This window comes from Typopeltis vanoorti, chromosome 10 (genome assembly GCF_054136105.1).
Source record: "Typopeltis vanoorti isolate ZY-2024b chromosome 10, IOZ_Tvanoo_1.0, whole genome shotgun sequence".
In the NCBI taxonomy this organism is placed as follows: Eukaryota; Metazoa; Arthropoda; class Arachnida; order Uropygi; family Thelyphonidae; genus Typopeltis; species Typopeltis vanoorti.
The window spans coordinates 74,288,833-74,423,252 of NC_143558.1; the positions used below are offsets into that span (position 1 = coordinate 74,288,833).

Below are 134,420 nucleotides of genomic sequence, written 5' to 3' on the forward strand. Positions count from 1 at the left end.
ATTGGTGTTGGAAGTTTCTTGTCAGTTAGGATCGATGTTGTCGGCCCTATTTTCTTGCTTGCTGCAATAATGGAGTCTCTCATACTTCTACTAGTAAAACGAGCGATGATTGGTGGCAGTCTCTCTTTGTTTTTTTGTGGGCCTCGGTTAATAGAGGCGATGTCTCTGATTGCGACTTGAATGCCAATTTTGCTGCCGATCAGTTGCATTATGTTTCTTAAATCTTCTGTCTTTCCTTTTGTTATTCCCTCAATTTAAAGTTCTTTTTTTCTTTCCTTTTGTAGCATATACTGCATTTGACACTTGAGTGGGTTTACCTCTTTACACAATTCTTCATTTTCGCGCTTGAGTGTTTCTTGCGTTTCTATCGCTACCGTTAATTTTGTCTTTATTTCTCGCACGGTTCCTAACATTTCTTCAGCGGTCACGTTATTAAACTGTATGTAATGTTCATACTCCTCAAATTTTTTATTAATTTGTTCCATGTGTATATTTAGCAAGTCTTTAACCATGAGTCTGAATGAATCAAAGTTGTGTGTAATTTTAGGATCATGGAGCAGTTTACCTTGATATGCGTTGTTGCTTTTCTTTAGTGTCTATTCTTTGTTCAATATTTTCTCAAGGCATTATAGACACTGCCATTCGGTCCGTTTTGTGACTCCTTTTGCTTTCTGAGATCCCAGAGCATTGGTAGTGTTGTCTTTTGCCACATCCAGATCAATGCGGCCCTCCCCCTTCGTTGCTTATTATGCTTATTGTGCTCATTTTGCTTGACCTTCGCTGTCTCGGTGATCTTTAGACTTTCTTCCCGTTAGCGACTGTAGGGCGACTTTTTAATAATAATAATAATAATAATAATAATAATAATAATAATAATAACAGCGATTAGCGATATAGCTTCTGGAGTACTCTTGTAGAAAGATATTAGTAAAGATCCAGTATGCTACTCCTTTGTGTCCAATGTCCAAGGATACTGATGCTTAGAAGGATGGAATCAAGGTGTGATGCATAAACTAGAAGATCTGTGATGCTGTTTATGAAGAGAAATGTATAGTATCTATCGAGTCGTACCTAATAAAGGGCGCTGGTAGGACCACCTTTGGAGCTAAAGAGTACACTTTTTATGTGGGGGTGTAGTAGTTTAAAGATATCAGTCAGCTTGTAGTTATGGATTACATCCGAGAGATGCTGAGCTAACGAGAGTCGATGCTCCTGATATTGATGTCTGGCCATTGCAGGATCAAGAGTGCCGTTGAAATCCCCTTCCGTTATGAAGTAGTCCTCACTGACTTTTCTAAGATGATTTTGAGAGAACTGTATTACCTGAGTTCTAAACGGTGCATATACTGTACTACACATCCGAGAAAGGTATGATGATCCATATATTAGGGTGCCTTTTTTTTCGTCGATTGCAATAGTGACTCCTGATCCATGAAGTTGCATGGTTAGACAGTCTTGCACGGTATATGGCCAATTCTACAAACTTTGCATTAGGTGTGGAAGTTAACCTCCTGCAGCATAGTTATTTCTGGGCCGATGGAAAGGATATGCTGCAGGACGAGCCTGTTTCGCAGTGGTATGACACATACTCTAGAATTTGATGACAGAAAGTTTACTGGGGTGCTCATTATATCCTGATTTATTTTGTTTGGGTATTCCTCCTTTGCTTTAAGGTTAATTACCATGCCGCTGTGATTGAAGCCCATTGATCAGGTAATATATTCTTTTTCTGATTTGACAGATTTTTACTTTTTTCCATGTCAGATGGTTTTTTAGTTCCTCCAGCTGGGTAATTAGAATACTGACGTCGACAGTGTAGTGGTATGCTGTGAACAGTTTTTGTGATGAGCCTTGAACTTTCTTAAAGAAACTCTGAAGCTGCTTATTTTTTAGTGGGCCTTCGGATTTTACTTCGTCATGTGAGGACTCAAGAAGCTCTATCACCACATCTCCCCCTCTACAGGCTGGTGGGAGGGCCTCAGAATCTTCGAGAAAGGTTCTTTAGCGTAGCTGCGTTGATTAATCTAGGGGTGTTTGGGTAACTATTTTTCAACGTTTGCTGTATTATTATTTTCTTGCCCCTCTTCGTTATTTTTTTTCCCCTATTTTTTTTCCTCTAGGATTGCATGTAGACGATGTATGCAGAGATTCTTCTGAAGACTGTTTCTTTAGCGGTACTTGATTTTGTGTTCTCAGTATTTGACTTAAAAGTTTGTACTTGAGATGTAACTGGAGATGCTCTGTTTTTATTTAGTTATTTTTATTTTTGAGTTTGATGTTTCCGGTTTCTGGTTTTGTAATTCGTTAGGACTGGTAGTAGTATTGTTAGTTGGTTTATCATTGTGGAGTATATGTGGACAACATGTGCTTCTTATTGGTAGTAAAAGCACTGAGAAACAACAATTGTGTAAGAGGTATAAGGTACTTCGTCTATTCCGCATTTATTATTTTAGGTATGGAGCCGATTGTGTTGTCACCAAAGTGCATTAAGGCCTGTTTTCTAAAACGTTTTATGTGGACGAACTAAGCTTACTGGTAGAGGTTCGCAGCGTTCGGGTTTTGGCTGTCACTGTGCCGTATTGTTAACGGGAATCCGTGAAGCATTTGGTGACTAATTTCCAATGTAACGTTGCCACTGGAAACCACTGTTACTTTGCTGAGCTCAAGCGCGATTAACGAGACATTCACATAGCATGTACCACTGTTTACTCCTTTTTCAAACAAAAACCTCAGACCACGATGCATTATTAAAATACATTTGCACGGTTCCAGCAACTCTTCAAATGTGTGTATATTTTTCGGTTGGACATGTTATGCTATTGCCTGTAGTATTTCTCTAATGGGGATATTTTGGACTGCGAAGATGACTATTTTGTCCTTTGGAAACACGGTGGATTAGTTCTGCATTTAGACGCGCGGTAGTGATCCCAGTGGTAGGAATTCCAGCGGTGGAATTAGCCACAATAATGGCATAAGCGAGAGAGTAATGATTTTTGTCCGTTATTTTGGCAGGGCAGAGATTGATATCTTTTCCGAGGTTCCTAGTTTCATGAAACCTTTGACTGACTCCTGCTGTGCCAGGTCTATCCGCTGTTGCCAGCTATAATTCATCGCTGCTGCTTGCGGGCATTGCTATGAGCAATTACAGGCAAGTAGAACTTGAAGGCTATCTTAGAACGAAATATATTTCTTTGAAGAGACAAAGAAATTATTTTTTAAAGATATCTTAGAGAAAAAATATTTTAAATTTAAATGAAATAGCCAAAGATTATGGAATGATAATATGAACAGAAAAATCAAAAACAATGACCTTTAAAGGACAAGATCCAGTAAGAGCGAAAATAGTAATAGATAAGATTTTAGAACAGGTGAATTCATTTAACTGCCTAGGATATGATTACATATGAAAATGAAAAAGATATAAAAATTGAGAAACATTTAAAATTAGCTGGTGTAATTAACTTTATATATAAACCTAACCTAGTTCAAAAACAAACCAGACTAAAAGTATACAATACATTACCCTACCAGTCTTATTGTACGGAAGCGAAACTGGACAATAAAACAAAAAGACAAACGAAGATTATTAACAGCTGAAATGAAGATTTTGAGAAAAACTGCAAAATATACTGTATTCGATAGCAAAAGAAATGAAGAAATTATGAAAGAATAAAACCAGAAATCAGTAATAGAAAAAATTAATATAAATAAGCATAAATGGATGGAACACGTTGAAAGAATAAAAACAGAAAGATTACCAAAATAAGCCTTAAATTACAAACCATTAGGAAAAAAAGAAAACCCGGACGTCATCTAAAGAGATTCAATCATTACATCTAATGCCGGAACAGGCAATTCTAGATCTAAATCCTTGAAAAGCATGATGCTGATGATGAGGGAATTTTTGAAAAATGGCTAATAACTTTTTTGGATGATAAGTTAGGAAAGAAATAATTTAACTGCGTGCTAGGTCTCATAATAAACGATTATTTTGATATAATATTGAAATATAGTTGACCTTAAAAAACCCACTGAAATAATGTTTAGGGAGAAGCGACCAGGAGCAAGTCCGTCTAGTTCGGCGACTGCACGATGTATATTATTCGTCGTCGTCGTCGTCTGAACAAATTTAGGTATAGGCTTTTTATGCCCTGTTCCTGCTCTGTAGATGAGGTTGATCTATCTATTATTATTATTATTATTATTATTATCATCATCATCATCATCATGAACAGACCTCCATGTATATATATATATATACTGTATATATCTTCGTATGTTGTTTTATGCTGGATCGTTCAGAAATCATGGTGTTGTATATTTTTCTTAGGATGAGGTCCGATGGCAAGTGTGGACAGTTGTCCAGAAAGCGAGCATCCTTGTTTCATCCCGCGGCAGTGTGTGGATGTTCCGGTTGTTTATCTTTAGGCAAAAACATATCTGCATAATAGTTGGACTGTTCGAATGAGAGGCCCAAATCCAATCTCACAGTACTTCCAATTCATGCTAGAAGTAATTCACTTCGTTCTGGCTGTTTGCAATGTCGATGAAATCCCTCATTAAATGTAACTTATCGCATATTCATCTTCCTGGCACTGCATAGGTTTGATAGTGGCCACTAACTTCAGGTACAGTGGGCTTCGAATAGTTAACGATTACTTTGGAGATCATTTTGCAGTCTGTGTTAATAAGTGATATACGGCACCAGTTTTTAATGTCTTTATAGTCTCCCTTCTTTGGAATGAGACTTGCAACTGAGGTTGTAATGGATTGTGTAATTCTAGTTAGGTATGTTTCTTGCAGTAATTTAAGTATGAATGGTCCTAGGTGATCCCAGAATGCTGAAAGAACTAAGAAGTAAGTCCGTCCAAGCCAGGGGATTTTCAGATATTTATATACTGTTTTCAGTTCTTCCAGGGTAATGCATTTCTCCAGGTTGTTTGGTGGTACAGAAGAGACTTTTGTCTTTCTTCTCAGCATTTCATAGATAGCACCAGTAGCGGTTCTTATGGAAGTCTATGTTGTATGTAGCATTTCCCTATTTCAGAAGTAATTTTATCTTGGTATTCTTTAATGTTACCGTCCTGTAGTCTTGAAAGCTGCTGCCTGATATATATATATATATATATATATATATATATATATATATATATATATATATATATATATATATATATATATATATATATATATATATATATATATATATATATATATATATATATATATTCTTGCAGTAATTTAAGTATAGACTTCACTATATATATATAGTGAAGAAGTGTATTATGTATGTGTGTCTGGGGCGGGGAATCTGACGGGTTTATGTTAGTGTACCATGATCTAAGGAAAGCACCTTTGGCAGACTGCTCTATGTGTGCTTTTATCTCTTGGAGAACAAGATGTCTTTGATGACTGTAGATTTGTGCGTACACATTCAGTTGATAATTTAGGTTAGTAGCCCTAAATGTTTTCTTGGGTTGTGTTGTATCTTTGATTTAGTAAGGTTGGGTAGCAAGGACTGGAGATTCTGTGCATATTCTGAGTCTTGCAGGAGAGATTAAAGAAATAGGAGCATCCTGGTTTGAATGCCTTTTAGGGTAACAAGATTTCCAGTTTAATGATGCAGTGGTATGATTATGTAGAATGGTATATGATTCATATCAGAGAGGAATAGTGTGTTTAGAGAGATATAATCTGCGCAGTCGAGCCTGGTAGAGGGGCTAATTCGTTGATGTTGTAGATGATCAACAGGCCTAGGAACTCTTTTGGATATTGATGCCGGAAGGTATCGACAAGTTCATTATTATTTACCAACAGTAAAATGTTCCTGCAGTGTGTTCACCTGCAGTGTGTTGCGGAATGGAATAGAATGCCTTCCTGCGATGAGTCCTTGTACTTCTTGGGGGTGCTACATAACAATCATAATAATAATAATAATAATAATAAACTAATTGTGATATATTCTTGATCAATTTTTTAAAGATGACCATTTATGAAGTTGAAGACCTGCTGCTATGAATCCTGCTGTTGTAAGTATATATTGAAAATATGGAGGATGTTATAGTTTGGTGTTTAAAAGTGGCCATAAAGGGCATGGTCAGGTACTTCAGCGATTAGCTTGACCTTGCAAGTGGTCTTGTAGTCCTAAGCTGACTCCTGTCCCATGGTTTTGCTGAGTAAGTGGATGATACATTTCGTATTGCAAGGATGTCTACTTTGCTGGCAGATTAGATGCTGATTACATATTATTTCCTGTAAAAGAATTAGATCAGCATGACGGAGCTTTACTTGCTGAAGGACTATCTTGGTGTGTAGGGTAGAGGCACATCCGTTTGCGTTTGTGGATAAGAAGGTGACTACTGGAAAGATAAAAAATAAAAGTATATGGAGGGCCAGAATCAAGGCAAAAATAGGTGACTAATGGTCAGTCGCAAGGTTCAGTGCCGGGACTATTGCTGTTTAATTTGTACATAAAAGATATAGGAAATAAAGTGAAATGAAATAATGAAATATTCAGTTGTTTGCTGCGAAAGTAGATAAAATAATAGTTAATTAAGGCGATGTGGACGATTTGAATAGGCTGTATGGGGAAAAGATAATGGGTCTCAGTTTAATGTGGTTTATCTGGAGAAATATCAAGTTATGAATTTTGGGATAAATACAGTATAAGTGTGTACCATATTGATGGAACTGCACTCCAGGAAATAGATGAAGCTAAAGATTTAGGGGTGGCGATGGTAGACAGAGAGGTAGAGTTTAGTGGACATAATCACTAAGGTTGCTAAAATAGCTCATAAGATGACTTAGCTTTTGAAGAACAAACTAATAAGTAGAGGTAAATAAGTTGTTATTCCACTTTACTTGATACTTCCACGTGGGTCTTACAATGCTAGGTCTGTTTGCCTCTGTTTCTTGGATATGAGGAAACGATGGAGAAAATTTCGAGGCAAGCGACCAAGATCAGTGGTCTGTGAAATGTTCCTTACGAGGATAGATCGATGGTGTGTGGGCTGCAGAAGTTGATTGATAGAAGAAAAAGATGGATATGGTAGAAATATTAAGTTGCTTAAAGAGTTTTATAGGATTGATGCAGGGGATATGTGCATCCCTTGTCTAGAGGGGCGAGAACAAAGGTTCATCCATGGAAGTTGAATAAAGGTGTGGTGAGTATAGGTGTCAGGACTAGATTTTATGTTTGGAGTGTTGTGGTTGTGAATGAATGGAATGGTTTGCCAGAGTCAGTTCTGAGTGCTTTGTATGCCACTCCACTATAAAGTATTAAGGAATTTCCTTAATGCCACTGGAGTTAAAATAAAATTGTTTAAAAAATCAGCTAACGCCTTTTTATTCCGTGATTGCAATGAATTGCCTTTGAAGGTGCAGGGGAAAGGAATGAATTCGAGAAAGATATGATAGCTGACGCGGTTGACACTTGGCACCGTCGATGAGGACACAGACTCCCCGAAAGTTTCTGTTATGAATAATAGTAATAATAATAACTTCTTCAAGGCGAAGAATAAAATTTAGCATATCTCTGCAGAGCAACTGTGTCGCTCAGTAGAAGTGGTATTTGCAGTCCTCAGTGCTAAACCGCCCGAAAAAGGAGCTTCGTGCATTCGATTCTAGTCGCCGACTAGAAGAAGGTTTAGTAAGCCTTTTTCCGATCGGTTCACGACTTAGTCGTTCTCTGGCAGAGGCACGGCAAGCGGATTTTTCTCCCCATAAACTCATTAAAATCGACCGTAGAACTCACACTATTTCAGACATTAAAAGTATTGTGTTATGGTAAGAGACCACGAGATGGCGGCAATTGTTAGCTATCTCTTCACTCGTGTCGCATAAATTAATGATAGCCTTGAGACAGTTATATCTAATTGGCTACTAATGAAGATTGAAATTGCCACTCGGTCTTCGAAAGTTAGACAGGACTAAATCGGCCTTGTCCACTCCCTATGAAGGAATAAAAGGCTTTAGCTGATTTTTTTGTAGAGCACACCTGTATACCTCTGTGGAAATGACCTTCGCATTTATAGTGCTAGACTACTAGAGGAAAGAGCACACTAAGTTTGATTCTACTCTTTAACTAGACAAACGTTGTTATGCCTTTCTTAATAAGCTTACTAAAGACTAAAGTTTCATCTTTATTCAACATTCCAAAAGGCACTTGGAATTAATTTTAAAATATTCAGAATCTGTTTGAAGATGAATTTCATAAGCCCTTTTGTTGGATACCTGAACCGAATTGAAAAAGTTTCCGTTTGATCTTTATAGTAGGATTTCCGAATTGTGTAATTGCTTGTCTATTTGTTTACTTGGGAAATGGAGTAAAACCAAGTTTAAAATAGCCTGGTATCTTTAACATTTATTATACCCAAGGTAAAACACTTTCTACACACACACACACACACACACACACACACACACACACACACATATATATATATATATATATATATATATATATATATATATATATATATATATATATATATATATATATATATATATATATATATATATATATATATATATATATATATATATATATATATATAGAAGAAATACCAAGATTTTAGCAATACAGAGCTTATAAATATTTTACCAGAACAAGTTACCATAAGGTGTTTTAACCTTATTAAATAAAAATCTCAGGAGGAGATATAAATGTAGAAAGTATTTTACCTTGGGAATAATAAATGTTAAAGATACCGAGCTATTTTAAACCTGGTTTTACTCCATTTCCCAAGAAAGCAAACAGACAAACAAGTCAAGTTTGCGCCTGCAAGTGTTGCAAGTCTAGCTGACCCTGCACGTAGTGCAAGACCATTTATATATTATTATATCCAAGGTAAAATACTTTCTACATTTATATCTCCTCCTGAGATTTTTATTTAATAAGGTTAAAACACCTTATGGTAACTTGTTCTGGTAAAATACTTATAAGCTCTGTATTACTAAAATCTTGGTATTTCTAGTGGCTCCCACTGATGAGACCTCAATAAAGGTCGAAACTGGTCTGGGTAGTGGCCCCTTGCCTTTAATACAACGCATCATACATCTCCTCCAGGTGATGTGCTTTGCATTAAGGGTAAATATTAAGATTACTGATCAGAGCTTATTCTACTTTTACCATGAGTTGCCTTGGTCTTGTACTACGTGCAGGGTCAGCTAGACTTGCAACACATGCAGGCGAAAACTTGACTTGTTTGTCTGTTTGCTTACTTGGGAAATGGAGTAAAACCAGGTTTAAAATAGCTTGGTATCTTTAACACACACACACACACACACACACACACACACACACACACACACACACACACACACACACACACACACACACACACACACACACACACACACACACACACATATATATATACATTATACACACACACACACACACATATATATATATATATAAAGATATATACTGTTTGATATATTACAAAGAATAAATAATAAATATACCTAATATTTTACTACATGCAATATTGAGAATATATAAAGGTAATTAAATAAAAATAAAAATAAATGAAAATTTGTCTGAAAAACAATCTATAAACCAAGTAGAATAAGACAGGGATGCCCTCTGTCTCCAACACTTTTCAATATTTACATTAATGAAATATTAATACAGTGGAACACAGTGGCGGCCCGTACATTTTTCCTTGGGGGTGCTACTGCGACAGAGTAGCACCCCCAAGGAAAAAAATGATTTTTTAAAAAATTTATTTATTAATAAATTGGTTACTGATTAGGAAAAGATAATTTATTTTATTTTATTTTATTTTGTATATGCAGCACCCCACTTAAAATTTACACTGGCCGCCACTGGTGGAACACCATAAACAATAAAGGTATAGAAATTTCCCGGAATAACAAAGTAAATACGCTATTATTTGCAGTTGATCAGGTAATAATATCCATTAAGGAAGACAATTTATAAAGAGCAATATATAATTCAAACATTATAGTAGAACAGCTTGGAAATAAAATTTCCATAGATAAAATTAAAACAATGGCATTTTGTGGACAAACTCCAGTTAGAAGCAAAATAGTTATTGATAACAAAATAATAGAACAGATGAATACTTTCAGTTATATTGGATGTGAAATATCATATGAAGCAGAAAAAAACATAAAATTAAAAACTTCAAAATTTTTACAGATCATAGGTCTGATAAATAGAACACTTAAACCAAATATAGTACAAAAAGAAACACGCTTGAAAATATACAATACTTTAGCAGTGCCCACATTATTATATGGCAGTGAAATTTGGGCAGTGAACAAAGAAGATAAACAAAGAATAAAAATAAGTGAAATGAAATATATGAGAAGAACTGCAAAATACACATATTAGATCAAAAAATGAAAGAAAACATTTTAAAAGAACTAAAATCGATATCACTAGAAGAAAAACTAAACAATTATAAACAGAAATGGAATGGATAGAACATGTAAACCGAATGGCCAACACCCGACATCCTAAACAAATACTAAAATATAAGCAATTGGAAAGAGAAGGCAGGGCAGACCTAATATTAATATCTATCTATATATATATATATATATATATATGTATATATATATATATGATTATATGCTTCAACTCGGTTGTTGTGATACATTTTTAAAAATAGATTTAATGACTTAAAAACCGAGATTACTTATAAAGATTAAATAAGAATAATACAACTAGTTTCGACTTATAATAGCCTTCATCAGGTATTCTTTAAGGAAGAGAATAGTAATAAACATTGAAGTATCTACAAACTGGAAAAAAACAGGTAAAAAATCGCCATACATAATTGATACATAAAAAACGTATTTTTTCAAGTTGTTTTAACAGGCGTGCCATTGTTTATTGCAAGTATGCGTGCAGACTCACGTGAACGCCAATATTGAATAACTGCAGCATGGCTATCTGGGATGTTATAACTCAAATTGTTGTTTAAGTGGACAGGATTCAGAAGGATTTCCCTTGATTCTATAATTTTTCTCTCAAACTCATCATCACAGCGAAAAATATTTTCTGATCTATCCCAGCAAACGGAGTGGCTTCGTTGATCATCATTAGGATTATTTGAAAAAAGAACATGACTGGATAACGCAGTTGCATGTGATCTTTTGTAAGAGATGTCTCTTTTATGCTCTTCTATACGTTGCTCAACATATTTGTTAATTTGTCCAAAATATGAGATATTGCAATCGCACCATAATTTATATACACCTGGATATTTTAGGTTGTGATGAGGAGGCTTTGGATGGCTGATTAGAGAACGGATTTTAGGAAGTGTGGTGAAGAACGTCTTGATGTTATATTTTTTAAAGACTTTTGCTAATTTGTTAGAGACTGTGCTAATTTGTTAGAGACTGTGCTAATGTATGGGATGGAGATGCTGCCTTTAAAATTAATAGTTTCTGTGGTGCACTGTCTAGGAGGATCCAGAAGAAATTTCTTAATCGTTTTTTCAGAGTAACCATGATTTATTTCTTTTTGTAGTTCATCTTGTTTATTCAAGAGAGAGCGTGCTCTGTGTCCTAAGGTAGATATAGTTCCAAGTTTTTGTGGTGGAAAATGATGAGAAAGATTATGCAGATATCTATTGGTATGAGTAGGTTTTCTGTATGTAGAGATTTTTAATCTTTCAGAGCAACGTGTAAGCATGACATCCAGGAAAGGGAAGGAGTTATTATTTTCTAGATCAGCAGTAAATTTTATATTAGGATGTTGATGTTAAGATGATTAAGAAAATCTATGAGAGATGTGTGCCCGTGATTCCAAACAATGAAAATATCATCAATATATCTTTTCCAAACTTTCGGTTTAAATGAGAAGGAAGATATGGCTTTCGTTTCAAAATCTTCAAAGAAGATGTTAGCTAGAACTGGGAACAAAGGATTGCCCATTGCCAGGCCTTGTTTTTGTTGGTAAATGGAGTCCTGATATTTGAAGTAACCAGAATGAATGCAATGTTTTAATAAAGCAAACATTTTTTTGGATAATTTGTCCTTTAGTAATGTAAGTACCTCGTCTGTAGGAACGTTAGTAAACAAAGATATAATGTCAAAACTTGCTAGAATATCATTTTCATCGATGGGAATATCTTTAATATGAGAAACAAAATCTGTGCTGTTTTTGATGAAAGATGAAGATTTATTGGAGAAACACTTGAGGTACTTTGCTAAATATTTTGAAATAAATCAACTCTCTCTTATCTTTAAACAAAATGGTTACTCTGAAAACACGATTAAGAAATTTCTTCTGGATCCTCCTAGACAGTGCACCACAGAAACTATTAATTTTAAAGGCAGCATCTCCATCCCATACATTAGCACAGTCTCTAACAAATTAGCAAAAGTCTTTAAAAAATATAACATCAAGACGTTCTTCACCACACTTCCTAAAATCCGTTCTCTAATCAGCCATCCAAAGCCTCCTCATCACAAACTAAAATATCCAGGTGTATATAAATTATGGTGCGATTGCAATATCTCATATTTTGGACAAATTAACAAATATGTTGAGCAACGTATAGAAGAGCATAAAAGAGACATCTCTTACAAAAGATCACATGCAACTGCGTTATCCAGTCATGTTCTTTTTTCAAATAATCCTAATGATGATCAACAAAGCCACTCAGTTTGCTGGGATAGATCAGAAAATATTTTTCGCTGTGATGATGAGTTTGAGAGAAAAATTATAGAATCAAGGGAAATCCTTCTGAATCCTGTCCACTTAAACAACAATTTGAGTTATAACATCCCACATAGCCATGCTGCAGTTATTTAATATTGGCGTTCACGTGAGTCTGCACGCATACTTGCAATAAACAATGGCACGCCTGTTAGAACAACTTGAAAAAATACAACGTTTTTTATGTATCAATTATGTGTGGCGATTTTTTACCTGTATTTTCCGGTTTTTAGATACTTCAATGTTTATTACTATTCTCTTCCTTTAAGAATACCCGATGAAGGCTATTATAAGCCGAAACTAGTTGTATTATTCTTATTAAATCTTTATAAGTAATCTCGGTTTTTAAGTCATTAAATCTATTAAATATATATATATATATATTGAAGAAGCTATTACCTATAAAGTGAAGTGGCATACAAAGCACTCAGTTTACTGCCGAGCTTGAAATGGATAATTCCTTGCCTTTTCTTGATGTCAAACTGACTCGCTCTTCTGGTAAACTCAAAATATCGATATATAGAAAGCCCACACATACCAACAGATATCTGCATAGTCAGTCCCATCACTTCCCTCCTCATAAGCTTGGAATAATTTCCACCTTGGAACATAGAGCCCGTTCTCTTCTAGATGACTCAAATGAACTTCTTACAGAAATAAACCATCTCAAAACTTCTTTCGAAGTCAATGGATATTCCAAGAGAATCGTTGATAGATTCCTTCTTAATCCTCCTAGACATCACTCAGAAGTAACAAATAGATTCCAAGGCAATATATCTATTCCTTACACAAATGCAGCTTCACATAAATTAGCAAAAGTTCTAAGAAAATACAATATCAGAACCTTGTTCACTCCACTTCCAAAGATCCGTTTCTTAATAATCCACCCAAAACCTTGTCATCATCAACTGAAATACCCTGGTGTATATAAAATATTGTGTAATTGTGATATTCCTTATTTTGTGCAGACAGACAAATCTGTCGAATTGCGTATGGAAGAGCACATGAGGGACATTACTTACAAGAGACAGCGAGCCAGTGCATTATCAAGTCATATCCTTTTCTCGGCTAATCCTAATGATGAAAACCAAAGTCACAAAGTTTGATGGGAAAAATCTACTAACATCTTCCATTGCAATGATGAACTAGAGAGAAAAATCGTGAAATCTAGAGAAATCATCTTCAATCCTGTTCATCTAAATATCTTGAGCTACAACCTCCCAGATTGTCATTCAGCTGTAATCATGTTCTGGTGTTCAAGAGATGCTATTAGCATGCACTTTCCCAACAATACAACTAACGAAAGAACAGCTTTAAATACAACCACAACGATTTAATGTCAGTTATGTATAGAGACTCTCTATGATCTTCATAGTTTACTTAAGCTTCAGTGTTTTAGTGTTTTTACTTTTTTCTTCCTTTTATAATGTCACCTGATGAAAGCTGGTACAAGCCGAAACTAGTCGTGTTTTTATATTAAAACCTTTTTACTAAATCTCGGTTCTAGTCATTCAATTATTCTTTATATATATATATATATATATATATATATATATATATATATATATATATATATATATATATATATATATATATATATATATATATATATATGTGTGTGTGTGTGTGTGTGTGTGTGTGTGTGTGTGTAATTATGAGCTTCGACTCGGTTGTTATGATACATTTTAAAAATAGAGATTTAATGACTTTAAACCGAGATAAAATATTCAGTTTTAATGAGAAAGATACCACTAGTTTCAGCTTTTTACAGCCTCCATCAGGTATCCACTAAAGGTAGAAAATAATAATAAAAATTGAAGTTTCTAAAAAAAATTGATAATCACAGGCAAAAAAGCAATACATAATTGACATATAAAAAACGTTGTATTTTTTAAGTTGTTCTATCGTCAGTCACTCAAACTCAAACCACTGTCTTCCACGCTTCCAAGATCCCAGAAGAGATAATGGACCTGATTAGAGCCAAAAACAAGGCCAGAAAGCGATATCACAACACCAGAGCCCCGCAGGACAAAGCAACCTTAAACACTTTGAACAGACAGGTTCGAGAAGCCCTCCAGGTCCACAGAAACTCCAAATGGGAAACCAAACTGAAAGAAATCAACCCAGAAGATAACTCCATGTGGAAGTTTGTAAAATCTCTTCGTACCAAAAGACAACCACTTCCCCCTTTAAAGACCAATCTTGGAGTTGCACATACAGATGAAGAAAAAGCAGAAGCCCTAATTGACAATCTGGAAAATCAATGCAGCCCATCTTATGCAAACTTAAATATCAATCTTATTTACAAAGTCCATCGTAAAGTTAGAAATGCACTAAGTCAGCTTAAGGATGATTCAGAAACCATCATCCCCACATCTCCAACAGAAATAATAAATATCATTTCCCATCTGAAGAATAAAAAGGCCCCCGGCCCTGACGGCATTACCAATAGAATAATAAAGCTACTCCCACGGAAAGCCATAATTCATCTAGTTAATATTACCAATTCCATCTTAAGATTCCAATACTTTCCCTCTGATTGGAAAGTCGCGGACATTATACCTCTGAAAAAACCTGGTAATAACCCACAACTTCCCCAAAGCTACAGGCCCATCAGTCTTCTTTCCTGTCTTGGCAAAGTGACAGAAAAGATCATCCTATCAAGACTGCAAACAGCAGTGGACCAACAGAAAATAATCCCAAATGAACAATTTGGGTTTCGCAAAGCTCACAACACGGTGCAACAAATTCACCGACTAACAGAACATATCACTCATGGTTTTAACTGGCACCTTCATACTGCTGCTGTATTTTTGGATGTTGCCAAGGCTTTTGATAAGGTCTGGCATCAAGGCCTTATCTTCAAACTAATTGAAAACAATATCCCAATTAAACTAGTGAAACTCATATATTCATATATCAATGAAAGATACATGCAAGTAAAACTCAACGGAATTGTTTCTTCAAGGCGCAGAATCCAGGCGGGAGTACCTCAAGGTTCTCTTCTGGCCCCAATACTTTTCACAACTTACATGGCAGATGTTCCTCTCAACCCAAAAACTACTACGGCTCTTTATGCCGACGATACCGCTATTCTGGCCAGATCGCTCAGCCCTCACCTAGCAATCACTAGACTCCAAGGAAGTATCAATGAGCTAGCAAACTGGTTCACCAACTGGAGAATTCAAGTAAACCCCCTCAAAAGCTCAGCCATGATGTTTTCAAGAAGAAAGATCTGCAACAAAGAAGACATCCTGCTCTCTGGTCAAAAGATCCCATGGCATTCAGAGACCAAATATCTTGGAGTATTGATGGATAAGAAACTCCTTTTCAACAAACACATCAATCTCGTTTGTTCCAAATCTTCCAAAGTCATAGCTCAGCTCTACCCATTGATCAACCGCAAGAGCAAATTGAACCTACATAATAAATTGCTTCTTTACCGGATGGTAATACGTCCAGTCATCACCTACGCCTCACCAGCATGGAGTCACACTTCAAGATCAAACATTTCAAAATTGCAGAGAATCCAAAATAAATGCCTTAGGATGATCCTGGATGCACCGTGGTTCGTCAGAAATCCACAGATTCACCGAGAAACCGGCATTCCATACATCTCCTCCCTTCTTCGTGATCTTGCAGAAAAATTCTTCGTGAAGTCAAGTTCACATTCAAACCCACTAATCGTGCAAGCTGTCAATTACAATGAGACTGATTACTACAAACACAAAAGACCGAAGGCTATTCTTCTCTCAACTGATCATAGCTAACACTACTGCCCTCAGAGGGCGAGCTTAATTGCTCACAAATCTCCCATTCCCAAATAACTCTCATTACAGATAAAGGGGAATATGAAAAGCACTTGTGCTTCACCCATCCTGTCAGTAACGTCAATGGTCAATGGTCAAGTTGTTCTATCCAACGTGCCATTGTTTATTGTGTGCGTGCTCTCTTGTAGGCTCTCGTGAACGCCAGTATTGAACAACTGCAGTATGGCTATCAAGGATGTTGTAAGTCAAATTGTTGTTTAAATGTTCAGGATTAAGGAGGATTTCCCTGGATTCACTGATACACACACACACACACACACACACACACACACACACATATATATATATATATTTTTTTTTTTTCAAAATTCATTTTTCTCGGTTGGAATATTATAAAAAAGGTTTAATGACTATTACCGAGAGAAAAGATGACAAGATATATTTAAAAAAGATACTGCTAGTTTACTAGTTTAATTACATGAACATCCTCAGGTATCACATTCAAAGAAGTATATAAAAAAAAAAATTACAGAGACTTATTTTATTTTATTTTATTTTTTTTTAAACACGCTACTGTTTTTTATACTTGTTCTGTTAGTGCAATTTTAAGTCTGTAATTTTTTTTTTTTTATATACTTCTTTGAATGTGATACCTGAGGATGTTGTTGTAACGAAACTAGTAAACTAGTAGTATCTTTTTTAAATATATCTTGTCATCTTTTCTCTCGGTAATAGTCATTAAACCTTATATATATATATATATATAATCCAGGAATTTGTAGCGCATGGAAACCTGCGCTACAAATTTCACGTCAATTTGACCGTATGCATGGGCGTGCGTCTGCAGAAAATTTTCCAAGGGGGGAGGGGTCAAAGCTTGGAGACAAATAATTACATCAATGAATTTTTATAACTATTGTTGTTAGCACAATTTCATATATAAAAAAATTGACCGTCATATTTTATTAAAAATCAACTAATTAATTAATTCTAAATTAAATTATTTCAAAGCCTGTGTAGCTCAGTAGAAGTGGCATTTTCACCCTACAGCGCTTGACCGCATGACGAAAGGCGTTCGAATCTAGTCGCCGACTAGAGGAACTTTTCTAAGCCTTTTCTCGACTGGTTCCAGAGTTAGTCGATCTCTGGCACGGGCTAGCGGATTTTTCCTCCCGGAAACTCGGGTTTTTCGTCCCCTAAACTCAAGATAATCGGCCGTCGAACCCACACTATTTTCAGATATTAAAATATTGTGTTAGGGTTAGGGACCACCAGATGACGGCACTTACTAGTCGCCTTCTTCACTGCGTGCCGATTAACAAGTGATAGACTTGAGCCAGCTATCTCTGATTGGCTACCAGTGTAGATTGAACTGCCCACTCAGTTTCCAAAAGTTAGATAGGGCTAAAAAAACGGCCTCGCCTATTCCCTATACAGGAATAAAAAGGCGTTAGCTGATTTTTTTTAATTATTTCAATTTAAAAGCAAAAAATAATAAATCTAACAAGTAAAATAATATTAAATTACATACACTTACCTTTTAAAAATGTATTTTTCTGTTTAAATTTGTTTCACTATAAATATACAATTCACACTTTACTCAGTGCCTCACTAGACACAGAGGGGACACTAACCGGTCACTGTTCACAAATCAGAAAAAGATGAACCAAAAACAGGAACGCGTGTTTTATTGCTGGATTAAAAGATGTGTTCTATGATTACCTTGCCATGGGCCAAAACAGGCCAAGCCATAATAAAATTTTAAGACAGACGAAGCGTTCTCAGGGTAGAGGGGGTAAGATTACATATCTCAATCAATTTTACGATTTTAATGTGTAGAATTTTTTAATCGATCCTATGGGATGTTCTTGTTCCCCCCTCCCATGCGAATTCCCATGACCGTGTCATTGCATTTTATCGATGTATGAAAGTTTTGAGAGGGCATAGGGCATCACCGCTCATCTTAATTGGTCCAATGCAATTACTTGCAGGATAACTTTGAATACTTCTGCATGGAGTGGGGGAACAGTCTGTTTTAGGATTTATTAGAAAGCGACAGCGAAGGAGAATGCTATATTTGGTTGGTATATTTGAAATACTCAAAGATAAAAATATGTGAACCATTATTTATAAGACATGAAAATAGGAAAGAATAAGTGTGAGTAGAAACACTTTTATTAATGGTAAAAAATAATTGATAATAATCATTTGTGATATGTGTCCTATAAGTTGATGGGTAGAGCGAATAGCATGATCCTATAAATTCTTAACATTCTAATAAGTGAAGTTTTGATGGCATAATTTAAAAAAAAACTTATGAAGAAAGAGAGAGTATTGCAGGAATAAATATGGTTTGATGGAGCAGCAAATCATTTTGTAAAATTTGTTACACATATTATGTGTATTTCTCTGGTTTGTGTATATTTCGCTCCGTTTTCCAACAATTTTATTTTGTTTACTGACACTCAGTATACACAACATCCGATCATTATGGGAATTATCCACACTTTCAAGAATCTTAAATTCATTAGTTTGTTTTTTTTTTCATTTTAGTGTCAGTGGTTCTTCTGTCTTATCAATCTCACATATGCTGGTATTTTGTTGTAGATGAACAACATCTTATAATACACAGATTATTCATTTTTATCCAGGAATAGATATTTTTTACTGTCTGTTGTTTCTGAAGACTTGAATAAAAATGTATCTATATACCGTTAAAACACTTTACAACCTCAACAGGTGCTATATACTGCACAAGCAAAAGAAAAAACAATTAGCATTTTTCTCCTAACATCCACTTTCAAATTTTCAGAAAAACATGCGTAACAACTGTTTGTAATATACATCGGATGCGAAAAGTGCTCAACTCATTACAAGTCACAATGTTCAATTGGATTGTTTGACACAATAACCAAACACAGACGGTAGGTGTTGAGTGAGCTCAAAATTTTAGCTCACCTGGCCCCGCCTTCTCAGTGGTTTAAAAATATTAGAAAGCTAATAATTTGACCCATTGCGTCCTGTTTACATCTTTTCGAATAGCTCAAAGGTGTATGCATTTCGAAAGCACACCCAGTAAACATTGCGTAAACATTGCGAATATGACACAATGTTTACGCGGCAAAAAGTGCCTTCTTCATGAAGCACTAATGCTTTATTACTCTCTCGAAGTGGACAATGAAGCATTAGTACAGTATGTTGTGTTCGCTTTTAGAAATCACGCGAAGTCTGCAAACAATTGGGGGTGTCGTTAACGGGAATAAATGCAAAAATATAATATGGGTGATACTGATATTTCGTAGATGAACACTGCACACCTAGTACACCCGGAATATTCGCCACTGATATATTAGAAAGTTTTTACCTTGGGTATACTATATGTTAAACATACCAAGCAATTTTATAAACGTGGTTTTAATCCTTTTTCCCAAGTAAGCAAACAAGCAGGTAACTCAAGTTTGCACCGGAAGTATTTTCAGGTCTGAGGCAACTCGTGGTAAATATGAAGTAAGCTCTCATCACTTTCCTTAGTATCTCCCCTAATGCAGAGCACATCTCCTTGCCGACATGTATGATGCTATGCATTAAGGGAAGGACCACTACCCAGACTGGTTTCGACCTTTATTGAGGTTTTGTCAGTGGGAGCCAGACCCTGAGATGCCATGGTTGAAGTAATGCCGAACTTATAAATTTTACCTATACAAGTTGCCACAAGATCCTTTGACCATATTAAATAAAAATCTCAGGACGAGAAAAAGATGTAGAAAATTTTTTTACCTTGGGTATACTATACCCAAGGTAGAAAGTTAAAGGGTAAAGATACCAAGCAATTTTATAAACTTGGTTTTAATCCTTTTTCCCAAGTAAGCAAACAAGCAGGTAAGTCAAGGTTGCACCTGAAGTATTTTCAGCATGATGATGATGATTATTAGTTTCCTTTCATCCATACGGATGGTAGGAGCAGCTATGCTACCATACCAGGAAAGTAACTATAAGCAAGCTGGTTTCCTGTTGCTTTCCTTGCCTTACTATATTATATTTCTGTATCCTGTGTGTTCACGGGTCGGGATAGCCTGCTTGTGGATGAAAAACCTCAGGATAAACTGGAGAAAAAACCCTGCCATCCACGCCCAAGACCAGCTAACTTGGCTATGGCTGAGGAAGATCCTTCAGCTCCTCACGTATCCGATGGGAATAGAACCTAGGACACTCCCTCCCCAGGCATATGGTTGCAAAGCACACAGCCACTAGGTTAACCGTGCGGACGTTTTCAGCATAGCATCATTAATGCACAGCATTATACATGTCTGCAAGGAGATGTGCTTTGCATTAGGGGAGATACTAAGGAAAGTGATCAGAGCTAACTCCACCTTTACCACAAGTGACGTCAGACCTGAAAATGCTTCAGGTGCATACTTGACTTACATGCTTGTTTGCTTACTTGGGAAAAAGGATTAAAACCAAGTTTATAAAATTGCTTGTATCTTTAACGTATAGTATATCCAAGGTAAAAAACCTTCTACATCTTTCCCTCGTCATGATATTTTTATTTAATAAGGTCAAAGCACCTTGTGACAACTTGTATAGGTAAAATTTATATAAGTTCTGCATTATTTCAATCTTGGCATCTCAGGGTCTTGTTCCCACTGACGTCTGCTTGAAGGAAGGTCCCGACATTTCATCATGAGACATCATGTAGTGCAGCAGGATTTCTTTTCCTCTACTCATGTTACAGCAGGGTTTTCTTTTGTGCATTTAATTACTAAACTTATTATATTAACTTGGTTGTTGTTATTGTTTATTTTTCTAGTAACATTACTAAGTGCTGGTAGTGCGTTTTTACGCACTACGGGATATTCGAGTCTGAAGACTCATTAATTCTTTTCCCCTATTTTTTAGGTTCAGAAACAAGTCAGATGAACAGAATGATCCCTGTTCCCCCAAGGACCAGGATATTAGGAGTGGAGATTCCAGGGTTGGAGGACCCCAGAGTACTCACCAAGACCCTCAAGGAGCTAATAGGAGTTAATAATATCTACTCCTTCACCTCCCTATGGTGGAGGACGATTTCTAAATGTAGTAAAAAAAGTGGTATCGAGAGACAAACATTTAGAGGGTTTCCCTGTACAGGGGTAGCAGGTGACAGCCTCTATGGTAGGGTCACAAGTACGTCAATTGAAGATCGACCGCTTACCCATGGAGTACTTAGAAGCCAGAGACGATGTGCTCTTCCAAACCTTTAGAAAGTGGGGGAAGTGAGCAACATAAAGAAGAGCGTCTCGAAGGAGAACCCTGCTTGGTACTCCGGTGAAGTGACCTTCACGATGGACATGAAAAAACCAGTGCCCAACCTCGTCACCATGGGCACGTTGCATGTCGTGGTGAATTATCCCGCAGTGCAGAGACAATGTCTGCAATGTGGCTCCATCGATCATCTGGGAAGTGACTGCCCCTCTGCCCCTGAGCCAAGAGTTTCAACTGCGTCGGTGTTGGGCACATCTCCAGCCAGCCCTCACATCCCTGCCGAAAGTGCTCCAGCATGGGGCACAAAATAACATCATGTCCTCTGCACACATTCGCAGAGCGGGCAAGGACGCCTCTTGAGCCGTTGAAGCCACAACCTGCAAGAGACGCCGGTGAATTTCCGGAACTACCCAACACCAGCGGGAAGAAAATATTTGCCTGGACAGTCTTGGGTAAAATTAAAAAGCGTCCTGCAGCAACAACAGCAGAAGAAACCATTTCCTCCACAGCAACAACATTCGCTGAGAAAACTGTGCCCCCCCTCAAATTTCCCCCGAGGGTAGAGATGAAGTTAGCATTCCATCAGCTACAATCCTCCCCTCATCAACATCAGAGGAAGCGTCATCTGGCGAAGCTCCCAAGATCTCCCCTGCAGTAACCAGCTTCCCCCCCCCCGCATGAGAAATGAAGATGGAGGAGGAGGTTAAAGAACTGCCACCTCCAAAAGACACACCGAAGAAAAGGAAGGAGGAGGCGTCACCAAAAAAAAAAAAAAAAACATTGAAGCCACTCCCGATGAACCGCAGATACAACATCAGAATCGGAAATGGAGGTGGAAACTGCTCCCCAAAGAAAGGAAAGTGTCAACGCCAGAATAAGTAAATACACTGGCTCCCAGTTCAACAGTTATGAATACAAATTACCGAGAACAAGATCACTAGTTTCACGATAAAAAAAGTAGCCGAGACGAGATCGAGGTCCTCTCGAACTCGTGCTCAAAACTGGAAGCCAGCTTGCAGTGGGATGGATATTCTGTCTCCCCCAACGGTTCGAATCCTTAATAAAGTATGGGAAACAGCTGCAAATAAGGACTTAGGCCGGATATAACATCGTATAGCCTCATAATGACGCCCCCCCCTCCTTCTATGTTGCCTTACTCAACATCAGAGGGCTCCTTTCATCTTCTTGTTTAGGTGGTTGGGTTAGGATAGGAAGGTTGGAAGTTAATGCTAGCCTTTAGTTAATGCTTCAGAACACAAGCAATTTACAGACAAAAAATACTAGGTGTGGTGGTGGTGGAGGTGGGCGGTAGATGGCATTGATGGAGATGATTCGTAGTATAGATTCGGTGTAGTGGTTGAGACAGTTATAGGTGTCCTCCCGTGATGAGTCTTCGGACTCCTTGGAGGTATCAGGAATAATAATAATAATAATAATAATAATAATAATAATAATAATAATAATAATAATAATAATAATACGTTTAACATCTGGCTCTTGTTCCTGCAAGAAGCACACTTTTCCCCACTACAGGGATATGCAGGAACTGGGCCAAACGCATCCCTCCACATCGTTCTGGAGCTTCGGCGATAGCACAGCGCCGGGGTAGGTGTACTTATGCTATTCTCCCCTCCTCTGAGCCTTACATAACATCCAGAGGGATGAAGAAGGCAGAACTCTTTGGCAAGAACATCCAGGGCTGTACCACTTGGTTCATCAACATCTACGCCCCAGTAGATCCACCATCAAGATCAACATTCTTCTAGTCGCTTCATACCTATTTGTATGGCGCCCATCATGTCATCCTGATGTTGGACTTAAACTGCGTGGAGCGCCCGGCCTATGACAAAATAGGGGGAAATCAGTGAGGATCAGGAAATCAAGTTCTAAAAGAAACCCCTCACGTTTTTCTGGGTCAATCTACACCAAGAAGTTGACATTAAGATCCTTCAACTTCCAGAGAAGCTGGGGGGGGAATTCGGCCTTCCCATCCTTAACATCAGATACCTAAGTAATACCGCCTTCCAACTCAGCACGATACTACAAACCAAGGCACTGCTGGCGACAGGCAACTGGATATTCACCTCAAGAATCTCCAGCTCACAGACATCTGGAGGGCTCACAACCCCTACTCGGGATTACACGTGGACAAGCCGAGGAATCGGCACAAGGCTCGACCGCTTCTGTCTGTCACCATCCGTTGTTTTCAGAGTCAAGGCAATAAGGCATGTTAACATCCATTCTATTTCGGACCATAAATTAGTTGTGCTCACGTACCAACATCTAGAAACAATAGAAATTGGTCTGGGCCTGGAAGTTATCACCAGACTTGCCATCCCTGTTTTCGGGCAAGCTTCATCAACTGTACTCCACCTGGAGCACTACTGGCTGGACTGGAACACGTAGGCACAATTCAAAATCTCCATTAAAGGACATATGATCAAATGGGGCAAAGAACGTGCCTTCCATCAAAGATCTCGGCTCTGTGATCTCTACAAGGAACGAAGCTAGACAGAAACAGGTCGAAGAAAAACATGATGATCAGACTCCACCTGAGCTCGGAAGACAGGCAATCGGCTGTTTTCTACAACAGGCGCTACATCAATTTTCGATAGGAGAGAACCATCACCACCATCAGTGAAGACTGGTGTACATACACAACAACACTTGACATCCATTCTGGGGTACTACGGTCAACTCTATCAAGAAAACAGTGCCCCCAGGATCACTCCTGCTCGAACATTAACCCTTTCCCTGCGCACAACCAAGCAGAGTAGGATGCACAAATTACAGCGGCCGAAGTAACATCAGCCTTCAAACAATGCCGAACGAAGAAAGCGCTGGGCCAGGACTAGGCATGGAACTGTATCGTGAAGCCTGGGATTTCATCCTTCCCAATCTCGTGGCACTCTACAACAACTTCCTTAACACCGGAAACTTGCCGCGAATATTCTTGGAATGCCATACCGTCTTCATCCCAAAAACCGAACATCAAAAAATGGAGACCAATCAGTCTGTCGAACACGGATTACAAGATCCTCGCCCGTGTTTAAACGACAGACTGAAGGTCGGGATGAAGTATGTCATCAAGAGCACATAGGTGTATGGTGTTCCTGGCCGATCGATAGAGTTCAATCTCATCATCATCCGAGAACTGCTCTGCCTGGTTAACATCAAAGGCATTCCATCGCATTGTTATCCATCGATCTCAACCGAGCATTCAAAAGCTTCCAGCACTCCTTTCTGTACGACATCCTCCAGAATATCGGGGTCAGCTATAGACTACTTTCCATCATTAGAGGAGGCTACAACAACAACAGCTCTACCCACCTCCTCATTTATCCGACCTCATCAACATGCAGATAGTGTCAACAAGGTTGTCCTCTTAGTCAACTGCTTTTCGCACTAGCCCTTGAGCCGTTCCTACAGGCAGTTAACAACTCGCGTGCCATCAGAGGGATTCCATTACTGCTCACCATGGATGACTCCAAAGTAATAGCCTATGCGGACGACGTAGTGGCCACCCTCTGGGACAACGACTCCATACTGAACTTCTTCAACACCTTAGAGAAGTTCAAAGTGTCGGGACTAACATCAAACCCCGACAAGACGTATGGAGCCTGGGACCCAAATAGCATCCCTATGGGTCTCGTCCCTACAGAAGACTCCTTCACCATCCTGTGGGTCCCATTTGCTGCACAGCCTGCACTCGACATTTAACATCTTATAAACATTAAGTTGAGAGCCTCAAGGACTGGTCAAATGGATAGCTGTCACTCTCCTCCAGGGCAACTGTGATCAAGACCATCGTATGTCCTGCCTACCAGCACGTCGTCAATATTACCAACATAAGCGAGGATCAGGAAATCAGGCTCTACAAAAAACCTCTGAAGTTTTTCTGGGGCAATCTATGCCAAGAAGTTGACATTAAGATCCTTCAACTTCCAGAGAAGCTGGGGATGGGGGCTTCGTCCTTCCCATCCTTAACATCAGATACCTAAGTAATACCGCCTTCCATCTCAGCAGAATACTGCAAACTAACCATCCTTTTAACTATCCTGTGCGGTATTTCTTAGGTTTCAAGTTTCCCCTTGTTTGGGATCACAGTCCACCACGGTCCCAAGGTGGATATTATCCCGGAAGACTACAACAGACTTTGCCAGCTAGTACAACAACTCCTCCAGGATCTGGAACAGCAAGACCTGGTACGAACACTTCTTCAACATCCTCAGAACCGACGTTCCGGATCTAGGAATTGACAACAACAACAACATTAGGGATCCCAGACGTCCCGTAAAATATAGGTCGTCCCGTTTTTGGCTAATGCGGCCCGTTGTCCCGAGAAAACTCTTCGGGACAGCTTTTTGTCCTGTATTTCGGAGTCCAAGATTGAATAACAAAATCGATGAGTTACAATTTATATTCTATTAAAAACATCGATATCCGTCATTACAGTGAACTGTAGACACGTTGTTATTTTCTCAAGGCGAGTGATGGCAACACTGAAACAACGATAAGTTCGTTAGAACAGTGTGCATGTGCATTGACATTTTGGCGTGTGCAGTGATATTGGCTGAACTTTAAATAGCACAAAACGGTCCGCTTGGCTCACGCCATTTTAGATGCTTGTTCCGAGAGAATCAGGTTGGTGCTTGCAGAGTATTAATTACTGTACGGATGCTGTTAAAATATATGGTTTTTCAATTCTCCTGTGGCCCTGTTGAACGATGAAAATGCCAAAAAGGAAGTGATTAGGAAGTGAAAAAGGAAGATTATACAGACGCTTTAGAAATTCAATTTCCGTTTTTATAAAAAAAATCTACTAAATTGGGCAAGACAGATAAAGTGGAGTGTACGATTTGTGGTTGCTGGTTTAGCGTCGAGCCTGGTGAAAAGTCCGAGATTACCCAGCACATTGCTACGAAATGACATAAATCTGCATCTCGAGCTAGTACAAGTGCAAAAGTCAGTGATTTCTTTACCAAGAAAGAGATGGGGGAAGTGGAAAAGAATCTTGCTGCAGAAGAAGCAACTTTTGCATATCACACGTGCTTTCACAACCAGAGTTTTCGATCAATGGAGTGTACATCTAAAATAATACGTAAGTTATATGATAGAAAATTTACGTGTCGGCCAACAAAAACACAAGCGTTAATTGTAAATGTTTTGGCTCCCTCTGCAATCAAGAAATTCAAACTGGAAATGGTGAAAGCAAATTTTATATCTATCCTGATTGACGCTTCAAACCATGGTGCTTCAAAATTAGTGCCATTGATAGTTCGATATTTCGTTCCAAAAAAAGGTGTTAAAACCATAATTCTATAATTTACAGACCTTCTTAGTGAAAGCACAGAACGACTTACGGATTACATATGGGACTTGTTAAAATCTTGGAAGATTAATGATAAAGTCATAGCCTTGTCAGCGGACAATAGTAATACTAACTTCAGTGGCTGTTCGAGAAAGGGAAGAAATAACGTGTACCATAAATTGAGAACTAGGTTTCGCCGCGGATTGATTGGAGTTGGTTGCTCAGCTCATATTTTAAACAATGCTGTGTAAACTGCAGCTGATACATTGCCTGTAGACATTGAGGCTGTTATAGCTAAAATATTTCAACACTTTTATATATATTCTGTAAGAGTCCAGTCCCTAAAAGAATTTTGTGAATTTGTGGACAATGACTATAAAACAGTTCTAGGACATTCGAAGACAAGGTGGCTGTCGTTGCATCCAGCTATCAAAAGGTTCAATCAAATGTATGAAGGACTTAAATCCTATTTTCTTTCAATAGATAAATGTCCGACAATGTTGAAAGACTGTTTCTAGAACCTAATGTCGAAGCTGTTTTCTACTTTTTCTGCAATTGCAATGTGAAATGTTCCATACTACTATCAGGAGCACAGAAGACGAAACGATATCTTTCGTTGAAGCACAGTCACTGGTTGGAAAAATTGAAATGATAAGATATGAAAATTTGACAACTACCACAGAAAAGAATCTACTTCTTGAGTTGCAAGAGAAACAATTGATTAGTGAAAAGGCATTCCAATCTCATAAAATTGATTTCTACAACATATGTGTGTCATATATAAAAGAATGTGCACTGTATATGCTGAAATTAGACAGTATGTCTTGGGTGGAACTGAGAACAGCATTATGTTGGGAAAATGTTCTTCAAGCAGTCCAAATTATTAATAAGACGGCTGCCATATCAAACATTGTTGAATCTGATATTTGATGAAGCAATGATAGTGAAAACAGCGATGAAGTCCAACGAAGATAGTGAAGTGAAGGACATGTTGAAATCCAAACATTTAGATGAAATCTAGGTAGATCTCTTAAAAAATGTTGAAGGAGAACTATTAAATTTAAAGAAAATAGTGCAGTTCGTTATGTGTATCCCTGGAACATATGCGTGTGTAGAAAGATTATTTTCTCGCATGGCCGAACTGTGGACTGATGAGAAAAACAAATTGTCTGTAAAAACTGTAAAATCAATGCTCGTTGTAAAATGATTCTTCAGTGAGGATTGTCAATCTTTTAATGACATAATTCTTAAAAACAAACAATTGTTAAGTGAAATTCATTCTTCAGAAAAGTATTGCAAGTGTGAGCAGATTGATTGATTAATAAGAATATTATCAGGTGAGAAAAGCATTACTATATTAACAATCTATTTTGTATATATAATAGTAAGTAAAAAACCATTTGAAGGCAACTTAAAGTGGCTTAATGAAAATATGCAGCCTAACAATTTGATTTACTATTTGTTTATTTATACTTACTAAAGTGTGTATATTTACTAAAGTAAACCTTACCACGCATACTCTTGGAAAGTTAGAATCATTTTGTAGGACTGGTATATGTGATGGATGCGCATACTAAACTTTCACCCTCAGTTATAAGTGTCCGCTATTTTTTTTTTTTTCAATGTATCTGTGATACCTAAACAACATCCTCTTCGGCCATCTCTCCAAACATCGAAGCTACCCGTCGAGAAAGGACCTGGCTTGGATGATAGCCTATGGCCACCTTCTAGTTAACCTTAACATCTGGAAGTTCCACAACACCAGGAACCCCTTCTGTGACTTCTGCCAGGGCTTAAACACCGACGAGCACGACTTCTACGAGTGTCCACTATCCAACAACATCTGGAGGAGGTTAAGCGACTTGCTCCGCATCCCCCTCCTACTGCAGGAACAAATCATCCACCTGCAGTTTGCCCCACCAGCCACCAACAAGCAGAAGTTACTGGTATTCATCATTAATGAGATTAAATACCACATCTGGAAGGTAAGGAAGAAATCTTCTAAACGTGCTAACCCTCCCAGTCTGTTGCAACTCTCTCGAGTCGTCCGCTACAAGTTTTATAGCTCTTTGAGAAAGTTTCTACATCGAGAGAGAGAGAGAGAGAGAGAGAGAGGCTTTGAGTGACAGCAGATTTAACATCCAGTGGTGTATACACCCCTTATCCTGTGCACTAACAGAAATAACACCATCAAGTTCTGTTTGCTGCTGCTTTAACATCTCCATCTGTAGCAGCATCTTTACTTCTAGCCATGCTTCTGGTCTTTGCGTTCCCTATGAGATCTGCTTTGTTCCTTGGTCTCCCGACGGGGGGGGGAGGAGAAACGCGGAGGAAGAACCCAGGCAGCACAGGCCTACTCGAGGTGTTCTGCCTTGAAGGGGCGGATCACCTAGGGACCGGTTACCTTCGTGGTCCCTTTGATCTTATGAGACAGACATCTCGTTCGGGTGAACAGTTATCATCTGATAGCACTGAGCTAGCAAGATGAGCATTATGAACTGAGGGTTATTTTTTTTCCTCTTCCCCCACCTCCCCACCTGCACTTCCCTTCCCATCCCATCCCATTCCCTTTCTTCTCCTTTTCCCCTCTCCCCCCCAGCACCCCACCTTAAACTCTGTGTCACATCCTTACCCTTCTTTTTTTCTTCTCTTCGGGAGCACTCTTACCCCTTTTATTTTTCAATAGGCCGATGATGGCATCTTTACTTTCTCACCCGAAACCGTTCTGGGTAGTGGCCCCTCCCTTAATGCATAGTATCACACATGTCCGCAATTTATTACATCCATATTTCACAGAGTCTCTTTCCATCTTATCTTTAGTCTCTCTGGTACTCGTGTTAATTATTTTCAATCTCTCTCTCTCTCTTGGTGTTTTCATTAATATATCACTATTTATTCTGAATATATATTAATGCCATTTAATTTTTTATATTATATTCCATCATTCGATTTTTATTTCGGTACTTTAAATTTTCTCTATTCAGTCTATTGTTATTTTACCGAAAAAGTTAAGGAAAAAATATACCCTTAAAGTTGTAGAATGCTTATTATTCACCTTAAAGTCGTGTGGTGTGGCAAGCGTTGAAGTAAGTGTGTGTGTGTGAGTGGAGCGTGGCAGAAATTGCGTCATGGAGCGAAGAGCTGTGATAAAATTTTACTCTAAAATAGCAAAAACAGTTACAGAAATGGACCAATACCTAAAAATGTTTATAGCGATGACTGAGCTGTGCCGTAGTATTCCGCTGTTTTTTTTTAATCTTTGAAGAGGGGAGGGAGTCCTTGGAGGATGAACGATGATGTGATAGGCTTTTTAGCGATGCTGGAATTATCCACAATGGATTTGTTCCTGAAGGCACCACAATGAACCGTCAGTACTATTTAGGAGTAATGCAACGTGTATACCTTTACGTGGGATGTGTAAGAAAGAACAGTTGCACAACAACAACTGGTTTCTGTTGCACGACAACGAGCTCACTGCACTGCAATTTGCCAGATTTGGCTCCTGCAGAATTTTTCCCACTTTCCAAAGATGAAATGTGCCATGAAAGGGGATCTCTTCAGCGACAATTAGAGCATCCAACACCATGTTCCCGAGAGACTGAAGATGGTTCCCTTTCAGAACTTCCACCATGCCTTCGAACATCTGTACGACAGATGTAAATGTTGTGTGCAGCTGAAAGGAGGTAATTTTGAATCTGTGTAATTGACATTTCCAAATATAATTCTTTGTTTTGATAAAGTAATTGTTGTCTGATTACTTAATTGGCACACGGTGTATTACATTGCGCCTTTGCAGACTATTCAAAATTTTGCAAACACTACTTGAAAATATCTCAACGGATACCATATTTAAGAAACAGACATCCATGGCCCATCTTAATAAGATGTAGAACCTCCTCCTCCTTTCGTTGAATAACTGCAGCAAACCTACAGTGCATAATTTTCACAAGCGTACAATAGCAATCAATGGGAATTAGGGACCATTCTTCCAGTAGAAATGTAGAGGTGCTGTTGAGGAATGTAATGAGGTGAACGTTCTTGATCTCACCCGAGGCGCTACATCTTCCCACAAATGTTCAATAGGGTTGAGATCAGGACTCTGTTAAGAACAGTCATGTGTGGTCACGTTCATGTGCACAAACCAAACCATGCATTTACAGCAGTAGCCTTATGATGTGGTATATTGTCTTGCTGAAAGAAGCAATAGCAAGTAACGGCTTACAAGTAGTAAGCTTTGCATTGTCCAGAATGTTTAGTTGCCTCTCGGAGTTCAATGTACGTGGAACCACAAACAGAGGTATAAGGCAAAATCAGGAAAAAGACGACGACCACACCATGATATATTCATCTTACAGTTTAGTAGGTGGCGATGTGATGGTACTGGACATCTGCCACACCGTCCATCTCCTCAGTAGAGGGTATAGCGCGATTTGTGGCCTTATAACACAGCTTTGCACCACCGAATACGGCGCTGAATGTTGGTTCGGGAAATGTGGGGGCTTTCATATTGCAGTCCAACCATAGACATCAATCTTCTAAACTTCAGTTCTTAATATTTTAGTTCAGCTTCGTGTTTTAATCGATGCCCGAACTCTGCATTCAACATGTTGGCCGATGAATGTCGGTTTTAACATATTATCATCGTAGCGCCCTACAGTTACATTCAGTGAGTGCGATTAGGCGTCCACTGACGATAGCATTTGCAGTTAACTCCTTGCGATTCCATTTCAGCATGACATCGCTGTTCATTGACCTGGTATGGCCCAAGTTGTAAACAGTTTGCCAAATATATAGGCCTGCAAAATAGCATCTTATCACAATGTCACTTTCATTCTGTGACGTTCCTTTTTGACGTTCCGTTAAATGGCACGCCTTGCGCGTGGGGGATATTCATTGACTACTTCCCAAGCAGTGCTTTGAAATTGTAATGCATGTCTAATTATAAAAAGGCAACTTTACCGTATTATAGTATAGCAGCTTCTCACTCTGTCTTTTCTCTTGCCTATCATTTTTCCCTATAGAACAAAATAGTCGATCATACTCTCGGCCACAATCTGCAGCGCCTGAGTGGGCTCCAGTCTGGATCTTATATAAGGCAAAATAAGGCAATCATTCGAAAAATAGCATATCTGCAATTCCATTTTTGTATTAAGTCCAGCATTATTTCAAAGCCGAATGCAGAATCTATGAGTTTCGTGCGAAATTTGACCAGAGAGCTTAACACTACACTACTGTTCAGTGGTGCAAGGCTGTGTTATGGAGCGACCAATCGCACTACACCCTCTACTGAGCAGAAACTTTCATAGTTTCTGCATTCAGTTTGGAAATAATGCTGGATTTAATATCCACTTGATTTATATAATTTTGCATCGCCGAAATGACGCCTTTGGCTCTTTATTTTAGTAAATCCATGTTTATATTTCCGTAGCATTCGCTGTTACTCATGTCGTAATATTCGGCACAGAAAACAGAAAAATGAAACTGAATGTTCTTGTTATCGAGGTCGTTTTCGTTTTTCTTTCCATACTGATTATGTAGTCTTAAATTGCCTTTGACAATGCTAGCTTAAGCTAGTGTTACGTCCGCTTTTAATCATTAGTTTATTATTTACTTACACCCTATCGTCTACGTAGTTTCTGTTCCAGAAACTTCTCATCTCATCTTCCTTTTTCCCTCTTTTACCTTGATGTGTCGAGGGTTAATTAATCATCGGACCTCAAGCCGTTGACAGGAAAAGGTGGTCAGCCCTACGCCCCAATGTATCCTATGTCCGTAATGTTGAGTTTATCAAGCCCAGTTTGTCTGCTTTGCAGGATGAAAAACTCCAGGATAAAGTGGGGAAAAAATCCTACTGTCCACTCCCAAGGCCGGCTAACTTTGCTTTGGAAGATCTTTCAGCTTCTCGCGTCACCAACTGGAATCGAACCTAGGACACTCCTTCCCTAAGTATATGGTTGCAGAACGCACAGCCACTAGGCTAACCGCGCAGACTATTTATTTATCACCATTTTATTTATATAGGTTGTAAATTATTTAGTTATACCCTATCGTCTACTTAGTTTCTGTTCCAGAAATTTTGATATGAGTAATATCATCTCTTCATTCTCTTCATTCATCTCTACAAATCGCTAGCCACAATAGCCCAGTCGGTATTGACGCTATACAAAAAGACCGCAAGACCGTGATCCTTCTGAAAAGGCACAATCTCAACTTTTGAGAAATTAGGCTCAGCTGTTTCATAATCGTGGCACCAAGCAGACGGGCATCCCACAATAAGCCCCTTGTGGAACTCCGAAAGATCCTTTGTCGTTCCAATTGTGATCAGCATTATAGACGATTACGGAACAACAGCATTCTTAAATGGTTGTCTAAAACGTGTTGATGCATGTGACCAAGGTTTCTGAATATACGCTGCATAAATAATGTTTACTTTTCTGCAGATGGAAAGCAATATAAAGAAAGAAAAATAAGAACAGAGGCCTGTGTAGCTCAAGGAAGTGGCGCTTGCGTCCTCTGTGCTTGGTCGCTCGACGTTTGACTTATGTTCAAGTGTAGTCGCCGAATGAAGTAACTTTTTCTAAATCTTTCTTCGAGTTCCCAAGTTAGTCGATCTCTGGCACAGGCAAGCAAGTTTTTTCCCCCAAGAAAGTAGAGTTTTTCCTCCCATAAACTCAAGAAAATCGACCGTAGTACCCACATTATTTCAGACAGTGACATATCATGTTAGGGTTAGGTACCAAGAGATGGCAGCACTTGTTTGCCAGCCTCTTCATCGGTGGCTGCTATAATTAGTGATAGACTTGGGCCAACTATCTCTGATTGGCTACCGGTAGAGATTGAACTGCCCACTCAGTCTCCAAAAGCTAGATAAGGTATAAAGGCCTCGCCTACTCTCTATAAGGGAATAAAAGGCTTTAGCTGATTTTTTTTAAATAAATAAAAACAGCCATAGCTAAAGATGCATTCTGGAAAAATAAAGATCTGCTCAGAAGTTCTGTGAGTATCGAAACAAAGAAAAGAATGATAACAACATTAGTGTGGCCAATTTTCGGATATGGAAGTGAGATCTGGATGGATATTAAAGAAGAAAGTAAGGCAATAGATAATGGCCTTTGAAATGCGGTGCTATAGAAGTGTTCTGAAAATCCCATGGACAGAACATGTGACAAATACAGATGTTCTACAGAGAATGATAGCACAGAGATCTTTATTACAGTAAATGATCCAGAGAAAGATGACATTGGCAGGACATGTACTGAGAGGTACAGCAGGACAGATGATACTAACAGTTTTAGAAGGAAAAATTATGGGAAAAGGATCAACAGGCACAAAAACGAAGGACATGGTTTGAAGATATAAGATCATGGACAGGATCACATGACTATGCAGAAACAAAAAGGAAAGCCACCAACAGAGAGAGAGAGAATTAGAAGGCCATGGTGCTGCACCTGCTCACTAAAGAAGCTACATAAAGGAGAAGAAGAAATAATGTTTATATCATATACATAAAGGTATGAGTTTAGCTACAAGTGCTGGAAAAAAGATTATGACTGGTGAACAATATTGCAACATTCTTCAACGTCATGTTCGATTGTTCTGTAGTGCTGTATGCGAAGAATTCATTTGTATGGATGACAGTGTCACACCACATTGTATACGACCTGTGGAGATACTTCTGGAGACCTAGGATATTAATCCAATCAAGTGGCTAGCAGGCTCTCCAGATGTCAACCACATAGAACATGTTTGCAATGCAATAAGGGACACATTGCTGCTCAAAACTCCCCTCAGAAAACGAGCAAACTGGTGCACTATTACTCTGAAGTAGGAGTGGGCAAGGTTGCTCAAGAACTCCTGAATTACTTGGTGCTAAGCATGGGACGAAGTTGTAAGAGCTGCATCGCAGTTTTGGGTGGACATATCCCATATTGAAATATCTCTCTGCACAGATTTCTGTAACCAATCGACATCATTAATTTTTAACTATGTCCTTATGAAATTTGTAACTTTTGCCAAAATAGTTTTGCAATTTATTAGGATGCTGCAATAAATTTATTCACATTTGACTGTAATCACGAAACATTTTTATATACAGGTAAAAATATAGTTTGCCCTTAGTTTCTGGATACCAGTGTACTTTGGTTCTATTCTTTCATGTAAGCAAATGTGGAAGTGGTACTTACATCCTCTGCTCTAGGCCGCCTGGAGATAGATTCAAGTTAAAGTCTAGTCGCCGAGTGGAGGAACTCTTTTAAGCCTTTCTTCGACCGTTAGTTAGTTGATCTCTGCCATGAGCAAGCTGGTTTTTCGTCCAGTAAACCTCATGTAAATCGACTGTAGAACCCGCTCTATTTCAGACATTAAAAATATTGTGTTAGGATTAGGGGCCATGAGATGGCGGAACTTGTTGAGCCGTTCTTTCACTACGGGCTGCTTAAATTAGTGATAACCTTGGGCTAGATATCTTTGATTGGCTACTGGTGTAGGTTGAACTTAATAGTGCTAAAAAACGGCCGCGCCTACTCCTTTTTAATAATAAATGTCAAACTTCCTAAGTGTGAAACATTTTGTTTAATTGTTAGATTATCATGATTGCACCTTAGGCATCACACCAATTCAATTTCAATTAGCAACACAGTGATTTTGAAATATTTGCAGTAGAGAAAAACCCGCTTGACGCGAATTCGATATGTGCGATAATCAGTTAGCGCGATTGAGTAAAATGATACCATTTCCTGCTGTAAGCGAGTCATTAATCATTTAACGTGATTTTCATGCGAAATTTTTGTCGCCAATCTGCAGCGAGCGAAAAAGCTGGAATTCATTAAGAAATATGAAAGTGGCGCTAGTAATAAGACTGTGCGAGATCTGGGATACAGCGAGTCCACAGCTTGAACTCTATTATATAATAGAGCAAAAAATACATAGAACAAGGAAAGTTGCTACTGCTTCTTTAAGTATGCAGACCACTCGAAATAGAAGCCATTTAATGATCAAGGTGGAGCATCTGCTATCACTCTGGATTCAGGATTATGACCGAAAAAGAACATCTCATAGTACAGGGAATATTCAGGCAAAAGATCTCAATATTTTTACCTCATTGAAAGAGACCAAATTTCAAGAGGAATATGAATGAATGCTTTACTTCCAGTTTAGGATGGTTAGACCGTTTTCAAAATCGAACTGAACTGCATAAAGTAAGAATAACTGAGGAATCTGCTAGTGCTGATAAAGATTCTGTGGCTAAATTTCCTGAAGAATTGCAAAGGATAATTCGGAGGGTGATTATGACGATCGGCAAATATTCAACGTCGACGAAATTGGTGTCATAAGCATTTCCACCAGGAGATACAAATCATCTAAACATCCTCTTTATTATTATTATTATTATTGTTATTATTATTTTAACGGTGTCTCCATGGAGTCAAAAGACTCATCGCGGGAGACCCGACATTGACACACTAACCATTATTTACACAATACCTGTCATACCTCTCCTTAAATTCATTCACAGTTGAAGCATTCACAACCAGTTCTGGCCAAGTATTCCACCCATTCACAACCCTCCAAGTAAAAAATCTATTCCTAACATCCTTGTTAACCACACTCTTACACAATTTCCAGGGATGGCCCCTCGTTCTCTCACATCCTGCATTGGTCTTAAGAATATCATCAGTATCAATCCTGTAAAATCCCTTTAACAATTTAAATACCTCTATCATATCTCCTCTCCTACGTCTATCAGCTAGTTTTTGGACCCCACCCCCTATTACGCTTTTATTAGGAAGCAATGCAGAATGCGACTTTAAACTCAAGCCTATTTTAGTTTATCGTGCGCATAATCCAAGATCTAACATTATTGAAGAAATCAGCACAATTGGAAAAGAACTTGGATTTAATGAACTGGATAAGAAGTAAGAACCTTGCTCGATTCACATTCATAACAGTTAAGCGAGAATGATCTGCTTCAGCTAGAAGAACAGCGTGCATATGAAGAAGAAGATAAGGAGTGCCAACAAGAAGAGAATGTTACGACTAAGAAGCTAACTGAAAAAGAACTTGAGCTAGTTTTCAATCACATTGAAATTGAGGATGCTAAGGAAATTTCTTTTTGATGCTGTTCCTGATATGGAACGAAGCTTCGAAGTCCGCTATAATCTTAATAAACCGATCGCTAGCTATCGCAAATTGCATGACAAGCAGTGGCGGCTCGTGGCTTGAAATCGTGGGGATGCTGCAACTTTCGAAATATACATACACACTGTAAGTACAGTGGATATGTGTTTGGATAAAATATCACAATTATGGTAAAAATGTAAAAAAAATTAAACATGAAAAAATATTGTTTATTATCAACAAAAGTATGCAGTTTGATATAATTCAATATTACTTAAAAATAAAATATATTCGTCTTGTTTTGTTTTTTGAAAAAATATTGTTTATTGTCGATAATACAGTTTAATATAATTCAAAATTATTATTATTATTATTATTTTAACGGTCTCCATGTAGTCAAAAGACTCATCGCGAGAGACCGGACATTGACACACTAACCATTATTTACACAATACCTGTCATACCTCTCCTTAAATTCATTCACAGTTGAAGCATTCACAACAACCTCTGGCAAAGCATTCCACCCTTTCACAACCCTCCAAGTAAAAAATCTAGTCCTAATACCCTTGTTAAGCACACTCTTACACAATCTCCAGGGATGGCCCCCCTCATTCTCTCACTTCCTGCACTGGTCTTAAAAATATCATCAGTATCAATCCTGAAAAATCCCTTTAAATACCTCTATCATATCTCCTCTTCTACGTCTATCAGCTAGTTTTTGGAGCCCACAGATCATCAATCTATCCTCATAGGGAAATCCCACATACCTGTATCAATCTTTGTAACCCGCCTCTGAATGCTCTCCACCACCAATTCCGCATCACCAAGAAATTCTGGCGAACAGATCTGTGCGCAATAGTCCAAATGCGGCCTTATAGAGTGCAACAATAACCTCTCTATCCATGCTTGTTAGTGTGTTCCTCAACAACCATGTAATTTGATGTGATGTTTTGGCAATCTTTGCAATATGCCCTTTAAACTTAAGTTCTCTGTCCACAATAACTTCCAAGTCTCTTGTCTCATCAACTTCCTGCAGTTCAGTTCCGTTAATATAGTAAACAGCATGCGATGTCATCCTCCCGAAGTGCATCACCTTACACTTAGCCACGTTGACCTGACAGCCATTTACCTCAGTCCATACCTGAGACAGCATGTGATGGAAGGGACAAGAGATTCTAGAGTGTTAGATCTGGTCATAACATCGGAGAACATATCAATAAGTAATTTAGTTACAATGTCTCCACTTGGGGAAAGCGATCATGTGGTCTTGACCTGGGAGATTGAAAGACGAACTGAATATTCTATTAAGAATGGGTATATGTGGAATTACAAGGCTGGTGATTATGGCAAGTTGAGAAGTCAGCTTTCAGCTGTATTATGGCATGAGAAATTGAAGGGGAGAGATGTTGATGATGCGTGGGAGATTCTCAAGGAGTATTTGAGGAAAGCTGTATCAGACTGTATTCCCAGAGTCAGAAGGAGAAATCAAGTAGGAGTAAAATGGATGACTAATACTATTAAACAAGAGTTGCAGATAAAGAAAAGGTTGTGGAAGACATATAAAGAAAAAGGTGATGAGCGTTCCAATGAGCAATATAAGGTACAGGCAAAGAGAGTAACCTGTATGGTAAGGAAAGCCAAAGCTAATTATGAGAGGAAGCTAGCTGATGAATCCAAAAGAAACCCTAAAGAGTTCTTTCGCTATGTGGCTAGTAAAAGGAAGAATATCCATGGAAAGATTACTTTAAAAAGTGTTGATGGTAAGGAAATTACTGAAGCTAATCAAATAGTTGAGTTGCTTAGTGATCATTTCGCAAAAGTGTACCATCTTAGTAGTGATAGTGCAGTGTCAGATGTGACATTGACTGATGAGAGTATAGAGATAGATGAAATCGAGGTACTTAATATATTAAAGAACCTTAATGCTAACACTGCCATTGGGTTAGATGGCATATCGGCCCATGTGTTACGAGAATGTGCAAGAGAATTAGCAACTCCTCTAACCAGGATATTTAATTTAAGCCTCAGTTCTGGTAAAGTGCCAATAGAGTGGAAAGAGGGGAAAATAGTTCCATTGCACAAGGGAGGCTCTAAGACTGATGTTGCAAATTATAGACCAATCAATATATCTGGAGTGGTGGTTAAGATTTTGGAGAAATTAGTTAACATTAGAATTCAGGACTGGGTGGACAGCAATATGATACTTTATAAGGGGCAACATGGTTTTGTGAAAGGTAGGTCTTGCCTAAGTAATTTGCTTACGTTCTATAATAAAGTAACAGTGGAGTTGGATAAAGGAAATCCTTACTCAGTGATACTGCTTGACTTTGCAAAGGCTTTTGACAGGATTCCACATGGAACTCTGTTACATAAATTAGAGCAAATGGGTTTGGATCCGAAGATGGTGATTTGGATTAAAGGATGGCTGGCGGACAGATATCAAAGAGTGGTTTACGGAGGAGCTGAGTCCAGGAAAAGGCAAGTGACTAGTGGTGTACCTCAGGGCTCAGTTCTTGGTCCTCTATTGTTTAATTTGTACATCAATGATATTGGAAATACCTTGAATGGAAATATCCACTTGTTTGCTGATGATGCAAAATTGGGAAGAGCGATAATCAATTCAAATGATGTGGATATTTTACAGGATGACTTAAATAGGCTGACGCTATGGACTGAGGTAAATGGCTGTCAGTTCAACGTGGCTAAGTGTAAGGTGATGCACTTCGGGAGGATGACATCGCATGCTGTTTACTATATTAACGGAACTGAACTGCAGGAAGTTGATGAGACAAGAGACTTGGGAGTTATTGTGGACAGAGAACTTAAGTTTAAAGGGCATATTGCTTAGATTGCCAAAACATCACATCAAATTACATGGTTGTTGAGGAACACACTAACTAGCAGGGATAGGGAAGTTATTATTCCACTCTATAAGGCATTAATAAGGCCGCATTTGGACTATTGTGCACAGATCTGGTCGCCAGGATTTCTTGGTGATGCGGAAGTGGTAGAGAGGATTCAGAGGCGGGTTACAAAGATTGTTGCAGGTCTGTGGGATGTTCCCTATGAGGATAGATTGATGATCTGTGGGCTCCAAAAACTAGCTGATAGACGTAGGAGAGGAGATATGATAGAGGTATTTAAATTGTTAAAGGGATTTTACAGGATTGATACTGATGATATTCTTAAGACCAATGCAGGATGTGAGAGAACGAGGGGCCATCCCTGGAGATTGTGTAAGAGTGTGGTTAACAAGGGTGTTAGGACTAGATTTTTTACTTGGAGGGTTGTGAATGTGTGGAATGCTTTGCCAGAACTGGTTGTGAATGCTTTAACTGTGAATGAATTTAAGGAGAGGTATGACAGGTATTGTGTAAATAATGGTTAGTGTGTCAATGTCGGGTCTCCCGCGATGAGTCTTTTGACTCCATGGAGACACCGTTAAATAATAATAATAATAATAATAATAATACTGGCCTATTTAAGTCATCCTGTAAGATATTTTCACCATTTCAATTGATTATCGCTCTTCACAATTTTGCATCATCAGCAAACAAGTGGATATTTCCATTCAAGGTATTTCCAATATCATTGATGTAAAAATTAAACAATAGAGGACCAAGCACTGAATCCTGAGGTACACCACTAGTCACTTGCCTTTTCCTGGATTCAGCTCCTCCGTAAACCACTCTTTGATATCTGTCCACCAGCCATCCTTTAATCCAAATCATCAACTTCGGATCCATACCCATGTGCTCTAATTTATGTAACAGAGTTCCATGTGGAATCCTGTCAAAAGTCTTTGCAAAGTCAAGCAGTATCACTGAGTAAGGATTTCCTTTATCCAACTCCACTGTTACTTTATTATAGAAAGTAAGCAAATTACTTAGGCAAGACCTACCCTTCACAAAACCATGTTGCCTCTTATAAAGTATCATATTGCTGTCCACCCAGTCCTGAATTCTAATTTTTACCAATTTCTCCAAAATCTTAACCACCACTCCAGATATATTCATTGGTCTATAATTTGCAACCTCAGTCTTAGAGCCTCGCTTGTGCAAATGGAACTATTTCTCCCTCCTTTCACTCTATTACTTAAAAATAAAATCCATTCCTTTAACTGTAATTAAAGGAGTGGATTTACAATTTTTGGACATTACAATTAAATCCTTTAATTGTAATTTCCAAATATTTAAAGATACGGAGCAAACACGATAAGCATTACGAACATTATACTACTGGCACAAACTGCATATAAACAACAGTGGAAACTGCGCGACGGACAGTGCCGCATTACGCTAATAACTCTCATCTCACTATGAGGTGAATATGTTTGCGCGCGTAGCAATATGACACTGTGGTAAACACAGTGCTGGTAGCGTCCTTCGCCCAATATATAAATAAATATATTTATATATTGAGAAAAATTGTGGTGCTGCAGTTCCGCAGTGCCTATGCAAGAGTCGCCCCTGATGACAAGATGAAAAAGTCGAGCACGATTCAAACATTTTTACTTATTATTTTTTTTTTTTTGTAAAAAAGTAGCTCAATCAAATGTTAAGACATTAAATAAAAATTTAAGCAATTGATTTTTATCCTCTAATATAGCTTATATTGTAATTTTTTTCCAAAATTAATTGATGGATTAATTAATCGCGTTAAGCGAGGTGTTCGTTGCGTGTATAAAATAATGATAATTTGGCGGTAGAGTGCGCTTTTAAAACTGCGGGATGGTAAGAGTTGTGAAGTTGTAGGATATGCGGTTTAATTTTTTTGACTGAATATTTCTGCCAAAACTCGCAGTTTTTTCATAATACAGGCTGCGTTGGATTTTAATTAAATGAATGAAAATTTTAACTCTACCCTTAAGTAGGCTTTGCGTGTGTGCGAATGTATTCTTCGATTAGTTTGTGTTTTGGAGGCAGAAAACATAATTTCCATGGACAATTCATATCAATCAATTCATTAAAGTTTTGGCGTTCGTCTCTTTTTTTGTAAAGAAATGATTTTGAAAGTTGCATTCTTGTAGGTTTCGATTGCAATAATAATCTATTCTACGAAACGCTGCTTACAATGATAATATATTTTTTGGACTTGGGATGAAAAAAGTCGTGAGATGTATATTTAGAATCGGTTGACCATCTAGGATTGAATTTGGACACGGATTTGTGCGTGATGAGTGTTGTAAGCAACTGATTATTTTTGAATTTTTCCGGTCGTTATTCTGTTGTGCAGTGACACATCTCTTTGTAAAGCACTGCATTGTAACTTCGCTTCATTTTAATTGATGCAGCTTTATATCTGAGCAGTAGATAGTTTTTTTTTTCTTCTTGCAAATGCTAGAGATTTTCTGTACCCCCAAATAGTGAGGTCGCCTTTCCTTAGCCTACACAACTATTAGGACTAAATACTAAGAGCAACACTCCAGCTGATCCTCGTATGTTGCATATTACAGCAACTGCAAATAAGTAAAAATGAAGAATTAATAAATTCAAATGTGATTTTGAAAGTGTGAAATGCAGAAAATTTGCTCTTGTTTAAATGACATTGGAGCCTTCTAGGCCCTTGCTAGGCCAATAGGTGCAATGTTTACTGTTCCACACCCCTGCCTCCCTCTCTCTCTCTCTCTCTCTCATGCATCAGTATGATATCATCATAACATCATCCTAGGATATGACTGATCTTATATCATGGTACATAAATGACCATGGCAAATTATCATCCCAAAATGATGAGAGCAGCTCACCTTGCCTTTTCTAATCTTTCATCAGAAAAAAATCAGAAGAATGCCGAATAGCTTGAATACTAACAAGTCTTCCAGACATAATCATGTACCTTCCAATTCCGTACAAAATTACAAAATTGTGCTTCAGATTTAACCTCCATCTTATTTCATCTTTACAACCTTTGTTATGATGATCATTTCAAAAGTTCTCTGCACCGTGCATGTTTGGCCTTGTGGGTGATGTAATACTTTCCACATTCATGTCTAAATAAAAACTGCTCACTTTCTCTTTCTGTGTGCATATTCTGCAAAATGAGACTTTAATTTTGATAAGTGCAGAATTATCAAACACATTATTATTATTAACATCTGACCATTGAATCAGAGATTCATTATGGGAGGCACACACTATCAACACAAAACTCATCTAACTATGCCTTAAATTGATTCATTGTATCTGCATTCACAACACACTCAGGCAATGCATTCCACTCACCAGCCATTCTCCATGCAAAGAACCTACTCCTCTCTTCTCTGCTCACACCCTCGTTATACAGTTTCCAGGGGTGACCTCTCATTCTATCATCTATCCCATTCTCTGAAAAGTCTCTTACGTGTCAACCTGATAAAAACCCTAACTAGCTTATATGCCTCAGTGATACCCAATCCTTCTCCTCCTAACATTCTCTCAATCCATTCTTGGGCTCCACTGACCACCGTTGTGAATCTCTGGACCCTTTCCAACATACCCTCATCACCATGAAAACCTGGTGACCTAATATGTGCACAGTAATTCATGTGTGGCTCGTAACCTTTTTATTTCTGCATGTCAGGGTCCTCTTCATCATCACCATTATACGATGCGATGTCTTCAGAACTTATGCAATGTGACCACTGAATTTCAGGTCCATGTCCACCACCATTCCCAGATCTCTCATTTCCTCTACCTCCTTTAAAGTTTCCCCCACAAAGTGTATACTTTGCATCTGATTGTTGCTTACCAAATTTCAAAATCTTATACTTTGCAATATTGAACTGATAGTTCCAATTACCTGTCCATTCATGCAATCTATTCTGCATCAATCTGCATGCTCTCTCCAGTTTTACATCATATGCAAACAGCAGATGGTTTGGTGTGGAGGAATGTATCATGGGAAATATCCAACAGATGATGCAAATCACCAGTTAAACTTATCTTAATATCATAATATACAAATTGAATGACAGTGGTTGCAAAACTGCCCTCTGTGGCACATCTTGACCTTCCTGTTTCGGGATACTGCATCCCCATATACAACTTTCTGATACCAACACCTTTGATATACACATCACCAGAATGGTTTGCTAACATTGGAATACAAGACATGTAAACATTGGACAGTAGTGATAAATAGAATGGATATTTATATTGAATCCTGTAAATGTATTTTGTTATATAAATGCCTGATTTAACAATAGGAGTAAAACATGAAATTCTTTTAAAATAACTCTTGCCACACATATAGTTATGTGTGGATGATTTGGATAGATTGGAGTTCTGGGCTAAGGAGAATGGATTAATGTGACAAAATGTAAGGTTATGCATTTTGGAGTGAAAAGATTAGCAGCAGTATACCACATTAGTGGAACTCCAGGAGATTGATGAGGCCAGGGAGTTGGGAGTGTTGGTGGATAGGGAGATGAAGTTTAGGGGACACATTGCAAAAGTGGCTAAATCAGCTCATCAAATCACTTGGTTGTTGAAAAATACTTTGACGAGCAGAGACAAGCAAGTTATTGTTCCTCTGTACCGAGCCTTGATAAGACCTCATCTCGACTACTGTGCCCAGATTTGGACACCTAGGTTTCTTCTTGATGGGGAGGAGGTGGAGAGGATTCAGAGATGAGTGACCAAGATGATAGCAGGTCTATGGAATGAACCTTATGAGAACAGGTTGAAGATTTGTGGGGTTGCAGAAATTGGTTGATTGAAATTGGAAGAGGGGAGATATGATTGAGACATTCAAATTGCTGAAGGGTTTCTTTAGGATTAATTCAGAGGATATATTTGAGATCAGGACTGGTGGTGGGAGAACTAGGGGACATCTATGGAAGCTGGGCAAGAGTGTGGTTAGCAAGGGTGTTAGAGCTGGGTTCTTTACTTTTAGAGTGGTAAATGAGTGGAATAAGCTGCCAGAGTCTGTTGTGGGTGCTATGACAGTGAGCGAGTTCAAGGCAAGGTATGATAGATACTGTGAGAATGCCGAATAGTTGTGTGGACATGATGTTTAGGGCTTTCCTCGATGAGTTCAAGGACTCCCTGGAGTCGCCCGTAATGATAATAGTTGTTACAACTTTCTCTCTCCCCCCCATGCTGTCCACAGAATTGCACAAGCCTGATTCTGTTGATGGTGCTGTGAACAGCCAACATTCGTGTTTATCAGTAGAGAGAGAGAGAGAGAGAGATATCTAGCTGTGTGGGTTAACATGCAGTGGGAAGATTATCAGAACTGAGTAGCCCTAAACATCATGTCCACACAACTATTCGGCATTCTCACAGTATCTATCATACCTTGCGTTGAACTCATTCACTGTCATAGCACCCACAACAGACTCTGGCAGCTTATTCCACTCATTTACCACTCTAAAAGTAAAGAACCCAGCTCTAACACCCTTGCTAACCACACTCTTGCCCAGCTTCCATAGATGTCCCCTAGTTCTCCCACCACCAGTCCTGATCTCAAATATATCCTCTGAATTAATCCTATAGAAACCCTTCAGCAATTTGAATGTCTCAATCATATCTCCCCTCTTCCAATTTCAATCAACCAATTTCTGCAACCCCACAAATCTTCAACCTGTTCTCATAAGGTTCATTCACATGGTTGGAATGTCGCTACCTGTTATTTTCAGCATGCTAAAAACACTTGGGATCTGTAGAATGTTTATATATTGGACCTCTTAACTGATATGATGATACAGAAGACGTATCTGACCACCAAAGAACAGGTCATCCACTCTGCATTAGGATGCAGCAGCTTGTGAGATCTGTGAAGGCATGCCCTCTCTGTAATTCCATGAGAACACTGCAAGTGATTTTGCGAGAGATGAAGGTTTCACAGAGAATGATATAATATATAATAACTGATGGCCTGGGGGTAAGAGCCTATCATCATCATCATTCTACTGGACTGCAGAGGATTGCATCATATGCCATAGCACCTAGGATTCAGAGAGGTCATTACCCTGTGTCAGTGATGGTGTGGTGTGGGATGACATAGCATGGGAGATATCCAAGTTTCATTTCCATGAGAAAGGGGTCAAAATCTCCACCAAATTGTATGGTGACTGAATACTTTGTTTCACAGTAGGCAGTGGACCTTCCAACAGGACCTGGTCCCTGCACAAGGCGAGGACCAAAAAACAGTGGTTAGAGGTATGTGCAAGAAACGACACCTCCAGCATCACCAACCTGAAGGTGGATTTGGAGCGAACAGTGGCAGTGTTTCCATTGAATGTTGTGCATTGATATGTGGCCTCACAGACTTCATGTATGCGTGAAGGCAAAAGGGGGACATTTCAAACATTGAGTGCTGCCATATGCATGTTATACGTGTGGTTTGTATGTGCTGAAAGACATTAATGATTTACTGATAGATTGAAGGTTTATGCACTGTTCAAATTGTAACTGTTTATTTATGTCATATTCTACATTAAACTCATTTGTGCTTTACACACTTAGTATTCTGGCAAAACATTCCACTTAACAGAAAAGAAGTGAAATTGGTAGAATAATTATTGAAATACTATGATGCCTTAATTGTTGTTATGGAGACAAAGAACACTACACTAAAACAAGTCAGATATTCCTCTACTTCTCCCTTAGCAGAACCTTATATAGGCACAAATGAGCCTCATTGTCCAATTATATGTTCTAATATCTGTTTGTATCAATCTATGTGAAACTGCCATTCAGTAAGTTTATCTTTTTGTTTAGTGTTGAATGCTATAGCCATTTCTTCCTTTCCTTTATCACTGTTGCTAAGTAATAATAACTATAAGATGTTATGTTTTGGCAACAGTAATAAGGGAAGCAAAGGAATATCTATAGCATTCAACACTAAACATGAAAATTAAACCTTGAATGGCAGTTTTACATAGTGCAATGCAGGCAGATTTCAGATTGGGTAATTTGACACTGACTTATTTGTACCAGTGATCCTATAGAAGGTTGTGGTAAGGAAGAAGTGTAGGAATTTCTGAAGTCATTAAAAAAGGCAAATGACATAAAGAAAAAGCAGATTCTCATCGGAAAACTAAAAGCAGCCCAGGAAATAAATATTGGACATGTAGAAAAAGATTTTGGGAAAATTTGAAGAAAAGGACAAAACTATTATAGAAACTTCTAATATGCTTTCTTTTTTGCAGGACTAGCTCTGTAACTTCTTGAGCTCAACATAACCTTAAGATTTTTTTTTTTAATCCAGCATATTCCATTATTTCCAAGAGTTGTGTCAGGTTTTCAAACTTTTCATTTTTGATACAATTTTTTTTTCTCCATTGAAGAACAAAATGTGTGCATAATTTTCTTCCTACTGTGATATTCATTTTTAACCTACTCAAAATTAAATGGTGATCACTTCCTGTTTTAAATTCCTGCATACTTCTGTATCCAGAACTAATATGAAGATACACCTATATCATTCACTACCCACAATAGCATAATCAGTAAGACTTTTCTTGTATATTCTATACAAGGTGAATTTATGCACCTCATGATGTTGACACTATATTTCAGCATCAGCTGGCAGATAAAACTACTTCAGGGATTAAATTAATTTGCTGCTCATTAGAGATTTATTTTTGTTTAGTACAGATTGTTATAGCATCTGAGATTTACTATTTTAGTTTTGTTAACAAATTCAGATCCACCTGTTCATGCATGGATTCCAAGAGATGACTCCATCTTTTTAGAATTCATGCAGAACTTATGAATGAAATGAATTTTGCTGGAGATCTGCTATATATGGAAAACATTTGAGATGTTGAGAAATTTTAAGTAAATAAAATAATAAATCCTTTCAACAAAAAGTAAATATTTTATTTATATTTGAGCTTTATTTCTAATAATAAATTAACTGAATCTTAGTGTCAAATTCCTTTAAACTTTTTCTTTTCCTTTTTTTTTTTAAATAGATTATGCATAATGTATCAAAACACTTCAGGAATGTATGTTCTAGTAGAAGATTGCTATGGGGATGGCTGAATTCTGTGTTTAATAGGTAATTTATAAAATTAATTTCCATAATAGGTTTTTGAATTATAAAACTTTTTTAAGTTTTACATATTTTTTGTATTTTTGTTTATTTTTTACATAATCCAAAACTCTGCTCTAAAGACAAAGCAGATTTTTCAAGTAACTTCTGGTCTTAAATAATAAATAAATAAAATAAAATAAATCAGGGCAGTGGTCTCACACTGTGTGATGAAATTTATCTGCCACCTATAGATAATCAGAAACATCCATGCTCATCATGGGATTCAGATCCACAACTTGTTGGTTGAAGAGGGCATATGCTGATCACTCAGCCAACCAGGCCAGCAATGCACAATCTCATGATTATCCAGTGTTTAGAGATCATTCGGCTAGTGGATTTTGAGTGTATTGGTTAGTTGAGAATAAATCAATTTCATAATCTTCATTACCATACTTGATGGTGGTCTGAAGTGACTTGACTAGCATCATCCTCCTCCCATAGTCGATAACACTATGTTATCGACTATGGGAGGAGGATTTTTCTTATCTTTTCTTATTTTTCTTTGCCACACATTGTAAGAACTCACCAAGATATTTCTTAGCTTGATTGTTTAGTTGTATTTTGCTGTCTTTACCAGTTGAGTCACCTTCCTGGCCTGCATGTTGCACTCTTCATGCAGCTAATTATTACAAACATTCCGCTCGTGTTTCCTTCCACTTTTTCTCCATTTTTAAAATAAATTTTATATATATTTGTATTTTTATTTATTTTTTACATAGTGCAGAAACCCTGCTCTTGAGACCAAACATTGAACTTTTTTCAAGCTTCTTCAGTCCTCCAGTAAGCGGGGTGATGGCCTCACAACATGTAATGAATTTCATCTCCAACAAAGAATGGTATAGTTTTATGGAAATAATCTTTTTCTGCAGTACTGGTATTATTTTTAGGCCTCAGTGTTAAAAGATAAGGTGGTGTTATCTACTTTGTCGATTACCTTTCTTTCAGTTCATTTAACATCACAGCATGCATTAAACTTGATGATTGTCAGTGCATTTTGCTTGGTTACTAATCTCTGTTGTAGATATTCTTTTCATATTCTTCATATCTGGTATTAGCTGGCCAAACAGTATCATACAGATTAAGAAATGAAATTAACGTAAACATAAATGGGTGAACTTCAATTTTGGATGTTAGTAATGTGTTGTAGGATGGGCTGTGTGGCAGAGGAAGATGGTTTGTTTGATGGCAATGATTCAGTGTATGAATGTCAGTTGAAAAAAGGATGTGTGGAGATAGAAATACAACTGCTGAGAAAGGAGCTGGAAGGAATAGAGACTGAATTGAGAAGGGTGAATGAAGATATTAGAAGGCTGGAGAGGTTAGCTAGTTTGAGAATAATGAGAGTAGGTTTGAGAGAAGGACATCAAAGATTAAGGGAGAGAAGAAGGCGAGAGAATGGGAGAGACAATAGGAAGAGAGGAAATTGTAGATAGTTGAGAAAGTGTGTGGAAACAAGGTACAGAGAAAGATGAAAGGGAGAGAGAAAAGTGGGAGAGAAAGGAGAGAGAGAGAGATTGGAAGCAATAAGAGGGAATTTCAGTCAGAGAAAGGTGAATGAATCTGTTCAGAGTGTCATGTATGGAGATTCAATGATTTGGGAGGGGCACAGAGTAGAGTGACAGAGGAATGCTTACCTTGTGGAATGATAATGTGGAAATGGCAGTGAAGGGAGGGGATGAAAATGTAGAAGAGAAAGAGATGATAGTAATGGTTGGTGTGAATAACCTGAGAGATAACATGAATCGTGTAACAAAAGATTTTAGGTTGATGTTAGGGATAGTACTGCAGAAATGTCTTCAAATGAGATGATGGTGAGAATGTGTAGAAAGAGAGGTGTGGAATAAGTGGATGGGTGAAGTGTAATTGAGGATAGAAGAGGGTTGTATGCAAGAGATGGATTATTACATTTAAGTGCAGAAGAGTGTATGCATTTGGAGAGACTATTGTTTTCTGGGCAAGTGACTGTGTCAGGACAGGGGAAACTACAGTTATACTGGTGAAACATTTGATGGCTTCATGTGGGGATAGTGGCTACAGAAATGAAGGTGTGCTCTATATTACAGAGCTAGGTGATGTATGAGGGAAGTAATAATGGCTATAAGAATACTGGCGATGCACTGGGTTTTCTGTATACAAATGCTAGGAGCATTAGGAATGAGTTTGTGGCATTGATTGACTGAGTCTTTCCAAAGATTGTTGGTGTGAGTGAAACTTAGTTAACTGAGGAGGATGTTCTAACAGCAATAGAAGTTGAAAGGTATAGCATAGTTCAGCATGATGAGGAAGGTTAATGTGGTGGTGGAGTGTTTCTCATGATAGCATATGAATTGTGCCTTCACAGGGTGGAGAATCACAGTAGAAATAACACTAATGACTTTCATAGTACAGCAATCCCTCAATTAATGTGCCTCTGATTAGTTCATTTTCGATTAGTGCATTATTTTGTTTCTATACCCAAATTTGATTAGTGCACCTATATACGTCTTAAAAATAAATGTTATAGATTTAAAAATTTTTCTCTATATACAATTTTTATGGCTAACTATTTAAAAAAATCACTCACTAGGATGAAATAATTTAGTTACTGATTTAAAACATTTACAAAGTTAATTTTTAATGGCATACTACACTATGTTCCAAATTTACCACCAAAATTTACATCGTCTGCTAATCACATAGCATTTTGATGATTGTATGTTGTGCCTCCTTTGCACTTGTTTTCCTTACTTGTTCTTATTTTAAAGTATTTTTCCAACCTTTCATCATGAGTAAAAGAATTAGTGAGCAAAAAAGTGGAAATGTGAAAAAGATTCAAAAAGTAATCTCATTGGAAGAAAAATTTGAAATAATAAAGAAAAATGGACAAGGCAAGTCCAGAGCAAAGATAGGACAAGAACACAAAATTGGGTGAATCAACTATAAGAGTAATTTTTAAGCAAATCTTCTGAATACAAAGAGAAAGGTAAGGCTGCTTCAAGTTCATCATGCATGCACTCGAAATCAAAGTATTATAAGAGTGAATTAGAGAGACTTTTTTCTACATGGATAGAAGATTGTAACCAAAAATGGATCCTGCTAACCACTGACCTTATTAAATCAAAAGCATAAGTCTCTTTGCAACCTTGAAAGGGCTATCAATAATGGAAAAGAAGAAGAATTCTTCTTTTCCATTATTGATAGAGTGCCGGGTGGTTTGAATGTTTCAAAAAAAGAGAAATAGCCTACGTATTAAATTTAGTTTAATCCTTTATCCAAGTGTAAGCAAACAAAGTTTGCACCTGAAGTATCTTCAGGACTGAGGCAACTTATGGTAAAGGTGGACCAAGCTCTCATCACTTATCATAGTATCTCCCATAATGCAAAGCACATCTCCTTGTGAACATGTATAATGCTATGCATTAAGGGAAGGGCCACTACCTAGACCGGTTTTGACCTTTATCAAGGTCTCGTCAGTGGGTGCCAGACACAGAGGTGGTGATACAAAGGCAGAAGTAATGGAGAAGTCATATTTACCTATACAAGTTGCCAAAAGATTTCTCACCTTATTAAATTACTCTGGATTTAGAGAAAGGATTTAGTCTTTCATAAGTTTAGATATTAGTTTAAGTGGATTGGATGGAAAATTAGCTATTTGATAGATATCAGAGAGAAGACAGGTCACAACATGATTCATTTCTGGGTCCTTTAATGTTCAATCTTAATGATATTATCATTGGATTGTAGGGAAATATTTGTGATGCAGATGACATGAAGCTAGGAAGAATTATTAGTAATAGTATTAATGTTGTGGTCCTTCGGGAGGATTTGAATAAACTAGGGTAGATTAATGGATTGGAATATTAGCATAAAGCAGCTAAATGTAGAGTCTTGAAATTTGTGATACACACACGGCTGCATGTACTCTATCAGAGGCATCTTAAATCAAGCAATCCTGAGAAGCTCATTGACCAGCAGAAGTAATAGGATGGTAGTTTCATATAGTTGGACAAAAGCCATCCCTGGAAGTTGGGAAATGAAGTGGTCAGTAAAAGGATCATAAGTAGGATTTTTTTTTTTTTTTTTTTTTTTTTTTTGTGGATAGACCATAGATTGCATTGTCTGAGAGTGGTGTGACTGAAGACAGTGAAGGAATTTCTAGAATGGTATCGTACAATTTGATACTGTAGGGGAAAAAATTGGGGTACTTAAGGGTCATAGCTGTATAACTGAGAGAAGACCTCCACATAGCCTTTAAAGGAATGTGGAGAATCAACCAGGGCTTCTGACCTAATGTCCAATTCTCACCTTCTCGTGGTGCACCCTGTTGGGTATCTACATGGATACTGAACGATGGCAATTTGGGATTTAACCGACCAAATTGTATTCTTATTGACTTAAACCAATATACAAAATGATGGTACAACATGACAAAATTTCATGCCAGCTGGGGTGTCACCCGGTTAAACAAGGCCCCTGTTGTTTTCGCCAGGGAACCAGAGTGAACAGCGAAAAGTCAGCTACTGGAACAAATCTGAAAGCACACCCCAACTCAACATCACCAGAGTTAAAGATCGGTACTATCAACATAAGAAGCCTGAATGGCAAAGAAATGGAGCTAGCTGAGGAATTAGATAAGTACCAGATCAACGTAATAGGAGTGACTGAAACAAAAAAGACAAAAACTGGAGCGATCTTTCTGAGCAATAAATACAAAATGTTATATTCAGGCAATGACAATCAAGGAAAAGAAGGGGTATCCATAGTATTTAACACTAAATACGAAGCTAATCTTCTTGAATGGCAGGCAGTCTCAAGTAGAGTGATATGGGCAGATATCAGAATGGGGAACTGGACAATGAGACTTATTTGTGCCTATAGTCCCACAGAAGGCTCTACTAAGATAGAAGTAGAGGAATTTTTTGAGGCTCTAGAGAAAGCTACTGACACAATGAAAAAGTAAAAGTTGGTCCTTGTTGGGGATCTAAATAGCAGAGTAGGAAGTGATTGTCAGACATACAAAAATGTTTTGGGGAAATTTGGAGCAAAGAGCAAAGCTAATAATAATGGCAAATATTGGAATTCTGCTCAGGACATGGACTGGTTATAACACCATGTTCCAACATAAAAATGTGCACAAATTCACATGGAGAGAAGAGGCAAGGAATAAGAAAAGTCTCATTGACTATGTTATTGTTGATAGTGATGTTTTCTCCCTGGTGCAGGACACCAGAGTGTACAGAGGATTTGAAATTGGAAGCGATCACTATTTAGTCTTGAGCAGGATAAAACTGAATTTCATATTGAAAAGAATGACATATACAGCTCTCGGATGTGAACTGTAGACTAAAATACACAAAGATTATTAAAAAAAAATGAAAGAGTTTGAGAACCATGTTTGAGAACATGGTGGATACAGGAAGTTAAAGAGGCAGTGAAGGAAAAGAAGAAAGCATATCAAAAGTTCCTGGCAAATAAGTCAGCTTGTGCTCTTAGAGAATACAGAGACAAATGTCAGAAAGCTAAACACTGTGTAAAACTAGCTAAACAAAAGTCATGGAATTACTTTGGCAAGAACATGGAAAATAAATATCAAGAAGGTGGTACAATATTCTGGAGGTTGTTGAAGAATCTTAGAAATGGAGGAAAGAGTGCTGTAAAAGGAGTTAGAGATGATAAAAATGGGAGAAAAAGATATCCTTGAAGTATGGAGTAATTACTTCAAAAAATTGGTAAATGAAACAAGCAGTGATACCACAGTGGTATAAAACACTCAACAGGCATACAGTCAGGAATACATATCCATACTTGAAGTAGAAAAAAGCCATCAAAGGCTTAAAATGTGGAAAGGCAGCAGGAGATGATATTCGACCAGAAATGCTGAAGTATGGTGGTATAAAAGTCTTACAATGGCCGCACTGCATAGTTTAGAAGGCCTGGACAGAGGGACGAATTCCTGATGATTAAAAGAGAAATAAAACTGAATGTGTGAATTATAGAGGTATTTCTCTACTGAGTGTTCCGGGCAAGATTTATGCCAGTATACTTGAGAAACGGTTGAGAAGAATTGTGGAAGAAAAGCTTGGTGAAGAACAAGCTGGATTCAGGCCAAATAGAGGCTGTCAGGATCAGATCTTCACTTTGTGACAGATAGTTAAAAATCATGGGAATATAACAACGATCTGTATTTAAGTTTTGTCGATCTGGGAAAGACATACGACAAGATGCCAAGAGAGAAGCTATTCAATACACTACAGTTATATGGTGTGTCAATTGGGCATTATATCAAGCATTACTTAGTCTTTATTTGAGTTGCAAGTCAGCAGTTAGAATTGAAGGAAGTACAGGAAGATGGTTTAATGTTAAATCTGGTGTGAGACAAAGATGTACATTATCCCCTCTGTTATTTATTATCTATATGGATCACATTATGAAGGAAAGTGGTATTAAACATGATATCAAAATTGGAGATGTTAATATCAGCTCTTTGCTTTGTGCAGAAGATGTTATACTTCTAAATAAATCCGTTACAAGTTTGCAAGATTCCCTGACTAAATTGAATAACATTGTAATAGATATGGTATGAAGGTCAGCAATAAAAAGACAAAGTCAATGAAAATAGGTAGAATCATTGAAAATGTCAACTGTATTTTGAGTGGGGAACCTGTGTAACAAGTAAAACATTTCAGCTACTTAGGCACGATTTTTAGTGAAGATGGTAAATTAAATATAGAAATAGACAACAAAATCAACAAAGCTGGTATGGTAGGAAGTCATTTGAATAAATTCATATGGAATAAGAGAGAAATTAGTTGGAATACTAAATTAGCCGTAAACATGACAGTGGTCAAACCAGTTTTAGCTTATGGATCTGAGAGCTGGGTCAGAAGTAAAACACTTGACCAAAGACGAGAGACTGCAGATATGAGAGTCCTGAGAAAAATTAGATTTGTGAACAGATGGCATCAATGGTAGTATCATATTAAAAACGAGGATATTAGGAAAGAACTTGACATTGTCAGCATCCAGGAATGCGTTAGGAGAGCTAATCTCAGGTGGTATGGTCACTTAAACAGAATGGGCGAGGAAAGATTAGCAAAACAAGTGTTCTCTGCCAGGTTGGCAGAAAAACGACCCAGAGAAAGACCAAGATATGATACGGTAAAAAGCTTTAGCTGATAGAAATATATGATCTGATAATATTGGAGTCTTGACAAGTAACAGACTGATTTGGAGGAAAATTGTAGATAGGAAGTTAGTAATGATGTAAATTTTTCATGTAGTACTATCATATCCTGTACCCCCCCCTTTGAGGGTACATGTCAGGAATTGGATGATGATGGGAAAAAATCACCTGTCCATTCTGCTCTAAGGAACACAAGTTCAGCCACTGCCCACAAAATGAGTTTGACATGAACGGTATAAATTGCCAAAATCATATCAAGCATCCCAAAACCAAAAATGGGATGCTTGATATGATTACATGTAACTACTTAGACAGCTCAAAATTGAAAACATTGATTATGGAAAGCAATAATAACGTTACCAGAAACAGCACTACTTTCCTGGCATGCCTTCAAATAAATCTTCAATGCTCTATCAAGGCTGTAAATAACTTAACAGAATTCATAAACAGAAGAAATATTGGACCTGCATTAATACAAAAACCTTACAACTTCAGCAAAAATAATGTGAACTTTCTATCTAATTATAAAATATTTTCCAAAGGATCAGAAAAAAAAGAGAGCTACAATACTTGTGGTCAACCCTGAAGTCAAGGCAATATTAATTTCTCAGTACAGTAATGAGGAATCAGCACTTATTGAAATTATGTACTGCAGAATTGATACTTTTGCTGTGAGTATGTATCTAGACTATTATAATAATGACATAAAATATGACTTAGAAAAAAATGGGTAACAATTGGGAATTTTACCATCAATCACGGCCTTATTCTTAATAGATAGCAACGACTATTCGGGTTTATGGTTTAATGAGAGCACAAACAATAGATGTACAAATTTGGAAGAATTTTTAGCATCCAATTCCCTACACATACTAAACAATGGTAATACCGCGTCATTTGAAAATACCAGAGGAAGCAGCTTTGATCTGACAATAGCAAATTGCACTATTTTACCCGAGATTTCTGAATGGAGATGCAAGGTAGAGTAAAGCTGTTCCGATCATCACATATTAAGTTTCATCATCAGTAACAAAAATTTAAACGGAAAACACAAAACCAACCATTGCATTAACATCAAGGACCTCGCCAACAAAACCAATCTGGACACATTTGTATAAGCATTAAAACGAGAATTTGCTCACCTAATGTCAGAGCACTGCTTTACTGAGATCAGCGAACAATAGCTTAGCTTAGACAAGAACTTAGCCATCTGGACATCAGCACAAGCCGATATAGACTTCCTTGCTTCTGCGCTTTTATCAGGCCTGAAAAAATCCTGCGACCAAACACTCAGAACAACTAAGAAGCTAAACATCGATGGCAGAAAATAAGTATCCTTGGTTGAACGACAAACTAACAGTCCTAAGAAAACATGTAAATGCATTCAGACGACTATATCAAAGATACAATAATCAAGATTTAAGACAGAGTAGAAGACAGAACTACTATAAAGCCAAATACAGATATTAGTTAAAAATTACAAATGTGAAAACAATCATGGAAAAAATTCTGTACTGTTTCGACCGTATTGAATCCTTGGAACTGTATATATAAATTAGCACCAAGCAAGAATATGGAAACACCTCTATTATCAACTATTAAGAAAACTAATGACTCTTACACTAAAACTTAATAGAAACTGCGGCTACTATGATAACAAGTTTATTTCTGATGATGACGAATCAACAGTTGATGAAATCCATAAAACTTATAGACAAAGAATCGAAACAGACATAGACACTTCTAATGGTGATTTATTGGCATCTAATGAATTGAGTCGATATTGAGATCAATGGATCCAAGAAAAAATCTGGGGGGGGGCAGAATAACTACATTATACTCCTAAAAGCATTTGTTGAATTCCCCGAATTCATAACAACAATTTACAATAAATGCCAACAAGGGCGATTTCCTTTATTATTGAAATGCTCTCAAGTTATACCCATAATCAAACCAGGAAAAGAAACATCCGATGAACATCGGCCTGGTTAGTGTATCTGCTCTCCAGCCAAAAGGCTGTGGGTTTGAATCCCACCGTGGGCATGGATGTTTGTGATTGTCTGTGAAAATACTAGTGGTGGTCAGTAGATGGTGTTGGTATAAATAATGCAGTTCGCTGTAGTGGGTGGATTGAGACAGAAAGTGATGGAGACAGGAAGTTGTAGAGTAGGTGCCCTCCCTTGATGAGTCTTTGGACTCCTTGGAGGTGTCAAGTGATAATGATAATGAAATTAGCAAACACAGGCCAATTAGCCTCATAAATGTTGCTGGTAAGGTACTAAAAAAACTTCTGATAAACTGAATAATGGACTTTATCTAGTTAAGAAACCTGTTAAGCAGCAATCAGTTTGCATTTAGACCTCAGTCAAGCACAGTAGATGCAATTATGGAAGTTAAAGAGTTCACAGAAGACAATCTGCAGCAAAAAAAAAAAAATTTACTACTGATCTCAGTGAGTATACAAGGAGTCTTCAATGCTGCGTGATGGCCAGCCATAATTAATCAATTAAGATATCAATTGTTGGAAAGTATGACAAGCTTAGGAGTTTGATTGGTTCAGTGCCATGGCATGTACAACTGCAAGGACTAGAAGTTGATAGTGCATGGGAGGTAGTTAAGAAGAGCTTGCATGAAGCAATGGCTGACTGTATACCTAGAGTCCGAATAATAAATCAAGTAGGGGTTAAATGGATGAATAACACCATTAAGCTTGAGTTGCAAAAAAAGAAACAACTATGGAGGGAATTTAAGGAGAAGGGTGACCGGCAGGCACATGAACGGTATAAAGCACAGGCCAGAAGGGTGACGAGTGTGGTAAGAAAAGCAAAAAAGGATTACGAAAGAACATTGGCCATGCAGGCTAAAGAGAATCCTAAACAGTTTTTTAGATATGTAGCAAGTAAAAGGAAAAATGTACATGGCAGATTGATTTTAAAGAATGCCGATGGTAGGGAGGTAACTGAATCAGTTGAGATAGTTGAGTTACTGAGTGAGCACTTTGCAAAAGTATATCATCCAGGTGGTGACATTGCAGAAACGAATAAACCAGTAGATTATACGGGAATTGTGGTTAATGAAGTGGAGGTGAGTAGTCTATTGCATAACCTCAATGTCAATACATCTGTGGGATTGGATGGTATACCAGCTCGTGTTGTACGAGAAGCAGCTAAAGAATTGTCAGTACCCTTGACCATTTTGTTTAATTTGAGTCTCGGGTCTGGGTTAGTCCCGAGCGGGTGGAAAGAGGGGAAAATAGTTCCACTGCATGAAGGTGGTTCCAAGACTGCTGTAGTAAATTACCGACCGATTAGCATATCAGGAATCATTGTCAAGGTCTTAGAGAAAATAGTCAAGAGGAAAATACAAGATTGGATAAAAGAAAATGGGATACTGTATCGGGGACAGCATGGTTTTGTGAAGGGTAGGTCATGCCTCAGTAACTTGCTCACGTATTATAACACAGTGACGGCTGAACTGGATAAGGGTAATGGGTTTACGGTGATTCTACTGGACCTTGCCAAGGCCTTTGACAGGATTCCACATGGAATTCTAATCAGTAAATTGCAGCATATGAGAATGGACATAGGGTTGGTGAGATGGATAGGAGGGTGGTTGACGGAGAGATATCAGAGAGTGGTTTACTCGGGAGTAGAGTCCACAAGACGGCCTGTGACTAGTGGTGTGCCACAAGGATCTGTTCTTGGACCACTGCTGTTTAATTTGTTCATAAATGATATAGGAAATGATCTGAGAGGAACAGTTCATTTGTTTGCGGATGATGCGAAGTTGGGTAGGGCAATAGTGAATGCAGATGACGTCAAAATTTTGCAGGATGATTTGGATAGATTGGAGGTCTGGGCTAAGGAGAATGGATGTCAGTTTAATGTGGCAAAATGTAAGGTTATGCATTTTGGGGTGAAAAGATTGGCGGCAGTTTACTGCATTGGTGGAACCGTGCTCCAGGAAATTGATGAGGCACGAGATTTAGGAGTGTTGGTAGATAAGGAATTGAAATTTAGGGGACACATTGCAAAAGTGACCAAAACAGCTCATCAAATCACTTGGTTGCTGAAGAATACGATGACAAGCAGGTTATTGTTCCTCTGTATCGAGCCTTGATAAGACCCCATCTAGACTACTGTGCTCAGATTTGGTCACCTAGGTTTCTTCTTGATGGGGAGGAGGTGGAGAGGATCCAGAGGCGAGTGACCAAGATGATAGCAGGTCTGTGGAATGAACCGTATGAGAACAGGTTGAGGATTGTGGGTTGCAAAAATTGGTTGATAGGCGGAGGAGGGGAGATATGATTGAGACATTCAAATTACTGAAGGGTTTCTATAAAATTAATTCAGAAGATATTTTTGAGAACAGGGCTGGTTTTGGGAGGACTAGGGGACATCCATGGAAACTGGGCAAAAGTGTGGTTAGTAAAGGTGTTAGAGCTGGGTTCTTTACTTTTAGAGTAGTGAATGAGTGGAATGCGCTCCCTGAGTCTGTGGTGGATGCTGTGACAGTGAATGAGTTTAAGGCGAGGTATGATAGATACTGTATGAATGTCAAATAGTTGTGATGAATATGATTTGGGGCCTCCCTCGATGAGTCCAATGACTCCCTGGAGTTGCCCGTAATAATAGTAATAATAATAATAATAAATATTTCTAATGTCCAAAAAACCTACTCTACCTTCTAACAACCAAGCAGAATGACTTTCTGTAGTTCATTCACTTATATATCTACAGGAATTAAAACTCAACCCCCCCCCCACCTCATCAAAAGACAGCAAATAGAACGGACAAGAAATCTGCTTTGGAATTTCACTCTAGAGAGAGATGGGAAATCAAGTTCTGCTTGGTGAAGACACATACTGAGGTAGCAGGAAATGAGAGAGCAGATCAGCTGGATAAAGAAGCAGCTATAAATGAACGGTTAGAAACAAGTTACCAAAAGTACTCAAATATGCTATAAAAACACTTGCAGAATAAGCCAAAATTTTTCAGGAAGAAGAATAGAAAACATCTAAAAATGGATCAGCAACCAAAGAATTCTTTGCCAAGTATCAGAAACAGACTCCGGCTAAAAAAAAAAAAAAACCTTTGCAACAGGTTTATCCACGCTGCTAATGGGATGTAGAAAATTAAGACACTACCTACATACATTCCATATCCTGGAATTGCCATCATGCATTTGTTGTCCACACCTTCAATAGAGACTGTCGATCACATGTTTTACAACTCTCAGCTACTGGACTCCATCTGGATGCCCCTAATACAATATGTCATCACTTCTGGAGATGAGTTGCATGTTAAAACAGAGACTTATCTGAAAGTATTACTCAGAATTAATTAATTTTGCCAGTAAGATCAACTTCCGGTCATTGTAAGTAATTATGAGTAACATAAATTACTCATAAATTAAAGATGCCAAGAAATTATATTCTTGTTTAATCCTTTATCCAAGTGTAAGCAAACAAAATTTGCACATGAAGCAACTTCATGACTTGTCCTATAATGTACTGCATTATACATGTCTATAAGGATATGTGCTTTGCATTATGGGATACTAAGGCAAGTGATGTAAAGTCATTAGCCTCTATATATGAGTTGCCCAGTCGTGAAGTTACTTCACGTCCATAGTTTGTTTGCTTCCATTTGGATAAAGATTAAACCATGAATATAATTTCTTGGCATCTTTAATTTATAGGATAACCAAATGGGAAAAACTTTCAATAATAAATTACTGATATTGTGTGAAGAATATGTTGGAAGTGACATGTAATATATGTATTGAGTGCAATGGAACATTTAGGAAATAAATTACTTCCTAAGAGGGTTACTATTAGGAGGAAAATGCAAAAACATACACAGACTCTATTTGCTTGTTTTACATAAATCATTTACTTTGTGTGCCTCCAGTGACTTCATTTTAAACAGGTGTTACCACATATTTTTTGCAAGTGAAAAATTTGAAAGGTGATGCTAGACAGTGTATTTATTTATATATTGTTTGATGTCAGAATAAAAACGTTGTTTTGCTTGTGTATATGTAGTATCGTGTATGTGGGAGTTGTTTTTTTTTATGTAGGGTCATTTTCATTCCAGTTGTTTCTGATTGCACAATTTTCACCAAATATAACACATTGACTATTAAAGGTCTCCATGCTATGTTTAATAATCTAATAAAAGAACTTTTTTGCTTGCATCTGCAGTATAGTGTCTGTTGGCAACAGGATGGTTTTCACTGCATAGGGACATTTTTATTCCACTCTTTGGAAAGAATAAACATAAATGTTTATTCTTTGAGTAAAAATTCATCAATTCCTGAATAAAAATGAATCTTTATGTATAAAAAGAGAACTGTATGTGTTGATTTCTCAACACATGCAGTTCTAGCATATGACCAGTACCAGCATATGCAAGATGTCTTCTATTGATGAGATAGAAGAGCTGCTGACAAAAAAGGGAAAAAAAATTGTAATGAGGGTAGAATTTTTGAGCAGGTGGAGAATTCTAGTAATGATCAGAATTTATTTATGTACATGTTACTATGTAAAAAATGTACACTGATCATCATTGAATAAAAGAAAATTCTTAGAAATAAAGCAAAATATAAATAATGTGTATAAATAAATAAATTGTCCTAGAAGAATGGCTTCTTCAACCAACACATATTCTTGACTTCCCTAGATGGATCACCTGATCAGCATTATTGGTTCATCGGATCATCTGTCCCCCCCCCCCGACTCATAGTTATTTTCTGATCTACCAACAATGTATACAGCCACTGTTTATTATTGGTTAGTTATTTATATATCACAAACCAATATCTTTCCCCTTCCTCGTGTTTAGTTAATTATGCCTATCATAAATGCAAACATGGATATTTGCCTTTATGATTAACTGGAGTTTATAGAATCACATGTAATTTGCTCCACCCATCAACTTATTGACACACACATATAATACCACAAATGTAAATTATTAGCAATTTATATGCATTTAGTGAAAGTATTTCTATTCACAGTTATTCTTTCTCTTCATTATATTTACCAATTATTCTGTCAGTTCACATATTTACGCCTTTTAGTAATTTAAATATACCAATGAAATATACAATTCTCCTTAATTATTTTTTCTAATATATTCTGAACCAAACAGATTCCTTTCTCCTACTCGCTACACCTATCAAAAAACTTCTCATGATATGTGGTATGTCTGTCAGTACTCAAATTGGACAACCAAGAGGAAACATCTCTTCTTGTTACATCAGTCTGTCTGAGAGGATTCCTCTTGATCCAAAGTGAACATAATTATAATAATCCTCCATAGATTCCATAAATTTTTCATGGAAGGTTATAGTTTAACATTAACTTACTTATATTGAAACTTGAACTCTTTCACACTCAATGCATCCTCTTACCCACCATGCCTCTCTTCACTCCCCTTCTAGACCACACCCTTATACAACTTCTATGGATATGTCTTTCTGTTGTCCTCTTTTTCCTTCACTTTGTGTATGATCACTGCTGTATTAATTCTGTAAAACTCTCATTCCCCCCCCCCTTGAACCTTAAATGTCTTTAACATATCATATCTTTTAGAACCTATTCTTGAGTTAACCTCATCAAACAGAAATCATATCACTAAATTTTTACACACAATATTCCTTATACACTCACTTATTTACTTGTCATTGTGCTGCAGTGTGGACTGACTTTGCAACTCGTTCAGTGTATCCTTTGAACTGCATTTTTCTGTCAGCCATTAGCTGCCAGATCCCCAATTTCTCATCTCTACTAGAATTCTAATAGAGAACGTAGCCTGAATGTGCCCCATGGTGCAACTCCATGTGATTATTAATAGCAAAATGGCAAACTTCACTCATCCATCGGAGCTAAACATGTTAATGTTATGGTACAACCCTGCAGTACCGTCGACAGGGTAATATTTAATTGTTTGCTTCAGGGTGCGATCTAATATGGTGATGGCCCTGCAACCTTGACATGAGCATCATACTCCTTCCAGCTTTTTATCATCAGACAACTGAATATCCCTATCAATCCATATTAAATATCATTAACCAATAATTTGAGGAACAATGGCTTAAGAACAGAACCTTGTAGCATGCTACTGATTGCATACTTTTCTGTACACAGCTTCCTAGTATTGTTCACTCTCCTATCCATATGACTATCTGTTATCAGTATATATCATTCTCTCTATCAGCTTGTGCACCAACTCCCCATGTAATAATCTGTTAAATGTCTTCAGAAAGTTTCTTATGATATATGAGTCCTCCCCCCTTCCTTATCCAGCATATCATTATTTTAGTTTATAAAATGCAAGTTTTAATAATAATTTTTAAATTTAATGCAAAATTAAGATATTGTGACCATACTTTAAAGATATTCTACAAAAGATTTACTGCTTAAAGAATTGTGTTACTTTCTTGTCAAATGCAAATCTTCATTAACAGAACTTTCCATAGCTGTAGAATTCCTTCTGCTGAAGAAAAAATCACTGTTTACCTTTTCTTGACACATTATTCACCTGCCTTTCAGATGGGTCACTATCCTTTTCCATTTACAAAAAGCCAACACACACACACACACACACACACACACACACACACACACACACACACACACACACACACACACACACACAGGAAGATATCTACATAAACAATCACATCATCATTCAGCCCAACAGTATGGTATTTTAAAAACACTTACACACAGATCCAGAGCCATTTGTTCTAATGATATGTCCACAGAACTCAGATATTTGCACCATACCTTCCTGGCCAATGGCTAAATTCCTACAAAATAGATAAAATACTACTTGGTCCCATTACTTCTTCCTCCTCTAATACATAGGAACAAAACATTACCATTCCCTATGTCAGAGGTACATCTGAAAAGATAGCCGAAATACTAATAAAACATGGCATTTGCGTCACATTCAAACTTCATGTTAAATTAACAACTTTGATCTACTCTCCTAATCTTTAGCACATCCTGGAATATATGAAGTTCTTTATGACTGTGACTTGGCCTACTATGAACAGATAGGAAGATCTGTTAACAATCTCCTTGAAGAACATAAAATGTACATCTGCTGCCATTATTATGGCAAGTCAGGAGTGGCAGACCACTCTTTGGACACTCCTTCATACAGGATTAGATGGAATAAAAAGATGTGCTATTTAAAATTATTACACATTGGAAAGATTATTTTTTGAGTCAGCCATGGATATGAAGAATTCTCATAACCTTAACAAATATAGTTTCATTAATTTGCTGGAAATTTGGGAGACTGTTATCTTAAGAACGACTCCACATAGCTATAATACTTTTTTTTACAACATTACGGGGCATCAAATTAGGACTTTAGATGTTTTGTCTGAACATGCTAATTTGAAATTCAGCAAAATATAAAGTTAATAAACATCTTTTTATAAAATAGTTCATTTGGTATTGTTAATATCATTAAAAATAAGTTCCTTCAATACTTAAGCTTGTCTCTTAGTCCAAAAATTATTCTTATTCCACTGCCTTATGTCAAGGGAATATCAGAATGTATTGTAGAAATTCCTAATCTATAAAATTTTGGTACAGATCTAGGATTTCTCAGTGTTTGTTATTGAAGTGAAAATCTGATCCTCACAACCTCTATTTGTCCTGAAATGAGCTTGTTTTTCTCCAAGTTTTTTTTTACACAATTTTTTTAGCCTCTTCTCAGATATGCTTGCATAAATCTTATCTGGAACATTCTGTAACAAAATTTCTCTAATTCTCACATTCAATTGATGAAGTGGAGAGCAAGGATTATGAATGATATGTTGGCTGACATGTGTGAGGAGAGGGGATTACAATTTGTTAATGCGTGGAATGAGTTTGAAGGACGAAGTGAACTGTATGGGAGCAATGGACTGCATTTGAGTGGTTATGGTGTGAGTGGCTTGGAGAAACTGTTGCTGGAAGGTAGAGAAGTGAGTACAGAGAATGAATCAGATCAAGTGGGAAGTGATGTGGAAGAGCAAGAATACGACAGGAGAGATTGAAGAAGTGGTTATGAATGAGGAAGTAAGTGGCATCAGTATGGAAAATAAGAGAATGGGTGTGCAAGATGAACAAGGAAACAGGGAGACTCAGGTGGACAGGGGTACCCACCATGAGAAAGTTGGATGCTCCAAGAGGATGTGAGAGCATGTGTAGACAGGGAAGGAATGGGATGACCTGGAATCAAGAGGAAACAGTTGGAATTGAAGAGGGTTCTAAAACGAATAAGCAGAAAGGAAAATGACCCCAGTCGAGCATGGAGAGATCCCATCGAATGAGTGGTATCAGTGGAACTAGCTGTAGATCCAGGAACGAGCTGTTGTGTTTATATACAAATGCTAGAAGTGTAAGAAACAAGGTAGATGAAATGGTTGCACTAATTGAGTCTGTTCACCCAAAAATTGTTGGAATAAGTGAGACATAGTTAGATGAGTACGACATCCTGACAGGAACAGAGATGGAAGGGTATGATGTGTTTCATGAGGATAGAAGGGGTAAAAAGGGAGGGGGGAGAGTGTTATTGATGATAGAGAAAGAGTTATGTCCATATAAAGAGGGAAATAGTGCCAGTCATTTTGAGGCAGTATGGTGTGAAATAGAGGTGAATGGAATGAAATACTTGGTTGGATGTTGTTATAGACCAGGATATGTGGATGGTAGTGACTATGAAATGTATAATCAAATTAGCCAAGCAAATAAGAAAAGGGTGATCATCATGGGCAATTTTAATTATGGCAATATAGACTGGAATGATGAGATAGCAACTGGAAGTAAAGAAGATGAGTTTTTGAGGGATAACTACCTGACAGTATGTAACTGAGGGCACACGAGGATTTAGGGTCTTGGATTTGGTCATCTCATCACAGGATGTAATTATAAATGAAGTGTCAAATCACCCATCAATTATTGAGAGTGACCATGAGGTGATTACCTGGGTGGTTGCCAGCAGTCTAAGGACCTCTGTAAAAAAAGGGTATATTTGGAACTACAAGGTGGGGGGGGGGGGTGATTATGAACAGTTCAGGAGACAGCTTGCAGGTGTAACATGGAATGAGGAGTTAGCTGGAAAAAGAGATCAATGCGGCTTGAGGGATTTTCAAAAACTATCTAGTAGATGCAATGTCTAAATGTATTCCAAGGGTGAGATGGTTAAATAAAGTAGGTGTGAAATGGATGAATAAAGAGATTAAGCATGCAATACAGAGAAAAAGGGCATTATGGAGGCTACATAAGAGAAGTGGAAATAACCAATTCAATGAGGACAACAAAGACCACGTAAGGCAGGTGACTTGGTTGGTGAGGGTAGCTAAAGAGAGGTATAAACAGCAGTTAGCTAATGAAGCCAAAAAGAATCCTAAGAAGTTCTTTCAATATGTAGCCAGCAAAAGAAAGAATGATTATGGATGGATGACATTGACTGGAGAAAATGATATAAAGACAGGTGTTGCAGAAGGTGTGGTGGAGATACTTAATGAGCAGTTCATAAAGGTCTTTCAATCTTGTGAATGTAACTTCATGAAGAGATGGAGAGCAGTTGATGATGGGGAGAAGAGAGACTGACTGTACGTGAGCAAGAAGTGTTCGGGGAATTGGGTAAACTAGATGTAAATAAGGCTGTGGGACTTGATAATATATCACCGCGTATTCTGAAGGAATGTGCCAGAGAGTTGACACCTGCCTTGACATATTTTTTTAATATGAGTCTTGCACTGGGTCAAGTTCCTAAGGAGTGGAAGAAGGGCAAGATTGTGCCACTTCATAGTGGAAGTGATAGAACTTAAGCATCAAACTATAGGCCAATCTATGTGTCAGGTGTTGTAGTTAAGTTGTTGGAGAAGCTTGTGAGAACTAGGATCCAGAAGTTGGTTGACAACAATGGTATTATCTTTGATGGACAGCATGGATTTGCTAAAGGGAGGTCATTTTAGTAATCTGCTTACGTATTACAATAAGGTGACTGCTTCCATGGACAGGGGAGAAGGATACATAGTAATATACTTGGATTTCGCAAAGGCTTTTGATAGAGTACCTCATGATAGGTTGACAGTCAAACTAGAGCAGATGGGGTTGGATATTAGATTGGTGCATTGGATTGGAGACTGGCTGTCTGATAGGTATCAACAAGTTGTGTTTGGGGGGAGCGATATCCAGGAAAAGGAAAGCTATTAGTGTTGTGCCTCAGGGCTCTGTTTTAAGGCCATTGCTGTTTAACTTGTATATTAATGATATTGGTGGAGATTTGGATGGAGATATTCATTTGTTTGCTGATGATGCAAAGTTGGGATGAACCATGAAAAGTAGAGAAGATGTTGTTGCCTTACAAGAAGACTTGAATAAATTGAGTGATTGGGTGCGGGAATGGGGATGTGAGTTCAATGTTGCAAAATGTAAGGTTTTAAAATTTGGAAAACTAAAATGGGATGCAGAATTTATGCATGCTTGGTGAGGATATATTGTTGGAGGTCGAGGAAATAAGAGATCTGGGGGTGATAGTGGATAAGGATCTGAAATTTTGGGGACACAGAGCCAAAATTGTGAAGACAACACAAAGGCTTCTGGGAATGATGCAGAGGACACTGACTTGTAGAAGTGGGGAGATTCTTGTTCCATTGTATAGAGCTTTGATTATGCCACTCATGGACTATTGTGCCCAGATTTGGTCACCTGGTTTTCAGAAGGATGAAGAGATGTTGGAAAGGGTCCAGAGGCACTGACTAAGGTAGTTTCTAACCTCTGGAATGTCGAGTATGAGGAAAGATTGAGAAGATGCGACTTTCAGAGTCTGGTGGACAGGAGGAAGAGGGGGAGATATGATAGAGACCTACAAGTTATTAAGGGGTGGTTATAGGCTCAATCCTGGAGAGGTTCTACAGAAAATAGTGGGAGATCAGGGGAGAACCAAAGGTCATCCCTGGAAACTGTATAAAGAGGGTGTGAGTAGGGGAGTGAGAAGCAGGTTTTTCATTCAGAGTTATGAATGATTGGAATGCCTTGCCTGAGAGTGTGGTGTCTGCAGAGAATTTTAGTGTGTTTAAAGCACAGTATGATGAGCCATGTGTATAATAAAAGGACCTCCTAGATAAGTCTTTGATTCCATGGGGGTCTTGGCATAATAATAATAATTGTATTTCCATTTTTATCACTGGGAACATCACTGCAATCATCTGGAATTTGACCTTCTGACACACCTTCTGAATTATGCACTTGTAAAACTTTCATACTCTATATTTCAGTATTTCTGGCTAAATAATATCTATTCAAGCTATCTTTTTACATATCAGGCTTTTAGGCTTTTTGATGTTGCTCCCACCCACAAAAGGTATTTGTAAACCTATAGTACATTTTGTACCATGGGTGGTCTAAGAATTTTTTTTTTCTATTTTATCAATTTTATATCTTTTTTGTATTTTTTTAACATTTATTTTTTACATATTCTGGAAACCCTGCTCTCAAATGCAGAAATGGAAATTTCTCAAGCCACTTCAGGTCTGCAATAAGTGGGGTGTGGTCTCACACCAGATAATTCATCTGCCTTCAGTGTACTAAAATACAGTTGACCCTTGAACAGCTGTTCACTTAAATGCTGATTTTTTCAATTTTTTTTGGAAATTTGCAACAATTTGAAAAAACTTGCAGACAAATCAAGTAGCTTAGAAGTATCAAAAAAATTAAGAAAAAGTTGGGTATGTCATGAATGCATAAAATATATGTACATATTAGTCCATTTTAACATTTACTACCATAAAATATAACAAATCTATTATAAAAGTTAAAATTTATCAAAACTTACACACAAAAATATTTACAGACTGTACATGGTAGCATTTTAAGTTGAGAGAAATGTAAACAAACACAAAGATGCAGTATTAAATCATAACTGCATAAAATTAACTGTTATTGATTAAGTAATTAGTTAAAATGAATTAATTAGCATAAAATAAAAATTTTATAATGATTCATTTATTAGTGCATAGCCTACCATAAAGCAATTATATTGCTGCTGCTTCATTATCAGTGTATGAATCATTATACCTGTAAATAAATATAAATTTCTTTTTCATATTATCTTTTCAGTTTTGATGTCTAGTGTTAATAATATGTATAACATCTACAGTGTTTTTGTATCATATAAGACGATATTGATGTAGGTACTGAAAGACAGACGATTCATCTTGTAAACAGACAGCATAAATTTATGGAGAGGTTCAATAAATACAGTATATCACTATCAATAAATACAGTACAGCACTGTATTTAGCAACTGTACTGTATTTTCTCTTTACAGTACAGTACTGTACTGTAAAAGTACTATACTTTTTACAGTACTGTAAATGTATTTTCTCTTCCTTATGATTTTCTTAATAGCATTTTCTTTTCTCTAGCTTACTTTATTGTAAGAATACAGGATATAATACATATAACATACAAAATACATATTAATCGACTATTTATGTTATTGGTAATGCTTCCAATAACATAAATTGGAAGGACAGGGGAGAAGGATACACAGTAATATACTTAGATTTTACATATACTTAGACAGACGATTGTCTGTCTGTCAGTACCTATATCAATTCATCTTGTAAACAGACAGCATAAATTTACGGTATCAATAAATACAGTGTATGAATTTTTTATTTAGCACTGTGCTGTATTTGCAGTACAGTACTGTAATATAAAGAGAAAATATCCACCAACTGCAACTGTAAATTTACTGTCGGTGGATTGGTAGAGACGGAGAGTTGTAGAGTAGGCGCCCTCCCTCAATGAGTCTTTGGACTCCCTGGAGGTGTTACGTAATAATAATAATAATAATATCGAGGGTTAAGAGAGTAAATAGAGTGGGTGTGAAATGGATGAACAGCAAAATCAAGCAAATCAGTGCTGGAAAAGAAAATGTTATGGAGGAGGTACAAGACAGTTGGTGGTGATCAGATCCATGGAGAGTATAAGGTGCAGGCTTGAAAGGTGACGAGCATGGTAAAGAAAGAAAAGATGCAGTATGAGAGAAGATTGGCTGGTCAGGCCAAGGTTAACTTGAGGGAATTTTTCCACTACATGGCAAGCAAGAGGAAGAATAATTTTCAGACTAACATTGGTGGATAGTCATGGCAGCAGACTAACAGCTGCAAAGGATATAGTGGAATTATTGAATGAGCACTTTATCAGCATATATCATACTGGTATAAATTATCCGGTACAATATATAAAAGAGAGGCAAGTGTATTAGGTGAATTGGAAGTGAAAAAACAGAGGTGTATCAGATGTCGGTTGGGTTAGATGTGAATAAGACTGTGAGAATGGATGACATATCACCACGCATGCTTAAAGAATGTGCACCACAGTTGGTTATACCCTTGACCTGGTTATTTAATGAAAGTGTTGCAGTGGGTAGGGTTCCTAATGAGTGGAAAGAGAACAAAATAGTACCACTTCACAAGCATGATTCTAAGACAGAAGTCTCCAACTATAGGCCAGTCTGCATAACTGCAGTTCTGGTCAAGGTGTTGGAGAGATTGGTAAAGAATAGAATACATAATTGGGTTGATGAACATGGCATTCTTTATGAAGGTCAGCATGGATCTGTAAAGGGTAGGTCCTGTTTTAGTAATTTACTTGCATTTTATGATAAGGTGACGAGTGTGTTAGATAAGGGAGAATCATGTACAGTGATATTCTTAGACTTTGCAAAAGCATTTGATAGATTACCAGATATTGCTGTGGTAATTTGTACAGGCTGAAGAGGATTGGTTAGATGGATCAGAGATTGGCTCTCTGAACGATACCTGAAGGTTGTGTATAATGGAGCAGTGGTGTGCCCCAGGGTTCTGTTCTTGGGCCCCTGCTGTTTAACTTGTTTGTAAACAATATATCAGGTGGACTGGCTGGGGATCTTTAGTTATTTGTTGATGATGCAAAGTTGGGAAGAATTATAAGTAGCACTACTGCTGATGCTAATTCCCTTCAAGAAGATTTGAATAGACTTTTACTTGGGACAAAAGAGTGGGGTTGTAGTTTTAATATTAATAAGTGCAAGTTGTTGCATTTTGGAGTGAAGAAATATAAGGCTGTGTACTATATTGATGGTGTCGTACTGCAGAAAGTGGATGAGATTTGGGAGTGATGGTTGACAGTAGACTGAAGTTTAGAGGGCATATTGCTAGTGTTGCAAAGGTTGCACGCTGTAGTGCTGCTATGATAAGAAGTGCTCTAACATGCAAGGATAAGGAAGTGGTTGTGCCACTGTATAAGGCACTGGTCAGACCACACTTGAACTATTGTGCTCAGATCTGGTCACCTTGTTTTCAATGTCATGTGGATACACTGGAGAGGGTCCAGAGACGAGTGACTAAGACAACATCAGAAGTTTGGAATGCTTGCTATGGAGAGAGGTTGAAGAGACGTGGATTGCAGTTTGGTGGATAGAAGGAAGATTGATGATATGATAGAGACTTTTAAGTTAGTGAGAGGATTTTATCAGATTAATACAGAGGGGGATTATAAAAAAAGTAGAAGGTGAGAGGGGGAAAGAACCAGAGAGGATTATAAAAAGAGTAGAAGGTGAGAGGGGAAGAACCAGAGATAATTTTTGGAAGTTATGTAAAAGTGTGGTGAAAAAGGATGTGATAAGTAGATTTTTTTACATGGAGAATTGTCAGTGAATGGAATGCATTACCAAAATATGTTGTTAATGCAAGGAGTGTTAAGGACTTTAAGATTCTATATGATAAATATGTTATCATTTGAATGAACCTCCCACGATCAGTTTGTCGACGATGAGGGTGTAATAATAATAATAATAATAACTTACATTTCATTTCTCATGTCATCTTTATCATCTTTGATTCCTTTTATAGTACTCTTTGCTCCATTTCTAAGCTTTTTTCAACAACCACCAGAATATTTTGCTGCCTTCCTGATGATTAACTTCTATATTCTTACCAAAGTTTTTCCATGACTTATATTTAGTTACTTTTGCACATAAATTAGCTATCTTCTCTATATACAATGCAGATATAATTGCCAGTTTGCTTGCTGGAAACTTTTGATATGTTTTCTTCTTGCTCAAGACTGCCTCTTCTTGAGTTCACTCTAGATATCTGATTTTTCTAGCCTTGCACAACACATGCCTCCCTAGAACTGAATCAGTCCATGTTTTCTTCAGAGTTTGCCACCGAAACTGAAAGTTTGGGTTCTTGTTTTTGAACACTTTCATTTTTGTCTTTAATAATATTTGTATAGTTGAGTCTAAGTCTACCGATCACCTGTAAAGGCTGACAACTTTAATTCTTTTTAAAATTTTCATAGTAATATATTTTTTCTTTTCAAAAAAGTCCCTGTTACTGAGTTGAGATCAACAATGTCCTTTGGTTGGAGAGTTAGCTGGCAGGGTTTTTCCCTCCTGGAAACTTGGGTTTTTCAACCTGCAGATAGGCAAACTGGAACACACTCAGTTTAGAAACATGCAATGCAGATAATATGATTAATTGCCCTATCATAACCAGTAATCCAGTTTCAAAGATGCCAAGTTATTTAGCCTTGACAGCCTTGAGTCTAACAGAATAGGAAGATGAAATGAAATTTTCTTTTCAGTATGATATTCATATTTATCCTGTGTAAAACTAACTAATGATCACTTCCAATTTTGAATGCCCCTGTATACTCTTGTATCCCGAACTTGTATATCACTATCAATGCTGATATAATCAGTAACACGTTTTATTTTCTTCTTTCATCTTTCTGTGTGAATTTGTGCATGTTGAATCATGGTGTAAGTGATGACTAGTTCATGTCCTGAACAAGAAATCCAGCAATAACTTGCCATTATTATTAGCTTTGCCTTTTCTTCAAATTTTCTGAAAACATTTCTATATTCCTGGGATTCATTTCCTATCCTACCATTTAGATCTCCATTGAGAACCATCGTTTCCATTTCCTTTATGTCAGCTGCCTTCTCTAATGACTAGAAAAATTCTATCACTTCTTCCTTAAGAGAACCTTCTGTGGGACAATATAAGTTTTGTTGCCTAATTTCCCATTTTGAAATTTGCTCACATCTACATGAAATCGCCTGCCAATCAAGAAGTTTATTTGTGTGTGTGGTGTGGAATACTATTGCTACTCCTTCCTTCCTTTCCCTGATCACAATTACCCAAATATGATATCCTATATTATTATGTAGCAAGATCTCTCTTGTTTTAGTGTGCTTTGGGTCAGTGATACCAGTTATGTCCACATGGTACTTCTGTAGTTCTTCTGCCAGTTGGAATTCTTTTCCATATATGCTTCTTATGTTCATGTGCCTATCTTGATTTCTGATGATGTTCAGTTTGTTCCGTTATCTGATTTTTCACTGTTCACCCTGGTTCCCTGACAAAAACATTGAGGTAGGGGGGGGGGACATTTAACCAAGCAGTCTCCCACTTGTTAAGAAAGTTCATAATGTTGTACCATCATGTTTGCTTCTTTAATCCAGTACAGAATACAGTTTGGTTGGATAACTCCTAAATTGCCAGCCCACCCTTGTTGTTCAATATCCAGCAGATATCTACCAAGAACATACCATATGAAAATGAGGATTATACATTAGATTAGAATCCTGATCAGTTCTTATCTGGAGATTTCCTGCCAGTTATCTATCCTTGACAGTATTCAAGCCGAATTTAACTTGTGGATCTTAAGAGTTGTATTGGAAATAAGATGTGATCAAAGACTGGAGACTGTAGATATGAGAATTTTGAAGAAAATGCAGATGTTAGATAGGAAGTTGCAAATACATTATTAGCATTCAAGAGTAAGCAGAGCCAGTATAAGGTGGTATGGACAATTAAACAGAATGGATAAGGAAAAGTTTGCAAAAGAGGTGATATTCAAGGATGGCAAGAAAAAGAGCTGGAGGGAAAACAAAGTCTCAGTGATGGGTAGTTAAAAAATGTGAGATCTAATAAAATTTTTGACCAGATAATTAACAGATTCACTTGGAAGACGACTGTAGATAGAAAACTGATAAATAATAAAAACTTGATTGTATTGGATTATGGAGTATGCTATACATTCTTGAGTGATGATGATGATATCTAATGAGCTAAAAGTGTGTGAACAATTCATTATTCCCTTGTTGTAAACTAAAAGAGAAAATAGTATAATATTGGAGATGTCATTCTTTCTGTATGTATTCTATATTTGTATAGTTGATGTTTATCTTTTAACCTTTAGAGTGGATCCATCAAGAATTGAAGAGGTTGGGCCTGATCGTGCAGCAGCCGAATGGCTAATTAGGTGTGGGGCAGCTGTCAAATGGAAAGATATGGAAAAGTGGCAGATTGATTATAATACGTTACCAGCTTCAAACTTTCAAAAATATAAAATTGAAGAAATAGATGCTACAGACTCAGCAATCATGGATGTTGGCTTTCCCCATCTCAGTAAGCATTACTGAACACATTAATATTGTTATTCGTAACATTTAAAGTTGATGGTTTACATTATTATTTGTATTATCTACTGCTTAAAAATTCTACCAAATATGGAGAATGATTCTCAGAATCGTTTATTATTATTATTATTATTCAGGCCTCCATGGAGTCACAAGACTCATTGTAAGAGGCCCACCCTAGAAAACACGGTCTATCATACCGTTCGTTGAACCCATTGACTGTTTTTCCTCTCACCACTCTCCGAGGCAGCACATTTCACGGTTCAACCACCCTCCATGCAAAGAAATCACTCTTTACCTTCTTGCTCACAACTTCCTTTCATAACTTTGAGGTATGGAGCCTTGTCTTTGCTCCCTCTCCCTGTTCCACAAAACAAAAGAATTCCCCAGTGTTAATCCTGTAATTACCTCTCAACAGTTTAAAAGTCTCAGTCATATCACCTCTCCTTCTATCTACCAAACTCTGCAGCCCACATTCTCTCAGCCTGTCTTCATAACTAACATTGTACAGTCCTGATATCATCTTTGTTATCTATCTCTACACTCTTTCCATGGTTAATTTATCCCCTTCAAATCCCAGGGACCAAATTTGAGCACAATAGTCCAGGTGTGGTCAGATCAGGGCATTATACAATGGAATGATAACTCTTATGCAGGTCAGAGTCCTTCTCAGGATTGCAGCAATCCTCTGGGTTACCTTCGTCACATTTGTAAAGTTTTCTCTGAATTTCAGGTTTCTATCACTCATTGCTCCCAGATCCCTTGCCTCTCCTACTTCCTCCGACCGAGTATGCAGCCTCCCATCGATGCATCCAAAAACTTTAAGACTTTATATTTAGCTACATTAAACTGTCATTCCCCATTCATTTACCCATCTGTCCAGTTTATTCAAATTCTCTTGCAGGGCTACCACATCTGCACTATTACTAATAACGCTTCCCAGCTTTACATCATCTATAAACAATCGAATATCCCCCTGCAATCCATTGACAATGTAATTGATATAAAGAGTTAAACAATACAGGTCCCATTACTGTTTTTTTTTTTTTTATAGGTCTGTTTTGTGTTATTTACAGTGGAAGATCTCTATATCAACTTGTAGGGACTAAATACATAGTGCACTATAGCAAGGTTTTTCGTCCCACTCACAAGAAAATTGGCCATCAGTGCACACACACAATTTACAAACAAAAATGCTGTTGGCGGTGATGAGTATTGATGGTAGTTCTGCATAGCAGGAAATTAAGTAGTAAGGGGGGGGGATCTTGAGATACGTATAGCAGAGTGGAGTAGAGTACCCTTCCGCAATGAGTTCTTAGACTTCTTCTGCAATTAGTTATCAGAATTAAATATTTTCAAAATAACTGAGTTAAAGAGCCAATAGGCTTCACTTTGGCGAAGTAAATTTATTCAAATTAAGTGGATATTGAATCCACCATTATTTCTTAGCCGAATAAGAAACTCAAAGATAGAAAATCTATCCAAGAGTTTCATGCCGAATATAGAAACTGTAAAAGTTTTTCTATATTTCTCCTGAGATAAAGAGCCAATAGGCTTCACTTCAGTGAAGTAAATTTATTCAAATTAAGTGGATATTAGGTGGAGTAAGCTCTCTGATCACTGTCCTTAGTATTTTCCAATAATGTAAAACACAACTCCTAGGAGATGTATGTTCCCATAATGTATAACAGCATACATCTCCTAGGAGTTCAGTTTTACATTATGGGAAAATACTAAGGACAGTGATTGGAACTTACTCCACCTTTACTATGAGTTGCCCCAGCATGTACCATCTGTTGGCTTATGCTTAGACTCACCGAACTCTTATACTTTTCTATATTCAGTATGAAACTCTTGGATAGATTTTCTGTCTTTGAGTTTCTTATTCGACTAAGAAATAATGGTGGATTCAATATCCACTTAATTTGAATAAATTTACTTCGCCAAAGTGAAGCCTATTGGATCTTGATCTCAGTAATTTAATAGTGCACCTTTTGGTGACTCGTATAGTAAAGAAATAAGCATTGTATTACTGCAACCTCAGTATTTACATCTAGGTCTACCTACTTACTGACGAGACTTGAAAAGGTCGAAACTAGTCTGGGTAGTGACCTTCTCCCATAATGTATAATGTATGACAGCATACATCTCCTGGGAGTTGTGTTTTACATTATGGGAAGGACAGCGATCGGAACTTACTCCACCTTTACTACGAGTTGCCCCAGCATGTACCATCTGTTGGCTTATGCTTTGACTCACAGAACTTTTATAGTTTTCTATATTCGGCATGAAACTCTTGGATAGATTTTCTATCTTTGAGTTTCTTATTCGGCTAAGAAATAATGGTGGATTCAATATCCTTTCAAAATAATGCTATTCAGTGAAGATTACTTCATACAAAAGTTCTGTTGAGCTGCTAGTTGAAAAATACCAAAAATTTGATTTTCTCACCAGAAAATCAAATTTTCTTTTGACTGGTGCTAATTTCATAAAATTTCAAGAAGTGTATTAAAATTATGACCCATTTTTGGCTTAGATACTCTAGACTAGAATTTCCCAAATTTTACACAGTGGGTTCGAATCCCACCGTGGGCAGCATGGATGTTTGTGATTGTCTGTGAAAATACTAGTGGTGGTAGTGAGCAATAGATGGCATTAGTGTAGATGAAGAATTGTAGAGTAGGTGTCTTAACTCGATGAATCCTTGCACTCCTTGGAGGTGTCACATACTACTACTAATAATAATAAGAAGAAGGAACCCTTTTTCCATCCTGGTTGGCCGAGTGGTTAGCGTATCTGCTCTCTAGCCAAAAGGCTGTGGGTTTGAATCCTGCTGTGGGCATGGATGTTTGTGATTGTCTATGAAAGTAGTGGTGGTGGTGGTGGTTGGCAGTAGATATTTCTTTTGTTTCCATGAGAATTATTCTGTCATATTATTCAAAGAGCTCTTTTGAGTGGTGATACTTTCATAAAATTTCAAGAAGTGTATTAAAATTATATTGACCCATTTTTGGCTTAGATACTCTAGACTAGAATTTCCCAAATTTTACATGGTGGGTTCGAATCCTGCCATGGGCACGGATGTTTGTGATTGTCTGTGAAAATAGTAGTAGTAGTGGTGGTCGGCAGTAGATGGCATGTTTCATCAAATTGTAATAATTTGTTCTTTTTCTTTTAGGATATATAAGAAGATATGTCAGAGGTTTTGAAGAAATTCAAAGACACAGAGGTGTGGGCCATCATCAAGTTTTTCGTGATGCAAGAAAACTCTGCAACTGAGATTCACCAAACTTTGTGTGAGACTTTAGGGGACTGTGTCCCAGCATATCCAACAGTTGACCAGATGCCTCCAGGTCAGGAGGACATTCCACAGCGATCACACTTGAAAACATCGATGTAGTATGTGCCATGATCTTTGACGATACCAGCTGAAACCATTGCAAAGATTCTGAGGATATCCAGGAAATGAGTTGTAGTCATTATCCATCAATATCTGGACATGCAGAAGCTCTCAGCAAAGTGGATCCCCAAGTGTTTGAATGCTGACCAAAAAGAGAGAACATGTGCTGCCATCTCAAGGGATTTTGGGTCATTTTGAGAAAGGTGGGCTCATATTGTTACTGTTGATGAAACTTGGCTTCATCACTATGAGCCCAAATAACAGTTAATGGAGTGGGAACAAAGGTTCTCCACAGCCAAAGAAGTTCTGAGCCCAAAAGACAAATGCCATCATTGTCTTTTGGGATATGGATGGTGTAATCCTCCAAGTACCTCAAAAAAAGATGAAACTGTTACATCAGCAGTTTATTCAACAGCTTTGAAAGAATTGAAGGAGCTAACGAAAGAAAAACGTCACAGGAAACTGAGCAGAGGTGTGTTGCTTTTGCAGGACAATGCACTTGTTCACACTGCTCATGAAACCCAACAGGCAGCACACAACTTGGGTTTTCAATGTCTGCTTCACCCACCCTATTTACAATATCTGGCCCCTATCTGACTACTTCCTATTCCCACATTTAAAGAAACTCTTGAAGCAAACAAAATTTACCACAGATGATGAAGTCATATCTGCATCTGAGGACTGGTTTGTGCAACAATGGAAACACTTTTTTCTCAGAGGATTGCAAATGATGCCTCAGCATTGTAACAAATGTATAGCACTTCGTGAATATGTAGAATAATGTATAAGTTACATGATTCTATGTAAAAAGTTGTGATAATCACCATGAAGGGTGATTATCACAACTTTTTAGCACACCCTCATAGAGGTGCATGAGGATGCATCAGAAAGGATCCAGAGGTGATTGACTAAGGTGGTTTCTGTTCTCTGGAATGCTGGTTATGAAATAACCAGAGAGAACATGGTTATGAAATAACCATGTTCTCTCTCTCTCTCTGTCTTTTTTATGATTTCCATTCATGAAAGGTTGTAAAACCTAAAGTATATTAGCTGTGAGTGGGCTAAGTATTTTTATATATATTTTTTTATTATTATTTTTTACTTGGTCCAGAAATCCTACTCTAGAGACCAAAAATGGAACGTTTTTGGGCCACTTCAGGCCTTCAGTAATCAGGGTGGTATTCTTACAGTAAATGATGAAATTCATCTACCACCCAGAGATAATCACAAGCATCCATACCACTGCCAGGATTTGAACTTGCACCTTGTTTTTTGGTTGAGAGTGGATACATTTAACCAGTTGACCAACCAGGCTGACAAGAACCTCATAGACAGGAGGGGAAAGCAAGGACATTACCAGATTAATGTGTGAAGAGATTTTTCATAGGATGGGTGAGAGGATGGATAAAACAAGGGGTGGGGAGCATCCCCAGAAGCCATATATAAAGATATATATATACAGTCATACCCCGACTTGCACTACCCCGACTTACACGAATCCAGAGTTATGCAGTTTCTTATATGTACGTATACCCGTCCCACTTCACGCCTCACCACTAGTCGTATCTTTCAGGCACCAGCCGCATTCGCCAGTGTCACATGCTGTGAACAAGCACTGATGTGTTTCTTGCAGTCTCCATTCATACACGATTTTTATAGTCTACAAACCTTGCGATTGTTTAATGTTATTTAAGTATAAAGAGCTAATAAGCTTCATTTCGGCAATGAAAACATTACTTAAATTAAGGGGATATTAAATCCCACATAGTTTTAAAACCGAATAAGAAACTCAAAGATTGGAATCAGAGAGTTTCTTGCCGAATATAGTAAACTATAAAGTATCGGCGACACTAGCGTTAGCCAATGCAAGTGATCCTAGTACGTAGTACAATACCAGGGCAACTCGTTGCAAAGGTGGGGGAAGTTCAGATCGCTATTCTTAGGTATTTTCCATAATGTAAAACCACATTTCTTATTCGGTTTTAAAACTATGTGGGATTTAATATCCCCTTAATTTAAGTAATGTTTAATGTTATGTTCTTGATAAAAATTTTATTACATAAAAAATAATAATGTCATCTAAAAGAAGCAAGTCCGATTCTTCTACAGCTAGCAAGCAAAGAAAAACATTGACTTTGAAAACAAAACTCAACATTATTAAGGATTTTGAAGGCGGAATGAAAATTTTTGATCTAGCAAAGAGGTTGGATCTACAAGAATCCACAGTAAGAACAGTCATAAAAGAAAGGTTTACAGATTTTGGAGGACAGATTCTAACAAGGAAAGAATTGTAGCCACAAGGCAAGGAATAAAAAAATCATTAGCTTGCTATGAAGAAATTTTGCATGACAAGAAAAAGACATTATACCGTCAGACGAATCTATTAGATTTTATGAAACCATCGATATTGAAATAACTTTCTTTTTTTTATGTACGAAAAACTACAATTATGATTATATTTCTTAAAAAATATAGGTGTTTCTGTAAACCTTTGGTCCCAATTGTATGTTTGTATATATAAATTACACAAAATTATACCCCAGTTACGCAAATTTGACTTACGCACTTTTTGTTGGTCCCACTTACCGCGTAACTTCGAGGTTTTATGTATATATATATATATATATATATATATAAAGCCATTGTATAAAGAAGATATGAGCAGAGGAGAGAAACAGGTTTTTTGCATTGAGAAAGGTTGATGAGTAGAAAGCATTGCTTGAGATTATAGTGAATGAGTTCAAGGCAGTTCGTTGAGGTATGTAGGACCAACTACAATGAGTTTTTTTTTTTTACTTTATGGAGGTTTAATAATAATAAATACTAAATTTGAATAAAATCCATTCAGCTAAAGTATTAATGATATTTTTTGTCATCTATCTGGGATCATGGGAAGAATTGCATACTTTCACAAATTATTTAAACAAATACACTATCTGATAAAAAAAATATCAGGTTGCTGCTCATCTCAACTCTCACTGTAATGTGAAAGACATTAATATGGAGTTGGTCTACCCTTTGCTGCTATAACAGCTTTCAGTCTACCAGGAAGGCTTTCCAATTGTACATTGTTACAGTAATTCTATTCCATTATATCAGAAGAGCATTAGTCAGGTCAGTCACTGATGTCAGGCGATTCAACTTGGCCTGCAATTGGTGTTTCAGTACACCCCACAGGTGTTTGATGTTGTGGAGATCAGGGCTCTGTGCAAGCCAGTCAAGTCTTCAGCACTCATCGCATCAAACCATTCCTGCATAGCCTCTGCTTTCTAGATTGGGGGGGGGAGACACTGTCATGTATTAACATGACAGTGGAAAGCCTTCCCAAAAGATTGAAGGCTGTTTAGCAGCAAAGGGTGGACCAATTCATATTAATGCCTTTCACATTAGAGTGAGAGTTGGGATGACAGGAGGCATCCTGATATTTTTGATCAAATGGTGTATTTGTTTAAATAATTGGTGAATGTGTGCAATCCCTCCTGTGATTCTGGATAGAACCATTGCCATAAAGTTGGAAGCACAAAATTGTCTATAGTATCATTATAAGCATCAGCTTTAAGATTCTCTGTCACTGGAATGGGGACTTGGCCCAAAACATGGAAAACAGCCCCAGACCATGATGCCTCCCCACCAAACTTCAGACTTCACACAACATTCATGTAGGTAGTGTTTCCCTGTCATCTGCCAAACCCATACTCATTCATCAGACTGCCAGATGGTGGAGCATGATTCATCACTCCAGAGATGCAATTTTGTGCCTCCAGAGTGAGGTTTACACCATTTCACCTGATGCATTGCTCTTGCTGATGTTAGGTTTTTGTGTAGTTATGTGGCCATGGAAATCCATGTAGTTGTGGTGCTAATGTTGCTCAGAGGCATTTTGGAATTCAGTAGCAAGTGTTTCATTTGAGGAGAGGCCATTTTTTCATACCACCCACTTCATCACTCTGTGATTTTATGTTGCCTACCAGGTCATAAGTATTATTATTATTATGGGCAACTCCAAGGAGTCCATAGACTCATCGAAGGAGGCCCTAACATCATGTCAAGAACAATTATTCGACATTCACACAGTATCTATCATACCTCGCCTTGAACTCATTCACAGTCACCCACAACAGACTCTGGCAGCTTATTCCACTCATTCACCACTCTCCGAGTAAAAAACCTAACTCTAACACCCTTGCTAACCACACTCTTGCCCAGCTTCCATGTATGGTCCCTAGTCCTCCCACCACCAGTCCTATTCTCAAAAATATCTTCTGAATTAATCTTATAGAAACCCTTCAGTAATTTGAATGTCTCAATCATATCACCCCCTTTTCCGTCTATCGACCAAATTTTGCAACCCACAAATCTTCAACCTGTTCTCATAAAGTTCATTCCATAGACCTGCTATCATCTTGGTTACTCGTCTCTGGATCTTCTCCACCTCCTCCCCATCAAGAAGAAACCCTGGTGCCCGTATCTGGGCATAGTAGTCTACATGAGGTCTTATCAAGGCTCAATACAGAGGAACAATAACCTGTTTGTCTCTGCTTGTTAAAGTATTTTTCAGCAACCAAATCCCTGGCCTCATCAATCTCCTGGAGTACGATTCCACCAATGTGATATACTGCTGCTAATCTTTTCACCCCCAAAATGCATAACCTTACATTTTGCCACATTAAATTGACATCCATTCTCCTTAGCCCAGTACTCCAAACTTTCCAAATCATTCTGCAAAATTTTGACATCCTGTGCACTCACTATTGCTCTACTCATCTTTGCATCATCAGCAAACAAATGAACAGTTCCTCTCAGATCCTTTCCTATATTGTTAATGAACAAATTGGACAGTAGTGGTCCAAGAACAGAACCCTGCGGCACACCACTAATCACAGGCCATCTTTTGGACTCTACTTCTGAATAAACCACTCTCTGATATCTCTCCATCAACCACCCTCCTATCCATCTCGCCAACCCTATATCCATCCCCATATGCTGCAGTTTACTGATTAGAATTCCATGTGGTATCCTGTCAAAGGCCTTAGCAAGGTCCAGTAGGACTGGACTTGGATTATGCTGTGGTTGTTTCTGGGCAATTCCCCAACAGCCCTCATGGTTAACTCTGAGTTGTTGCAATGGTAGAATCCTATGATAGTGCCACATCGAAACTCACTGAACTCTTCAACATGCCTCATTTTATTGCTATTATCTCATGAAGATTGCAAGATCATGTTCTTCCTTTTATATCTGTATGAGCGATGGTTGTGATGCATATCTCCTACTATGAAGAGGGGGGGGGGGGTTCCGCAGATATTTTCAGATAGTTTGTCATTAGATAGTTTATCATGGATAAATTATCTCATCATAATTTACATTCCATAATGAAGTCTACACTGAATTTAGAAGAAAATAGTTTGCTACCTTATCTGAACATTATTGTTGTTCTTAGATTGAACTAAAACAAGTTAGCATGTGTATTATACAGAAAGAAAACAAATACTTGTAGATATCTATACATCGAATCATATCATCACCCCACACAAACAGATGGTAGATAGACATTAAAGAGTAGTGCATGTGCCATATCAAGTAACTGCGAAAAAGGAACATGAAAATTAAAATATATTAATTATTATTATTATTATCCCAAGACTTCATGGAGTCAAAGACTCATCTAGGAGGTCCTTTTGTCTCACACACACACACACACACACACACACACACACACACACACACACACACACACACACACACACACACACAGCCCATCATACCGCACCTTAAACATACTCAAATTATCCGCAGACACCACACTCTCAGGCAAGGCATTCCAATCATTCACAACTCTGAATGAAAAAAAACCTGCTTCTCACTCCCCTCCTCACACCTTCCTTATACAGCTTTTAGGAATGACCTCTGATTCTCTCCTGATCTCCCACTGTTTGTGTAAAATGTCTCCATCATTGATCCTATAACAGTCCTCTTCCTCCTATCCTCTGTAAATTGCATCTTCTCAACCTTTCCTAATATTCGACATTCCAGAGATCAGAAACTACCTTAGTCAGTCGCCTCTGCACCCTTTCCAACATCTCTTCATCCTTTGAAAACCAGGTAACCAAATTTGGGCACAGTAGTGTCCTCGGAGTCATTCCCAGAATTCTTTGTGCTGTCCTCACAATTTTGGCAATGTATCCTTTAAATTTCAGATTTTTATCCACTATCACCCTAAGATCCCTTATTTTTCCCAATTCCAACAACATATGTCCACCAAGCATAAATTCTACATCCCATCTTTGATTCCCAAATTTTAAAACCTTACATTTTGTAACATTGAACTCACGTACCCATTTCTGTGCCCATTTACTCAATTTATTCAAGTCTTCTTGTAAGGCCACAACATCTTCTCTACTTTTCATAGTTCTTCCTGACTTTGCATCATCTGCAAACAACTGAATATTCCCATCCAAATCTTCCCCAATATCAATATCTCATACAAGTCAAACAGCAATAGCCCTAAAACAGACCACTGAGGTGCACCACTACTGACATTCCTCTTCCTCGATATTGCTCCCCTCATACACAACATGCTGATACCTATCAGATAGCCAGTCTTTGATCCTCTAATGCACTAATCTAATATCCAAATCCATCTGCTCTAGTTTGAATCAACTTATCATGTGGTAATCTATGAAAAGCCTTTGTGAAATCTAAGTATACTATTGTGTATTTCTCTCCTCTGTTCAACGAAGCTGTCACCTTATTGTAATAAGTCAGTAAATTACTAAAACGTTGTATAATGAAACCTGTGAAGCATTCATGACTAAACATACTCACGTAACCACAGTAATAAGATTTTTAACAAGTAAATATTTTGGCCTAAGTATCATAGGGCATCTTCAGTACAGTTAATTCAAACAATACTAGGAATTACATACAGTTAGGACACATGCTTACAATGGAATCCCTCTATGCATGCAGTAGTGTGTTATAGAATTAAATTAAAATATAGCTGAAAAAAAAAGATTACATTAAAATGAAATAACATATAAAAATATTCTACACAATTTAGGATGACAATTTTCCAGACTTTAGGGATAATAAGAACGTCATTACGGTTGAAATTAGGTCTGTGACGTAGGGCTTCAGCACTTTCTTTATATAAACGTTCATTTTTATATGATGATCTATGTAGAAGTTTGGTTTTCTTCCAATGGATCCTATGGTTTGGGTTTTTAATTCACAGATGGTTCTACTAAGGTAGAAGTGGAGGAATTTTTTGATGCTTTAGAAAAAGCAACTGACACAATGAAAAAGGAAAAGTTGGTCCTTGTTGGGGATATAAATAGCAGAGTAGGAAATGATTGTCAGGCATACAAAAATATTTTGGGAAAATTTGCAGAAAAGAGCAAAGCTAATAATAATGGCAAATATCTGTTGGATTTCTGCTCAGGACATGGACTGGTTATTACTAACACCATGTGTCAACATAAAAATGTGCACAAATTCACATGGAGAGAAGAGGCAAGGAATAAGAAAAGTCTCAATGACTTTTCTTACTCATTGCCTCTTGTTATTGTTGATAGCGATGTTTTCTCCATGGTGTGGGACACCAGAGTGTACAGAGGATTTGAAATTAGAAATGATCACTATTTAGTCTTGAGCAGGATAAAATTGAATTTCATATTGAAAAGAATAACATGTAAGAAAGTTTTAAAGCGAATAAAAGTTGAGCAGCTCTCAAATGTGAACTGTAGACTAAAATACAGAAAGATTATTGCAAAAAAAATGAAAGAGTTTCAGAAGGAACCAAACCTTGGAGATTCAGTGGCAAGCCTTGAAGAAAACCCTGATTGATTCATCCAGAGAGCCATGGTGAGGTTGTCTGCAAGGATAGAAAAATCAGAACGTCATGGTGGACACAGGAAGTTAAAGAGGCAGTGAAGGAAAAGAAGAAAGCATATCAAAAGATTCTGACAATTAAGTCAGCTTGTGCTCTTAGAGAATACAGAGACAAATATAAGAAAGCTAAACACTGTGTAAAACTAGCTAAACAAAAGTCATGGGAAGACTTTGGCAAGAACATAGAAAATAAATATCAACAAGGTGGCAAAATATTCTGGAGGTTGTTGAAGAAGCTTAGAAATTGAGGAAAGAGTGCTGTAAAAGGAATTAGAGATGATAAAGGTGACATGAAAACGAGAGAAAAAGATATCCTTGAAGTATGTAGTAATTTCTTCGAAAAATTGTTAAATGAAACAAGCAGCGATAGCACAGTTGTAAAAAACACTCAACAGGCATACAGTCAGGAATACATATCCATACTTGAAGTAGAAAAAGCCATTAAAGGCTTGAAATGTGGAAAGGCAGCAGGAGTAGATGATATTCGACCAGAATGCTGAAGTATGGTGGTATAAAAGTCTTACAGTGGCTTCACTGCATAGTTCAGGACCTGACAGAGGAATGCATTCCCGATGATTGGAGTAGAGCGCTCATAGTACCCATATATAAAAAGGAAAATAAAACTGAATGTGAGAATTGCAGAGGTATTTCCCTACTGAGTGTTCCTGGAAAGATTTATGCAAGTATACTTGAGAAACGGTTGAGAAGAATTGTGGAAGAAAAGCTTGGTGAAGAACAAGCTGGATTCAGGCCAAATAGAGGCTGTCAGGATCAGATCTTCACTTTGTGACAGATAGTTGAAAAATCATGGGAATATAACAAAGATCTGTATTTAAGTTTTGTCGATCTGGAAAAGATATATGACAAGATGCCAAGAGAGAAGCTATTCAATACTACAGTTATATGGTGTCAATGGGGCATTATATCAAGATACTTAGTCTCTAAGTATTTGAGTTTTAAGTCAGCAGTTAGAATTGAAGGAAGTACAGGAAGATGGTTTAATGTTAAATCTAGTGTGAAACAAGGATGTACATTATCCTCTCTGTTATTCATTATTTATATGGATCACATTACGAAGGAAAGTGGTATTAAACATGATATCAAAATCAGAGATGTTAATATCAGCTCTTTGCTTTATGCGGACGATGTTATACTTCTAAATAAATCCGCTACAAGTCTGCAAGATTCCCTGACTAAATTGAATAACTGTTGTAATAGATATGGTATGAAGGTCAGCAATAAAAAGACAAAGACAATGAAAATAGGCAGAATCGTTGAAAATGTCAACTGCATTGTGAATGCAGTTGACATTAGGCACGATTTTTAGTGAAGATGGTAAATTAAATATGGAAATAGACAACAGAATCAACAAAGCTGGTATGGTAGGAAGTCAAGTGAATAAATTCATATGGAATAAGAGAGAAATTAGTCGGAACACTAAATTAGCTGTATACAAGACAGTGTTCAAACCAGTTTTAACTTATGGATCTGAGAGCTGGGTCAGAAGTAAAACACTTGACCAAAGACTAGAGACCGCAGATGTGAGAGTCCTTAGAAAGATTAGAGGTGTGAACAGATGGCATCAATGGCAATATCATATTAAAAATGAGGATATTAGGAAAGAACTTGACATTGTTAGCATCCAGAAATGCGTTAGCAGAGCTAATCTCAGGTGGTATGGTCACTTAAACAGAATGGGCGAGGAAAGATTAGCAAAAACAAGTGATCTGTGCCTGGTTGGCAGGAAAACGATCCAAAGGAAGACAAAGATATAGGTGGATTGATACTGTACAAAGTGCCTTAGAATAGAAATATAAGATCTGATAATTTTGGAGTCTTGACAAGTAACAGACTGATTTTGAGGAAAATTGTAGATAGGAAGTTAGTAATGATGTAAATTTTTCATGTAGTACTATCATATCCTGTACACTGCTGGAGGGTACATGGCAGGAATTTGATGATGATGTTGTGCGTGGCCAGATTTCGGTGGTTTAATGAGACGGATATGGTCTTGATGTTCCGAAATGTGTTTGTTAATGAATTTACCTGTCTGTTCATAGTAGGACAAATTACAGGAGCACAGGACCTTGTACACATCAGGTAGCATAAGAGGTGAGAGTTTGTCTTTAGGAGGAGGTAACCAATTGTGGATTTGGTTGATTGGTTTGTACGTAGCAGCCAATTTATATTTCTTCATAATTTTTAAAAGACATTCGGAGATGCCGTTGACATACGGTAATGGAATCCTACGGGTTTGTTCTTGTTTAGGTTGATGTGCGGGTAAATAACTGATGATTTTTTTGCATTGATTTTGGATTATATTCATTTTGTATGGCTGTATTTTTGATTAATGGTTCCATCTCCACTTCTGTCTATCATAAGCCGACTTTTTCAGGAAGCTACATTCACAATTCTTCTGCTCACCATCCATCTCAAAAAGTTGGCATCATTAAATCATTAGTAACCAGAGCACACAGATTCTGCTCTTCTGAAGGTTCTTTAAACCAAGAATTGGAAATAATCAAAAATACAGCCATACAAAATGGAGACCATATCCGTCTCATCAAACCTAGCTATACCTGCATGCTGTCTCCTGAGCTCCTCATTATCACCAGCCTTTGTAGTTCCACATATACCCTTTTCTCACAGAGGTCCTCACACTGCTGCAACCACCCAGGTAATCACTTCATGATCACTCTCACCAGCTGGAGGGTAATTTCAAACCTCATTTTATGATTACATCCTCTGATGAGATGATCAAATCTAAAACCCTCAATCCCTCTGTTACGTACCGTCTTTTATTTGTCCCTGAAAAACTCAAGAAACTCATCTTTACTTCCAATTGCTATCTCATCATCTTAGTCTATATTGCCATAGTTAAAATCACTCATAATAATCACCCTTTTCTTATTTGCTTCATTAATTTGGTTATATATTTCATAGTCATTACCATCCACATTACCAGGTCTATAACAACATCCAAGTATTTCATTCTCACACCATACTACCTCAAAACCACTGCCACTATTTCCCTCTTGCATCTCTACTTTGTATGGACATAACTCTTTATCATGATTAGCACCTCTCCCTTTTTTTTAACATTTTTATCCTCACAAAACACATCATACCCTTCCATCTCTATTTCTTCTAGGTTGTCGTCCACATTCAACCATGTCTATCTTATTCCAACAATTTTTGGGTGAACAGACTCAATTAATGCAACCATTTCATTTGCATTGTTTCTTACACTTCTAGAATTTGTATACAAGCACTGCAGCTTATTCCTGGATCTGTAGCTAGTTCCACTGACACCACTTAGTTGATATGACTTCTCCATGCTTAACTTGAGCCATTTCTTTTTTCTCCTTATTCATCTTCAAACCGTCTTCAGATTCAACTGTTTCCCTTGATCCCAGGTCATCCCCTTTCCTTTTTGTCTACACATGCATTCATATCCTCTAGGAGCATTTACCTTTCTCATGCTGTGTTCCTCTGTCACACCCTGAGTCTCCCTCTTTCCCTGTCTGTCTTGCACTCCTGTTCTCTCATTCTCTATACTCATGCTTCTCACTTTTTCATTCACAACCACCATTTCAATCTCTCCTGTCTTACTCTCTCGCTCTTCTACATCACTTCCACTTGATCAGATTCATTCTCTGCACTCACTTCTCTACCTTCCAGCAACAGTCTCACCAAGTGACTCACACCAAAACCACTCAAATGCAGTCATATCATATGATTCATACCATACAGCTAACAAAGCATTCATAATCCTTGCTCTCCAATTTCTGATTAACATGTCCTTAAGGGAAATCTTCAGTCTTGTAATTTTGTAATTGTGATTATATTAAAATAAAAATGAATACTTTAGTCAGAAAATTTTTTATTTTGTGAAATACAAATTTTTTTATTCTCATTTTTTTTAATTTTAAGTTAAAAAAAATTCAAAAGTCAGCAAAAATGGTGTGGCAGCTAAAAGTTTTTTTTGCATGGGATTCGAAAAAGCAGGTTATATGTGATTGACAGTTTGAGTAAAAGTATGATGTGCAGTGTGCTAAATATGTAATAATAAAATAATAGTAAATAATGTAGATAAATAGTTCATCATCAAATTCCTGACATTTACCCTCAAGGGGGGTGTATAAGATATGAGTACTACATGAAAAATTTACATCATTACTAACTTCCTACCTACAATTTTCTGCCAAATCAATCTGTTATTTGTCAAAGCTACAACATTGTCAGATCTTATATTTATATATCTATCTTCTGAGGCACTTTTTATTGTATCAATCCACCTATATCTTGATTTTCCTCTGGGTCTTTTTCCTGCCAACCTGGTAGAGAACACTTGTTTGGCTAATATTTCCTTGCATATTCTGTTAAAGTGACCATACCACCTGAGATTAGCTCTCCTAACACATTCCTGGATGCTGACAATGTTAAGTTCTTTCCTAATATCCTCATTTTTAATATGATATTGCCATTGATGCCATCTGTTCATGCCCCTAATCTTTCTCAGGACTCTCATATCTGCTGTTTCTAATCTTTGGTCAAGTGTTTTACTTCTGACCCAGCTCACAGATCCATAAGTTAACATTGGTTTGAACACTGTCTTGTATACAGCTAATTTAGTGTTTTGACTAATTTCTCTCTTATTCCATATAAATTTATTCACTTGACTTCCTACCATACCAGCTTTGTTGATTCTGTTGTCTATTTCCATATTTAATTTACCATCTACAGTAAAAATTGTGCCTAAGTAGCTGAAATGTTTTACTTGTTCCACAGGTTCCCCATTCACAACACAATTGACATTTTCAATGATTCTGCCTATTTTCATTGTCTTTGTCTTTTTATTGCTGACCTTCATACCATATCTATTACAACAGTTATTCAATTTAGTCAGGGAATCTTGCAGACTTGTAGCAGATTTATTTAGAATATAACATCATCCGCATAAAGCAAGAAGCTCACATTAACATCTCCAATTTTGATATCATGTTTAATACCACTTTCCTTCATAATGTGATCCATATAGATAATGAATAACAGAGAGGATAATGTACATCCTTGTCTCACACCAGATTTAACATTAACCATCTTCCTGTACTTCCTTCAATTCTAACTGCTGACTTACAATTCAAATACTTAGAGACTAAGTATCTTGATATAGTGCCCCATTGACACCATATAACTGTAGTATTGAATAGCTTCTCTCTTGGCCTCTTGTCATATACCTTTTCCAGATCGACAAAACTTAAATACAGATCTTTGTTATATTCCCATGATTTTTCAACTATCTGTCACAAAGTGAAGATCTGATCCTGACAGCCTCTATTTGGCCTGAATCCAGCTTGTTCCCTACCAAGCATCTCTTTCACAATCCTTCTCAACCATTTCTCAAGTATACTGGCATAAATCTTACCAGGAACACTCAGTAGAGAAATACCTCTGTAATTCTCACAATCAGTTTTATTTTCCTTTTTATATATGGGTGCTATGAGAGCTCTATTCCAATCTACTGGAATTCTTCCCTCTGTCCAGGCCCTCTAAACTATGCAGTGTAGCCACTGTAAAACATTTATACCTCCATACTTCAGCATTTCTGGTCTAATATCATCCACATTTCAAACTTTTGATGGCTTTTTCTACTTCAAGCATGGATATGTATTCCTGATTGCATAGGCATGTAATCAAGAATACAGGTCAGGTCAGTGTTTTTTATCACTGTGCTGTCATCACTGCTAGTTTCATTTAGTAATTTTTCGAAGTAATTACTCCATACTTCAAGGATATCTTTTTCTCCAGTTTTCATATCACCTTTACCATCTCTAATTCCTTATACAGCACTCTTTCCTCCATTTCTGAGCTTCTTCAACAACCTCCAGAATATCTTGCCATCTTCTTGATATTTATTTTCTATGATCTTACCAAAGTCTTCCCATGACTTTTGTTTAGCTAGTTTTACACAGTGCTTAGCTTTATTACATTTCTTTCTGTATTCTCTAAGAGCACAATCTGACTTATTTGCCAGGAACTTTTGATATGTTTTCTTCTTTTCCTTCACTGTCTCTTTAACTTCCTGTGTCCACCATGGAGTTCTGATTTTTCTATCCTTGCTGACAACCTTACCACATGCCTCTCTGGCAGAATCAATCAATGTTTTCTTCAGAGGTTGCCACTGAATCTCCAAGGTTTGATTCCTGTTTTCAAACTCTTTCATTTTTTCTTGAATAATGTTTGTATATTTTAGTCTACAGTTCACATCTGAGAGCTGCTCAACTTTTATTCATTTTAAAACTTTCTTACATGTTATTCTTTTCAATATGAATTCAATTTTATCCTGCTGAAGAATAAATGGTGATCACTTCCAATTTCAAATCCTCTGTACACTCTGGTGTCCTGCACCAAGGAGAAAACATCACTATCAACAATAACATAGTCAATGAGACTTTTCTTATTCCTAGCCTCTTCTCTCCATGTGAATTTGTGCACATTTTTATGTTGAAACATGGTGTTAGTAATAACCAGTCCGTGTCCTGAGCAGAAATCCAACAAGTATTTGCCATTATTCTTAGCTTTGTTCCTTTCTCCAAATTTTCCCAAAATATTTTTGTATGTCTGACAATCATTTCCTACTCTGCTATTTAGATCTCCCTAACAAGGACCAACTTTTCCTTTTTCATTGTGTCAGTTGCTTTTTCTAAAGTCTCAAAAAATTCCTCCACTTCTACCTTTGAAGAACCTTCTGTGGAACCATAGGCACAAATAAGTCTCATTGTCCAGTTCCCCCATTCTCATATTTGCCCACATCACTCTACTTGAAATTGCCTGATATTCAAGAAGATTAGTCTTGAATACTATGGCTACTCCTTCTTTTCCTTGATTGTCATTGCCTGAATATAACATTTTGTATTTATTGCTCAGAAAGATCTCACCAGTTTTTGTCTTTTTTGTTTCAGTCACCCCTATTATGTCGATCTGGTACCTATCTAATTAATCAGCTAGCTCCATTTCTTTGCCATTCAGTCTTCTTATGTTGATAGTACTGATCTTTAACTCTGGTGACGTTGAATTGGGGTGTGTTTTCAGATTTGTTCCAGTAGCTGACTTTTCGCTGTTCGCCCTGGTTCCCTGACGAAAACAAAGGAGGGGGGGGGGGGCCTTGTTTAACCGGGTGACGCCCCAGCCGGCATGAAATTTTGTCATATTGTACCATCATTTTGTATTATGGTTTAAGCCAATAAGAATACAATTTGGTCGGCTAAATCCCAAATTGCCAGCCCATCCTCGTTCGTTCAGTTTCCAGGTAGATACCCAACAGGGTGCACCACGAGAAAGTGAGGATTGGACATTAGGTCAGAAGCCCTGGTCAGTTCTCCACATTCCTTTAAAGACTATATCGAGTTCTCCTCTCAGTTATACAACTTTGACCCTTGTAATTTAAATGCATATAGATAAAATTTAGCATTAAAATTTTTTGATATCATTCCCACATATTAATAGTTTTAGAATCACTAGGTCAATAGGTACTGTATAGTATATATGAGTACATACATTGATTTCTTTGTTATTTTTATATTATTTGTGTATTAGTTATTCTTTACACATATTTCTTGTAATTTGATATTTTTTAGATGGTTTATGCCACTTAAAAAAAATAAAGTTTTGTAAGTGTAGCTATTTAGAAGATCATGCCTTATCTATGCTTCATTATATCAAAGAGTCACTCACATGCCTTGAAATAATCAGCTGTGGTAATATTACTGATGAAGGAGTGCTATCTCTTCAACATATGGAGTAAGTGATATTTTTCTTGCAAGTCATATCCTCTTTTTCTCTTAACTTTTCAGTTCAGTTGTTGTAGCATGTAGTGATGTGTACTTAGTAGAATATAATCAAGAATGGAGGAGTTAAAATGCATAACAACGTATGAAAGAAGTAAGAAAGAGTGAGAAAAGTGATTTGAAAGAGACAGAGGAAAAAAAATAAAAGTGCAGCATTATTAGTATTGCTCAGCAATCTTCAAAACCTTGCTGAGTGTGGCACAGTACTAAACAGAAGTTGAAGAAACAGGAAAGTGGTGTATGCTATATTATTATTATTATTATTATTATTATTATTACGGGTATCTCCATGGAGTCAGAGACTCATCGCGGGAGACCCAAACTAGCAAAACAATATCTGTCATATCTCTTCTTGAATTCATTTACAGACGAAGAGCTCACAACTAAGGCAATGAATTCCACTCATTCACCACCCTCCAGGCAAAAAACCTTGTTCTGACACCTTTGTTAACCACACTCTTCTTTAATTTCCAGAGATGACCTCTTGTTCTTCCATCACTATCACACAGCTGAAACATTTCCCCTGCATCAATCCTATAAAAACCTTTTAGTAATTTGAATGTTTCTATCATATCCCCTCTTCTTCGCCTATCAACCAATCTCTGCAATCCACAAGCTCTCAATCTATCAATGTAGGGAGCATTTTTTATATCACTCACCAACTTGGTCACTCTTCTCTGAACCCTCTCCACAGCCTCTTCATCTCCAAGGAATCCAGGTGACCAGACCTGAGCACAGTAATCCAAATGTGGAAGTATCAATGCTTTATAAAGGGGAATAATAACCTCTTTATCTCTGGATGTCAGTGTGTTCCTCAACAACCAAGTAATCCTATGTGCAATCTTGGACACCTTAGCAATGTGTCCTCTGAACTTCATCTCCCTATCTACCAATACCCCTAAGTCCCTAGCCTCATCAATCTCTTGGAGTACCTTTCCATCGATGTAGTACACAGCTGGTAATCTTTTAATCCCAAAATGCATGACTTTACACTTTTCCACATTGAACTGACATCCATTTTCTTTTGCCCATTTTACCAGCTTATTTAAATCCTCCTGCAAACTTTCAACATCAGCTTGATTTTTTATTGCACTACACAACTTTGCATCATCAGCAAACAACTGAATATCTCCCTTTAAGCCGTTTCCTATATCATTTATATACAAATTAAACAACATTGGCCCAAGCACAGAGCCCTGAGGCACACCACTGGTCACCTGCCTCATTCTGGACTCGGCTCCTCCATACACCACCTTATGGTATCTCTCCCTGAGCCATTCTCCTATCCATATCACCAATTTAATATCCATTCCCATCTGCTCCAATTTACATAACAGTGTTCTATGGGGTATCCTGTCAAAAGCCTTAGCAAAATCCAGAAGTACCACTGTGTAGCCAGTTCCTTTGTCCAACTCAGATGTTATTCTATTATGAATAGTTAATAGATTGCTAAGGCAGGATCTACCTTTAACAAAACCATGTTGGCCTCTATAGAGTATCATATCCTGATCCACCCATTCTTGAATTTTGTCTTTAACCAACTTTTCCAATACTTTTATCACTACTCCTGAGATGGTGATTGGTCTGTAATTCAATACCGCAGTTTTAGAGCCACCCTTATGCAAAGGAACCACTTTGCCTAACTTCCACTCCCTAGGGACCATACCAGAGTTCAAACTTAAATTAAATATCCAAGTAAGAGGGGTTGACAATTCATTTGCACATTCACGCAACACCCGAGCTGATATTCCATCTAAGCCTACCGCAGTGTTTGCATTTAAGTTTTGCAATATATTTAATACCTCTGATTCTTTAGCTTCAATTCTCACATTAGGTATTGCTATAGGTATAGAGATAGCCTCACTTGGGTGATAGACTTTTGAAAAGTGATCACTCAGTAACTCGACTATTACATCTGATTTTGTCACCTCAATACCATCAGCACCCACTAAGGTTATCCTTCCGAAGTCATTCTTCCTCTTACTTGCCACATAGCGGAAGAACTCTTTGGGATTACCCTTGATCTCTTTGGCTAAGGTCTTCTCATAATCTGATTTAGCTTTTCTTACTATGCTGGTAACCTTCCTAGCTTGAGCCTTGTACTGCTCATGGGTGTCCTGATCGCCTTTCTCCTTGTAAATTCTCCATAACATTTTCTTTTTTTGCAGTTCAAGCTTGATACTACTGCTCATCCATCTAAAGCCTGCCTTGTTTGACTTCCTGACCATGGGGACACAATCTGATATTGCTTACCTCAGATACCCGCTGATTTTATCCCAAGCACTGCTAACATCTTTCCCTTGCAATATGTTCTGCCATGGGATGGCTGCAAGCTCACTCCGAAGCTGCTTGTAATTGCCTAACCTGTAGTTCCGTACATACCCCTTCTTAATAGAAAAATCCACAGATTTTGCAACCTCCCAAGTCAATACCACATGATCGCTTTCACCAACTGGAGGTAACGAGGACACCTTACTTATGCATATAACCTCTGAACCAATAACCAGGTCCAACACTCTCACACCACGTGTCCCTTCAGTTACGTGCTGTTTCAAGTAATTATCTCGTAGAAGATGTATGAACTCCATTTCCTTTTTGCTACGTGATATTTCCTCCTTCCAATTTATATCACCATAATTAAAATCCCCCATAATAATCACTAAGCCTTCACTCATTGCACTAAGTTGCTGATGCATGAATTCAATATCTCCCCCCGTACTCCCTGGCCTATAGCAGCATCCAACTGTATATTTGGTTGCATTGGTCACTATTTTGCACCAGACTTCCTCAAATGAACTCTCATTCACATGTCTATCATCATGATATACTACTTTCTTTGGCTGCAACACATCAGCTATCATCAACAGTACTCCTCCTCCTGTTCTATCTTCTCTATCCTCCCTGAAAATACTGTACCCATCACATTCAATTCCAGTGACCACATCTTCTGCTGATAGCCAAGTTTCACTGATGCCTACAACTTTTGGTGAGATTTCACTGACTAATGCCAAAAATTCTTCTCTCTTATTTCGAATGCTTCTAGCATTAGTATACAAAAATTGCAGATTCCCTCTAGATCTTGTACCGGCTTTAGAACTGATATATAAGTCACTAACTACCGTAGTCCTATGCCGATTTTTATCCCCTCTCTTCTGCAATTTATTCTGCCTATAAGGATCAATAAATACACAATCAGTGCTAAAGTTTCTCTCTCTTACACTCAACCTTTTCAATATTAGTTTCCCTGCCCAATAACTTCAACCTGTTCAGAAAACAATAACTTCTTCGATCGCTTATGTCCTTCCATGTTAAGATGCAGTCCATCTCTAGCATACAACTGCCTTTTTCCTTCAAACACACTCCAAACATCAACAAACTCCAGACCTCTTTTTCTGCACATTCTTGGAATCATATCATTCATTATCATTGCTCGTCTACTTAACTCGTAATTGTCAAAACGAGGCAGCACACACACTATTCTCCCATTGACACTTTTCCTCTTCACAATATCTAATAATGTTCTTAAATCTTTTCCTACCCGATTTATACTACCTCTCAGGTCATTCGTACCCACCATAACTATCATCTTGTCTGCTTCATGCCCTCTCTTTATTGCTAAAGCCACTCTTTCTATTGTCCCGTCAGCCAAGCACTCCTCATGCATACCACTCTCCATACCCTTAATCATAGAATCACCATATATTTTACTACTCTTAACTTCATTCAAGTCCACACTCATGGACTCATTCTCTACACTATTCAGCATGACTCTCCCAGCTTCATTACTCAACTCTCTATTACTTACCCCCCCACTCTCGCTACATCTCATTTCTTCTAGGCCACTTGTGGTTTTATTATGTTGACTCCCAATCACTCCCATACTATTTATTATTGAATCATTCACCAAAGACTCACCCATATGTAATCCTGTTCTAGTTACTTCAGCTAAAGTAATCTCTATAGGCCTAATTTCTCTGTTTAACACATTAAACTCAGCTTTAACTTCCAGTATCTCCTTACCGATCACTTCCACTTCCTCATGAAGAAGATGAAGGTCATTTTTCATTTTCACAAACTCCCGCCGAAGTTCTTCCGCTACGGTCCCGATGTCAGCTTCCATTCCTAAACGCTCCAGCCTATCCCGACACTTCTCACATACGTCGACATTTTCGTTCTTCTCATTTTGCCAGACCGACCACAGATCCTTCACATTTTTCGGTGCATACATGTAGCAGTTTCCTCAATGCATCCATTGCGAAAAATCTAACGCTGAGCCAGCCTTTCGTGTAGTAGTAGAAGTCCTGCGCGCCGCTGACGTACGTTTCTTGTTGGACGCCATCTTTACACGTTGATATAGTGAAACAAACGGCAGTGAAAACACAATATATACAACACAGTTCTAAACAATAATACCACTGAAGGACACTTGTTTCTAACCGATGCACAATTTCAGCACAATTTGTGACAAAAAGCCACACTATATTTAACTTTAAAAACACGTTTTCTAGACTAGCTAAACTTATCTTATTTGTTAATAGTATTTTATGTATTGACAAGGAATCTTCATTTCTTCACTGATAATGTGTAGTTAAGAAGAATTATAAGAAGCATTGTTGATATTGATCAATAAAATTCCATTCAAAATTTCCTGATGGAAGATTTGAATGGACTTTTAGTTTGGACAGTTCAGAGTTTTCTAGTCTCTGGAATGTTAAGGAAAATGAAAAATAGAAGAAATGCATTTGAAGAATCTAGTGGAGAGAAGAATGTGATTGAGACATATAAGTTGGTAAGGGCTTATTACCAGATTTTTATAGATGATGTTTTTCATAAACTGGTGGAGACAAGTAGAGAACAAGTGGTATCCCTGGAAACTCTAAGGAGGGTGAGAGTAAGAAGTAAGTTTTTTTGCAGGGAGAGTAGCGATAATGTTGTTTAAGAAAATTAATAATGTATACAATAGAATAACTAAATAGATTTACTTATTATTTCCAATATTTTGCCAAAGTTAAATTGACATTGTCAGGGTATTATTCAACTAGTATCAACACAGGCACCCTCCACTTATTTGCCAGATTAGGTACCAGAGCACCAGCAAAAACCAGAAAGTCATTCATTTAGCCCTTATTTAGTATCCAAATGCATTTTGGGTGCTGAATAAGCATCCAAAATGTATTTGGATGCTAAATAAGAAAAAACTCAAAAAAATTTCAACGCTAAAGCCAAATAACATACTGGGATATACAAAAGCACAGTAAAATCAACAAATGCTTACCTTTAAATATTTTTATTCTTGCATCTATTTGAATAATGGTGATTTCTAATGACTTTAGTATGCACTGGTATAGTATTTTTAATTTCCTATAACACTTCAGCTTTGTTCTTAACTGTCATTCCAACTGTTCTGTTAGGTATGCCTAGATTGCAGCCAATATCAGTTATGCACTTGCCTTCCACACTATGTTTGATTAGTTCTAGCTTTTCTTGCAAAGTGAGATGTTTATGGTTTCTTTTAACTTTATCATTACACTTAGGTGCATTATAATCACAAATGTAAGCATGAATATTGTATTATAAGCCCAAATACACTGATGTCCAAAAGCTAAGGACGAACTACATTTTTAGCTGTATATGAAAAATTTTTCATGACTACAGCCAAATTTGGGCACAAAATTTATTTCCAGCATACTAATAAATTATATTACACAAATATGTGATATAAATTTCATACAAATTAAATTGCAATACATTTTTGGCAAAAGTTACAGATTTCTTAAGAACGTAATTAGAAATTAATGTATAGTGCTTACAGAAAATTGTGCAGAAAGACATTTCAGTATGGAATATGTCCATCCCAAACTGTAATGCAGCTCTCACAACTTCGTACCATGCTTAGCACCAAGTAATTCAGGAGTTCTTTAGGCAAACTTGCTCACTCCTGCTTCAGAGCAAGAATAAGGCTTTGCTTGTTTTTCTGGAGGGGAGTTTGGGAATTTGCATTGTGTCTCCTTATTGCATCCCAAAGTGTTCTATGGGGTTGAGACCTGTTGAGTGTGCTTTTCACATGATTTGATTAATATCTTCAGTCTCCAGAAGTATCTTCACTACTCATGTACGATGTGGTGTGGCATTGCCATCCATAAAATTGAATTCTTTTGCCTACAGCACCACAGAACAATCAAGCATGATTGTTCTGTGGTGCTCTGACGTTGAAGCATGATGTTGAAGAACTTTGTTGTAGTGTCGTTCACAGTCATAGTCACTTTTCTTAGCACTTGTAGCTCAGTGTGTTCATTAAGCATAATGCCTCCTGACACCATGACCCCAGCACTACCATATCTATCCCTTTCAAGAATATTCTTACGATGGTAAGCAGTACCACTATTATGCCAGATCAAGCGTCATCTAGAATCAGACTAAATGACTCTCATCTGTAAAAAGTGCATTAGCCTGTTGTTGTGCCATGAAATTTTTATGGATACAGCACCACTGAAAGCATCCACTATAATGAGGTGTGGATAAAGAGGCACAGACTTCTGGCCTTTCAGCATATAAGCTTACTTGTTGCAGATGTCTTGCTACAATTTGCCGGGATATATCTGCATATCTGTGCTGCGATGTGTTATTACATTTTGCTCTTATAACCAAATCTGTCTTAATGCTCTTTGGTAGAGTGATGCTTTAGTACAGCAGTTCCCAAACTTATTTTTCTTACTGCTCCCCCCCCCCCTTTCCCCTGGAAACAACTTTCTAAGGCCTGACAAGCTCTACATGATAAATATAAAAGAAAATTGTATGAAAATTGGATCCTCAGTTCTTGAGTTTTAAGCCAAGAAACAGATAGATACAGAAACAAATTTGAGTGTTTTTATTCATCTAGTAGAGATTTTTGAAGTTTGGAAATAAGATGCTTAAGGGACAAAGCTGTTTAACTGAGAGGAGACCTCCACATAGCCTTTAAAGGAATGCGGAGAACTGACCAGGGCATCTGACCTAATGTCCAATCCTCACGTTCTTGTGGTGGACCCTGTTGGGTATCTACCTGGATACTGAATGAATGAAGATGGGCTGGCAATTTGGGATTTAGACGACCAAATTGTATTCTTATTGGCTTAAACCAAAATACAAAATGATGGTACAACATGACAAAATTTCATGCAGGTTGGGGTGTCGCCCGGTTAAACAAAGCCCCTGTTGTTTTCGCCAGGGAACCAGGGCAAACAGCGAAAAGTCAGCTACTGGAACAAATCCTAAAACACATCCCAACTCACTATTACCAGAATTGAAGATCGGTACTATCAACATAAGAAGCCTGAATGGCAAAGAAATGGAGCTAGCTGAGGAATTATGTAAGTACCAGATTGACATAATAGGGGTGACTGAAACAAAAAAGACAAAAACTGGTGAGATATTTCTGAGCAATAAATGCAAAATGTTATATTCAGACAATGACAATCAAGGAAAAGGAGTAGCCATAGTATTTAACACTATATACGAGGCTAATTTTCTTGAATGTCACAGTCTCAAGTAAAGTGATGTGGGCAAATATGAGAATAGGGAACTAGACAGTTAGACTTATTTGTGCTTATGGTCCCACAGAATGTTCTTCTAAGGTAGAAGTGGAGGAATTTTTTGCGGCTTTAGAGAAAGCAACTGACACAGTGAAAAAGGATAACATGGTCCTTGTTGGGGTTCTAAATAGCAGAGTAGGAAATGATTGTCAGACATACAAAAATATTTTGAGAAAATTTGGAGAAAAGAGCAAAGCTAATAATAATGGAATATTTGTTGGATTTCTGCTCAGGACATGGACTGGTTATTACTAACACCATGTTCCAACATAAAAATGTGCACAAAATCACATGGAGAGGACAGGCAAGGAATAAGAATAGTCTCATTGACTATGTTATTGTTCATAGTGATGTTTTCTCCCTGGAGCAGGACACCAGATTGTACACAGGATTTGAAATTGCATGTGATCACTATTTAGTCTTGAGCAGGATAAAATTGAATTTCATATTGAAAAGAATAACATGTAAGAAAGTTTTAAAGCGAATAAAAATTGACCAGCTCTTAGATGTGAACTGTGGACTAAAATACACAAAGATTATTGAAGAAAAAATGAAAGAGTTTGAGAACAGGAACCAATCCTTGGAGATTCAGTCACAAGCCTTGAAGCAAACCCTGATTGATTCAGCCAGAGAGCCATGTGGTGAGGTTGTCTGCAAGGATAGAAAAATCAGAACTCCATGGTGGACACAGGAAGTTAAAGAGGCAGTGAAGGAAAATAAGAAAACTTATCATAAGTTCCTGGCAAATAAGTCTGCTTGTGCTCTTAGAGAATACAGAAACAAATGTAAGAAAGCTAAGCACTGTGCCAAACTGGCTAAACCAAAGTCATGGGAGGACTTTGGCAAGAACATGGAAAATAAATATCAAGAAGGTGGTAAAATATTCTGGAGATTGTTGAAGAAGCTTAGAAACGGAGGAAAGAGTGCTGTAAAAGGACTTAGTGATGAGAAAGGTGACATGAAAACGTGAAAAAAATATATTATTATTATTACGGACAACTCCAAGGAGTCCTTAGACCCATCGAGGGAGGCCGTAAACATCATATCAAGAACATCTATTCAACATCCTTTATCATACTTTGCCTTGAACTAATTCACAGATATGGCACCCACAACAGACTGGCAACTTATTCCACTCATTCACCATTCTCCAAGTAAAAAAACCTAGTTCTAACACCCTTGCTAACTCTTGCCTATTTCCATGGATGGCCCCTAGTCCTCCCCCCACCAGTCCTGTTCTCAAAAATATCCTCTGAATTAATCTTATGGAAACCCTTCAGTAATTTGAATGTCTCAATCATATGACCCCTTTTTTACCTATCAACCAATTTCTGCAACCCACAAATCTGCAACCTGTTCTCATAAGGTTCATTCCATAGACCTGCTATCATCTTGGTCACTCGCCTCTGGATCCTCACCACCTCCTCCCCATCAAGAAGAAACCCTGGTGCCCAGATCTGGGCATAGTAGTCGAGATGGGGTGGGGGGTCTTATCAAGGCTCGATACAGAGGAACAATAACTTTCTTGTCTCTGCTCGTCAAAGTATTCTTCAGTAACCAAGTGATTTGATGAGCTGATTTAGCCACTTTTGCAATGTGCCCCCTAAACTTAAACTCCCTATCCACTAACACTCCCAAATCCCTGGCCTCGTCAATCTCCTGAGTACAGTTCCACCAATGTGGTATACTGCTGCTAATCTTTTCACCCCAAAATGCATAACCTTACACTTTGCCACCTTAAATTGACATCCATTCATCTTAGCCCAGTCCTCTAATCTATCCAAATCATTCTGCAAAATTTTGACATCATGTGCACTCACTATTGCTCTACCCAACTTTGCATCATCAGCAAACAAATGAACAGTTCCTCTCAGATCCTTTCCTATATTGTTAATGAATGAATTAAATAGTAGTGGTCCAAGAACAGAACCCTGCGGCACACCACTAGTAACAGGTCGTCTTTTGGACTCTACACCTGAATAAACTACTCTGTGATATCTCTCCATCAACAACTCCTATCCATCTCACCAACCCTATATCCATCCCCATATGCTGCAGAGTAATGATTAGAATTCCATGCGGTATCCTGTCAAAGGCCTTAGCAAGGTCCTGCAGTATCACTGTATACCCATTACTCTAATCCAGTTCAGCCATCACTGTGCTAGAAAACATAAGCATGTTAGTGACGCATGATCTATCCTTTACAAAACCATGCTGTCCCCCATACAGTATCCCATTTTCATCTATCCATTCCTGTGATTTTTTCTCTTGACTCCTTTCTCCAAAACCTTGACAACGACTCCTGATATGCTGATCGTTCGGTAATTTGCAACAGCAGTCATGGAACCTCCTTTATGCAATTGAACTATTTTCCCCCTCTTTCCACACCCGTGGGACTAACCCAGATCTGAGACTCAAATTCAACAAAATGGTCAAGGGCACTGACAATTCTTTAGCCGCTTCACATAAGACCCGAGCTGGTATACCATCCAATCCCACAGATGTATGCACATTAAGGTTTAGTTATATACTATTCACCTCCATTTCATTCACCTCAATTCCCATATAAGCTATTGGTTCCGTTATTCCTGCAATATCACCACCTGGATGATATACGCTTGCAAAGTGCTTGCTCAGTAATTCCACTATATCAGCTGATTCAGTTACCTCGATACCATCAGCATTCCTGAAAATCATTCTTAAAATATCCTTGAAGTATGGCGTAATTACTTCAAAAAATTACTAAATGAAACAAGCAATGATAGCACAGTGGTAAAAAACATTCAACAGGCATACAGCCAGGAATACATATCCATACTTGAAGTAGAAAAAACTATGAAAGGCTTGAAATGTGGAAAGGCAGCAGGAGTAGATGATATTCAACCAGGAATGCTGAAGTATGGTGGTATGAAAGTCTTATAGTGGCTGCATTGCATAGTTCAGAAGTCCTGGACAGAGGGACGAATTCCCGATGATTGGAGTAGAGCTCTCATAGTACCCATATATGAAAAGGGAAATAAAACTGAATGTGAGAATTACAGAGGTATTTCCTTACTGAGTGTGCATGGTAAGATATATGCAGGTATACTTGAGAAACGATTGAGAAGAATTGTGGAAGAAAAGCTTGGTGAAGAACAAGCTGGATTCAGGCCAAATAGAGGCTGTCAGGATCAGATCTTCACTTTGTGACAGATAGTTGAAAAATCATGGGAATATAACAAAGATCTGTATTTAAGTTTTGTCGATCTGGAAAAGGTATATGACAAGAGGCCAAGAGAGAAGCTATTCAATACTACAGTTATATGGTGTCAATGGGGCATTATATCAAGATACTTAGTCTCTAAGTATTTGAATTGTAAGTCAGCAGTTAGAATTGAAGGAAGTACAGGAAGATGGTTTAATATTAAATCTAGTGTGAAACAAGGATGTACATTATTCTCTCTGTTATTCATTATCTACATGGATCACATTATGAAGGAAAGTGGTATTAAACATGATATCAAAGTTGGAGATGTTAATGTCAGCTCTTTGCTTTATGTGGATGATGTTATACTTCTAAATAAATCTGCTACAAGTCTGCAAGATTCCCTGACTAAATTGAATAACTGTTGTAATAGATATGGTATGAAGGTCAGCAATAAAAAGACAAAGACAAAAGGCAGAATCATTGAAAATGTCAACTGAATTGTGAATGTAGAGCCTGTAGAACAAGTGAAACATTTCAGCTACTTAAGCACGATTTTTTGTGAAAATGGTAAATTAAATATGGAAATAGACAACTGAATCAACAAAGCTGGTATGGTAGTAAGTCAAGTGAATAAATTCATATGGAATAAGAGAGAATTAGTTGGAACACTGAATTTGTGTATACAAGACAGTGTTCAAACCGGTTTTAACTTATGGATCTGAGAGCTGGGACAGAAGTAAAACACTTGACCAAAGACTAGAGACCACAGATATGAGAGTCCTGAGAAAAATTAGAAGTGTGAACAGATGGCATCAATGGCAATATCATATTAAAAATGAGGATATTAGGAAAGAACTTGACCTTGTCAGCATCCAGGAATGCATTAGCAGAGCTAAGCTCAGGTGGTATGGTCACTTAAACAGACTGGGCGAGGAAAGATTAGCAAAACAAGTGATCTGTGCCTGGTTGGCAGAAAAACGATCCAGAGGAAGACCAAGATATAGGTGAATTGATATGGTAAAAAGTGCTTTAGCTGATAGAAATATAAGATCTGATAATGTTGGAGTCTTGACATGTAACAGGCTGATTTGGAGGAAAATTGTAGATAGGAAGTTAGCAATGATGTAAATTTTTCATGTAGTACTATCATATCCTGTACACCTCTTGAAGGTACATGGCAGGAATTTGATGATGATGATGCAAATAAAATGCTTTGGAATTTATTTATTCCAAACAGAATATTAAGAAACATAAATTGCACGTAAACTTAGTTGAAAATTTAATAACACTGTTAAAATTAAGAAAACAAACATAAATTACACATAAAATAGTAAATAAAGATCAGTAATATTAAAAATAATCCTAATGAGAAGGTTGAGCCTGGTGTGCTGCTACCAATTTATTGATATTTAGTTCTATATTTGTCAGCAGCATTCTTAAATCACTGCAATCAGCTATTGCAGTCTGTTTCTTTTTTTAGTTAAAAGATTTGTGACTGCACTATACCCATGTTCTACTAAATATGATGATGGAAATGCGATTAAAACCTTTTTTACTACAAGCCCACAATCCAGGATAAAGTATTGGCATCTGCTTTTGCAACCAGAACTGTTGGTACCTGTTTGTGAATTTGAATTTCAATTCCTCATTTGTTGTTACTTCTATCAGTTCTTTTAATTGTAAAGATTCTTCTGTGCTTGTACTTGAAAATGGGTCCAAAATCCAATCGGGTATTTTCATTTCAATAATATCTTTAAGTTGTTGGTTGAAATCACAATTGAGAGCCTCCAAGTGCTGATAATAGCTGAGCACGTCTTCATCACATTTTTCCACTGTTGATCGATTTGGAAACTGGCTGAATTTTCGTCATCCTAAGTTTCATTTCTATGGGCTAAGTTTTGACACAAATGCAGAAATGACGGCTTTTGTTTTTATTAAATTCAGCTCATCTTCTTGGAACTGTACATTTTTTTCATTAAATTTGTTAAACAAGTTGGTCAAATGAGCTATGTCACTTTTGAAATTAATCAAGTTGACTTATAATGAATCATCTGTTTTCAAAAAACTGTAGCACTGAGTTAAAGAGTTTATAAAATTGATTCAAACAGGCACATTTGGATAGCCAACGAACTTGTATATGGAGCAGCAAGCGATTGAATTCTTCATCGTTTTCAATACAAAGTTGTCCAAACAATCTGTCATTCAATGAATGACTTTTGATTTTGTCGACTGCTGTAATTACATAATGTAATGATCTGTGTAGGCGATCACTCGGGTATTTTGTGACTAAATGTTGCTGCTTGCATTTGAATGAGGAAAAAGTAGGCATCTTGAGAGATTGCTATTTTCTGAACGAGTTGGTGTGTCAATACAGGGAAACTAGAATTCCCAGGCTGGATGGTAGCAGGGGGGGGTAGACTTTTGTGGGAATGGGTGCTTGGGAAAAGGGGGATGATATCAGGTAACACTGAGATCAGTGGGTTCTGGAGGAGATAATGATAGGTATAGAAGCAGACATTTTTATTCTTTATACTAATGCCAGGAGTATCTGGAATAAAGGAGATGAATCGGTGGCACTGATTGCATCAGCCTGGCCAAAGATTATTGGGATCTCTGAGACATGGTTAATGGAAGATGATATAATAACAGAAAAAAGCAGGGTACAGTATTTTTCAGCAGGGCAGGAAGAGAAAACACTGTAGTGGAGTACTGCTTATGATAAGTGCTGACTTATGTCCTGTTAGAGTAGAGGCTTTGGAAGACAGTGACTAATGGTTTTCAAAGCAAATGGTGTGAGGTAGAGGTGGGCACGACAGGATATTTAGTGGAAGTTGCAGAGGAGTGGGTGTTGCTACAAGCCAAGGAGCACAGAGGGGGGTTGGGGCAGGAGATGTTTAGGTAGTTGAGCTTGGCAAGTGCAAGAAGAATGATTGTTATGGGAGATTTTAACTATAGCAGTATAAGCTGAAAAGAGGAAAATGCATGTAGTAATAAGGGAATGGAATTTCTAGAATTCTTGAGAGACAAATGTCGTAGGCAACATGTAATAGATGGAACAAGAGATTCAAGAGGGTTGGATTTGGTCATAGCATCAGAAGAGCTGATAATAACTGTAATGACATCTCTCCCTCAGTTGAAGAGAGTGACAATGTGGTTTTGACTTGGAAGATGAATAGACATGCAGGAGTATCAAAGAAAAGGGAATGCATGTGGAATCATAAGGCGAGCGATTATAATAGTCTTAGATATCAACTTGGGACAGTTCCATGGAGGGAGGAATTGGAAGGGTGAGATATCATTAGTGCTTGGGAAATTGTGAAGGAATATTTGTTAGCAGCACTAGTAAGCTGTATTTCATGAGTGAAGAAGAGAACACAATTTGGAGTAAAGTGGATGACAAACAATATCAAACAGGAATTGCAGGTGAAAAAGAATATGAGAAGAGATTGTAGTTGAGATCCAAAGAAAATCCTAAGGAATATTTTAGCTATGTGACCAGTAGGAGGAGAGATGATTGTGGAAGAATGACATTGTGGCATAAAAATGGGAATAGAGTTACTGATGTGGAGGACATAGTGTAGTTGTTCAGTGAACACTTTATTGGAGTATTTCATCCTGGAGAAATAGGTTTTAATACTAGAGAGAGAGAGAGAGAGATAGGGCAGGTTCGAGATTTAGAGTTGCAAGAGGAGAGTGTGTTCCAAATACTGAGTACTCTGGATATCAGTAAAGCTGGGGGGACCGGATGGTATTTCACCATGGGTTTTGAGAGAATGTGCTAAAGAACTGACAGCTCCGTTGACCTTGCTTTTCAATGAAAGTCTGAATACGGGAAAGGTACCCAGGGAATGGAACGAAGGTAAGTTGGTTCCATTGCATAAGGGCGATAGCAGACTGGAAGTGTCTAATTATAGGCCACTTTGTATGTCATCAGTAGTTGTTAAGGTCTTTGAGAAATTAGCAAGGGACCATATACATGGTCCCACATTGAGCAGATGAGGGTAATGTTATCTCTTTTTTTATCTTTTTTTTTAAATATCAACAATAATGGTGGCATGAAAAATTCCAAGAATCTGGATGGCACACATTCAGCCTATTTAACATTTAGTATCCAGCATACTTCAGGACTCTAGGCAACCTTCAGCTATTAGTGGAAACCACCCCACACCAACTGGTTGGAATTTATATGTATAATCATGATGTTAATATATATATATATATATATATATATATAGACTTGTTGTTGCTCCCAATGTAATTTTACAACCAATAGATAATATTAATAATAGGACTATGGCATTGATGTAGTAAGTTTTTTTTTTCCCACCAGAAGTCAGGCCAATAATTGTTGTAATGGTTGGTCAGTAACTTTAGCAAACCATGTAGATTGTAGTGCAGCTTGTTTCTCTGTATATAGTATATATGCTCCAGAAGATGACCTTGATATAAAGGTCTAAACGTCGAATGTGGATTTTGGTTTATATTAAACTAAAGTTTTACTCAGACACGGTAGTTGTCTCCATAATTTTCCAAAATGTATTCTGATCACTGTGTAAGCCTAAAAGAAAGGTAATGTTATCTGCGAGAGTCAACATGGATTTGTTAACGGATGCTCTTGCTTTAGTAATATGATTACCTTTTATAATAAAGTGACAATAGCAGTTGATAAGGGAAAGGCATATACTGCCATATTTTGGATTTTGCAAAGGCATTTGACAGGGTGCCACATGATAAGCTGATATTTAAGTTGCAGCACATGAGTTTAGATGTCGGGTTAGGCAACTGGATTCAGGATTGGCTGTCTGATAGGTTTCAGAGAGTTATGTATTGTGAGGCAATATCAAGGAGGCAGAAGGTTACAAGTGGGGTTCCACAGGTAGCACTCAGTACTGGCTGGGACCTGTATTGTTTAATCTTTATATCATTGATGTTGTCAGTGGATTGCAAGGGGATATTCAGTTGTTTTGCAGATGATGTGAAGCTGGGAAGGGTTATTAGTAATAGTGCAGAAGTGGCAGCCCTTCAAGAGGATTTGAATAAACTGGAGAGATGGGCGAATGAATGGGGAGTGTCGATTTAATGCAGCAAAATGTAAAGTCTTGAAGTTTGGGATACATCAATGGGAGGCTGCATACTTGATTGGAGGGGCTGTACTGGAGGAAGTACGGGAGACAAGAGATCTGGGGTGATGATTGATAGAAAACTGAAATTCAAAGGTAGTGAAGGTAACCCAGAGGATTGCTGCAATACTGAGAAGAAAGCTGACCTGCAGAGATAAAAGAGTTATCAGTCCATTGTATAAGTCTCTGATCAGACCACACTTAGACTATTGTTCTCATATTTCATCCTCAGGATTTGAAGAGGATAAATTAATTGAAGAAGGTACAGACTCGGTTAAAAAAAGATAGTTTCAGGACTGTACAATGTTAGTTATGACGATCGGCTAAGGGAATGTGGACTGACTGCAGAGTTTGGTGAATAGAAGAAGGAGAGGTGATATGATCAAGATTTTTAAACTGTTAAGAGGCAGGGTTGACACTGGGGAGTTTCTTTCACTTGGTGGAACAGTGGGAAGGAGTGATGACAAGGAGCCATCCCTGAAAGTTACGAAAGGAAGCAGTCAGCAAGAAGGTGAAGAGTGTTTTCTTTGCATGGAGGGTAGTTGAACCATAGAATGCATTGCCTGATGGAGTGGTGAAAGCAAGGACCATCAATGGGTGGTATGATAGACTTTGTGTTTCCTAGGATGGACCTGCCACAATGAGACTCATGACTCCATGGAGGCATGAATATTAATAATAATAAATGTTGAGAATGAATCACATAGTGTACAGTGAATACATTTGGTACCGCCTCTTTGAAATATGCAATAAAACTATGATAGTGCCCTACCATCAGTAGAAACTGACGAGATTATTCAGAGCGATTTCTTTTTCTTTAAAACTCTTCCAATGCATGGAAGAGTTTTTTTTAAATATCGATTCTCCTTTAGTGTCAGCAAATTTTTAGCAAGTAATAATAATTAGCAAATTTTTCTTTAATGTATTGTACATATGCTAAAAGTAAGGCTTCATTTTCTGGTAAAGTAGACTCATCAAGTTGTATAGAGAGCTGGGTTGTTTTAAAATACTCACATAACGAGTCTTCAACATCCTGGGCCAATTCATCAATTCTTCATTGAATTGTATTATTGCTCAAAGGAATTTTCTTGATAATATCAGAGACTGGCTTAAGTAAAGATATGTGCTTTGCATTTTGGGATACTAAGGCAAGTGATGTGAAGTCATTAGCTTCTATATACAAGTTGCTCTAGTTCTGATTATATATATTTCAGATACAAACTTTGTTTGCTTACATTTGGATAAAGGATTAAACCAAGTATATAATTTCTCGGTGTCTTTAATTTATAGTATAACCAAGTGGGAAAAACTCCCAACAACTATCTCATTGACTATGTTATTGCTTATAGTGATGTCTTCTCACTGGTGCAGGACACTAGCATGTACAGAGGATTTGAAATTGGAAGTGATCACCATTTAGTCTTGAGCAGGATAAAATTGAATTTCATATTGAAAAGAAGAACATGTAAGAAAGTTTTAAAGCAAATAAAAGTTGAGCAGCACTCAGATGTGAACTGTAGGCTAAATACACAAACATTATTTTAAAAAAATGAAAAAGTTTGAGAACAGGAACCAAACCATGGAGATTCACTGGCAAATCCTGAAGAAAACATTGATTGATTCACCCAGAGAGGCATGTGGTGAGGTTATCTACAAGGATAGAAAAATCAGAACTCCATGATGGACACAGGAAGTTAGAGGCAGTGAAGGAAAAGAAGAAAGCATATCAAAAGTTCTTGGGAAATAAGTCAATTTGTGCTCTTAGAATATACAGAGACAAATGTAAGAAAGCTAAACACTGTGTAAAACTACTATATTCCTACAGATGCAAAACCCTTCAACACTTCTGCGCATGTCAGAAGAAGGAGAATTCATTCCGATAATAGGGTAATCAATCCTTCTTGTGGGAATTGTTTATTATTACACATCGGAAAATTAACTTTTCTTTTATGAACTATAGTTTTTAAAGTGGTAAGTATTTTGCTTGCATAGCAGTTGGAAAATTTTATGTATAAAGCACGTGATTTTGCATGTTGGTGACCATTTTTTACATCCTTTATTTCTTTTTCCCCTTCAGCATAAATAGACTATTTTTGGCAATCTGCCAGCCCCAGTTCTATGAACTGTGGGCATACAATAGCTAAACAAAAATCATGGGAAGACTTTGGTAAGAATATAAAAAATAATTATCAAGAAGGTGACAAAATATTCTGGACACTGTTGAAAAAAGCTCAGAAATTGAGGTAAGAGTGCTGTAAAAGGAATTAAAGATGATAAAGGTGACATGAAAAACTGGAGAAAAAGATATCCTTGATGTATGGAGTAATTCATTCGAAAAATTACTAAATGAAACCAGCACAGTGGTAAAAAATACTCAAGTCATGCAGTCAGGAATACATATCTATACTTGAAGTAGAAAAAGACATCAAAAGCTTAAAATGAAAAGGCAGTAGGAGTAGATGATATTCGATCAGAAATGCTCGAGTATGGAGGTATGGAAAGTCAGGATTGCAGCATCGATAATTTATTGCTGACAATGGTGATTTTTTGATTATATCGGTGATGAGGTGATGAATGCAACATAATTTTGTAATTCTTCCCCAAAATATTCAAATTGCCCCTCCCACTATTGGTTTCCACCCCACTTTGAGAAACACTGGTCTAGAGCATGCTGCAGTGAATCATAAAATGCTTGAATATCTTCATCAGTGATCCTGATTTTAAGTTTGGAGTTTATTTTAAGTGTGATTCTATTATTCTTTCATCTGTATAATTATATTCTTCAATAAGGGGTGCAATTATTTTCTTAATTAGAAATCCTACTCCATATTGCCCTTTAGTTTTCCTGTAGTAGTATAAGTAGTCTCCATTTCTAAGATTTATTAAACGTTCATTTTGCCTATGCACTTCACTTGAGCTGATGATGTCCCATTTAATATGTTTTAGTTCATACTGTAAGATTGTAAGATCTTCCTCCTCTTTAAGTGTTTGACAGTTGAATGTTCCAAATGTTCCAATATTTAGGAAAAGAGGGTTGCCCTGATTATTATTATGTTTATTCTTCTTTGAGCTCTTCTAGTATCAGATATTATTTGGGAGAGATTTCCCTCTTCATCACCTCTAATCTCCATAAATAGCTTCGATCAGAGTAGTCATATTGTTGGGGAAATTTAGTCGCATCCACTGCATCCATCTGTTTACTTCCTTTGGATTCCAAAAGGAAATAAATGGAAGAGTTCAACTTGCCTGGAGTACATTTGAAAAATTAAAAGCATTTTTCAAAATAGTGATGTCCCTCTCTGTTTAGAAAGAAAGACATTTAACCAATGTGTACTTCCAGTCATCTTGTATGGTTGTGAAACATGGACTCCAACAAAAGTACTGACAAATAAACTAGTAACAACTCAAAGAAAAATGTAGAGACTGGTGCTAGCTTCCAACAACCTGGATAAGAAGTCTGACTCATATCACAGACATCATTCTTTCCCACAAGCGACTAAAATGGAAATGGCCAGACATCTATCCAGAAGAGAAGATGAGTGATGGACTACCACACTTAACGAAGTGGATTCCAAAGGGAGGAAAACGAGGCTGAGGATGTCCTAAAAAAAATTACACTCTCTATGTCCAAAAAGAAACTGAACTTTTCGAAAATGGAAGAAACTAGAGGCGCCACCTGTTGTATCTTTTTGTTGTCAAAAGTTGCAACCTTCATTAGGGTTGTGTCAACTTTTATGTCATTTGTTTCATTAGAAGCCGAGTTATAAAGCCAAGAGTGACAGTGTGTTTTGACAAACGGTTGGAAAATGAGTTTCAAGCAGAGAGCTGTGATTGACTTTTGTGTTAAACTTGGCAAACGTTTTACTGAAATGCATCAAATGCTTCAAAAAGCATACTGTGATGAATGCTTATCCCGTACTCAAGTTTACGAGTGTTTTAAGCAATTTCAAAGTGGTCATGAGATGCTTGAGGATGACGAAAAGCCGGGCTGTCCAAAAGCTGGACTGAGCAAAGTTAACATCCAAAAAGTGCACGATTTCATCATGGAAAACCTGAAATCATTCGTGAGATTGATTGAAGATGAATTGGGGATTACAAAATCAATTTTGCACAACTTTGCGTAAATTGAATTCGCGATTTGTTCCCCAGAAGTTGACCGACGACCAAAAAATGTATCGATTTGAACACTGCAAGGACCTCATTAAAACCGCTTGTAAGGACTCAAACTTCCTTGAAACGATCGTTACTGGTGACGAAACGTGATTTTTGATTATGAGCCCAAAACAAAGTGCCAGAGTGCTGAGTGAAGACCACCAGAAGAGGGCATCCAGAAAAAAGTTGCTTGGAGAAGTCAAAAGTAAAAACAATGCTGATTTGTTTCTACGATTCCAAGGGCATTATCCACAAAGAATTCATTTTGCCTGGCCAAACAGTCAACACTGAGTTTTATCTCGAAGTTTTGAAGTGATCGATAGCGAGAATTCGTCACGTGCAGCATGAATATCGTAATGCAGGCAGCTGGTCACTTTTGCATGATAATGCACCATCTCATCGTTCGAACATTGTGAGACAGTTTTTGAGCAAAAACCAAGTTTGTGTGTTGGATCACTCGCTGTATTCACCTGATATAGCACCCTGTGACTTCTTTCTCTTCCCCTGACTTCATTTGCCAATGAAAGGAAAGCGATATGACACCATTGAAAACGTTCAAGCGGCAGTAACCACGACCCGCAACGGTATCCCAAAAAACCAATATAAAAAAACTCATTTAACGAATTAATTGACCGTGCCAAATGCTGTATCAAAGCTGAGGGAGAGTATATTGATTGAAATAAATGATTTGAATAATTATAATTGGCCTGTGTTTTATTTTCTATCAAAAGTTCGGTTTCTTTTTGGACAGAGGGTGTAGATGGAGTGATGAACTGTTGAAATTTGTGGGAAATGAGTGCTCATCCATAGCAATCATCCACAGGCACAGAGATGAATTGAAGAAGTTCATTCACACTCAAAAATTATCAAAGTTGATCTTATCTTATTCATGTGGGGTTCCCCCTTTTTTCAATCATGCATACTTATCCTTAATGAGCAATAAGTATGTATTTTATTACTTTAGATGCGTATGTTCACGAGCCAGTTTGCCTGTTCTGAGGGACAAAAAAAAACAAAGCTTCTGGATGGAAAAAAAGCCTCTACCTCCATATGCGACCAGCTATATCACCTTTAGTTGAAAGAGGCCAGATAAAGGTTCCTGACGTCATGGACGGGAATCGAACCCAGGTCTTTCTGACCAAATGGCTTTGTCTATATCGACTGAGCTAAGAAGGCTCTAACAAAATTGATATTTGAATGGTATCACAGAAATTGAAAGAGAGCTAAACGAAGATCCAAGTGGCATTGGTGGAAGGATGAGATTAAAGAGATGCCTGGAACTTTGTGGCATAGAACTCATGATAAGAACGAATGGAGGACTTTGGGGAAAAGGCCTTTGTCCAGCAGTGGACAGAAAATGACTGATGAAGAAAAGGGAGGCTGATGTAGAACAAAAGCTATCCATAGATAAAGAAGGTAGGAGTAAGGGAGTTAAGAGCAGGTTCCTTGGAGGATGGAAAATTGGTGAATTCATAGTTTTCACAATGTATTACCTGCAAGTGTGAAAGTTATGAATATGTTTCAGGCATGTTTGCTGCTGTTTTCATGTTAAAGTATGGACCTCTTGTAATGAATCTTTTGATTCCTTGGAAGGTCTGTTAATAATAACGATAATAAATGGATGTTGATTGCTATATTTAAGAAAATTACACATGTAAACACACACACACTATATATATATATATATATACACACACACACACACACACATACATACATACATACATGTGTGTGTTGTGAGATGGTTAAAATAGATATTAAACACTGTTATTTTATTTATTTGTTCTTTTTTGTTTCTTATTTGTAGAAACTTGAAGTATCTATATCTTTTTGATCTTCCTGAGGTTAAAAACAGAGAACATTGTGTTCAAGTTCTTCAAGTCAGTTTGCCTGCATGCAATGTTAATTTTCCTCCAGAGAGTAAAAGAGAATGATTTGAAAAGATAATGTGCACCATCCTGAATCCTGCTTTGTACACATAATGTTTATGATGGTTGATCACAAAGTTTGATAGTTATTTCTTTTCATTTCTCAAAAAAATTCAGATTAAATGCATTTTGAACTTGTTTGAGACAAAGTGTATTTCAGTTGATAATATTTTTCCCTTGTTTTTATTCACAATTTTTACTTAATTACATTTTTTAAAATTTATTTTCTTAGTATAATAGGTACTTCTAACTGGTGTGCAGTTTGAAGCACTATTATGTAAAGTATATTTCAGTTGAAGTAAACTATGAATGGGCAGGTAAATGAAACTGTCAGTTCAGTGCTGCAAAGTGTAAGGTTTTGAAATTTGGTAAACAACAGTGGGATGCAAAGTATACACTTGGTGTGGGAAACTTTAAAGGAGGCAGAAGAAATGAGAGATCTGTCAGTGGTGGTGGTCAAGGACCTGAATTTCAGGGGCCACATTGCACAAGTTGTGAATACATCACATCAGATAATGACAATGATGTGGAGAACCCCAACATGCAAAAATAAAGAGGTTATGATGCTACTGTATAAGGCCTTGATCACAGCCTCATGTGGATTATTGTGCACAGATCTGGTCGCCTAGTTTTCATGGTGACGAGGATATGTTGGAAAGGATCCATAGAAGATTTACAAAAGTTGTCAGGGGTCTTTGAAATGTGTGGTATGAGGACAGATTGAGAGAATGTAAATTGCAAATCCTTGTGAATAGGAGGAAGGGGGGGTCATATGATTGGAGACGTATAAGCTAGTCAGGGGGTGTTATCCGGTTGACAAGGAAGAGATTTTTCATAGAATGAGAGAGGAGGGTTAGAACAAGAGGCTTTTGCTGGAAACTGCATAAAGAGGGCATGAGCAGAGGAGTGAGGAGAAGGTTCTTTGCATGGAGAGTGGTTGGTAAGTGGAAGGCATTGCTGGAGTGTGTTTTGAATGTAGACACATTGAATAATTTTAAGGCACAGTTGGATGAGTATTGTGTACAATAGCGTGTACCTCCCATGATGAGTGTCTAACTCCATGCAGGTTGGATGTTAATAATAATGTTAATGTTGGATGTTAATACTTGGAAAAAAAAAAATAATAAAGAAATTGAACTGCAATTCATGATTGATCTTCATAAACTTTAATGACCTTGCTGATTGCATGAATGCTTTCATTTGAACTTATATATCTGGTATTAGTATTTTTAGAGAGCCTTAAACTGTTTAGAGAAATTATCTGAAGTAAAAGTAAGTCATCTCATTTACTTTTCTGAATTAGCTTAATTAAATTTACTTAACTGAATTAACAGTTCAATCTCTTTTTACATATTTGCATTAGATATTATTTTCAGTCATTATTATTATTATTATTACTACTATTACTACCCCAAGACCTTATGGAGTCAAAGACTCTTCTGGGAGGTCCTTTTATCTCTCTCACTCACACACACGCATGCACGTGCGCACACACACGCACACACACACAGCTCATCATATCGTGTCTTAAACACACTCAAACTACTTGCAAACGCCACAATCTCAGGCAAGGCATTCCAATCATTTACAACTCTACACAAAGAAACCTGCCTCTCACTCCCCTACTCACACCCTCTTTATACAGTTTCTAGGGATGACCTCTGGTTCTTCCCTGTTCTCCCACTATTTTCTGTAGAACTTCTCCAGCATTGATACTATAACAACCCCTTAACAACCCCAAAATATCTTCATCCTTCTGAAAACCAGGTGACCAAATCTGGGCACAATAGTCCATGTGTGGCCTAATCAAAGCCTACAACGGAACAAGAATCTCCCTATTTCTGCACGTCAGTGTCCTCCACATCATTCTCAGAAGCCTTTGTGTTGTCTTCACAAATTTCGCTATGTGTCCCCTAAATTTTAGGGGATCCTTATCCACTATCACCCCCAGATTTCCTATTTCCTCCACCTCCAACAATATATCCTCACCAAGCGTAAATTCTGCATCCCATTTTTGTGTTCCAAATTTTAAAACCTTACGCTTTCAAACATTGAACCTCACATCCCCATTTCTGTGCCCACTCACTCAATTTATTCAAGTCTTCTTGTAAGGCCACAACATCTTCACTACTCTTCATGGTTCATCCCAACTTTGCATCATCTGCAAACAACTGAATATCTCCATCCAAATTTTCACCTATATCATTAATATACAAGTTAAATAGTAATGGCCCTAAAACAGATCCCTGAGGCACTCCACTAGTGACTTTCCTTTTCCTAGATATCGCTCCCCCCCATACACAACTTGTTGATACCTATCAGATAGCCAGTCTCCAATTCAATGCACTAATCTAATATCCAACCCCATCTGCTCTAGTTTGACTGTCAACTTATCGTGAAGTAATCTATCAAAAGCCTTCACAAAATCCAAGTATATTACTGTGTATCCTTCTCCTCTGTCCAAGGAAGCAGTCACTTTATTGTAATATGTAAGTAGATTACTAAAACATGACCTCCCTTTAGCAAATCCATGCTGTCCATCAAAGATAATACCATTGTTGTCAATCAAACTCTGAATCGTAGTTCTCACAATCTTCTCCAACAACTTAACCCCAACACCTGACACACAGATAGGTCTATAGTTTGATGCTTGAGTTCGATCACCTCCTTTATGTAGTGGCACAATCTTGCCCTCCTTCCACCGAGTGCAAGACTCGTATTGAAACAATATCTCAAGGCAGGGACTAGATAATATATCACCACGTATTCCTTCAGAATACGTGGTGATATATTATCTAGTCCCGCAGCCTTATTAACATCTAGTTTACTCAACTCCCCATACACCTCTTGCTCACTTACAGTCAGTCTTTCCTCCCCATCATCAACTGCTCTCAATCTCTCCATGAAGTCACATTCACAAGATTGAAAGACTGTTATGAACTGCTCATTAAGTATTTCCACCACACATTCTGCAACAGCTGTCTTTATACCATTTTCTCCAATCAATGTCATCCTTCCATAATCATTCTTTCTTTTGCTGGCTACATATTGAAAGAACTCCTTAGGATCCATTTTGGCTTCATTAGCTAAGTGCTGTTCATACCTCTCTTTAGCTATCCTCAACAACCAAATCACCCTCTTTGCTTGTTCTTTGTAAACCTCATGGAATTGGTTATTTCCACTTCTCTTATGCTGCCTCCACAATGCCCTTTTTCTCTGTATTGCATGCTTAATCTCTTTATTCATCCATCTCACACCCACCATATTTAACCTTCTCACCCTTGGAATACATTTAGACATTGCATCTACTAGAAAGATTTTGAAAATTCCCCAAGCTGCATTGATCTCTTTTCCAGCTAACTGCTCATTCCATGTTACACCTGCAGGCTGTCTTCTGAGCTCTTCGTAATCATCCCCCCCTTGTAGTTCCACATATACCCTTTTCTTACAGAGGTCCTCACACTGCTGGCAACCACCCAGGTAATCACCTCATGGTCACTCTCACCAATTGGTGGGTGATTTGACACTTCATTTATAATTACATCCTCTGATGTGATCACCAAATCCAAGACTCTCAATCCCCGTGTGCCTCTGTTACATACTGTCTGGGGTAATTATCCCTCAAAAACTCAAGAAACTCATTTTCTTTACTTCCAGTTGCTATATCATCATTCCAGTCTATATTGCCATAATTAAAATCACCCATAACGATCACCCTTTTCTTATTTGCTTGGCCAGTTTGATTATACATTTCATTATCACCACCCTCTACATTATCTGGTCTATAACAACATCCCACCAAGTATTTGATTCCATTCACCTCTATCTCGCACCATACTGCCTTAAAACACCTGGCACTATTTCCCTCCTGCATCTCTACTTTGTATGGACATAACTCTTTCTCTATCATTAATAGCACTCCCCCTCCATTTTTACACCTTCTATCCTCACGAAACACATCATACCCCTTCCATCTCTATTTCTGTCAGGATGTCATCCTCTTCCAACTATGTCTCACTTATTCCGACAATCTTTGGGTGAACAGATGCAATTAATGCAACCATTTCATCTGCCTTGTTTCTTATACTTCTAGCATTTGTATACAAACACAACAGCTCATTTCTGGATCTACAGCTAGTTCCACTGATACCACTCATTCGATGCGATCTCTCCATGCTCGACTGGGGCCATTTCCCTTTCTACTTCTTCATTTTAGAACCCCCCCTTCAATCCCAACCATTTTCCCCTGATCCCAGGTTATCCTATTCCTTTCCTGTCTACACATGCTCTCACCTCCTCTTTGAACATCCACCTTTTTCACTCTATATACCCCTGTCCACCCTGAGCCTCCCCATTTCTCTGCTCCTTTTGCACACTAATTCTCTCATTTTCTATACTCATACTACTCACTTTCCCATTCATAACCACCTCTACTCACTTCTCTACCTTCCAACAGTAGTCTCTCCAAGCAACTCACACCATAACCACTCAAATGCTGTCCATCGCTCCCATATAGTTCACTTTTCCCTCAAACTCATTCCATACATTAACAAACTGTACTCCCGTCTCCTCACACATTTCAGCCAGCATATCATTCATAATCCTTGCTCTCCACCACATTTCACCACAGTCATACCTAGGCAACATGCTGACTACCCTTCCTATTATGCTCTTGTCTTTAGATTTTCCTGTTTTCTATCAAAATTATTTCATAAACTGCAAACATGAAGTCCTATTAAAATGCTTGTACATTTTAGTTTATTCTTAGTTTGATACATTTTTAAGGAGCATCAATCCTGATTTTCTATGCACAAATTGCATTCATTGTTGGAAATTATTCATGGAAATATCAAACACATAATTATCAAAATAATAAAATAAATAAAATATAATATTGCAGAAATATCTCCAGTCTATAGAGATCGTGATCGAGTTTTGTTATCACCAGACCTTCACAAAATGAAAAGGTCATTATATGAAATCCTTCTCTCCCTCCATCCTAATTCATAAACTTTCTGTTGCACTGTACTTGATGTGTATTTATTTACACACACACGCGCACGTCAACAGAGTCCATTTGATTAACTTATCAAAGCCTATAAATTAAAGATGGCAACAGATTATCTGATACCAATCAGATAATCTGATTGGTATCAGATAATATCAGAGATAGGTATCAGAGAGTTCTGTATGGTGGAGCAGTATCAAGGAGGCAGAAGGTTACAAGTGGGAGTCCCACAGGGCTAAGTACTGGGAACTGTATTGTTTAACTTTTATATCAATGACCTTCTCAATGAATTGCAGGGGGGAATATTAAATAAAGAAATACATTTTTGAAAATTATGGAGACAGCTACTGTGTTTGAATAAAAACTTTAATATAACTAAAATAGTTATATTAAACTAAAGTTTTTATTCAAACATGGTAGTTGTCTCCATAATTTTCAAAAATGTATTCGGATCACTGTGTAAGCTTAAAAGAAAGGATAAATAAAGAAACAAAAATAGCTATGTTTGCTGATGATTTGGTCCTATTCTCAGCTCACAACAACCTAGAAACAGCAGAAGGTCACTTAAACAAAGCCATTGAAAGTTTATCTACATACTGTGAAAACCAAAAAAACAAATTAACTCTACTAAATCAGAAATTTTTGTATTTACCTTTAATAACCACCTCAGAAAGTGGAGACCAAAGATTAAACAGTCAACTAATTACCTTTAATGAAAACCCCAGATACCTTGGAGTTACTCTGGATCCATCACTAAGCTTCAATAAACATATCAACAATGTTGCAGTCAGAGCAAAAAGAAGACTAAATATCATGAAAAGTATCTTAGGTAAAGAGTGGGGAGCTGATGTTAAAACCTTATAAGTCACATACACCTCTATTATCTGAACCATAATGAAATATGCTTCACCTATCTGGATGCAAACATCACAAACCAGTTTAGACAAGCTTATAAAAATTCAGAAAAATGCAGCTAGAATCATATGTGGACTAAGGAATACAACTGCTGGAAAAATAGCGAATTCGAATCCAACCTTGTTCCTTTAAAAATTAGGTGGCAAGAAAATCTTACTAAATTTGTAGAAAAAAGAGCCAACCTTGCACATCATAGAACAAGTGAACTTTTTAAAAATTGGCAACTAACAAACAGAATAAAGAAAAAATCGATAATGCATGAAATCATGAAAAATAAAATTCCCTTGGATTGTTCAAATAAAATAGCCAACTACCAAGCATTTCCTCCAAATCAAGACAGGAAAAATATAGTTATCAACTTTAAAATAGGGAAACATGAAAAAAAAAAAGCCTAGAAAACCCTGAAATCTTGAGATCATTAGCTCTTCAAAAGAAAGATTCTGGTATTGCAACCACATGTTTATTAACATAAATAAAAATAAACAAACCTGACTTACATCTTCATGGGTTAAAGGTACTAAAAGTTTAAACACAAGAAATGAGAAATTACTCAAAATAGTCCATTCTATGATGTTATGGCCGTCTAACTGTTCATTAAATTAGAAAATCCGAATGCAGAATCTGTGCACGCTAAATTTGAACAATGTTGGATGTTGTCACGTTCACTCTGTCTGAGGTCTGACTTAGGTATATTTTTTATCAAGGCTAACCAAACTTGGTGTAGAATTAAGCCCTGGTTTTTGTTGCATTGCATTGGAATTCTAAGCATATTTGCAGCTTCTTTAAATTTCCTTGTGAAACAGTTTTTTTTTCAATATAAGACATGTTCGTTTTATGCCAGAGTACGTTATGGCCGGTGGAAGTTGTGTAGGATGCTAGGCCTGATTTGTGTTCTCTCTTTTTTTTGCAGATCTTTTTGGTGTTCGTTCATATGAATTTCCCCTGATCTTCCCGTCTGGCCTACATAGCAGATGCCACAGAAACAATGAATTTTATATACACCTGGTTTTTTTAAAGGGTGATGTAGAAATCTTGATATTTTTTCTAGCAGAAGAAAAGCAAACGGTATGTTTGCTTAGTAATTTGGCAATTTGTCTGTAACATTCTTGATGTATGGTAGCGTGATTGCATTCTTGAAATCTTGCTTTTGTGAGATGCTTGTGGGAGGTGTGGTGAGGATTTTCTTGATTATCTTGTGTGCAAAAAAGGAGAGAACACAAATCAGGCCTAGTATCCCACACAACTTCCACTGGCCATAATGTACTCTTATATTGAAAAAAAACTGTTTCACAAGGAAATTTAAAGAAGCTGCAAATATGCTTAGTATTCCAACGCAATGCTACAAAAACCAGAGCCTAATTCTTCACCAAGTTTGGTCAGCATTGATAAAAAAAAAATATACCTAAGTCAAAGCTCGGACAGTGTGAACGTGAACAACAGAATGTGACAACATCCAGCATTGTTCAAACTTAGCATGCATAGATCCTGCATTCGGATTTTTTAATTTAATGAACAGTTAGACGGCCATAACATCATAGAATGGACTCTTTTGAGTAATTTCTTATTTCTTGTTTTTAAACTTTTAGTTACCTTTAACCCCTGAAGATGTAAGTCAAACGACATACGAAACTTGTCTGGTTTGTTTATTTTTATTTATCTTAATAAACATGTGGTTGCAATACCGGAATCTTTCTTTTGAATTGCTAAACCATAGAAACCTACGCCTATAATCATTAGCTCTTTCAAAAATAATGGCATATGGACCTGACTCAATAAAAATCTACACAGATGGCTCCAAAAATCCAAATGGCAATTCTGGGAGTGGTATACTCATCTATGGCTCTCAAAATATAGAACTAAAAACAGCTGACAGTATTGGATGCAACTCATGTAGAATTAATAGCCATTAACACAGCACTGCAATATTTGGATAAACAAAACCCAAAGGAGTTTATATTTTTCACAGATTCCTTAGCAGCTCTTCAAGCTATTAAGAACTGCTACACTATCCATCGAGAAATACTTAGAGACAGCAAAAAACATAAACAAACTACATAAGGATTCCAAAATAATTTTCAAATGGATCCCATCCCATGTGTGATTAAAGGGAAATGAAACTGCAGATGAAGTAGCAAAAATGGCTGCAACATCCAGTGATACCATAGATTTCAATCTTTTTAAAACCACTCAAAAAGAAAACATAAAAAGAGCGATTCTCCAGGACATGACTCACCACTGGTATTCAGCAGAAAAACCAGAAGCTAGCATCAACTCCAAGTTTAATCGTTGTGCCACTACCATGATCTCTCACCTCAAGACATGCCACATAAGACCAGTCAAGTTTAGCAATGGCATAAGTCTTCCCCATCTGCAAAATCTGTAACATCGAGGAAACATCAGCAATGCATTTACTAAATTGTATGAATATTTTCAAATGTGAACTTTATAACAACCCAGAAAAGGTGCTGTATAAAATACATGAATTTGACCTCTATGATCTGGTGTAATAATACACAGGATAATAAAAATTTTAAAAAATAATAAATAAATAAAAAAAAAACCTGCTCTCGCTTTATTAAAAAATGTGAATAAATTACTAAAGCAGGTGTACCTTTTACAAAACCTTGCTGTTTTCCATAGAGCATTATATGGATAAGAAAGTCATTTTGCCTCTTTATGAGGCTTTGATAAGACCACACCTGAATTATTGTGTGCAGATTTAGTCTCCAAGGGGATAAAGAAGCTGCGGAAAGGGTGCAAAGAAGAGTTACAAAGATTATATCCGGATTATGGGGTTTAGATTATGAGGACAGAAGAAAACACTTGACCAAAGACTAGAGACCGCAGATATGAGAGTCCTGAGAAAGATTAGGGGCGTGAACAGATGGCATCAATGGCAATATCATATTAAAAATGAGAATATTAGGAAAGAACTTGACATTGTCAGCATCCAGGAATGCGTTAGCAGAGCTAATCTCAGGTGGTATGGTCACTTAAACAGAATGGGCAAGGAAAGATTAGCAAAACAAGTGTTCTCTGCCAAGTTGGCAGGAAAACGACCCAGAGGAAGACCAAGATATAGGTGGATTGATACGGTACAAAGTGCCTTAGATGATAGAAATATAAGATCTGGTAATATTGGAGTCTTGACAAGTAACAGACTGATTTGGAGGAAAATTGTAGATAGGAAGTTAGTAATGATGTAAATTTTTCATGTTGTATTATCATATCCTGTACACCCCTTGAGGGTACATGGCAGGAATTTGATGATGATGATGATGATTATGAGGACAGATTGAGAGTATGTGGATTACTGACTGGTTAGGAAGAGAAAGAGAGATGATATGATAGAGGTCTATAAACTTTTGAATGGGTATTATAGGATAGCATCTGATGAAATTTTTTGTTATATGGAAGGTGGGGAGAGAACATGGGGGGGATTATTATATCCATGGAAATTAAGTTTGTTCACAGTCAAGAAAGGGATAAGAGCTAGGTTTTTCTCTCACAGAGCAGTGAGTGAGTGAGTAGAATAGTTTGCCTTTAAGGGTAGTGTGCACATCTAGTGTGAATGAATATAAGGGAAGGTATGATAGCTGGTTTGGATGATTTATAGCCTCCCTCAGTGAGTCCTTGACTCCCTGTAGGTCTTGGATATGATAATAATAATAATAATTAATACATTGACTGCCTTTGGTGTAATGTATAAAATTGTTGCTGGTTCTAGTTGGCTGTTAGTAGTTTCTCTTCAAGAATATATAATTGCTATTACTTTTTTGACTTCATCACTGAAACTATAAACTTCTCTTTAGTGAAAAAAGTTTGCTCCAAGCTTGCATGGTTATATTACTGGTAGAAAGTTTTAGTCTCATGTAGGAAGGGAGCAGCCAGCTAATCAGAAGCAATGGCACCAATTGTGCACTAACATCACCATGCAGCTACCATAAACTGTTTATCAATTTGCCACTGCTCCCGAAATGGTCTTAATATTTACTCTTCCAAAATATATGTGCTCTTATTTTTTTCACTTTGTTTTCAAACTTTTTTAGTAAAGAAATATGAATTTAATTATCTCTTAGTTGTCATATATGGATAAATACTTTTTTTATGTATGAGATAAATCATATTGAGTTATCTTGTATAATAGCTCCTGAAGAAAAATTACCTATAAATAAAAAAAAGAAGAAAAAAAAAGTGACTTATGGTAAATGTGTGTTGATGTTAGTTTAACTTTGGTGTTGCTCATTATTAATGAGCTGAATGCTCCCTTTCCCTGTAGGTCTAGAAACTTTGAACCATTAAAAAAAAATACACAAGTTGCTCCAGAACATGTTATTACACCTCCAGTAGTGCAATTTTCATATTTATTTTACAAAGTTGTGTTACTTCTCTTATTTATTCACTTGTAAAAACAGTATTTAGTTAAATTCCCTATCCTATCCTTCTCATCCGTCTAGGATGGGTTGAGTCTCCCTCTTAATGAGGCATATTAATGCAGACAGTTCACCACTCCTCTACTGCATCCCCTAAGGGTGATATTCATGACTGTATCTGTGTGTTCACGAGGCTGGTGTGCCTGCTTGTGGGATGAAAGACCCCAGATAAACTGGGAGATAAAACCCTGCTGTCCATGCCCAAGACCGGTTAACTTGGCTATGGCTGAGGAAGATCCTTAAGCTCTTCACGTCGTCAACAGGAATCGAACCTAAGACACTCCTTCGCCAGACATATGGTTGTGAAGCGCATTGCCACTAGGCAAACTGCATGGACATTTAGTTCAATTTAACTATAATTATTTCATTTTCCAAGCTTCCCAGTTGAAATACACAATGGCTACAAATTATCTTGTAGTCATATCTTGTATTGCACTAGAAAGTGCAATACAAGATATGCAATACAAATATTATTATTATTATTGCACCCTCCATGGAGTCATCATGGGATGTTCATTCAACTGATAACATATCTATCATACTGAATCTTAAAATCCTTAACACTCCTTGCATTAACAGCACACAATTCTTCATATAAAAAATCTACTCCTCACACCCCCTCTTCACCACACTCTTACATAACCTCTACGGATGACTTCTGGTTTTTCCCTTATCACCCTCTACTCTTTTTATAATCTCATCTAGTTTAATCCAATAAAATCCTCTCACTAATTTAAATGTCTATATCATATCACCTCTTATCCACTAAACTCTGCAATCCACATTTTTAAATCTCTCTCTCTCTCTCTCTCCATAGCCAGCAGTCCAAAGGCCTGATATTATCTTAGTCACTTGCCTCTGGATCCTCTCCAATGTTGTCACATCACACTGAAAACCAGGTGACGAGATCTGAGCACGATAGTCCAAGTGTGGTTTGATCAGTGCTTTATACAGTAGCACAAGCACTTCCTTATCCCTACATGTTAAAGCACTATTTATCATAGCAGCACATCATAGTGCTGCTATGATAAGAGGGCATATTGCAACACTAGCAATATGTCCTCTGAACTTCGGTATACTGTTAATCATCACTCCTAAATCTAATCTCATCCACTTCCTGCAGTACGACACCATCAATATAGTACGCAGCCTTATATTTCTGCACTCCAAAATGCAACACCTTACATTTATTTATGTTAAAACTACAATCCCATGCTTTGTCCAAATCAAAAGTATATTTAAATCTTCCTGAAAGGAATTAACATTAGCAGTGCTACTTATAATTCCTCCCAACTTTGCATCATAAGCAAATGTCTAAAGATCCCCAGTCAATCCACATAATATATTGTTTACAAAGAAGTTAAGCAGCAGGGACCCAAGAACAGAACCCTAGAGAATCCCCACTGGTCACGCTCCTTTTTTGAGACACTGCTCCAACAAACACATCATTCCCATCCTCTTCAACTTGTACACCAATTTACCATGTGGTAATATATCAAATGCTTTTGCAGAGTTCAAGAATATCACTATATATGATTCTCTCTTATCTAACACACCCATTATCCTATCATAAAATTCAAGTAAATTGCTAAAACAGGATCTACCCTTTACAAATCCAGGCTGACCATCATAAAGAATCCAATCCTGTATTCTATTCCTAACCAATCTCTCCAACACCTTAACCAATATTTGTTTTGTATTGTAGATGGCCAACTACAAGTTATCTTGTAGTTAGCATTCAACAGGTTAATAATATTCTTATAAAACATATATAGTAAAACTTGTTCAAAGCGGAATCACAAGGGACCAAATATATTTTCCATATTGGCCAAGTTTCTGCATTTTTGCAAAATTGCAAAAAAAAATTTTAAATCCCTTAAAATCATATTACGTGGTACATACCTGTTTATGAGTGAAAATCAGCAGTGCTGGCTCTTGTAAATAGGTGATACTTGTAGACCTATGTTATTAAAATAATAGTAATAATAATAACACATTATTAAAGTATTAATACTCTATTACACTGCACATTATATGTTTCCAATATACAACTCATTGAGATTTCTTCTACAGATCCAACAAAGAAATTTCCACTTTTTTGTGATCATGTCTTTTTGAATGCAGTCCTTAACTGTATACAATAGTTCAAGAAGGCTGGAAGAGTTTGAATCAATTGCAAACTGCATTACTTCACTGATGCAATGAAGGGCCTGTTCGTGTGTACAAATTTAGTTGAAATATCTAGTTCTCCGGCTGTTTCCTCTCCTCCTCCTTCCTCTTCCTCCTCCTCATCCTCCACATCTTCGTTTTGTGTATTTCTTACTGCTAGTAGAGCCGTAGCAGATTCAAAGCTGTAATGTGTGTGGCTAGATGGTCATTACTCCGAACAAATTCTCTGTATCGCAGGAAAGTTCTTTTCCTCGGCTGAGATTGGATATTGCAGCAATCTTTTCACTCGCCTCTTCTAAATTATCTACCACATTACTTTCCCCAAACCCAGCTTTAGCAAAACACTTTTTTAATGTTTCTGCTTTAATTTTCTTCACTGCCAACCCGATCCAATTCACAGCATCCAGCACCGATAGAGATCTTGCTAATGCGTAAGTGCTATCGGCTTCTTCTATATTCGAAATCAAAGATTGCATCAGAAATCATCTAGTGCAATTTGAATGTGTAAATAACACCCATATCCATGTGCTGTAATATGCTTGCATTTTCCGGGAACCAGGTGATTTTCACATTTGAAAGTGTTACCTCTAGGCAGCAGGTAGCATTGTCAAGAAAAAGGATGACATTTCTATTTCACTTCTTCATTTTTGCATTAAACATGCTTAACCACTCTTCCATTGTAGCTGCAGTCATCCTGCAAGCTTTTTTTATTGTTTCTCCAAATCACTGGTAAATTATTAATTTTCAGGTTCTTGATTTTGATTTTGGTTTTGCTGCTTTTCCAATCATGAGAGGCTTTTCCATTTCTCCCCATATCCCCACACAATAACACTGTCTTTCTTTGGACATTTTTCCCCAGTACACTTTTCTCCTTTAATCGCGAGTGATTTTGTTAATGACCAAAAAAACAATCCTATTTCGTCCGCATTGTGAATGTTTTTGGGTTCATATGGTGAAATCAGTTCTAGCAGTTTTGGTTTCCACTCACTCACTCACTATACTTTCATCCACATCTTTAGATTCCCCACAGACTTCGTTCCACACAATATTTGCCTCCTCTTAAAACTATCCAACCATCCTGTAGACGCCTTAAACTGATCATTCCTGAGAGATTTGGCTACTGCAAGAGCTTCACTTTGGATAATTGGACTGGATATGTGAATGTTTTTTGATCTTACATTTGTGAACCACTCCCATTTGGGAGTGGTTCACAAATGCAATACCTCGTTGATTTCCTAGTTGCCGGTTACATTTGTCTTCCTCTTCATTCGACCGTTTCCTTGCAGCCACTCATTCATTTTATCCTTTTGTTTAAGCGTGTTGTATACTTACGTTTTGCCACACGTAAACTGCATCATTATATCCCATACTGAGAGTTTATCCTTTTCTTTAGCTTCAATGACTTTGACTTTTTTGTTTAGTGACAACGCTATGTACAATTTAGCCATGATGCAAAAAAATGAACTGATCAGTTTGTTAAAATTCGGGTTACTGAAATGTTTGGACTTACCCCGGAAACAGACCAACATTAATTCTCAAACGAAACAGTAAAAGCAACACAAGTGCCAAAATCTAATAAATATAGGTGTATTTTTAAAACACTTTCTGCTTTATACAAGTAATTTTTAATAAATTCTTCAAATATTGCTTTCCATTTCTACTTTGGACAGATTCCGCATTATACAAAATAAATAACACTGTAATGCCTATTCTTCTGGCCAGGACGATATAATTTGTTCACATTGAGCAAGTTAGACAAGTTTTACTGTATATATATATATATATATATATATAAGGCCTGTGTAGCTCAGTGGAAGTGGTGCTTGCATCCTCTGCACTTGGCTGCACAAAGATAGATTTATAGTTCAAGTCTAGTCACCGATTGGAGGAACTTTTTCTAAGCCTTTCTTTGGCTGGTTCCCAAGTTAGTCGATCTCTGGCATGGGCAAGCGGGTTTTTTCCTCCAGTAAACTCAGTTTTTTCATCCCATAAACTCAAGAAAATCGACCGTAGAACCCACATTATTTCAGACAGTAACATATCCTTTTAGGGTTAGGTACCAAGAGATAGGCACTTGTTTGCTAATCTCTTCATTGGTGTGCCTGTAATTAATGATAGACATGGGCCAGCTATCTCTGATTGGATACTGGTGGAGATTGAACTGCCCACTCAGTCTCCAAAAGCTAGATAGGGTTTAAAGGCCTTGCTTACTCGCTATAAGGGAATAAAAGGTGTTAGCTTATTATTATATATATAGACTTCCACTCTCCATGTGATTTCATTGAGCTTACTTGAGGAATGCAGAAAACAGGCAAGGAGGGTGACTCAGAAAGGGTACCAAAAGTTCATTATGAGCAGCAGTTAGCTAATGAAGCCAAGTAAAACCTAGGGAGTTCATTCGATGTGTAGCCAGCAAAAATAAGAACAATTATGATAAGATGCCATTGATTGGAAAAAATGCTATAAGAACAACTGCTGCAGAGAATATAGTTGAGATATTTAATGCGGTTCATAAAGGTCTCTCATCCTTGTGAATGTGATATCATGGAGAGCTTTAGAGCAGTGGATGGTGAGGAGGAGCCTCTTCCTCGCTCACAGTCAGAGTCCCCTCCTCACCATTCATTTAATAAGGCTGTTTGAGTTGATGATATATCACCACTTATTTTAAAGGAATGTGCCAGGGAAATGACATCTCACTTGGCATATTTATTTAATATGAGCCTTATACTGAGTCAAATTCCAAAGGAATGGAAGGGAAGAGAGATTGTACAGTTCATAAAAGAGGTGACAGAATTTAATCATCCAATTATAGGCCAATCTGTGTGTCAGGTGTTGTGGTTAAAGTGCTGGTGAGAATCACGATCCAGAACTGGGTTGACAACAATGGTATTATCTTTAATGGACAGCACAAATTTGCTAGAGGTTTGATGTGAGAGATGGATTCACAGTAGTATACTTAGACTTTGGAAAGGCTTTTGATAGATTACTACATGATAAGTTGATAGTCAAACTAGCAAGAGATGGGGTTGGATATTAGACTAGTTCATGGGATTAGAAGATTGGGTGTCTGATAGATATCAACAAATTGTCTATGGAGGAGCAATAGATCAGAAGAGGAAAGTCACTAGTGGTGTGCCTCTAGGGGGTCTGTTTTAGGACCATTGCTGTTTAACCTGTTTGTTAATGATACTTGGGAAGATTTTGAATGTGGATATATAGTTGTTTGTTGATGATGCAAAGTTGGGACGAACTACGAGGAATAGAGCAGATGTGTGACCTTACAAGAAGACTCGAATAATAGACTGAGTGAATGGGCATATATTGAGGATACCAGTTCAATATTGCAAAATGTAAGGTTTTGAAATTTGGAAAACAAATGGGATGTAGAATTTACTCTTGGTGGGAATATATTGGTACAGGTAGAGGAAATAAGAGATCTTAGGGTGATGGTGGATAAGGATCTAAAAGGTAGAGGACATATTGCTGAAATTGTGTGGACAACACAATGAATTCTGGCAATGATGCAGAGGACACTGACTTGTAGAACTAAGGAGATTTTGGTTCCATTATGTAAGGCTCTGATTAGGCCACATATGGACTACTGTGCACAGACTTGGTCACCTAGTTTTTCAAAAGGATGAAGAGATGTTGGAGAAGTCCAGAGGGATTAACCAACAAAGTTTCTGATCTCTGAAACATTGAATATGAAGAAAGGTTAAGATGATGCAATTTGCAGAGTCAAATGGATAGGAGGAAGAGGAGTGATATGAAAAGATGTACAAATTGATAAGGGGTTGTTATAGGATTAAAGTTGAAGAGATTTTTCATTAAATGGTAGGAGAATTGGGGAGAACAAGAGGTTATTCCTGGAAGGTGTGAGTGAGGTGAGAAGCAGGTTTTTTTGCATGGAGAGTTGTGAATGATTGAAATGTATTGCCTTAGGGCATGGTGTTTGCAGCAAATTTGAATGTGTTTAAGACATGGTATGATGAGCTATGTGTTGTTCTTCAGAAGAACTTTTACACAAATAATTATATATTAATTCCCCCTTCATATCCAATGGCTATAAGAAGTCCTTCATAAAAAGAGCTTTAAGTAGTCATGCTCCAGCATCCTCTTCAAGTACAGAAGAACCTACATGTATACTTATCCCCTATGTACAAGGGGTTAGTGAACACATAGCTAAGGTGCTAAAACCGCTAAATATCTGTGTGGCTTTTCGACCCGTCATAAAATCCACTTTCCTAATGTCTCAGAAGGACAAGCTCCCACATCTCAGCTATCCAGGTGTCTACCAGATTCCCTGCTCATGTGGATTATTATATTCTGGTTAGAAGAACACCAGTCGTACATCCAGTACCTTCAACCCGAACAGTCTGGAATTGCAGAACATGCCATCTACGCCAGACATAGAGTTAAGTGGAACAGACAAAAGTCGGTTCCTAATGGAATAGCTATACAAAGAAACATGTGAAACATTACTTCACTCCCCTAACCTAAACAGATCCGATGGTTTACGTCTTTCCCCCTTGTTGGAGATAGTACTTTATAAAGCAGCAAATCTTTCCTAACATATAATTGTTTGAGAGTGTGGTTAGCAAGGGTGTTAGAGCTGGGTTCTTTACTTTTAGAGTCGTAAATGAGTGGAATAAGCTGCCAGAATCTGTTGTGGGTGCTATGACGGTGAGTGAGTTCAAGACAAAGTATGATAGATACTGTGAGAATGTCGTATAGTTGCGTTGACATGATGTTTAGGGCCTCCACTCCATGGAGTCGCCTGTAATAATAATAATATATATATTTTTAAAAAAAATTATTATAATTGAATAATTAAATATCTAAATAATTAAATTTAAATAATTTTTAAAAAATAAATAAAATAAAATAAATAATAATAATAATAATAAAATAAATTTAGGAAATTTAACCTTAGCTACTTAGGTGGCGCTTTGTGAATATAACAGTTATTGTTTAATTAGCACATGTACCTGTACTGATTGATGCCTGTGATACTCAGGTGAAAATTCTACGAATGAAGAATAATTTATGTGAGTTAATTCCATTATTATGATAGTTAGTAATATGTCTACTCACGGTATTTCCTTACTAAAACTTATGTGTATGACAAAAGGGACCTCTTAGATGAGTCTGTGACTCCTTGGGTCTTAGGATAATAATAATATTATTATTTATAATAATTATTTATGAATATTATTATAAATTATATTTGTAATAATTATAAATATTATTTATAATAGAGAGAGAGAGAGACCCACGTTCCACATTCAGCTTATATTGTAACAGTTCCCACATGGTTTTGTTTTGATCAAGATATAGTTTAATATCAGCTGTGTGCAGGGCCGGCTCTACCAACGGTGCAAGACGTGCATTTGCACGGGGCGGCAAAATTGGCATAAACTATACGAAAAATAAGGGAGAAGGGACGGCAAAATATGTTACTGCATGAGGCGGCAAAACTCCTAGGGGCAACCCTGGCTGTGTGAAGGTATTCCAAAGGTGAAAAGGCTGAACAAAGTAGAAGTAAAATGCATGTATGAAGAGATTAAGCATGAAATGAAACCTGGAAGAAGAAGGCATTGCTTTGAAGGCAGCACAAGCTGAATGTTGGTAATGATCAGTCGCATCAAGAGTACAAAGAACAGGCCAGCAGGGTGACTCAGTTGGTAAAGACAGCAAAAGTGCAGTATAAGAAGAAATTAGCCAGTCAAGCTAAAAAAATCCTAAGTTTTTTTGATATCTGCAAGTAGAAGAAAAAATGACTGTAGGAGGATGGTGCTAGTTGATGACACTTCTAGATTGGTAACCAATGTGGATGATATATTTGAAGTATTCATTGATCAGTTTATTAGTGCATTTCATCCTCATGAAGGCAATATCACGAGAAACTTGAGTGTGCAGGGTATGCGAAGGAGGGACTGGTGGTGAATAAGCAGGAAGAATATGAGGAATTAAGTAAAC

The 134,420-nt window shown here is 37.3% G+C and overlaps 1 protein-coding gene across 2 annotated transcripts; it reads left to right on the plus strand.

Moving 5' to 3' along the window:
* The first annotated feature begins 41,897 nt into the window (after positions 1 to 41,897).
* LOC150102512 (ATP synthase subunit s, mitochondrial) lies at positions 41,898 to 116,056 on the plus strand. 2 transcript variants are annotated; one of them, XM_090399100.1, is made up of 5 exons: positions 41,898 to 42,325; positions 48,042 to 48,127; positions 74,602 to 74,810; positions 93,749 to 93,911; positions 115,796 to 116,056. In XM_090399100.1, the coding sequence occupies exons 1-5, from the start codon at positions 42,317 to 42,319 to the stop codon at positions 115,920 to 115,922; spliced, it is 594 nt and encodes a 197-aa protein (XP_090255226.1). In that variant the 5' UTR covers positions 41,898 to 42,316; the 3' UTR covers positions 115,923 to 116,056. The 2 variants fall into 2 exon arrangements, with proteins under 2 accessions (XP_090255226.1, XP_090255227.1); XM_090399101.1 differs by having other exon boundaries at positions 41,898 to 42,166.
* The last annotated feature ends 18,364 nt before the right edge of the window (positions 116,057 to 134,420 follow it).

Bases quoted from the DNA above. Each gene is read 5' to 3' on its own strand.
- LOC150102512 (XM_090399100.1), top strand. The intron at 74,811-93,748 runs GTAAGCATTACT...GATATTTTTTAG, and splicing joins TGTTGGCTTTCCCCATCTCA to ATGGTTTATGCCACTTAAAA. The intron at 93,912-115,795 runs GTAAGTGATATT...TCTTATTTGTAG, and splicing joins CTATCTCTTCAACATATGGA to AAACTTGAAGTATCTATATC.